Source organism: Pinus tabuliformis, chromosome 2_2, assembly GCF_031772625.1.
Source record: "Pinus tabuliformis cultivar Carrire ecotype Pingquan chromosome 2_2, CPIR1, whole genome shotgun sequence".
Taxonomy (NCBI): Eukaryota; Viridiplantae; Streptophyta; class Pinopsida; order Pinales; family Pinaceae; genus Pinus; species Pinus tabuliformis.
The window spans coordinates 222,103,653-222,233,931 of record NC_142300.1 but is presented as its reverse complement, the minus strand read 5'-3'; the positions used below and the strand labels follow the sequence as shown (position 1 = coordinate 222,233,931).

Here is a 130,279-nt window from a genome sequence, read left to right as displayed (position 1 = left end):
GAAATATATTTCTGTAGGAGACAAGAAGTAATCACTTTTTGCTTCTAATGTTGTTGAGCAGGTTGTCAAGAAGATCATGAGAATGGATGCAGCAGAACCTTTCAATACGCCAGTGGATCCAGTGTCTCTCGGAATCCCGGTAAGTAATATCTTTTTATGATGAACTTTGAAAATTTAAGTGCTATGCATCTCCTATTTATAAAGCTTAAGTTCCTGCCAACAAGAAACAGATTCACACACATGTATTGAGGGTTATTAATTATATTGTAGATATAATCATCAGGAATGTCATTAAAGACCTATAGGAATCTAAAGACTGAAACTATTTTAGCTCCTATATGCATTTATCTAATATAATAAATGTATTACAGTATCAGTTAAACTGGTTTTTTCAGTTGAACAGCCCTTTCCAGGCCTATCTTTCTTGAGTTTTTCCTTTATTTTTAAGAACCGCAGCAAAGACCTATTGTTGTCCTACTGTCACATTAGGAAGTACATAAAGATGGTAATGCCTTTCTGCTTCCTCTTTAATGGTTTATATTTTCTTGGAAGCTATGCTGTTCATTCCCCTTTGTTTTTCATATCTAAGGACGTGGTAGTTTTTCTTTTCATAGCTGCAATCATGCTGTTTCTCCTTTAATGACATTTTAGGTTGTCTCTTTTTTAAAGTCTAACAAAATATGCAGTCATTTTATTTTTGTTGGTACAGATTAGATTAGGTTGGATAATTTAATAAGCAAAGGAAAATAGTATAATTCTCTATTAGACACTGCTACTGCTAGCTTGTTTTGCTTTTTTGTTTTTGTTTTTTTAAGTAAATTTTATTAACTTTATCTACAGATTTACATCCGTACTCAGCCCATCACAAAATTACCAACCTCACTCTGCCATTTCGGAAACCAAAGTTATAGGTCAGTATCAAAGTCACAAAATGTCTACATAGATGACTAGAAACAATGACTAAATAAGAAACCAAGGTACTATAACCTAATGAAACATAACCAAGCCTTAAAACCAAATCAGGCATCAAACGATGATAGAGGATATGAATCCTTCATACTCAAACAAGGTTGCATAGAGGGCTTAAAATCACATTGGATGTGCCTCTCAATGTGAGTTAAGCGCGCTTCCAATCTGTCCAGACTGTCCCGCTGCTTCCACTGATTACGTTGAATGTCATTGAGAAAGGAGATAATGTCATTCTTGTCCTCATGCTTCTCCTTTAACACTCTCCCAAGTAAGGTCTTTAACTGCCAATGAAGCGTGACCGTCTGCAAATACTGATCCCTTTGTCCCTAGTATGATCAGGGTTGAGAAGCCATTGGGACACCTCCTCCAATAGCTTTGAATCCGAATAAGCATGTTGCTCTTGTGCATCCTAAGCCTCCAATCTTTGAATCTTTGCTCGGGTGCTATAGGAGGTTGCCGAGCAATAATTGACTGCAGCCTCCAGTGCCTATGATTGGGTACGACATCAAATGGGTTGACCCCTTCCACCTGCCCCACAACAACCTCACATATTTTTCTGAGGCATAATTCTCCCTCCAGACAGAATAACCACCCCCATACTCTTAGCAAGAGGCACCTCCAATATCAAAAGGACACCTTGTCAACCCTTCTCCCGCGGCAAATGTAGAAGCTAGAGCCACACCCAGAACTTCCCCCGCCACTGTAGATATCCCCAAGTTCCAACCTTAACAACTCAAACTGGTCTAAAACACCCAATTCTAACAGACCAATAACCCGCCACGAAACCCACTACCAACACTAGGAAAAGAATTCCATGAATACTTCCACAGAGAACCAAAAGATCCAGAATTACAAATCCTTTGTCCCAATTCCCAACCCTTCCAACTCAGTAAATCAAAACAATAGCAGAACGCCAACCAGACCCTACAAAATTGGAAACACCAAATAGATGACCAACTAGATCAATAGGATTAGCAATACATGGCAGAGGAAAAAGGATTACCCATTTAAGACCACCAAGACGCACCAATACAATGCTGCTACGAGATGTCGATCCAGACTTATTGTTAAAATTTGCAACTAGGGAAAAATTCCATGTGGGTCATCTTATTTATGGCAGCTGATATTTTTCTTGGATCCCTCTCATCGGGAGGTGTAGGATTGATCTAAAGATCATCCAATTCTGATAAGTATTCATGGAGTTATGAATTTAATTGTGTTATAAGACAATTCGTCAAGGTTGGCCAACAACCAAATAACCCACACATGTGCTCCACGATTTAGTATAAAAAGAGGTGACTTGATAGTCATTTCTACACACACCTCTCTCTTGATTTCTCTCCACTCGCTTTGGGTTTTAGTGGAAGAGAGATCTAGGAGGAGGATGCCCTAGCCGCAGTCTGCCCTAACCAAGAGGACACAATCAAGTTAGGAAGAAGAGAAGACCTATACGCTGGTCTCTACGCAGTCAAGAAGGAGCCCTAACCTATACGCTGGTCTCTACGCAGTCTAGAAGGAAGCCTATAGTCCTATACGCTGGTCTCTATGCCCTAGACAACGTGGAAGGGTTGTATGGACAACGTAGGCTTGGAACCGTGGTTAGGAGGCTGCCCTAGACAGCGTGAAAGGGTTGTATGGACAACGTAGTCTTAGCCGCAGTTTGAAGGGTCAAAGGGACAACGTGGGGAAGCTTAAGGAGCAGCGTGGAGGGCTGTGGTAGGAACAACTGCTGTAGGTGACAACGGATCTGTTAAGGGCAAGTTTAGGGCTGTTTCTAGGTACGGTTAAGAGCAGGAAAGGCAAGCAGCCAGGCCGAGGAGAATAGGAGCAATACGCTGCTGTTTTGGGCACCATTCTGTGGAGGCAGCAGCTACAGGATTGATGTTGTGCTTGGCTGCAGGCCTAAGCACACAGCTGTGACTGTGTTAGGGGTGTTAAGGGCTGATACACATCCTAAGGAGGCAACGTTGCCAGGGAAGAAGCTTGCCAAGGTGGGCCGTAGTCCTTAAGGGGCTGTTTGTGGACTGATAGATGGGTGTGTAAGGTCTGCCAGATGCCCTAACCAGTCACAATATAAGCAGCAGTAAAGAGCAGTGTTGAAGGGACAACAGTGCTAGTAAATGGGACAGCAAAGGAATGCTAACAATAGGACAACAGCTATGACATGGCAGCAAAGGCACAATTGGGACAACAGCTATGACATGGCAGCAAAGGCTACAATAGGGCAGCAGCTATGACATGGCAGCAAAGGCACAATAGGACAACAGCTATGACATGGCAACAAAGGCACAATTGGGACAGCATCTATGACATGGCAGCAAAGGCTACAATAGGACAACAGTAAAAGCATGGTGTTGCAAACTCATTGGACAGTAGCAAGGTACAACAATGGCACATGGGACTGCTGTGGCAGCATGGTGCAACCATGGCACATGGGACAGCAGTGGTAGCATAAGGTGCAGCAGTATGATGAGTGCAGCATGGTCATGAGGTCCAACATAGTGATGATGGGTGCAGCATGGTGCAGCACAGTGATAGGTGAAGGAGTCACCTTGGAGAATCAGTTGAAGTAGCATGTCTTCAACTGAGTTCAGCTATCTCATGTATCATCTTCTTAGAGATGATCTATGCTCTTATTTAGATAAGTCAAAGTGTTGACTTTTGTTGTAAATGTACTATCTCTCTCTGCTGAACTATTGAAGAACATATAAGAAGAATTGATCAAGGGTTTCTCCACATTGGGGTTTGTCCTTGGCTAGCGCCACATCTTGTGTCCTCTTGTCTTGGCTTGTCTTCTGTAATTTATGTTTATGTTCTATCTGCAGTTTACTTTAATGCTGATGTGATTGCAAATCTGAAAAAGATATTGAGCTAACTGTGAAAATCGAAATAAATTGCTCTAAGCATAGATCATACCTAAAATTAACACTTATAAATGAGCCAATACCACTTTTAATCCAGAATACCAGTAGGAGTAGGTGCTGTCAAGTTTAGGCTTGCATATTTGCTTTTGGCGCAGCCTTCGCCATAACTAACAGCTCTGAGACTCGTGGTCCTTAGCCTTCTCACCCTTTTCCCTTCCAATGCAAGAACAAAAACTCCAAATCCCCTGCCCAAAGTTCTGTCTGACCAGCACTATAAAGTATAAATCTCTTCTAACCAGCTCCTGCAAGGGACATATGATCCCACCCACACCAGGGATTTACTGCTCTCGGACATCATATGCCTAGTACTCATCTCATGCCAAATATATTGTGTATCCATGGTGCACCACACCTGAACACGACGAAGGATTCTCACACGCTTTATGCCTGCCCCCCCCGCGTTAATGGCATGCACAGTTGGTGGGGTGGCAGGCACCCTCCCCAAACTCGTCCGACACTTGGCCTCCCACACCCATTGGGGAACTTCATCTAGTTGAAAAATCAGATTGGGGAAACTATTTTCTTATTATTGTACATGAAAACATTTCATGTTATAGTACTACCGTACATATCATGCAGCCATTTTATTTGATCATCAGAGATTAGAAAAGCTCCTTTGGTGGGAAGATCTAACAAATGAGAAAAGCAGTGGAATTTCTATCAAACCTTGTTAGCTTATTGTTATCTATTTTAACTTCATATAGCTTGATAATCTAGTTGGAGAAAATACTAACTTATTGTAATACATGAGAACATTCCATGCGACCTTATATATTGTTCACAGTAACATCCCATGGTTGTGGATAGATAGTTGCAAGTATAGAGTTTCGGAACCCACCAGCTATATTTGTTATTGTTTCATATCACATATTTCCCCATGCAACCATTATTTTCTAAATAGTGAAACACTGAATTGCCTAATGTTGAATTTTCATGATCTTCTAATCTGATAATTACTTCCAATGATTTCTTCATTAATTTATCTTGTGTCACATTCATCATTAAGCAATTATACATAGAAAATCTCAACAGTAAAACAATAATGACAGTAGGATCATGAAGAGACAGCCAAACACAAGAGACAAATTTTTACCCTTGGAAAACCCTAACTAGGGAAAAACCCAGCAATCTTTTCTTAGGAGAAATTATTTAATTCATCAAAAGTACAATCTGAGTTTTATAAAACAACCTGGAAGTTCCTAGGGCTTAACCAACCCTTCTTCCATGAACAGCAGTCCAAAACAACCTTTGCTGGCCTCTTCCTAGGCCTGAGATATCTCGGTCCTGTTCATCAAGCTTCTGAGGCCTCTCGGCCTCCCTGCTCCCAGCTTGTGGCCCTCCTGCGGCCTTCCTGAAACTTGGCCCTCCTTTAAATTCTGCCTCAATAAACTCATCCTTCAAATTCTGCCTCAGAAATCTCCCTTTTTCGCACATGTGAACAGAAACAATAGTGGATGATGATGATCCAAATTGTGGTCTAAGTGAGGAGGTCGAGTGGGTATATATAGTAATCCTGTGGTGCCCTAATGGGCATGTCTCTTCGTGCTGGGCTGACTTAAACAATTGGAGCCGACCTGTACTTTTTGAGGCAAAAATTTAAATTCTAAATTTAAATTTCAAATTTCTTCTTTTTCATTTTTCTTTAGGGTTGACTTGTAGTGAAGAATACCGACCACAGCTACCAAAATTCAACACCTAAGTACACAAGCATTGAGGAATATCCTGACTTTTGATCCTTTCAAGTGGAAGGTAAATTTGTCACTATAGACATCAAATTTGCCACCTTGTATCATGATACAACGATCATCCTTGGACCTTATCATGTGATGAGTTTAAAACAAAATATTACTGTGCAAATGAAGAAAATAAATTTAGTTTGTTGTTTGATCTCTATTCTTTTGGCATTCTCTTGACCCAACCATACTGTGCTGTGCTATTTAGTGGCCGTTTGCCTATAAAAATTAGGTTGCGCTTTCATTTCTTTGATCTACTATAGATATTCTATACCAACCAGTAGAAGATTCTTATTATCTTGATTCTTTCTTCTATCAATAGCCATGGTCTGCTATTACCCTGTTGTTTAGTGTATCATAACTGGAAAGACTTTATTTTTTTAAATTTTTGCAACATCTGCTGGTTGTAATTACACTTTATTTTGTTAGCTTACATTCAAGTTTTGTGGTTATTTCTTCTTTTGGCAATAAGTAGTCCTAGTTAATCTTTTCTCATTATCAATTAGATTACAATTATCTTTTGATTGCTGTGATTGTGGGTTGGTTTTACTGAAGGAAGCATGGTTTTGTAATGTATAATCAGTATTATTCTGAGATAACTTTTCAGTAGTCTGCATTTCTTGTTTTTATGGAATCTATCAGACAAGATTAAATTGAAAGGAATACCATGATGGCTGGATGAAATGAATTAGAAAGAAAGCAAATTTGAAAGTAAATTTCCTTGAGACATGCCTATTTTTAGTTACATATTGTATGCTTTTGCTTTCTGCATAAGAAAATTATAACAATTTTGCAGGTTCTTATTGGCCTCAGGATTATTTTGATGTTATTGACAAACCGATGGACTTCGGCACCATTTGCCACACATTGGAGAAGGGAAAAAAATATAAGAATTCTCGAGATGTTTTTCAGGATGTTAAACTTATCTGGGAGAACTGTTTTAAATATAATCATAAAGGTGATCCTATTTTGGATCTTATGAAAAGGGTGAAGAAAAATTTTACGAAGTACTGGACTGCAGCTGATTTGTATTATGAATCACCAAAAAGGTCAAGTGGTGAGTTTCTCATTTTGTTCATACTTAATCCTTAAGTACAGATTGCTTATCTATGTAAGAGATTATGTTTCCATAAAAATTATATTCAACTTGAAAGTTGAAACAGCACTTAGCTTTTAAATTAAAGCACTCACTGTCACCCTGAACAGCACCATATATGCAATACTACCTTAAGACTATCATGCATAGCATTTTGGTAAGCAAAAGAACAAGAAACTCAGATGATAAAGAATTTCTTTGGCATCCCCATATGCATATTGAATGCATCTGGACTTGTCTTCCCTCTATTAGGGTATTAGTTTATTCTTCTTGAATTTCCTTGTGCACTTTTACTTAATGTTTTGGGTAACCTTCATCACTGGCAGATGAATAATCTTTTGAATTGTTCTTGGCTATGTGATAATATGGTCTTGTAGGTCTTGTGTGGGATCAGCTGTTCCTGTTACTCTTGCCAATTCTGTACATTCTGCGTTTTAGTCTAGCTAGCAGTTTGATGAGAACTTCTGACAATATGTCCATAGTCTCTGTGCAAATATTGGGTTTAAACCTTTATTTCAAATCTGTTAGAACTTTTCAGAATGAATTTCAAGTAATGTTTTTGGCGAACTTGACTCCCGTACTTCTGCTATTTGTATTATTTATTCCACCTAGTGAGTCTTTTGGGAATCTACTCTTTAGTTTTAATTTTTCAACCCACCAATAATATGTATTGCGTACCTCACCTTTTGCGAGTTTGGACTATAGTTCTCATCATTGAACTTTGAAGCAGTGTTTCTTTTCATCAATAGGGTTAAGTACAGTCCAGCTTCTGATTTTATATTTTCTCAGGCAATTGCCATAATTTCCTTGCTCTCCCCTTCCAGTTCTGGGTCTGGTTTTTCCTACATCCTTAATGCTAATGTCAGGTAACTTGTAGTGGATTCTTTGTATACAAAAGTTTGCAAATGAAATCCCTTAGAGATGGGTACTTTGTGATATTCCATACTCCGTAAGAGTCTTTGGAGTTGTCAGGTATCATGTGTTTCTTATTGTCTTTCTTCCATTTGGTGGAATGCTCACTTGATCTTTCAAGGTTGCAGTAGTTCCAGCTGGTAACTGATTTGACGCTCACCATGAAATCTCTTTATTTCACAAAGGAATTGATACAATATCAATTCTTAAGTCTCTCCTTGAGAACCTATTGAACTAGTTTACAATTGGCACAACATATTTATCTCAATTCTCAACTGAAATAAATAGCAATATATCCAATCTATTCTACTGCAAATTCTTCACATTCAACCACAGTCCATGCGTAGGAACAAAAACCATGAAACAAGGAATTTATCCTTTATCGAGCACACATATGAAAATTGAATACAAATCTTGTCTGAACAGCTTCACAGTGCATCTGCTTTATCTCTTATCCCTCAAAATGTTGAGTGACTTAATAAACTTTTAAGTTCCACATTGCATAATCTGTTCTTGCTTTGTAACATGTTGTAGATTTCATGATTCTGCATTTCCATTATGAGTGCCTGTGCCATAATGATGCTACAAGTGTCTTCTTATGTTGCCATAATTAACACTACAGGTGCCATAATTATAATAAAATTATTTTATCTATATACTTTCAAGATGTAAACAGAACTTTATTTCCTCCAATAGGCCTTACTGAATTGAGTGGGCCCCCAGCCTTTCGTCGGCATTCTCAAATTTCTTCAACTAGAGTGGAAAATCCCCAGCTGTATGTCACTCTCCTTTCTCTGTGAGTGGGTTGAGTTGCTATGCCTTAGTGAATAGAGTGGTCCCTCCCAGCCTTTGCTTTTTCATTCTCAACTTCTTTGAACTATGGAAATCCTCATTTGTTTGTCACTCTCCTCTCTCTTTGAGTGGGTTGAGTAGCGATCTTGACAAATCCAATGCCAAATTATTTAGTTTTTCATTATTAAGGGGTAAATCACTATAGTTCTCCTTTACTTCCCAACCCCTTATCTTGTTCAGACTTCTTTATTGATAGTCATAAAATCATATTGAACATCTGTTTTAAAATGAAAATACATCTTTAAAATCACATGCACATAGTTTTGGCCGAGGGAATTGGATGACTTTCACACTGTTCTCAGATCAAGAGTCATGAAAAACATATCATGTTTTAGCATGTTGAGTTTGACATCTTCATTTCTTGACATACTTTATTTTGGCGGTTGCTATCACTAACCAGACTGTAATCCTCCCCTACCAAGCTCCAAATGTTGTCACCAACCGGACTGTATCCTACCCTACCAATCTCCAAATGTTGTTATCCATCAGATTGGAAGTCTTCGTAATTGCCAGTAACAAATCTGGCAATGGTGTTTCTTGTTGAGAGTGAATTCACTTCAGAAGCTATGAGTTTGAAAATGACAACATTCACAAGAACAGAAGAATTGTCACTGGAGCTTTGCCTCAAATTGGGTTAATAAGAATACCTTGTCTACCCTAAAGAAAACCATGAAACATGTTATCAACGTTATTGAAGGTTTCTAGATATTAGCACAATTTTGTATATGAAATGGTGGAGGTGTCTACCATAGAAGGATAGTTTGGATATGAGTTCCCTAGTTGTGGCACCATGCAATACCAATGTAATTACTGTTGGTGTGATCTTGAATTGCCTCATTAATAGGATTGTTAATCAGCAAGTCCTTAAGAAAAGGACCACCCATTGCTTGTGTAGGAAGAAGGGGTCCAATGTTACCACTCTTTGGCTTTTTGGTGTAAACTTCAAGTATATTTATCTTGAACTATGATAAAACATTTTTTAATCTTTCTTGTACAAGGGGAAACTGGTAGCTAGAACAAACTATCATCTTCACCCCCAGAGATCGCATTACACTGCTGCCACCATAACCCCTTGGCCTGATATAATAGCCTGCAAACAATATATTATGTATTTTCACTTTAAAAAAGATATGTATGGAAATTACAAATTCAGGGAAGGGGCAACCTATAGATTTTTTCCGGAGTTGGGGCAATTGATAGATTATTAATGTACTCTCAATAAATTTTAACAATATTTCTAATCTCCTTTTTAATAGACAACACATTTTTGAAATTAGTGAATGCAATACCAACTATAAGTAGTGAAAGTATTATTGAGGAGGAAATTAACTATTAACTATCTTGTGCAATAACCATGACTATGAAGTAACATTGGCCCTAGCGAATTATATTCTTAGTTGTGAGGCCATGCCAATGTTGCACGAAGCGGGGACGAAACAGGGACGCGGAAGCGTCATTTTCCAAAAATCTAGGAAGCGAAGCGTCTGCTATATGTATATATATTTATTTATTTTTTTTTTTTTGCATTTATATTCAAAACAAACATCCCAAATACCAAATTAGTTGTAGAAGACATGAAAACATGCATATTTTTGCATATCTCAAGATAGATATGGCATCCATGATCCCATTGTAGTTACTAGTATGTACATCAATGATTAATTATTCGAGCATCAACCATCTATACTCTAGCAATTACAAACATACATAAAATTTTTAAGCATATTATAAAACATAAAACATTTAAGCATATTATAAAACATAAAACATAGATCATATTATGATTTATCTAGAAAGTGAGCAACTATCAACATTTGTCATGTCCAAATTTCAAACAATAATGTTTACAAAATAGGTCACTTGGTCACCGCCAAGACAAAAAGGTTCAAATTCACAAGCCTACAAGTCTAATGATTAATCTATGACAAAAGTAGTAAATTGTGAATATATCTACTAATCTCACCTCCTTCCACCACGAAGAGAACGTGGCGGCGGGCCTCCATGTGGTGGCAATGAAGAAGATGGTGCTTGTGGAAGTTGTGGCATTGAAATTGATGAAGACGAACCCCCTGCTGTTGGTGTTGAACCATGGAACCTAGGAACCTAGGGACCAGATGGGGGTGGCATCTCAACTTGATCATCATCATCTTGGAATTGCTAATTGCATGCATCCAAATGGACCAGTGCTAAGCATATAGTTGCTCAATTATCTCCCTATGAAACGTGTTTCGAAAAAACCGAAACACGGATCTGGAAAATCGAAACGCGGATTGGAAAAAACCGAAACGCGGATCGGGCTGTAAGGTTCCGAAATGGCAAGAATCGTATTTTTCAGCCCGATTCACGTTTTGGTTTTTCCGAAATGCATTTCGGAAGGCGGATCACCCACAGATCTGTATGGATCGCGGATTAGGCTTTTGATCTGGGGGGGGGGACGTTTCCTGCAACACTGGGCCATGCTAAGGCCAAGAACAAAAATAATAAATTTCACAGATTATTGGTTGGATATCTTTCACTACTTGTGAAAAAGTAGTTGTGAATCTGAATAAGCTAGTAATAAGACCATAGCCATCTGTCTTGTCTATACTCATCTCTCTTGATGTCCTGTTTTATGGATATGAGTAGTATGAGACTATGAGTCTATACAGTATTTGAGATCTTGCTAATAGTCCCCTCAAATTGTGGGGCATTTTTGCACCTCAACGGAGAGCACTAGATAAAAGAATACTGTGAGAGGTGTGCCTATATGCCCTGGTGTGCTCCCAATAGGTGCTTTATTCAAAGGAGAGACCATGTTTAATTGACCTGATCAATAGATCATATTTAATCTTTTCTAAACCATCTGAACTAACACCTACAATTTGAACTTCCTAAACTTCTCAGATGTTTCTGTTATACCAATCTTCCTCTATATTTTATCTGGCTAGATTTTGAAAGGTTTAAATATTAATATTGTAATTGTGGTCTTTAATATATTTATCACAATTTCTTTCTTTATTATTTATCGTTCATTATTTCATGCTACACTATATGGAGTAGCACTATTTAATATATATATCACAATTTCTTTCTTTATTATTTATCGTCCATTATTTCATGCTACACTATATGGAGTAGCACTATTTTTTTCCTTCTACAACATGACCAATCTAAATTATATTTTAGTTATTAATCATTTCTTGGAATATCACATGATCCATCTTTATGTTTTCTTTTCTACAGTGAGTGATCGGACAGAGATATTTTATGTTTCTTGCAAACTATTAAGCAAAGATGTTTCTTGCAGGAGTTGGTCATTATGTTTTAAAGGATTATTTCATAATTGTGATTATTTGATTCCTTCGATATTTTGCATTGGAGTTGATGTGATCTCCACCTTAATTACAATGCAGGTGTGCCATTCTCTGTCAGAGCTGATGGTCCATCAGATATTGACGATGGCAGAAATAAAGAATACGTGATGGAAAATCTGGCTGGTGGCAGCAGTGATGGAAATCATAATGATTCAAAACTGGAAATTTGAATAATCATGGGCAGCCTAGTGCTGGAAGACACTTGAAGTCAAAGGCTACAGAAAACGGTGAGAAATTTGAAACATATGAACTTTTAAGTTTTATTATTTGCAATGGTTACCCTTACTGTGGATGTGCTATTTCGTATCTCCTTCAGAAAAGTTATAATGCTTCGTTGTATTTTATTGATTTAGTATCCCTGTGTTTCCTGTTTCAGTAGAACTTGCAAGTGCTGGGAATAGGGAAAACAAACAGAATCCACACAACAATGACCTTGAAGCAATGGATGTGCAACACAGCGGTGAAGAATCAGAATCAAAGATAGTTTCTTGGCAGAATCCTCAGGTGGATAATATGGTCAAGAGGAAGGGAATAAAGTTTGTGATCAAAAGGTCCATGCCCGTTGTTGAACCTCCTGAAAATACCGTCTTAGAAATGAATGAAATGCCAGATTGCATATCAATAGGTAACCTTATCCTCTCTGATGATGCATATGCATTTATATCTAAATTTATACGGCGTTGCAAGTGATTTCTGTTTTTTTGAAACAAAATGATTTTATCATTTTACAGAACGGTTGTAAGTGGCCTCACACAAAAGGTCCTAGTAATAATTCCGGCTTTAAGGGCCATTGACAAGCCAAGGGGATATTTTCCACCTATCAGCATAAACTTATGGATTTGACTAGCAACCAAATAACTGAACACCATCATGGAATACTAGGGACTGATCATTAGCCGGAGCTCATATAAACCAAGTAGCCATATTGGGCTTTGCTGTGTGCAGAATCAACTTCGATATGAAATGTAGAAAATTTTCTGTACAGTATGGATACATTACAAGGCTGACCCGTGAACCCAAAAATACATCCCCAAAGCCTCCAAAAAATTTAGAAACAAATTCTAAAATAACTTAATAACTTGTAAATATAAACGAAGTTTCCAAATTTAAAGGAACATATTATTTTCTAAAATAAAACATGAACACACTTACCTTTTTTATAAGTTGTAAAGGTGAATATAAAATACACAGATTGCATGTTCCTGAGGATGAAATTCTTCCAATTCATGTGATTTTTCCTCTACTTTCTGAGGTCCTGAAATCTATCGAGAGGGCCTCTGTTTTTGGGTTACATGTAGATGTATCTGTGGGCTGTCCTTTTGTGCTGCATTTCACCTCGAAAATATTTTTTTTGAGGTTCTTCAATTTCTAACTTCCAAGTCTGGACTATGTACGAATGCTAATTTATTTTATAATTTGTCCCTTTGAAGGGTTTTTAATAGGTAATAGTAATTTTCTTGGTTCTAATTCTATGCTACAGTTAGCTGTACCTGTTACATTACTCACTTCCATATTGAAGTTGTATTGGGTTTATTATTATTATTATTTTTGTATCAAATAGTATTCATAATCGGATCTTGCTACTATGATATTAACTATAGTAACTGTGGACCAAAATGTAAATAAAACTAAGACCCTAAGGTTTTGCACCCAAATAACAGAAAACCATCATGGATTACAGGGACTGATCATTGACTGGAGATCTCATATGAACTTTATTATCTATGTACAAAATGTAAAGAAAACTAAGATCCAAAAGCCAGGAATTTTGCAGGTTTCAACTTTCAAACCAGAAAGAATAAAAGAATATGATTTTATTAGCATCCAGAAGACCAGTAGCCTATGGCATGAAGATTTCGTCATCATACTGCTGAGCTTCTAAAAAGTAAATGTCTATCTATAAGTAAAGGAGGATACAATCCAAACCACTGTTTTGAAAAACGGTCGGCTCGAAACCGACTCGGCCGAGTTGGTCCGAGTCATGCCCTCAACGGGTTGACTCTCGACTCGATTCTGCTGGATGAATCTCCACTACCCAATTTGATGTTGGATCAATGTCTTCTAACATAATGGGATCTGAATCAGGTCCTTTGTTCAACAATTGGTTGCGTCTGAGCCGGAGGTTGTATTGGACATAGACTAGATCATTTAACTGTTTTTGATCCAAACGGTTTCTCTTCTTCGTGTGAATCCTCTCAAAGACAGACCAATTGCGCTCACACCCAGTAGCACTGCAAGTTTGACTCAAAATACGAATTGCAAACTTCTGCAATTTAGGACAGTGGCTACCAAAAGCCTCCCACCATTGTGCTACAAAAAACATAGGAGTGTAATGACTTAGCTCAACAAAATAACAAATTATATCCTACTTTCAACTTATAAACGATTTAACAAAATAAGTATTAAGAATTTTAAAATTGAAATTTTAGTTTACCTGGCTCATCTACTTCCCTTGTAATCTTCGCTAGGTTCTTCCCAAAGGTACCTGTGGCTTTGCTGAAGGTTGTGACCTGTCGGTGTATATCCAGCTGATCACACTCCAATGGGATCATGTGTTCAATGCAGTCAATCAATCCATCTCTAACCTCCCCCTTTAAAGCTCCTGCCGCTAGAGCTTTATAATGATACCGTGGGTTCAAAAAATACCCAGCTTCATGTATAGGGCAATGGAATTGATTGTTCCATCTTTCATCAATGATTGCCCAAATGGGCCCATACTTAGCCACTTTATCCTTGTATGCCCTCTTTATTTTCTCCTTTGCTTGATCCATAGCCTCATAAATGAAGCCCATAGCCAATATTTCCCCATCCACCAACCACAACACCTTAACCAGTGGCTCAACAAGCTTCACAATCTCTGCTCCCTTTCTCCAAAATATTTCTTCATTAACTTTCTTTTTCAATTCTTTGCCTTCTTTTTTGTGAGACCACTGGCTTTGATTCCATTCTTCATTGGAAAATATCTTTTGCAAGTTTCTATGTTGTGAAAGCATAGATTGCAATGTCAAAAAATGAGTAGCAAATCTAGTGATGGCAGGCCTAATAATATCCCTGCCCCCTATGTGTCTCCTCATAAGGTTCAAAATCCATGAATGATTGTAGATAAATTTTGTTACGCTTTTGGCATGATCTACAGTGTTTTTGACCCAATCTAATTTGCCAATATCCTCAAGCATGAGGTCTATGCAATGTGCAACACATGGGGTCCAAAAGATGGTTTCGTGTTTTTCCTCTAACAGTTTACCAGCAAGAACATAATTAGAGGCATTATCTGTGATGACTTGAACAACATTAGCCACCCCCACCTCCTCAGCAACCTCATCTAATAGCTGAAACAACAATTGTCCATCTTTTACCTTATCAGATGCATCAACTGATTTTAGAAACATGGTTCCCTATGGGCAAAAGATAAGAAAGTTTATGATGGTACGGTTCCTTTGATCGTCCATCCATCTAACGTGATGGTACATCCTGTTCTTGCCCATGAGTCCTTGAAATCTTTCAAATACTCATTAAGGGAGGCAATTTCTTTCTGCAAACGATACCTCCTTATCTCATGCATAGTAGGGCCTTTGAAGCCTTTTCCAGCAACATGTATGGCATCAAACATAGGCTCATAATATGGTGAACGGGAAGCATTGAAGGGGATATCAACATCATACCACCATCTACATATGTAATCACAAGCAGTCTCCCTCAATTCTTTCTTCCAATGGTCATCTAAAGTGGGCTGCAAAGTTCTACTAGCTTGAGGACCATGTGCATCTGATGGAGAGGAGGGTGTGACAGTGAAATAACTTTTGATATTCATATCACCCTTCTTTTTCATTTTACCCTTACCCTTTTCTTGAATAGACTCCAAAGAGGGAGGAACATATTGGAAGGGGTTGGATGCATCAGTACAAGGGATAGAGGAAGAACCCTCAAAATCAAAATGGGGGTTGGTAGCCAGCGTTTTTTGTATACTCCTCTTCCTCCCAATTTCAACCTCTAACTCTTTTTGCCTAGCCTTTTCTTCTTTAAACTTCTCAAAGTTGGCTAACAATTCCTTCCTAATCTCCCCAATTTCATCTAATTCACATGGAGTAATTTGGCCTCTAATCCCCGCCAAGTGTTGTTTCAGCCTATTAATGCCCCCAGGACCTTCCTTAATTTTTCTATGGCAAAATTTGCAATGCATTTGACTATCAACCATTTCAACATATGCCCAAGCAGCATCTTTCACTCTAGGTGCCATTTTTTCACTTGGAAATCAAAGGAAAAAATCTGAAAATGAAAACAAAAAAAGTAGCATTGCTTCAATGTTCATTTCACTCACAAACAACATTCTTTTCAATTTCCAAATTTGCACAAAAAAATAAATAAGCAAAAACAATTTTTTACAAGTGAAAAAAATACCTCTAGGCACAAATTGCCTCCTCAAGGTTGCTCCAACAAACCAACTCCTCAATGCTGCTCCAATGGTTGCTTAAGAATCTCCTCACTCCTACTACAATGCTTGCCCAAGACTCCTCACTGTTGCTCCAAAAACAAACTCCACAACTCCTCACAAACTCTCACTCCAATTCTTACTCAAATGCAATGAGATGGCTGTGAGGAAATGAGAGGGGTTGGGTGGGTTTTATAGGGTTTAGGAGAGGGGAATGGACCCCAAAGAACCTAAAGGCAAATTAGAAATGGGTTTGGTGTTCCCAAAAAACAATTTAAAAAAAAATAAAAACCACACTGTTCTGGCTTTTTCGGGCTGCTGCCATGGAGCCGGTTGAGTAGGCTCGGACTTGGTCGAGCTGACCGAGTCATTGGACAACCCGGTCGGCTCGGTAATAACCCGGCCGGCCGTTCCGGTTCGAAGGCTGAGTCGACCTGGTGGGGGCATGAATCAGACCATCTCAACCGAGTCGGTTTCGAGTCGGCCATTCTTCAAAACAGTGATATCACCCTCTAAGCAATTAACATAAGATACAAAAAATGTAGCATATCAAGTCAAGATTTTGTTTGAGTGATGCATACATTTTTAGTAGGGTCATGATAGAGGAGTTCAATAACCAATGTCATTAACATCAAGGTACATAGAGGGCTTGATGCTCTTGACTAAATAGGAGTCCTATATCCTAGTACATGACAAAATCCAATGGAAACAATGCAATTCCCCCAATCCTAAAATCTTGAAAAATTGATAAGTCTGCTGCATTTTGAGTGAGATCTAAAATTCTACTTTCTCCATATGAAATCCAATGAAGTCAGAATCACTCTCAAACATCTTGAGTCATTTCATGGTAATGTTAAAAATTTAAGTAAAAGGATGAAAATGAAAGAAAAAGAGAATGTCACTTTTACTTCTTAACATTATCATGAATTGCATATGAATACTAGGGACATAGGCTTGAATATTCCCTACTCAAAAACTCTTGTTTCTTGGAAAAAAATTGCGTTTGGAGCATCTTTATGACAATTTTTTTGTGAAAAAACTAGGGAGCGATTTTTCTGTTGTTGTTGCAGCAATGCGGTCCCGAAATTCGCTCGCTGCGTCCAAGAGCAAGTCGAAGAGGGGGGGGGGGTTGTTGAAGGAAATGTAACTAGGTTCGGTCTTCATAAATGTACTTTTGATATTTGTATTTATTCAAGAAAAGAAATATTATTTTTATAATATATGTCAATGAGTTTCTTGCTCATTGAAATAGGTCTAGCACATGTTAAAGTGCTATAGGTGAGTCAAATGGTCAAAAGAAAATGTTGAAGACCTTGAGGGCATGTTATATGATGTATGTTTATGTATTAGAGTCAAGAGAATACCTCCTAGCAAAGTCAATAAGTCTCCTCCAAGCAAAGACACCTCCAAAGAAGCCATTTGAAGCAAAGATAGCAAGTTGGCCTAAAAGGAGGGATAGTCCTCTATATATAGAGGCTGTCCACTCCACTATAACGTCAAGCTATCACCTCTGAAATCAACAAAGGTAGGAAGCTGAGTAAAGGGTAATAAGAAGACAAGAAAAGGGTCTCCAAGGCAGTGAAGAAAGGAGGAAGAAAACTGAAGTGTTAAAGGGCTAGTTACAACCACACGTGCGAGGAAAGGAGAGTTGTCTCTGCGGTTATGACAACAGTAACTTACAGTCAACCATATCTCATTGTTTAGGGTTAAAACTAGGCCTACAAGGCCTCTCACTCAAGCATGGAAGAAGGCTATACAAGCAAAGGGAGAAGGAGAAGTTTAACATAGTTCTTGTGAGGGTATTCCCTCACATGTGCGAAGAACTAGGGCTGCATTACTGCTGCTCTAAGTTTGCAATATTTGTGAAAGAGAAGAAGGCTCGATTGGGAGGCAACAAGGTCATCTCCTTAAGTTAGAAAGGCTCCATCACAAGCGAAGGAAGAAAATGTCAAGGGTCATTCTAGAGTATACAATCGAAGGTCTCTACAGTTGTTGAAAGAAGTGCTGAAGGAAGAAAGACAAAGTGCTGGAAGGAGGAGGACAAAGTGCTACAAGAAGAAGTAATCTTGAAAGGGCTTGACTTGTGCTTGGAGGATATTCTTGTCAAGGGTCTAGGGTTTGGCATTGATCAATAAGAAGCTTCAATAAGAGAAACTTACTAAAGGGTTTTCCTCTCAAGAGAAGAGAGGTTTTGGCCCTGACAGAGAGCCAACATCTTGTGTTCTTGTTCTTATGTTTTTGGTAGCAGTTTGATGAAGTACACACACATGCATTAATAAGAAGAAGAAGATTAAGCTAACAAGAAAAGTAAAAGGACTTCACAAATTGTTATCAAGTCAAGAAGAATCACACTACACCTAATTGCCCTTGATTCTTCAACAGGGGTGAGCTGCTCCCCCGCAACCCTGATCCAAACTAGATTTAGTAACCTTAGTCCTCTTCTCTTCAACAAGAGATTTAAGGGAAATTATGCTTCTCTTGCAACCTTCAACCTTGGTGATCCCAAGGAGGGAGACTCTCCCAACAAAACCTCCACTCTAGCTGAAATAATGGGGTCCTTTTTGAGCACTTGGGGGGTAGGTCAATTGGTTGGTGATCACCATGATATGAAGTGTTATGTAAACTATGAGATTCAAGGTTCAAATCCCCCCTGATTAGCTTGTGCCTGCTAGAGGGGTGCGTATGGTGGTAGCGGTAGGAAACGATCCCGTGTCAAGCAAGTACAAACTGGCCTAGTTGCCAATTCCTCTATTTAAAAAGAATGGGGTCTTTTTTGATCTTTTAGAAAACCCTGTTGAGCTCTTCCAGTGTCTGGTTGTTAAAATTGGTAACTAGGGCCAAACTCCATGTGGGTCATCTTATTTATGGTAGCTGATATTTTTCTTGGATTCCTCTCGTCAAGAGGTGTAGGATTGATCTAACGATCATCCGATTCTGACATGTATTTATGGAGATATGAATTTATTTGTATATACTTGACAATTTGTCAAGGTTGGCCAGCAAGATAAAGTGTGTGGCACACCCCCAGCTTAACCTCAACGATTCATATAAAAGGAAGATACCTTGTGGCATTATTTCACATCATCTCAACACTCATCTTCTCTCTCCTAATCTCATTGGGCCAGCGTAGGAGCAGTTTCTCTCACACGTGCAAGAGGAAGGATGAATTTTCTGTTTAGGGCAGCATTGACTATTTCTAGGGCAGTGTTGACTTTTTGGGCAGTGTTGACTTTTTGGGCTGCGTTGACCAAGGTCCAGGGCTCTTAAATGATGCGTTGACCAATCGTTGACCTGCGCATGTTGTTTGGGTGCTGTGTTGACCAGCGTTGACTGGTTAGGGCTGACCGCAGGCTGCTGATTATTGACTGCTGTTTTGACCGTTGACTGAGGGCTGTTTTGGGCTGCCGAAGTTTGCTGTTGAAGACCGAGTTCTTCAAGGTTGACTAGAGGTCAATCCAGGGCTGTTTGACTAGCTTTGACTTTGCTGGTTGCTGATTTATTATTGCTGATATAAAATATCAGACTTGTGATATTGTACTATCTCTCTCTCTCTGCTGAATTATTGAAGATTATAGAAGAATTGATCAAAGGGTTTCTCCACATTGGGGTTTGTCCCTGGCTAGCCGCCACATCTGGTGTCTCTTGTCTTGGCTTGTCTCCTGTCTATTTATTTATGTTCTTTCAGCATTTTACTTTATGTTAATGTGATTGCTAAATAGTGAAATTGACATTGGGCTAATAAGAAGAAATTGAAGTAAATTGCTCTAAGCATAGAACATACCATAACTTAACACTGGTCAATGTGCATGGAAGAGGGATCCTTGAGTTCAAAAGGATGGTAGATTTCTCTAAGAGGGTTATCCCTTTGCTGCTGTTAAAATGGGGTTGATCCCTTTGACTTAGAGGCCACCTGAACAATTTGTGAGGTTGACGGTTTACCTTGTTCCTGGTCTACTGCTTGAGGAGGAGCAGATAGGGGAAATGGGCAATCATCTGCCATGATCTCTACATTGATTTCATCTTTAGGGAACACACATGATCCTTTGCCTGACAGTTCCTGTTTCCCTGTTTCAATAGTAAACTTTCATCTAGGTCAATTTTAACACACAATGGCCACAGTCATTCTCTTCCATGCGAGGGATGCTGTATCTAGCTTTAGAAACCGATCCATCTTGTTCCCAATAGTATTCAGTATCTTGGGCTTCCAAAACCTTGAAGGGGGACTTGGAAGTTTAACCCTTGCTGGTATTTTGGATATCCTCTCCCTTCCTGGGTCAGTCCCTATGAATTAAATAGACAAACTTATCTTGTAGGTATTAATTTAGGTTGGATTAAATTTCAGACGATATCTGAAGTTTTCATAGTTTGGTAGAAAAGACAAATATAAACTTCTTATAATTCTTGCTTTTTTACCAATATATATTTGCTTCATTAGCCAAAAGGCAAATATTAACTTCTTATAACTTAGTACGACAAGTTGGATCCCACCTGCAAAACGGAGTCATCAATGCCTCCGGCTTTGTAGCTTGGACTTAAGATGTTGCGAGTTTAAAGTTCAGTAGGATGCCTGGGCATTTGGTTGACTGAACAACAAGCTTGTATGAAGGCAGGATGAGTGATTTGTCATTACCTAGCTAAATTTTATGTGTTCTCTGTTTAGTTCTCTCTTAGGTGGGCAAGATTTTTGGAGTTGAGATTGGAAGCCAAGGTGGATATGCTGGCTCTCTTTGCATATGTGTGGAGGGTTAGTCTGTATAATGCAGCTTAGCTCAAAGATGTATGATTCTGGATGTATTCTTCAGATTTCATTGTGTTCAGCAATGGAGTCTGAAGACTGAATTTTTGAATAAAAAATGATTACGTAGTGCTTGCTAATTTGCATTTTTTGTTTCAAGGATACTTGCTCATCCTAACAAAAAGTTCATCAGTAAATTCAATATGGATGATCTTTATTAGGTTAGAAGTGATCTGCAGGCATACAAATTTGTTGGCCATTCGTATTGAGTTTCAGCCTTCAGGCACCAGTTATAGGCTTCTGGAGTACATGTGCCCTTGCTTGAGTCCTCTACAGGATTTGATGAAGCTTGATATACATAATTTTTAGGAAGTGGAAAGAAGGTTCTCTCTTTCAAGGATCTCTTAGAGCACCCTTGGTGCTGTACTTCCTACTTAAGTTGGTTAAACCTTTTCACCGTACCACTTGCATTGTGCATGTCAAGTTTTATAAATAGCCACCATCTCTTTTTACTTTGAGTGAGTAGCCATAATTCTTGTAGTTTTATCAATATATATTTGCTTCATTAGCCAAAAGGCAAATATTAACTTCTGTGACAGATTGGATATGTTGGATCCTATCTGTAAAAGGGAGTCATCAATGCCTCCAGCTTTGAAGCTTGGACTTAAGATGTTGTGAGTTTAAAGTCCAGCGGGATGCCTGGACATTTGGTTGACTGAACAACAAGCTTGTATGAAGGCAGGATGAGCGATTTGTCATTACCTAGCTAAATTTTATCTCTGTTTAGTTATCTTAGGTGGTCAAGAATTTTGGAATTGAGATTGGAGCCAAGGTGGATATGCTGGCTCTCTTTGCCTTTGTATGGAGGGGTAGTCTGTATAATGCAGCTTAGCTCAAAGATGTATGATTCTGGATGTATTCTTCAGATTTCATTGTGTTCAGCAATGGAGTCTGAAGACTGATTTTTTGAACAAAAATAATTACGTAGTGCTTGCTCATGCATATTTTTTGTTTCAAGGATACTTGCTCATCCTAACAAAAAGTTCATCAGTAAATTCAATATGGATGATCTTTATTAGGTTAGAAGTGATCTGCAGGCATACAAATTTGTTCGCCATTCATATTGAGTTTCAGGCACCAGTTATAGGCTTCTGGAATCTGAAGTACAGGTACCCTTGCTTGAGTCCTCTATAGGATTTGATGAAACTTGATATACATAATTTTTAGGAAATGGAAAGAAGGTTCTCTCTTTCAAGGGGCTCTTAGAGTACCCTTGGTGCTGTGTTGGTTAAACCTTTTCACCGTACCACTTGCATTGTGCATGTCAAGCTTTATAAATAGCCACCATCTCTTTCTACTTTGAGTGAATAGCCTGTCAACTATTTGTCAATATTGAACCAGCCATGGAACCTTCTTAAGTTGAATTCCTTCATTTCTGGATCTTATGATTTTCCCTGAAGATTTTGATTTGTTTGCTGCATCTATCAAAATCATCTGTAACTTTTGCTGTATTGCTTGGTAGAAATTAGCTTGGAAACGAGTTTTTGTGCTTGTTCTTTTTCTTGTAGGGTAGTCTGTGCTTTGCACTACAAATGACTTGAAAGGCTATTTTCTTTGTATTTAATCTGTGCTGTGCACTACTTGATCATTGTATATGAATTCATAGGCTACTTTTTATAATTTTTTGAAACTTAATTTGGAAACTGAATGCATTTGCTAGGAATCTCTCTTTTCCTTCTCTCCATGGAAGCATGCTGTTTATGGCTAGGGGTATTTTAAATGACAGATTTTGGATTAGTTTCAAACTGTGGCTTTGTGACTGAGTTATGGATTGCTAAGCCATATAAGCATCTATATATCTGTTGTGTGGTTTTAAAACATATTTATCTGTTCTATTAGATATTCAGTATAAGAGCGTTTATCCCAGATGTTGCTTTGTCCAGAGTCACTAATAAATATGTTCAAAACAGTGTGCTGTTGCTTCTGTATTAACATGTTCATTGTTTGCTAACATGGGCAACATGTTAAAAGTTACAGCATTTTCTCTTTTAAAACATTTTTTATGGTAACATATGTGGCTAAAAGGTCTCATATTTGGCTGATTCATACACAGGGACTGATGAAGAATCTGGGCCGAAAACAGGGGATTTTGATAGATCCTTTCAGGAAGAAGCAGAGCGGAAGGATGTTGATGTGAAAAGCAGGTCACAGCGTCGGCATAGGTAATTTTTTCCCCTTTGTTCTGGGGACAATGCTTTTCACAGGTCAATTGAAAAGCTTCCTGTTAATGTAGGCTAAAAGATATTTTATTTTTAAATAAAAATAAGACCAGATTACTAGTCTGGGCTAGTGGCTAGTTTAATTTGGATGAATTGTTGAGGCATACTATTGCATTGCTTTTGAACTATTTAAGATTTTAAATTTTGAAGCATTGGAGGCATTGTTGAAAACTGTGAAACATATCTAAACTGAATGCAATATACTTTTGAATTGTTTACTTCGTTTTCAGCAGGAAAACAGTTACTTAAAACAAAATACAATAGTTGAAAATATTTGATACGAGTACACCCAAGTCAAACTTTGCTCAGCCCTACTGCTGAGCTAAACTAAGTTTGTCATGAATCTGGTTTTTTGTCAGTGAATTAAACTTTCCAGAATCAAGTCAGACCCCAGGGTACTGGTGGATCAAACCCTGACTGGTGAGTAACTTTCTTTGTTTTGTGGTCTCTTATTGATTGTTCTACGCATGCAAACTTGATGACCATTCCAGTAAACAGGAAATCAACTCATCGTAACTGAAGTCTATCTCATGAATTCGCACTCATGTGAGAGAGAGACTATTTCGTGGTCTTCACTGGCTAAGGCACAAGCTAGAATACCTTCCAGCTACATTTTCAACAGTTTTAGTGTCCTATTAGTGAGTAGAAATAACTCTGGAGTCTGGACATCTACAAGAGTGTTGAATTGGCTTTAGGGTGAGCATAAGGTATCGGGTAATAGCTGATAGGTTAGTTTCATTACATAGCTTATTGGATTTTCTAGGGTTGATTCTGCTCAAATTGCTGGCTGGAAGGAAAAATAGAGAACTTAGCCCCCTGAAAAGAACTTCACATTTGATATTACACACAAACTAATTATTATAATACAATGCCACACTACTCAGAAGTGAGGAGCAATGTAATCAACGCCCCCTATAAGTGCAGTTTTACAAAAAATCTTTTGTATAGGATATGTTCACAGGTAACCCGTACAAATTCTCAATGCTCTCGTAAAAGCTTGCAGTTCCAAAAATTGTCGCAAACAGTCTACCTTCTCGTAGTGCGGGCACAAAGCATCAATAAACCCAATCCTCAACAATATCTCCTTTGACGGCAATCCCTGAAATCTCAACATCTTATGGAGTGTAGAAATTCCAGGAGACTCTGCTTAATGCTATTTCAGAAATTTTCACCTCATTTGCTTGAGGTTTCCCAGACCTATTTCTTGTCCACCTTTCAGATTTTTGGGTGAACCTGAGATAAAAATTATGGTACCATATATTTCACATTTGTCCAGACTCCAACCAAATACATTTGGACTCCCGAGAAAAAAACACTGACCAAACATACTTCAAGGGAACTATGTTTCCAACCTTAAGGGCACAATCCCCAACATACAGCAGATCTGAAAATAACTTATAAAAATATTATTTGTCACAGCCACAAATCTGACCTTTAAGCTTCTATTTACTTGTCAAGTTAGTCAACAAAATCTGCTCACTGTTATGTTAAATCAGCATACAAATCCAACACTAGAAGCTATTTAGTCACCACAACAACATAAGCTGAAAATAAATTTTGTGAGAATGCAAAGTTTGGAAAGCAAATTACACTTTATATATACAACAAAATGAAGTTACAATATAGTCCTTCAAGATTATCACAAGCTAGGACTCTCCAATGCATCCAAACCCTAGCTCGAGCATCCACCTTCAATATAAAACCCTATCCAGCAATCATGGCCTAGCAAGGCATCACACCAAGCTACTTGTAGAGACTACAAGGGCTCAACAATAGGCTAACATCAGCACCAAAAAGTCCACCTTTGATCTTTCTCCAAGCTTGCCTTGCACAAGGTTCACAAGCAAGTGCTCCAAGTCTCCTCTAGGGTTTCTTTGCCACAAACCGTAGGTCCTTCTGACATAATGACATCAACCATAGTATTTCATGTGTTGTTCAAGTTTTGCCTCTCAGAAGCCCTAACACTTTCCTCTCTTGCATCAACATAAGTTAAGTCACATGATTCGGGTTTGGCAACAATTAGGTTCAATTCTAATTTGAAATTACCATCGAGGTACGCATGAGGTTTTCCATGAGGTTCGTGTGTATATATATATATATATCTATATATATCTATAGTAACTTTAAAATCCCCTTGAGGCTTTGACACAATCTTTAGAGTTAGACTACAATGGTTATTGATCCATGGAAACAAATCTCGTGGCCCATGGCATAGGGTACAAGCTTCAATTTGAGCTATGGGCCGTGGCAATCCCTTGGACGCTAGTGATAGTGATTGCCGTACAATTGCAGGATCCAACAAAAGGAGTCTTCATGGTTCATGGGCCATTGACCTAGCAAGTATATGGTTTGTTATGTAGTGGTAGTGGAGGGTCAAATTTAAATGGAGCAGAGTCAAGACTATGGTTGGCATTGAGCGACTGCATGATTAAGGGTTTTGGTTCGCAGGGTTGACAGTTGGCAACAATGGAGAGAGGGTTGATGACATCAATGTTTTACAACTCGGACTCGGATTCGGACTCGGTAATGACTCGGCCGGCTCGATTTCAATGACTCGGTCGTTGTAAAAAATACATTAAATATTTATTTTTTTATAAAAAAACATAATTTTAAATATTTTAAACATAATTTTAAAGATTTTCATTCAAGTTTCCAAACACACAACATTATAATATACATGGAAGACAACATATGATCAAAGTAGGCTCATGAACCAATCCATTATATCAAAATGGTACGGTGGTACCCAATGGCAATAGTAAATACATAGTCAACTGTAGTCTGTCATACATGATCAAAGACTCAAGAGTCAAAACAAAATACAAATAACCAAGGAGGCTAGTAGCTACTGCCAGAGGAGCCAAGATCATCTCGACCAATCTCTGGATCATCATCATCAGAGTCAGACAAGGGGCCCATGGCTCCTCCTCATCATCATCGTCTCCAACTGCAACTGTAGAAGTGGTGCCAGTACCACTAGGCTGTGCAGCAGATGCAAGCTGAGATAGAGTACAAATGCGGCTGCGCTTCTGTCGTGGCTGAGCAGAGGAAGCACCTACAACTGGAGTCATACTAGCTGGCTGTGAGACTGAGGCTGGTGGATTGGGATCTGCATTCAACTGAACACGCTGCAGTGGATCTCCAACATCAATTTCATCAAGATCCTCATCAGGATCAAACTCTGGTAGACGACTCTCCACTACCCAATCTGATGTTGGATCAATGTCTTCCAACACAATGGGATCTGAATCAGGTCTTTTGTTCAGCAATTGGTTCCGTCTGAGCCGAAGGTTGTATTGGACAAAAACTAGATCATTCAACCGTTTTTGCTCCAAACGGTTTCTCTTCTTTGTGTGAATCCTCTCAAAGACAGACCAATTGCGCTCACACCCAGATGCACTGCAAGTTTGACTCAAAATACGAATTGCAAACCTTTGCAATTCAGGGCACTGGCCACCAAAGGCCTCCCACCATTGTGCTGCAAAAAACATAGGAGTGTAATGAATTATGAGTTAGATGAAGGCTGAAGCTCAACAAAATTACAAATTATATCTAACTTTCAAATTATAAATGATTTAACAAACTTTAATAAAAAAAGTAAAACCATTAAGAAATTGAAAATTGAAATTTTTGTTTACCTGGCTCATCTGCTTCTCTTGCAATCTTTGCTAGGTTCTTCCCAAAGGTACCTGTTGCATTGCTGAAGGATGTGACCTGCTGATGTATCAGCAGCTGATCAGACTCCGATGGGACCATGCGCTCAATGCAATCAACCAGTCCATCTCTGACCTCCCCCCTCAAAGCTCTTGACTCCTTAGCTTTATAATGATACCGTGGGTTCAAAAAATACCCAGCTGCATGTATAGGGCGATGGAGTTGATTGTTCCATCTTTCATCAATGATTGCCCAAATGGGCCCATACTTTGCCACTCTATCCTTGTATGCTGTCTTTATTTGCTCCTTTGCTTGATCCATAGCCTCATAAATGAAGCCCATAGCCAACCTTTCCCCATCCACCAACCGCAACACCTTAACTAGTGGCTCAGCAACCTTCACAATCTCTGCTGCCTTTCTCCAAAAAGTTTCCTCATGGACTTTCCTTTTCAATTCTCTGCCTTCTGGTTTGTTAGACCAACTGCTTTGATTCCAATCATCACTGGAAAACATTTTTTGCAAGTTTCTATGTTGGGAAAGCATAGATTGCAATGTCAAAAAATGTGTAGCAAATCTAGTGATGGCAGGCCTAATAATATCCTTGCCTCCAGTGTGTTTCCTCATGAGACTCAAAACCAGTGTATGATTGTAGATAAATTTTGTTATGCTTTTGGCATTATCTACAGTGTTTCTGACCCAATCTAATTTTCCAATATCCTCAAGCATGAGGTCTATGCAATGTGCAGCGCATGGGGTCCAAAAGATGGTCTTGTGTTTTTCCTCTAACAGTCTACCAGCAAGAACATAGTTAGAGGCATTGTCTGTGATGATTTGAACAACATTAGCCACCCCCACATCCTGAATAACCTCATCCAATAGCTGAAACAACAAGTGGCCATCTTTTACCTTATCAGATGCATCAACTGATTTTAAAAACATGGTTCCCTGTGGGCAGAAGACAAGAAAGTTTATGATGGTACGGTTTCTTTGATCAGTCCATCCATCTGACATGATGGTACACCCTGTTCTTGCCCATGATTCCTTGAAATCTTGCAAATACTCATTAATTGATGTAATTTCTTTCTGCAAACGAAACCCCCTTAGCTCTTGCATAGTAGGGCCTTTGAAGCCTTTTCCAGCAGCATGTATGGCCTCAAACATAGGCTCATAATATGGTGAACGAGCAGCATTAAAGGGGATATCAGCATCATACCACCATCTAGCTATGTAGTCACAAGCAGTCTCCCTCAATTCTTTCTTCCAATGGTCATCTAAAGTGGGCTGAGCAAGACCTTTACTAACTTCAGGACCATGTGCATCTGATGGAGAGGAGCCTGAGTGAGTGAAAAAACTTTTGATAGTCCCATCACCCTTCATTCTACCCTTTCCCTTATCTTGAACAGAAGCAAAAGAGGGAGGAACATAACGGAAAGGGTTTGATGCATCAGTTTGAGGGATAGAGGAAGAACCCTCAAACTCATAGTGGGGGTTGGCAGCCATCATTCTTTGTATCTCCCTCTTCCTCCCAATTTCAGCCTGTATCTCTTTTTGCCTAGTCTTTTCTGCATTAAATTTTTCAAAGCTTTCCAACAAATTCTTTCTAATCTCCCCAATTTCATTAGATTTACATGCAGTAATATTGCCTTTAATCCCTGCCAAGTGTTGTTTCAGCCTATTAATCCCCCCAGGACCTGACTTAATTTTCCTATGGCAAAACTTGCAACACATCTCATCATCAACCATTTCAACATATGCCCAAGCAGGATCTTTTGCTCTAGGTGCCATTTTTTGACTAGGAAAACAATCTGAAAATGAAAAAAAAAAATAAAAATTGATTCAATGTTCATTTATTTGACTAAAAACACTCTCTAAGCTATCTTGATATGCACCTAAAATTTACTAAGTAAAAACAGATTTATAGAGGTGGAAAAAAATACCTCCAGGCACAAACTGCCTCCTCAAGCTTGCTCCAAAAATCAGCTCCTCAATGCTGCTCCAAATGGCTGCCCAAGAAGCTCCTCACTCCAGCTACAATGCTCCTCCAAGACTCCTCACTGCTGCTCCAAAACAAGCTCAAGAACTGCTCACTAACTCTCAAAGAAGACTCTCACTCAAATGCATAAGACTGCTGTGAGTGAAATGAGAGCATTTGGCTGTCTTAAATAGAGTTTGGGAGGGGGAAATGGACCCCAAAAGCATTAAACAAATCACAATAAACCTTTCAGCTCCACAAACCCTAACTAACTTTATAAAAAATCAGCAAAAAATCGATTTTTTTTTGGTAATACGCTGCCCCAGCCGGTTATGAGTGAAACGGCCGAGTCAATACGGACCCGGCCGGGTTGACCGGGTCAGCTATGACTCGGCCGGGTCATTGGATGACCCGGCCGAGTCATAGCTGACCCGGTCAACCGAGCCGGGTCAAGGGCCGGGTCACATGTTTTGGCAATGAAACGGAACGAAACGGCCGTTTCCGTTTCGGTTCGGCCGTTTCGTAAAACTATGGATGACATGAACAATGGAGGTGGGTCTGTTTAGTCAAGAGTGATTAAAAAAAGTGCGTAGAGGATTCTACATTAATGGCTCTATGGTTAACATAATCTTTTTATAAATTCTAAAAATGAAAAAAAACCAATAAGAAACCCAAATTTACCTTTAGATTCAAATTTCACTTAAGGTTCACCCTACAAACTTGAATTTGACTTGAGGTTTTGCCATGAGGTTCGACAAAATTAATTTAACCTGAGAAACTTTTTTAGGTTTGCTAGATTTTGAAATTCAAGGTTGAAGTTCACCGTACCTTGTGATTAATACATAAGTACAAAGACTCAAGATATATTCTCCAAGAAGATAGAATTATTTAATGAACTCTCTTTTATCATTCTTCTTGTCTGTGATAGGGCTTGCATCGCATAAACCCTAGGTCTTCTTCTCTTGCATCACACAAGCACCAATAATTGTACAACCAAACAATGTTACAATGGAATATCAAGAGTACATCAACGAAGCTCCAAGTCTTCTTCAAGATAAGCATCACTTCAAGCTCCAATACTTGTTGACTCATAGCATTCTGTGTTCTTGCCCTCGGGTTTACATCACACGAACCTTAGGTATTCTTCTTTTGCATCACAGAGGTGTTAAAATGTAAGCTCATCACTAGCACTATCATTTATCTCCATGTATTTTGAATTTTCCAGGGTTTACATCTCAAACCCTAGGTCTTGCTTCCTACAAGACTTCTCCAAGACAAATATAAAGATAGAAAAATGAGTGCATCAATATTAAGTAATGCCAAAGGCTCTCTCTAGCCTTTAGATAGAATAGGTGAGGGAGGCTAGCTTAAAACGTGGGCTATATTCACAAAAGTAACCCTAGACCTAAGTCAACAAGACAAGTCCACATGGAACATTCTACGATTAAAAAATAACAAGTATCACGCTAGGGTTTTACACCATCTCAAGGTGGTGTGCTCTCCAACAATGATGCCCCCTTTAGGCCCAATGCCCCCCTCCAAGATCTTGCACTATCGAATAAGATGTTAGCCTAACAATCCCTCTTACAGGGGGTTTGTTCTTGAAGTTCTTCATGCAAGGTGCTCCTCTTGTTGTGTGCCACATGTCCTCTTGGTGCCCAATTACTTGCTCCAATTCTTCTTCTCAACTTGTGTTCGGGTCCACAACCAACCACCATGATGTGTGCTCCTTAACCTAGGCATCCTCAAGTCAAGTATCCAAGCTCCAAGGTGTATGTGACATGGCCCCATGCTCTCAGGGCTAAGTGTCATACTCCAAGCTTCTAGCGTTCATCGTCCTAGGTAGGTACATAATCCTAATTAAGCAACTGACCCCCTCGTTGGTTAGTGATCATGCCACATAGGATAACAACCTCCTATGTAAGTGCACTATGCCAGTGCTCTATTCAAGACCAATCATCCACTAAAGTTGAGCCATCCATATGTCCATAAAGCATCACCAAGGTTCTCTGGGACCTAGCGGTCTACTAGCTAGGTGAAGACACTTTTGGAGTAGCCCCAAAATCTAACAAAGAGGATCCTCAAAGGATATGAGAGTATAAGGACCACATTCTAGACAAACAATCAATCCATTTAGCTTCTTCCCTTGTGAGGCCCCGTCTTTGCTAAGGATTTCTTTGAATGCATATGTTGCATGTATCACCTCATACAATCGCTATGGCTAAAAAAATCCAAGTTGGTTGATCATAATACCAAATATGATCCCACCAAATGGGCTATGGAGGGTTGTTATTTAATTTGTATGTTTCATCAAGTAGAGTGCAATTTTGAAGCACATGGATTCCTAGCCAATTATAATGTGGAAGTCCATATTGATGAGAGGAGAGACTATGCTTTCCACTCCCATGTGCCATAATCCCACAAATCCCAAGAACAAAATAGTCCCTTTCAATCCAACCTTTTAGGAAGAAATCCCTTGAGGTGAGAAATAAGCAAGTTACGTCCCTTCTAGGGCTAGCCTGAGTGACTAGCAATATCAATGCCTCTTATATGAATGCTTTTCCCAGCTTCTTAGATCCTTTTGAGAGTGGGAGAACCTCCAATCTTAAGGTCATTTAGTATAAATATCACATCAAATTTGAAATGACACTTGAATCCCACTTGTGTCTTTTGTGGAGGATTTTATATCTGATCGATAGTTTCCACAACTCATCACCAAACATACTAAACAATCAATTTATTCCAAGATTGATTCCAATTAGTCCTGACCCTACTCCTACTTGAGCAAGTTGCAAACACTCCAAGGTACCTTGTGAATGGATTTATCAATATCAAACATAGACCATAAAATTCCTCTCAGAAATTGAGCCAAGCGGGCAAGCTATGTAGACACGACTGGCCTAGAGGGTTGTCCTAGTGACTATGAGTTTGCTAGCAAATGGAATATCCCTGTATTTCCAACTTTGGACTTTGCACTACAAATTTTGAATTCATCAGCAAGGCATATGTTGACTTGAAAAGAGATTTCAAGATATCTCACAATGTCTAGATTCCTCGTTGCTGCCATGGATGAACCAACCAATTCAGTGTATCCTCTATCCCAATTAGCTAAAATTTATATTTATGATCACTAACAATCACCCTTGCCATCGAGCAAAACTTGTCTACACATTCAACATCCTCATCAACAAAATTGTGAAAAAGTTCTATCGAGAATTTTTTTCTCTCATGGTTGAGACAATAGGGATGTGGTTTGACTTAGTACACTGAGAGACTACAACATTACACCCACTAGGATTTAATAGAGTTATCTCTTCTTTTGGATTATAGATCCTGCCTGATCTAGCTTGATCTTTATCCATAGTTCTCTTATTGCACCAAGTAAACCAACCCCCAAAATCTACAGGTGCTTGTGCCTCTTGTTCACATCAACGATTTGAAATTTGGCTTTATATCTTGACTGGGAACCTTTTTCTATCTCCCTTGCATTCTACCATATTGATGTTTCCTGAGAGAACCTATTCAACAGCTGGTAGTAAATTGGTAATTCAATCCCTAAATTGGTTTGACTTAGTACACTGAGAGACTACAACATTATGCACACTAGGATTTAATAGAGTTATCTCATCTTTTGGATCATAAATCCTGCCCGATCTAGCTTGAACTCTATCCATAGTTGTCTTGTTTGACCAAGTAAACCAACCCCCAAAATCCACAGGTGCTTGTGCCTCTTGTTCACATCAAAGAGTTGAAATTTGGCTTTACATCTTGACTGGGAGCCTTTTCTGTCTCCCTTGCATTCTACCATATGGAAGTTCCCTAAGAGAACCTATTCAACAGCTGGTAGTAAATTGGTAATTCGATCCCACAACCAACTACGATATCCTTCACTCTTCCAGCAAGTGCAGTTACAAGTTATTGCCTTTTACTGTATGATGGCTTTTATTTGCTATAAATTGTGGACTGTTTTGGGAGAAATGATTCAAAAAGGTACCATGTTCAGTTTCTCAATCACATCTGCTGAAAATTTTGAGTGTATATTGAATTCCCCACCTTAGTATTTCACACAAACTACATTGTAGATGCTGCAATGGTGTAGTTATGTCAGCTTTCAATTGCATCAAAAGTTGATTTTTAGTGGAATTATGTATCACGATTCACAGCTCATTTGTTTCTACAACAGTATGGAAAGGTTATATGTTTTGTCTGAACATCTGGCGAGTCTGTTTCTTCTATGCTTATATTGTTTTTGTTTTGTCTTTGATGCAGAAGTCATCGCCATAAGCCAGGCTGTTTATGTGCAGTCTGTGTTGCAATGCGGCGAAAACATGCACGCGAAGGAAAGATTCAACCAGCTACCACACAAAGTGCACAGGCCGATGATAATGTATCAGAAATATTGAATGAACAGGTAAGTCTTGTTTGATTTGTGTTTAGTGCATTTATACTGCAGCTGGCTATGTAGAATCTTTGATCAAAATACCTCTTGTGCTCTACATGCTATCCCTTTGGTGGTGAAGAAAGATCGCAAGCTGGGTTTCCTCTAATATAAAAAGCACCAATTACTGTAATTTCATCCATCATCATGTGATGCATGTTTAGATCTATATAGAATGTTTTGTAAGAATGGTGTATATTGCTTGGGTGGAAAGTATATTTATAATCTATGATCACCCGTTGAAAATAATTACCCAGAACATTCAACCAACCCTCTTTTGTTCGTGGGAGAAGATATTAATCAAGAAACTGAGAACCAAGGACATCATTGTAAAATCTCAAGAATAAGCTTACATTAAAGTGTAAAATCATTGGTAACACAGTAATTGTGTTTTTTGATTTTGAATAGATAAACTGGACAATTTTTGTTCCCTCCGGAGTCTATAGAAGTGATCAAAATTCTCTTGTCAATTGTTCTCCACAAACAATTGTTTTCCATTATTTTACCTGCAAATGATATGGATGCAACCTCTTTGAAATCTATGATTTTTGCTTAGAAATTACTTGTGTAGAAGTAGTGTATCCAATGGTATTTCTATATTGGCCTGGTCACATATACTTTTACAGGAGCAACTCAAATTATAGCACAATTGCTATCTTGATTATGACAAGCATTTGTTGGCCACTTGCATTCAGTTCTCATGTTACAACTGATGAATTAAGAAAAATCACATCCATTCTTCTTGTGACAGGAACCAAATGAGTTTACTGTTTACCCCTGGATTATGATGGTTGTTTGAGAACCAATATATTCTTATATCCTGTTAGGTATTTGGTCCTTTAACATTTTTGTCAATACGGATTAAGATTTTGAGGATGTTTCTTTAACTAAGTGCACCTTTGCAAAGATGCTTCATCTCTCTGTTCCCCATGACTTCAAGCTTTTATAATGAGCACACTTGAAACTCTTGTGTCGAGTCGAGGGTGGCAGAAATTGTGAAAATTTGAGGTAGTCATTTCAAGATTTTTCTCAATTAGATAGGATCATCGTATTGGTTTGCAATTTTTTGGGTGAAGAGGATTACAATCTTTGAGTTTTCATGCAAAGTTCACAGATGTAGTGGAGCATATGATAGTAATCACATCTTATGGTCTAATGGACCAGATTGTTGAGCTAGCTGCATTTGCCAGTGCCAGTTTTTCACTTAGTTGCTTGCTGTGTATGAGATATTGCACTGATAGTGATTTTGCAAACTACCAAACAATTTTTGAAAGATTCAGAAGTCTGCTTAAATTTGTGTTATTATTTTTTGGATGTGCTTTTCTCACACTGTTATGCTTGTTATATTATATACATAACTGAGAGAAACATCAATTGAATGTTCGCAAGGGGTTGCTTTTCATTATTAGAATAAAATTTAATGCATAGGTGTTTGCTATATACATGACTTAGAGAGAAACATCAATTGAATGGACACTGAATCCAATTGTTTGAACACAACTAAACATTAACAGATTCTTGGTTCATAAATTGAACATTAAAGCATAAATTAAGGGAAACTTATATTTGTCGGGTATTAGTTTCAGGGGGAGTGTTGATTAATATCGTATGTTGCAGAGGGTGAGTGTTAGATTTTATCCACACAAAATTAATGCAGATAGCAATTTGTTAGGTCTGTAAAGTTTGGTGATATCCCATGATTTTGTATTGTGGCTTTGCTAAACCTCTTGCTTGTTAGCACATAGATTCTCAAGTTCTGATCCTATAAATAGGGGACATCTTTTGTAATTTTTTCAAGTAAAATATGAGAATCATACAACATATTTTGATTTTGGTCTTGGGTTATTGTGTTTCTTTCGTCCCAATTTCAGACAATGTTAGGATTCACCACATTAAGATTTTATGTTATAAATTGTGACTTATGTCAGAGTGGCCATAGGATAAATGACAAATCTTGGCAAACTTGAGTGCCTTTGGCCTTATCATTGCAAGGCCTCTCCATTGGTGAAAGGCTTCACTTTATCATTTTGTGGTGGAAATCTTGCTAAGCTATTTCTGCTTGTGCTAGTTTTGAGGGGGTTTGTTGTTTCTTTAATTCTTCTGTTAGAATTTCATTTCCTGACAATAGATCTGCACTTAGAGAAATTAAACCCTTGTAATGCCCCTTTTCGAGAACAGAAGACCAACTAACTAATTTAATTAATTAATGTCATCTCTAAGGTGATATTGAGTAATTAAATAAGTGATTATTATGTGACTTAAAATTAATTAAGGAATAAACCTTAGAAAAAGTCACTTTATTGAAAGAAAGAAAAGAACCCATGGTTTTTGGAAGACCCATGGTATTTTGAAGACAGGATCATTTTAGAACATGAAGATTTGGATTATTGTGAGTTGGATTTGGGAGCTCTAGTAGCTTACTGTGTGAGGGGAAAATACTTGTATAGTTCCTAGATTTGGTGTTGAAAGATATACCCTAGCTAGTGGCGATTAGTTTTGGTGGTGAAAGATTCCACCCTAACTAGTCAAGAGGAAGAACCATTTCAGGTTTTTTAGTAGTGCTCATCAGGAGAAAGGAGGAGGCCGTGTTTTGTCATAGTGCATCACTGGAGGCTGAATTTATGAAGACTGAATTAGATTGAGGCAGTTGATGGGGTTTGAAGATTGCGTGGAATTCATAAGGAACCAACAAAATTTTTGGTACCAGGTTTTTCCTGGGAATTATTATTGTAATGCCCTCAAGATTATTTAATAAATAAACTGGGATTTTGCCTTATTTTCTGAATTGGTAATTTAAAGGCTGGAAATTTTATGTCTCTAGAAAAATTTATGGTGTATTTTCATTGAATAAATTGTCTACAAATTATATCATAATTTAAAAGAGAATATTTCCAACGAATTTTATTTTTTATTTGCAATTTAATTTGCAGAGGGTTTATGAGAAAAATTCTTGAAGGAATTTGTCAGAAATAGTGTTGAAATTATAAAGGGGTATATTATAGCGGTATTAGAGCCAGGTTATCCTGCTAGCCTGAGGGTTTGAAGATTAATATTGTTGGAGATAGAAATTTTGGGAGGGTTGAAAAAAAATAAAATAAAATTCTTGAAGGAATTTGTCAAAAATAGTGTTGAAATTTAAAGGGGGATATTACTGTGGTACGAGCGCCAAGTTATCCTACCACCCAAAAGGCTTTTAATGTCATTGGAGCTAGAAATTTTGGGAGGGCTGGAAAAAAGCAAAAAAAAAAGCTATCCAATTTGTGTTCTTGCATGTTGAAGGTGCAAGGGGTAAAATTGTTATGCCAGAAGGCTGATCGCCTATCTTGCTACTAAGAATCATTTTTCGACCGACCGCATTAAGAAAACCCTATATCGAGCCGTGATTTCTCTCAAAGGCCGAAAATCACGAGGGTTTTTTTGTAGTGGTTGAGGGTGGATCGAACTGCCAAACTCCCAAGGATTGAAAGATGAATTCGTGGATTATTTTTGCTGAAGACGGGGACAATATTTGAAGATGATTTTTGTGCTAATTTCTACAATTTGAGAGAGCTGAAATCAAGGGTTTCCTCTGGAGTGAAGTCATCCTAACTACCAAAGCCAAATATACCCTGTGGTCGAGTTCTCTTGAGAATTGAAGGCTGAATTTGTGGGTTATTTTTGCTGGAGTCGAGGACATTATTTGAAGATAAATTTGCTTTCTAATTGAGGCCGAATTTGCCCAAGTCGAGTGGGAAGGGCCAAATTAGTTGAAATTCTTGTGCATGGGGGTTAGAAACGAGGATGAATTTGTTGTTTAATTGAGGCTGAGTTTGCCCAAGTTGAGTGGCTGTAAATTGCTCATTTGGGAGGGGCCTGATTTATTAAAGAAAAGGGGGAGTTGAAATTCTTGTGCGTGGGGGTCATAAATGACCCAAAATTATTAGAGCGTGAAGCCATTTTGAGAAAGCCGAGCTTTGAACCCATAAAATTGGTTTGACAAAGTCGAATTTGTAAATAAGGGCATCTGGAGACAAAGTCAGACTTTTCTGGGTTGCAATGTATAACCAAAACCCTTAGTAGCAAAGTCAAATTGTCACCATATTGCGGCAAACAATTTTTTGAAGGATATTGCTAGGTTTAGTTTCAAAGTTTCATGCTGAATACCCTAGTTCATGAAGGGCACAATCGGGCTGAAATTACCAGTGCGGGAAGGCAGTTCGGGGAGTTGAATTTTGGCCAAAAACTCTTGTTCATGAAGGGCATAATCAGGTTGAATTTACTAGTGCTGAAGATCAAAATTGCTAAGGGTTTATCTCTAGCTATTGGGAAAGGCCTCCTCATACTTCACAGATTAGATTAAACCCTAGCGTTGAAGCTGAGCCACATTTGGTAAATTAATCAATTTCAAGAAATAATCAATTCTGCAAATTCTCATGCATTTTGGGAGTCCATCAATCATGTTCTACCTCAATATTGATGAAAATTTCCTCCAATTATTCCATTAATGAAATATTGCCAGAATTGCAACAGTTCATCAAACTTTCTTGGTTGCAAATTTTTATTTCGCTATATGATATTGTGAGTTTTGTAGTATTTTGGAAATAAAAATTCCATGCCCTAAAATTTTGAAGCAAATTCTTGATATTAGAATATAAGCAGAGCATGCTAATTAGCACATTGGGAAGATGGAGTAGCTTTTTATTGTAGGAGACAAACTGGGCCAAGAGTCTCCATGGAAAGACACCCTCCTTAGCTCATTGGAAGAGGTAGCAAAATGTTTACAAAAGGTGAATCAGACACCTTCCCAGTTAATGCAAGTAGCTATGATTCCAATGGTGACTCACTTGAGCGAGCAAAGGCTTCTGAAACATGAAGGTAAGGAAGTAAGATTTATTGTTGCACATTGTTTAAGTGTGTTGAATTTTGTAACTATGGTTGGTCTTCATAACTATTATTATAGTCATTGATATATTTTATAAACTATGTTCTTCATGCTATTTGTCAAAAGAAAAATTCCAAGACATGTTCTTCATGTCTTTGTCAAAAGAAGAAAATTGAATTTATTGGCTACTAAGAAGCCAGGTCAGCCCTCATCCTAGTCAAGTCGGCCTTGTCATGGAGACACCCATTCGAATAACTAGGAGTTTATATAAAGACACTTATCCTCCATCATTCACACACCAATTTGGATCTTCTATTCAAGTAAGTTCAAACCTCCTGAGGCAGAAAGAAAGATAGATGAGTTTGAGGCTGATAGAAAAGTTAAGATTTGAGGCTTAAGTAAATACGAGTTTGTGGCAATGATGGACCAAATCTTTGTCCCTGGGATGGTAGCAAAACCGAAATTTTTGAAGTGACCATAAGACCGAATTTCTGTGATGCTACAGGACTGAATCTTGTGATGATTACAAGACCTAATATTTATGAAAGGATAACAAGATTGAGTCTCCTTAGGCATGGTATGAGGCTGAAATTCTATCCTAGCAGAATTGTCCAGACCAAATTCAGTGGGCAAACTTATGACTTGACTAGGAGGCAGTGGACTAGGTTTGACCAAACATTCTTAATGACTAGATGATCTAGGTATGTCTCTTGTTGAACTGAGCAATTTCTCTAAGGAAAAGGTTTATGGGTTTTCCTCGGGTAAATATTTGTGTTCTTGTGTGGTTGTCTCTTTATGATCTTACTGGCATTTATGTTATATTGTTGATATCCTTCATGTAATTGATTTATGATGAATAAGAATGCATGAAAGAATTAACCTAAGAAGAAATCATAAGAAGTAATTATTAGTTTAGAGGATACCTCGAAAAATCAACATGGAATCAAAGCTAGGGTTTAAGAGAAGCCTTGAAGTCTGACCAATGTTTTAAAACTCCGACTTCGACTCCGACTTGGCCGAGGGTCGACTCTGACTCCGACTTGTTATCGACTCGGCCGAGGGTTGACTCCGACTCCGACTCGGTATCGACTCGGCCGACTCGATTTCAATGAATTGGTCGTTGTAAAAAATACATTAAATATTTATTTTTTATAAAAAACATAATTTTAAAGATTTTCATTCATGTTTCCATACACACAACATTACAATATAGATAGAAGACAACATATGATCAAAGTAGGCTCATGAATATATCCATTATATCAAAATGGCACCCAGTGCACTGTCCAATACATACATGATGATGATATAGTGATCAAAACAAAAACACATAACCAAGGAGGCTAGAAATGGCTTCTACAACAATAGTAAACTGTGACCAGTACTACCGGCTACTGCTACTGCTGGAGGAGCCAAGATCATTTGGCTCAACCTCTGGATCAGAGTCAGACAGGCCAACCCATGGCTCCTCCTCATCATCATCTCCAAGTGTAGAAGGGGTAGCACTAGCAGGTTGTGCAACAGCAGCAAGCTAAGATAGATGAGATATGTGCTTTTGTCGTGGCTGAGCAGAGGAAGCGCCTGCAACTGGAGGACTTGCTGGCCCTGAGGCTGGTACAAGTGGATCAGGATTTGCATTCAACTGAACATTATGTTCGAGTGATGCAATTGTCTCATAATCATAATCAATATCCTCATCAGAATGAAACTCTGTTGGATGACTCTCCACTACCCAATCTGATGTTTGATCAATGTCTTCCAACACAATGGGATCTAAATCAGGTCTTTTGTTTAGCAATTGGTTGTGTCTGAGCCGGAGGTTGTATTGGACATAGATTAGATCATTTAACCGTTTTTGATCCAAACGGTTTCTCTTCTTTGTGTGAATCCTCTCAAAGACAGACCAATTGCTCTCACACCCAGTAGCACTGCAAGTTTGACTCAAAATACGAATTGCAAACTTCTGCAATTCAGGACAATGGATACCAAAAGCCTCCCGCCATTGTGCTGCAAAAAACATAGGAGTGTAATGAGTTAGCTCAACAAAATTACAAATTATATCCAACTTTCAAATTATAAACGATTTATCAAAATAAGTATTAAGAATTTGAAAATTGAAGTTTTTGTTTACCTGGCTCATATGCTTCCCTTGCAATCTTTGCTAGGTTCTTCCCAAAGGTACCTGAGGTATTGCTGAAGGTTGTGACCTGTCGGTGTTTCTCCTGATGATCACACTCCAATGGGATCATGCGATCAATGCAGTCAATCAATCCATCTCTAACCTCCCCCTTCAACGCTCCTGTCGCCTTAGCTTTATAATGATACCATGGGTTCAAAAAATACCCAACTGCATGTATAGGGCGATGGAGTTGATTGTTCCATCTTTCATCAATGATTGCCCAAGTGGGCCCATACTTATCCACTTTATCCTTGTATGCCCTCTTTATTTGCTCCTTTGCTTGATCCATAGCCTCATAAATGAGGCCCATAGCCAATCTTTCCCCATCCACCAACCGCAACACCTTAACCAATGGCTCAGCAAGCTTCACAATCTCTACTGCCTTTCTCCAAAATATTTCTTCATTAACTTTCTTTTTCAATTCTTTGCCTTCCTGTTTGTGAGACCACTAGCTTTGATTCCATTCTTCACTGGAAAATATCTTTTGCAAGTTTCTATGTTGTGAAAGCATAGATTGCAATGTCAAAAGATGAGTAGCAAATCTAGTGATGGCAGGCGTAATAATATCCCTGCCCCCTATGTGTCTCCTCATAAGGCTCAAAATCCATGAATGATTGTAGATAATTTTTTTTTATGCTTTTGGCATGATCTTCAGTGTTTTTGACCCAATCTAATTTGCCAATATCCTCAAGCATGAGGTCTATGCAATGTGCAGCACATGGGGTTCAAAAGATGGTTTTGTGTTTTTCCTCTAACAGTTTACCAGCAAGAACATAGTTAGAGGCATTATCTGTGATGACTTGAACAACATTAGCCACCCCCACCTCCTCAACAACCTCATCCAATAGCTGAAACAACAATTGTCCATCTTTTTCCTTATCAGATGCATCAACTAATTTTAGAAACATGGTTCCCTGTGGGCAGAAGATAAGAAAGTTTATGATGGTATGGTTCCTTTGATCAGTCCATCCATCTGACATGATGGCACATCCTGTTCTTGCCTATGAGTCCTTGAAATCTTTCAAATACTCATTAATGGAGGCAATTTCTTTCTGCAAACGATACCCCCTTATCTCATGCATAGTAGGGCCTTTGAAGCCTTTTCCAGCAACATGTATGGCATCAAACATAGGCTCATAATATGGTGAACGGGAAGCATTGAAGGGGATATCAACATCATACCATCGTCTACATATGTAGTCACAAGCAGTCTCCCTCAATTATTTCTTCCAATGGTCATCTAAAGTGGGCTGCAAAGTTATACTAGCTTGAGGACCATGTGCATCTGATGGAGAGGAGGGTGTGATAGTGAAATAAATTTTGATATTCATATCACCCTTCTTTTTCATTTTACCCTTACCCTTTTCTTGAATAGACTCCAAAGAGGGAGGAACATATCAAAAGGGGTTGGTTGCATCAGTACAAGGGATAAAGGAAGAACCTCAAAATCAAAATGGGGGTTGGTAGCCAACATTTTTTGTATACTCCTCTTTCTCCCAATTTTAGCCACTCTTTTTTCCTAGCCTTTTCTTCTTTAAACTTCTCAAAGTTGGCTAACAATTCCTTCCTAATCTCCCCAATTTCATCTGATTCACATGGAGTAATTTGGCCTCTAATCCCTGCCAAGTGTTGTTTCAACCTATTAATGCCCCCAGGACCTTCCTTAATTTTTCTATGGCAAAATTTGCAATGCATTTGACTATCAACCATTTCAACATATGCCCAAGCAACATCTTTCACTCTAGGTGCCATTTTTTGACTTGGAAATGAAAGCAAAAAAAATCTGAAAATGAAAACAAAAAAATAGCATTGCTTCAATGTTCATTTCTTTCACAAAAAACACTCTTTTCAATTTCCAGATTTGCACATAAAAATTAATAAGCAAAAACAGATTTTTACAAGTGAAAAAAAATACCTCTAGGCACAAACTGCCTCCTCAAGGTTGCTCCAACAAACCAACTCCTCAATGCTGCTCCAAATGGCTGCCCAAGAAGCTCCTCACTCCTGCTACAATGCTTGCCCAAGACTCCTCACTGCTGCTCCAAAAACAAACTCCACAACTCCGCACAAACTGTCACTCAAATTCTCACTCAAATGCAATGAGATGGCTGTGAGGAAATGAGAGGGGTTGGGTGGGTTTTATAGGGTTTAGGAGAGGGCAATGGACCCCAAAGAACCTATAGGCAAATTATAAATGGGTTTGGGGTTCCCAAAAAACAATTTAAAAAAAAATCGTTGTTTTGGCCTTTTTCGGACTGCTGTCACCGAGCCGGTTGAGTTGTTAGACAACTTGCCCGATTCGGTAATAACCCGACTGACTATTCTGGTTCGAAGGCCGAGTCGACCCGGTGAGGGCATGACTCGGACCAACTCGGCCGAGTCGGTTTTGAGCTGACCATTTTTCAAAACAGTGAGTTTGACCACCTCAGCAAAAGAAGTGTTTGTGACCAAGTTAATGAAAGGTCGAGGTTTTGATCTACTGAACAAAGTCTTGATATGAGAAGGTGGATGAAGCCCTAAGTTTTTGAACCTCAGTCCATATGTTAAAAAGACCAAATGTCCCTGGAACTCAAGAGATCGAAGCTAACCTTAGTCTAAGTTTAGAAGGCTAAATAATCTCAAAGTTTGTTACAACAGTCTTAGGAGATCCAAGAAACCATATACAATAACCAATAGTTGCCTTAGCTAGTCTTCAATTTCCATTGGTTACAATCTTGATTTATTAATGCATACCTTGTTCACCAATCAAAAGTCTTGCAGCATAAGCCAAGTACATGAAATCTCTAGATGAAGTATTGTATATAATTCATACCCTAAGAAGGGTCAAACCAGATCATGACACCTCAAATCTTGAAAAGGTCGAAATTATCTGAATTAGATGAAGCAACCTTGACAAGTTATCCATCTCAGTCCAAGTTTCAAGAAGTTCTAATGCAAATTTTTGTAAGGAGTGAAAGGAACCCTAGTTTAAAGGAATGGGATTCATTCTTCAAATTATGTTGAAGGTAGCCTCATTAGGCCAAGGAATGCCTCAGTTTGAAGACCTAAAAATCTCACAACCAAATTTCATAGAAAGAAAATAACCTTAGAAGCAAATTGCAAGATGTCGAAAAGCCTCAAGGTCTATTGAAGGAAATCGAAGAATCTCAGATGCAAAGGCCGAGAAACCTAGAAGGTTTAGACAATGTTAAAAGCCAAGCAAAGATAAGAATGTGTCTTATGCCATAAAACAAATTCATATTGTCCTTCTAAGAAAGTATTGCTAAAGCAAATGAATTGTATCATACCTTGTAGAAAGAACTGTGCGATCTTTTCAAGGAGAACAATTGTTAAAAGGCTGAAGTCATTTCGAAAAGACGAGCTAGTGTCACCTTGGAGGAAACAACCCAAAGGATTTTGAAAGCATCTTTGAAGATAAGCCAAATGTCACCTTTTTGTGCATAAGGACTGACATCAACAAAACATAGTTGCGTAAGGACATCACAATGATAAGATGACAAGTATGAGGTCTGGGAATGTAGACCTATAAGGAGACCAACAAAAGCAGTTTGTTGCCTAAATAAAAGGACCTAATATAGGTATAAGTCTATAGTTCGAATTGTATCAAAATCCTTGAGCTATTGACTGCTAGTCCAACAAAATAAGACTGAATCAGTGATTTTAGAACTGTGGCAAATATTTGATTCGTAGTCTTAAAACAATTATAAATAAAGAAAGACAATCATGATGACTGTGAGTTCAAAATGAGGCTCACAAGAAATCTGAAGCATAAAAATTATCTTGATACATCGAGTAATGATGACATTACAATTCAAATTTGGCTAAAGGCAAGACATAGCCACATAGGAAGAATATGTGACCTGAAAGGATAAAGTTTGATATATTGAATTTGTGCTCTTATTTGGAAATGTTGCATTACATGTTCAGAGTCAAACTTGCATATGACTGATGAAAGGATATTTGAAGAATGGTATCATGGATGCTCAACCTTGAAATATATTCTTTGCACATCAAGACAAGAAATAGAAGGGATCACTGTCACTAGCACGCCTTTGAAGAAAGAGTATGTTGAATATGACAAAGAGGCCAAGTTCTCTTTTCAAGTTTGAAAAACCCAAAAGTAAGATGAGTCATTTGTAGAACTTAATGTACCTTTATTATTTCTATGATAAACTCTTGAAAAATCAACGGTTAGCTGAAGATACATATTTGCGTAAGTATTATAACGAAGCAATGATCAAATATGCTCTCCTAAGAAAGATATCTGGCATTTATTGAGATCCTTAATAAGTTTGGTATATCCATGATTATTTGGCGAGATATGGAAAGGGAAATTGGCACATTATAAACATTTGTTAGTCTTGCAAAAGGAGTTATGAAAAGTTAGGGTTTGTAAACCATAGATTAATCTTGAAAGATAATGAAGCCTTAGGTTTTGAAGATAGAACCCTAGAAGGAAGAAAACCCTAGGTAAGTCTCAAAGGAAAATGATTGAGGTCTAGGGCTTGTACAAAACCCTAGAACTAGATCTAAAGTATTAGAGGTTGACATTTCCACTGACAGAAGAAACCCTAACCCTAGCAAGGAGGGAATGACATCATGTTGATGATGAGGAGGAGGATAATAAAGTTGCAAAATGGATGCAAGGAAGCTAAGATCAAGAAGGAGTTGACATTCCCTATAATCCTTAAAAGATACATATTCTATATCTCCCTTTTTTGATTATTGCTATTGTTGTTGTTAGCTATTCTCTTGTCTTTGTATCCTTGCTTGGTTGTAATTGTTCTTTCATGACCTCCTAAGTGAGGATTGTAGGTACATAGTGAAGGTTGCCAAGGCTTTGGAACCAAATGGAAGAAATAGAAGAACGAAGCAAAGCATGTGACAAGAGGACTTTCCTAGAACCATGATTTATGTTGAGAGATATTGTACTAGATTAAATTTGAGCTCAGAGGGAGCTAGTAGATCAGTAAGTTTGAAGTATGCCTTGATTGTGCCGAAGAGAAGTCAATAATGACTTCCAAAATAGATCTACAAGATCTAGCATGCAACAGATGGCAACATAGAAGCAAGATTTCGAGAAGGTTCTCCCAGAAAAAGGGAGAGGATCATGACAAGATGTTTGCCCCAGTTGTGAGGTACACTTATATTATCATTGTTTTGAAAATTGCACTAGGTTGATGCAAAGATTGCTTTCCTCAATGAAGAGGAAGAAGTGTACATAGAACTACCTCAGGTTTTTGAAGTGCATGAGAAGAAGTCTCATGATTGAAGAATAATTTGTATGATCGCAAGCAGACACATTGGGCTTGGATTATAGATCAAGGATGATCCTATATGATGACTCTGACGGAAGCAGAAAGACTCGTGTCAGAAGGAGTAGTTGTGGCAGAAAGAATGGCTTCTGTAACAGAGAGTAATAGAGGGAGTAGTTAGAGAGCATTGTTTTAGCTTCAGAGGGAGTTGACCTCTGAGTTCGAGATATTGGACTGTCATTAACATTGACAGACTAGATAACTGATATGTTGGAAGACAATAGTGGCAGAGGGACTAGACAAAATTACCACAACAAGATATGTTTCAGTATGAGAGGGAGCAACTATTCAGGGTGACAGGGAAGTGACAATGATGATGGACCCAGTAAAAGGAAGCTGCTCAATTTTATGAGCCAAGGCATGTTGCTCAACATCATTTGGAGTACCAACATGGAACAATTGGTCATGGCAAAGACAATTATGATTTGAGATTTGTCTTAAACAGTGAAGTACAACTGCAGATTTAGATCAAGGCTGCTTGGGAGTGGGCAACGACATTTTCAAAAGCTCCCGGGTCAGGAGCGAATTTTTATATAATATATATTTTGATGCATATATATCAACAAAAGCATGTAGAATGATGATTTTGATATAAAAAGCATAAAAGCATGGATTAAACCATATAACATCAATTATCTAGATGTTATAATCTTCATCAACCACATGTCCACAAGTTCCAAGTTCTCATTTATATAGCATGTAAGGGTGCACATAACCAAAATAACATCGAGTGCATTCCATCTTTGAATTGAAAATACATAAAAAAATATGCTCTAAATGGCCTCTAGCATACAAAAAAAATCACGCTACAACAAATACCTACATATCATCAAAATCATTAGCTATCTTGGGATCTTTGTCATTAATATCACCCTCTAAGCATCAACATAAGATAGAAAAACATAGGATGTAAAGTCAAGATTTTGCTTGAGTGATGGGTACATTTTTAGTAGGGTCATGATAGAGGAGTTTAACAACCAACATCACTAACATCAAGGTACATAGAGGGCTTGGTGCTCTTGATTAAATATGACTTCCATACCCTAGTACATGACAAAATTCAATGGAAACATTGCAATCCCCCCAATCCTGGAATCCTGAAAAATTGATTAGTTTGCTGGATTTTGAGTGAGGAGATCTAAAGTTCTACTTTCTCCATATGAAATCCAATGAGGTTGGAACCACTCTCAAACAGCCCGAGTCATTTCATGGTAATGTAAAAAAATTAATAAAAGGATGAAAATGAAATATCAAGGAGAATGTCACTTTTACTTTAAGAATTTATCCTTACCAATTACCATGAATTGCATATCAATACTAGGGCCATAGGCTTGAATATTAGGTTGCCCCACTCAAAAACTCTTGTTTCTTTGAATTTTTTATTTTATTTTTGGAGCATCTTTGTGAATTTTTTTTGCGAAAATCCATGGAGAGATCTTATTTTTGCGGGAGGCGCTCCTAGGTTGGTCTTGATTCGCTCCTACTTGGAGCGCACTTCAAGAGCGGATTTGGGGGGGGGGGCGCTGCCCCACAACCTTGATTTAGATTGGGCAGAGAGAGCTGAAGACAAAAAGAATTCATCAAGATATTACTTTAGTTTGGGCTCCGTTATAATCAAGCAGACTTCTATCACACTCAGTATTACAATGGCAGCTGGATTTGCAAGTTGAGAAGTTGTATGGCTTAAAAGGCTACTTGCTGAATTTTTTTATCAAGTGCAAGTGACGACCATGATGACAGGTTGGAGCACAGTGAGATCTAGTACCAAGACTTGGTATAAAAGGAAGCAATATGGCTCCAATATTATTCTACAGTATAGCAGACTGTTGGCAAAACCTTTGTCCCAGGATGAAGTCTATATATACTTCAGGGACAAGCATGGACTTGTTAGGAACTCCTCCCTTATTGAGAGGGAGTGTTGATGAGATAGCATCGTGGACTGACATTCTCCCAGTGTTAAGTATATGAACAAAATTAGGGAGAATGGTCCAACATAGGACAATCATTCTTCTTGTGTCAAGTATATTGACCAAAATTAGGAAGAATGGTCCTAGAGGCCCAACATTTCTCAGATAGAGTGTGGAATTTCAACATCAAACTCATTTAACATCATGCCTAGAATTACTCAAATAGAGTGTGGCCTTTGGAGATTCACCATGTGTCAAAGATATTCACTGGAATGGTGGTGAACCAAGACTAGTCTTATACCATGCGTCAGATAGACTAGAATTATGGTGACTAGTTGATGCTAAATGATGTACCATGTGTCTGCAGTACAGACCCAGATTATGGTGAGGATATACCACAGGTCTGAAAACTAGCCCGAATTATGGTAACTTGTTGACCAATTTATGGTAACATGTTTTACTGTGTGTCACAACTGTTGACTAGATTATGGTAATTGGATTTGTTATAACCTTTTCTTAGATAAATTTATCAACATGAGTGCATCTAGATAGTCATTATGAATATCACCCTAGTTAAGAGGGAGTGTTGAATTTTGTAACTATGGTTAGTCTTCATAATTATTATAGCCATTGATCTATTTTATAAAGCATGTTCTTCATGCTATTTGTCAAAAGAAGAAAAGACATGTTCTTCATGTCTTTGTCAAAAGAAGAAAATTGAATTTATTGGTTCCTAATATGCTAGGTCGACCCTCCTCCTAGTCAAGTCGGTCGTGTCATGGAGACACCCATTCAAATAACCATAAGTCTATATAAAGACACTTATCCTCCACCATTTGCACACTAATTCAGATCTTCTTTTCAAGTAAGTTTAGACCTCTCGAGGAAGAAACAAAGACGAGTTTGAGGTAGATAGAAAGGTTAAGATCTGAGGCTTAAGTAAAAACGAGTTTGTGGCATGTGGACCAAATCTCTGTCCCTATGAGGGCAATAGAATTGAAATTTCTGAAGTGACCATAGGACCAGATTTCTGTGATGCTACAAGACCTAATCTTTGTGACGATTACAGGACCATGAGTCTCCTTAGGTATTGGTATGAGTCTGGAATTTTATTCTAGCAAAATTGTCTAGACCAAATTCAGTGGGTAGACTTGTGACTTGACTAGGAAGCAGTGGACCAGGTTTGACCATGCATTCTTAATGACTAGATGATCTAGGTATGTCTCTCTTGAACTGGATAATTTCTCTAAGGAAAAGGTTGCTAGTTTTTTCCCCCATGTGGGTTTTCCCAGGGTAAATATTTGTATTCTTGTGTGGCCATCTCTTTATGATCTTACTGACATTTTGTTATACTTTTGATATCGTTTGTGTAATTGCTTTATGATGAATAGAATGCATGAAAGAATTAACCTAAGAAGAAATCATAAGTAATTATTGGTTTAGAGGATACCTTGAAAAATCAACAAAGTGGACTTGTAATGGTTACAACACCACAATCTCCTTATAAGGATGATAAAATGAGAGAAATCTTGCAGCTGATTGTGGAAAGTTTTTACGGGTTAAATGACATCGGAAGCCCTTCCTTAAGTAGGACTAAGGTTCTAGAGTTGATGGCTAAGGTAAAATCATATGTCATCATGCTTGATTTAGATTGTGATGATCTTATTCTACAAATGTTTCATCACTTTCGTTATGATATTAGTGAAGCCCATGACATAACCATCCAGGATCAGATAAAAGCTATCATCATTACTATTGTTAATGAGAGTGACGAGATTTCCCAACTGATTATGTCCTTGTTAGTGGCTGTACTAAAACAACAACATGTTGTTTCTACAACTACTTACAATTTGGTATGGAGTATTGTCATTCAATGTGAAGGGAAGTTGAAACTTCGCTTATTTGAAGAGGACCTAAGGTAATTAGAGGAAAAGGATGAGGAGATTTGTATGGATGCCCTCACAACTGAGGATGATAGTACCACTTCACATATTTCTCCTCCATAGCTTCCAAGGGACAACCATACCCGGGAAGAAATATAAGGCCTTTCAGCAATAAAGTAGAGGATCGAGGCACTGAAAGATTTAAGACTATAGCAAGATAATGCACTCAAGGCCTTGTTACCCACATCATCAGTGGGTGACCCCTGTAGGAGAAATTTTCTCCTAGATTTGTCTTCAACCGACAACCAACGACCCCTTGCTAGTCATATGATAGCTTTGATGTGCTACTTTTCTTTGCCACCTGAGCCAACCATTGTGTACCCTTGCTCATCTGTCATGATCATATGTTTGAAGGTGGGCCATCCGATCCCAAAGGTATTATTTTTCATTATGTAAATGGGTGTTTATGCTTGTTTTTCTTGGGCATGCTTGGGGATGGATTATTGGGTAACTTGGAAGAAGGGAGGGATTCGACTATATTGTTGTTCCCTCACCTCAACTGGGGGGGGGGGGTTAATCTTGTATCCTAGTCCTATGGGATCTCTTTTATTGGCTCTTAGCTTTAGGAGTGGCACTACATGGGAAACCCTGATTTTGGTTGTGTGGTCCCGCTTCCCAATACCATATATCTCACTCCCCTCTGCTCATTACAAGCCCTTTTTCATATTTTCCTATTTGGGTCCACATTTGTCCATTGGGTCCACAAGGTGTTAGCCTCCCCTTCCCCTGTCCACCTCTTGGGTGGGGCTTGGAATGATGCCTTGGAGGTTGATGTCGCTAAAAGAAAGATAAAAGCATAATATGGCCACATAGAATAGGAAATGTACCATAAAATGAAAAATATGGCCAAGACAATAAAATTTAGCATGTGGGCAAAATCCAAACATGATCTCTACCCCCTATCATTATGGCCATTGCTTTGGTTCCTAGGGCCCCTATGAGTGATTACCCCTATGAAATTCATTAAGGAACCCATGAATGTCCCAATCCTTGGTGGATGATGAACTGCCCCACCTTAAGGGAGTAATCATTGCTATATCTTACACATCATGCTCTCATCCCCTTGAGCCCCGAGCAGTAAATGAAAAAAAAAATCAATGAAAGGCAAAGGAAAATGAAGAAGGGTGGAAAAACAAAGGCTGGGGTAACTCATGTACCATGATTGCTCCCTCCTACATTCATATACCCAAGGTGTGGGCTTTCCTCATCATAACTACCCTTGTACCATGGCATGTGGCTTGGAGCCTTCCCTTTGTCCCCACTCCATTCCATCATTATTTCACATGACACCTGCCATTTGAAGGGTGTACCTTGGACCTATCATTCCCTTAGAGGTTGAAACCACCTAATAGGGTCCTTCATTAACCTCTCCTACCTAGGAAGGTAACACTAGTACATGTTCAAAGCCCCAAATTTGGAAGGGAAACCCATTATGAAGTCCTCACTTCTGCCCTTGATTAACAAGCTTATTTACTCAATTGCACTAATGAATCATTGTATTGGAAGGTGAGGAGATGCATTGGATCTTATATAGGATTGCAGGTGGGTTTTCATCTTGGACTTGGCCTCCCTATATGGGATCCAAGCCCTCTAGAGGATCACAATGGCATTTGTAGGGTGAGCGTTGAGAGCCATGGGCCTCCATCCATGTAGAGCATTGATTGCCACACCATGAGATTCTTCAACACCACCATTTGCTTGCTCATGCCCCAGTTATTCAGAGATGATGATGCACTTGGACCATGTTGCCCAAGCGTTCTACATATTGCACTCGACACTTGGCAGTTGTTCCAAGGCCCAGAGGAGGTTATGTCTTTCCTAGGGAGACATGGGAGGGAATGCGTCATCTTATAGCCCTAATTGTTGGAGCATTGACTTGATCTTGAGCCACTTGGAGACCCATGAGACCCATTTGGAGCCCACAAAGCCCAAATAGGGGTTTGGAGATATTCTACAGCATAAGGAAGGTACCACCCTCTTCATCATGATTTTGAGCCCCCCTTCTCACATTTTAAGCATGAGGCCTCAATCCTGCTCCTCTAGGCCTCCATGCATGCATGACGTCAACCTTGCGTGGGCCTAGGAGGGAAATTCGATTTGATTTTTGAGCTATCATGGTTGGCATGTAACCATGGCTGGGTTACTTAGCGTATTAGGCACAAGGAGGGGCTTTGTCTTTCAAAATTTGAACTCTCAACTCTTGTATAAATAGGAGAGACCTTGTCTCATCCTAACGTGACACTTGGGATTTTCGATACCTCTATTAGAAATTTGCGACTTGCAATTGTGGATGGCTTTTGGATATTTTGGATGAATTTTGATGTTCGAATAAATTCACTATCTTTCTTAGAGATTCTTTTTGGCATTGTTATGGATGGATATGTTCTTCACTATCTTGTAGGTGCTCCTTATTGATAAATTTCTGATTTTCTGATTTGTTAATGTCTAATGCATGGAATGCTGTCTCATGGTTATTAATGTGCCCTAATTGATGAAATATTGTCTAAAAATTGTAAATATTGGGAAATTTTGCATGTATTATTCATAGATAGTGAATGAATGAATGTTCCTAGAGGATTTATTGCATTTGCATCCTTGAAACTCCATTGAAAATTTTCATTGAAGTATAAATATCTAGAGGTGCTGTGTAGCTGCTTCCATTAAGGGTAGCGAAGCTGCTTCTAGGTCTCCTTTAAAGAGCGAGTTGCCAAAATTGAGATCATCCTTGACTCCATAGCCTCCCAATGGTTAGGCATTGATCCTAAATCCTTGGTGATCACATTCAACTTGAAAATCATCTCTCTTTTCACCTTTATTCCTCGTCCCTTTAAGGATAAGGAGGCCTCTCTAGGGCTTGGTGTGAAATCTATTGGAGGAGGACATTTTGAATTTCATTTGGATAGAACTCTTCCTTTGTGTCTCCTCTAGTGATCCTCAAGTTTTGGTGGATTTCCCACGATGGAATCTTTGGAAATTTGATGCCCTAGCCATCACATCAAGAGGGAACCCTAGAAGCTAATCCTTCAACTTAGGGATTCTTTGAAGGAATGTGCTTTAGTACTTGTTGAAGTAAATCATACATTGCCTTTTCTCTTGTCTACCTTGACCTTAGATGTGCTCATATCTCGTTATATATATCAACCCTAGGTTTCGTGTAGCTATCTTTCAAAGGAGTTTTTTGTTTAAAGTCTTACTCGCTTCTCCCAAAGCTAACACATTTGTTGCACCTTTCCATTGAATGAGCCACCTTCCCTCACTTCAAACCTGCCAGAGATACATATCTATCATAAGTGAGTCATATTAGGACTCCTCCCGTCGGTGAAAATTCGAGAAGAGTAGGGGACTTAGGCTGTGGTGACAGTGGGCCTTTATCCCAAGTGTGGTTGTGCCCTCTAGCTTCTGCCTATTCTCAAGGCTTGCTAGTTTGTGCAGCAACAAGCCTTTATGAGTGCTAGGACAACTGCTAATCTTATCTGAATTGGGGGGCAATTAGAATTGCAAGTGGTGCCGCAATAGAAGTGCACTCTTGAATTATGGAGTAGCCCTCATTAGACATACATAGACTATGCATGCAACAATAAGGGTCCACCTGAGTAGATTTTAAGGCCACGCATATCAGGTTTGAGGAGTGGCATGGATGGATGGTATCAAACTTGCAAATTGCTTTTATAGGGAGACACACATATGGGGATGCAGGCACGTAATTAGAGTAATCAGAGTGTCCCATTTGTAATCAGAGTAGCGCAATGTCAACATTGTGGACATTTTTAGAAGTCGTCTAGAACTAGCAGTAGAGACATTTTCAGGAAGGTCATGGACTCCAGAGGTCTTCTAGGTACCATTGACACATCCTGTGGCAAAATTCCATGGTAGTTAGAATGGCGAGAGATTATGAGCTGGTACCCTATCTAATGTGGAATTGATGAGAAATCACTTTTAGTTAGGATTACATCACAACCTAAGTTGCACGAAATGTTGAAACATTTCAGAGTTTCCGAAACGGGTACGTTTAGAAACATCACATCCCAAAATGGAAACGTCAGCTAAAACACCAATTGAAATGTCATATATATATATATAAGTGAATAACACATTATCTTGCAAGTAAAAAGGGAATAAGACCCATAGATGACAATTTTGAAGGAAAACCAAGTCTATATTAACTCTCATAGATCATTACATGATGGTTGAGTTTCGATCGAGTTTCAACTGAGTTTTAGAGTTTCGGGTACGGGTACGACCCGAAACGCCGAGTTCCTAGAAGTTTCGTGCAACATTTCACAACAATAGCTTTTTAGTATGGGGGGTGTTAGATTCCTTAATTGACAGTGGGATGCAAGTGGGTCATTCCATTGCATGGTAGGGATGTGGATTCTAGCAACACTGGGATGATACCACAAATAAGTGTTGAAGCCTTCCACATACTTGTTTGGGATCCAAGAATTTTTGTGTTGGAAGTATTGCTTCACCCTAAATTAGAAATAGTGGTAGTTACAAGCTTCCCTTGTGTCCCATTGATGCAACAAGAGTTCAGTGGTGTCTTCATCAGAGTTAGTTGGGATCTAGGACTCTAGAGTTACATATTAAAATTTCTTGGGGACAAGCAATCTCAGGAAGGGAGGACTGTAATGTCCCTTTTTGAGAACAAAAGACTAGCTAACTATTTTAATTATTTAATGTCATCTCTAAGGTGATATTGGGTAATAAATTTATAAAAGTGATTATTAAGTGACTTAAAATTAATTAAAGAATAAACCTTATAAAAATGTCACTTTATTAAAAGAAAGAAAATAATCCATGGTTTTCAGAATACCCATGGTATTCTGATAGCCATCACAATAAAAGGAAGGCAAAGGATCGTTTGAGGACATGAAGATTTGGATTCTTGCGAGTTTGATTTGGGAGCTCTAGTAGCTTACCATGTGAGGGGAAATCCCTTGTATAGTTCCTAGTTTCAGTGTTGAGAGATACACCTAGCTAGTGGTTATTAGTTTCGATGGTGAAAGATTCCACCTTAGCTTGTCAAGAGGAAGAACCACTTTGGATTATTTAGTAGTGCTGATTAGGAGAAAAGGAGGAGTTTGTGTTTTGTCATAGCACATCACTGGAGGACGCTGAATTTATGAAGGTTGAATTAGATCGAGACAGTTGCTGGGGTTTGAAGATAATGTGGAATCCAGAAGGAACCAATAGAATTTTTAGTACCATGTTTTTCCTGAGAATTATTATTGTAATCCCCTCTCTCGATTATTTTAAAAGGGAATATTTCCAACAAATTTTATGTTTTATTTGAAATTTAATTTGCGGAGGGTTAACGAGAAATATTCTTGAAGGAATTTATCAGAAATAGTGTTGAAATTTAAAGGGGGATATTACAACCCTACAATTGTATCTGAAAACTTTTGAAACGCTTGGGAAGATTTTAGATCTGCGTCAATCAAAACACCATACAGAACATTCAAGAGTGTGGATACTGCATTGGATCAAGCCAAGAGTAAACATGTTCATAGTTTAAAAAACCAGAACCAGTGACTGGACCGGTCCACCTAATAAATCAGGTTTCAAACTGAAACCGTTCAGATCTCAATGAACTGGTTTTTAAAAAAATACATGAAATAAATATTTTTTAATGAAAAAAATTTATTTTTAAAATTTAAAACTATGATTCCAAACCAATAGAGACAAAATATGCAAAGTTTGCTCATCTATATACCATGTAAAGGTGAATATATCAAAATGGCATTGAGTGCAATACATATCATCGACAAAATACATAAGCAATGAGGCTCTAAAGGGCCTATAAAGTCCAAAAAATAATGCTACAAGCTATGGGGCCATTGACCTACTACAAGACTACAAGTCTACTGGTACATATTAGTGATCAACATGATCATTCCTCATCATCATCAAATTCATCACCACTACTAGACACAGGATCATCAACAGGAGCTACATAAACATCATCTGTATCAAAGTCTGAGGATGCCTTAACCTCATCTGTAACCTCAGTAGTAGCACTGTCACCAATAACAATAGAGGTGGACCTAATGGAAGCACGAGTTGGTTGAGCTGCATGACTAGTGCCTTCCATTGGTTGTTTGCCTTTGCTTGATGCGGCTGCTAATTCTGGTTCCAATGGCGCTGCCGCCACCAAATCTACTTCATCCCCCCCAATGTCATGTCAATATCAAAATGAACATCAAACTCAGGTCTTTAGTCTCCTCCACCCCAAAAAGCTGCAAAAAATCCTCAAAAAAGGCTTAGAAGCCGCAAAAAGCCTCCAAGTGGGTCCGCGATTGATGTTGCAATGAATTGGCCGTTTATGACGAAATTGTTTGGTTTACCCATAAACTGACTGGTTCTGTCATAAACTAACCTGTTAGGCTTGGTTTTTCTGAAAAAAGGTGAAATCGGCCCTCTAACCCGGTTTTTTACCTTGTTCGGTTGGTTTAGCTAGTGAACTGGCCAGTTTGACCGGTTTTTGGTTCAGACCGGCCGGTTTTTAAAACTATACATGTAATAGATCTATGAAAATTCAGATCAACTTCCATACTTGAGATGTGGATTTAGGTACTCACATTTGTTCTTGTGCATGCTATAATGTTTGTGTAAGGCATCTTGAATTTTTGATTGAACTGGAACGTGGTGAGGCTTTCTTCCCTTGCTTAGTGTCTTTTAGATCTAAATCTAATTTCTCTTTTGTAGATCTGACTCCAGGACAAGACAATTTTCACATTCTTCAATCTTTGTAGGAGGCTCCTGAGGTTTTGAGGATGATCCATCTTCATCAAACTTTACATCTATGCTTACCATTGTCTTTCTCTATGCTAGAATGTAGATCCAGTAAAACCTTTGAAGTCTCATTCTAATTTGTAACCAACAAAAATCCCCTTGATACTTGAGTGTTCAAGCTTAATCCTTTTCTTGTCAAGAACATGAATGTAAATTAAACAACGAAAAACATGGAAATGCAATACTCAAGGCTTATCACTAGTGGAAGCTTCTTCTGGCGCTTTGTTCTGACCTTCAAGTCAAGCTCCCTGGTTAGTTGCCTCTCATATGACAAAATGTGTTGTTCAAAAGTTAAAACTTCCTACAATGATCAACTCTACATATAGGAGCAAGACAAGTGGATCCACAACTATCAAATAAAAACAAAAACTTTTCACAAATCATTTTGAAGCCCATCTTGAGTGAAAATTCATTGATCGTAGAATATCATACTTGTGGTGCATGCATTAGACCGTGATAGGCCTTCATCAGTGTGCAAATATGGTTCTCTTACCCATGCACCTCAAAACCTCTAACAGCTACAACAAAGGTTTTGTGAAGTTCAACTCCCTCTTTCTAAGAGGGAATCCTTTGGCAACAAACTTGTTCTTGTTCATTTGTTGCTCCTATTAGCTGCATGCTTGGAATCAATAAATGGCTCCACAATAGGTTTTTGCACTGTCCCCTAGACGTCATACTCCATCATGACATCCCTCCATACTTGCTCTTTTGTCGTTTCCTCACAGTTGAAAGGTTCTGTCACAAGAGTACAATTCCTTAATACAAAATGAGTTGAAAACTTCTTAGAAGGAATACCCACTTGAGATGTGGATTTAGGTACTCACATTTGTTCTTGTGCAGCCTACAATGTTTGGGTTAGGCATCTCGACTTTTTGACTGAACTAGAAGGTAGTGAGGCTTCCTCCCCTTGGCTAGTGTCTTTCAGATCTAATCTAATTTTATCTTTTGCAGATCAGACTCTAGGACAAGACGATTTTCACATTCTTCAATCTTTGTAGGAGGCTCTTGAGGCTTTGAGGATGATCCATCTTCATCGAACTTTACATCTATGCCTACCATTGTCTTTCTCTATGCTAGAATGTAGATCTAGTAAAACCTTTGAAGTCTCATTGTAAACAACAAAATTCCCCTTGATACTTGAGTGTTCAAGTTTAACCCTTTTCTTGTCAAGAACATGAATGTAAATTGAACAACGAAAAAGATGGAAATGCAATACTCAAGGCTTCTCTCTAGTGGAAGCTTCATTTGGGGTTTTGTCCTTCAAAACCCTGTCATAACATTGATTCAGAATGTCTACACTGCTGATGCATATCTTTGCCCAAAGATACTTGGGGAAGTCCATGTCATGGATCATGGGCTTGACTGTCTCAATGATGGATATCTTCTTCCTCTTTGGAACCCCATTCCTTTGCAAGATCTAAGGTATTCTTAGCTCTCTCTTGATCCATACCTCCTTGCAAAAGGCATGATAGTCATTGGAGGTGTACTTTCCTCCATTATCAGACAAGCACCTTGATATTCTTACCAATTTGATATTCTATGTATTTACCAATGTTGATAATATCGGTATCGGCAAAATATCGACGAGGGTCCAAAAAACATCTTATTGACAATATTGGCGAAAATATCAGCAAGCATAGAAAGTGCATAATATATTCATTTTTTTTCATCAGATTTTTAAACATATAAAGAAATACCAACATGAAATAAACACATTGGCACATAAGTATGAAGAAAGTACTCGTATATATGATGTGAAATAGAGATGATACATCAAAGGCGATACCAAATCCTGCTGATCCCTGATAATTGTCCAATCAAGGACTCAAATGTGGAGAACCAGTACAAAATAACATCACATATATAAAAGTATCTCATCATCATGAGTTGTATGTAGCAAAACAAATAAAACTAGCAGCTATTTATCTGAAATCAGTGCCCTCTCCCCCTTTTACGAGAAAACATGATGGGATGTTTGCCAGGCCTGCCCCTAGCAATAGAAGGCCCTACCCCTGCATCTAATGTCAAATAATGAGTGTTAGGTATGGAGCTGTGCTTTCCTATATCTATAACAGATGGTGTTGATGCTGATGCTCCCACAGTCTCCTCCTCCTCCTCCTCTTCTTCCTACTCCTCCCCCGAGTCATCCTCCTCTTGCTGCCCCTGTTCTAATGGGTCATTTGGCTCTAACCATGAAGGTGACTCCTCCAAGATGGGCACCTCAGACTCCACCCTCCACTGAGACAATATATCAATATTGTCTAAGGAAATTCTTAAAATAATGCTATGTATGCTATTTAGTGATTAATGCTCATTCTTATTAGCTGTTTCTAGTTTTATCTTTTTAGCAGTTTGTTCTATTTCCTAATAGAAACTTGATGTTTCTATTTCTGTAAATATCTCTGTATTACTTATTGAGCTTCATTTGCTCATGTAAATCAATTCATTGATTATGGTATCAGAGCTAAGTTATTTTTTTTAATTTTTCAGTGTGTGAAAAATTCTGTGTTTCATTTCAAAACTGCTCTCGAGGGGTCTGCATCTGAGTTCTTGTTTTCACGCTGGTTGACGCTGTTCGAACTTGAGTCGAGGACGGGCTCTGCTTGGGGTTTCACCATTACCCTGCTCGTTCCTTAGTCATATTTGGACTCTAGTCGCAGTCCCTGCTATATCAACCGAGGAGATAGCCGCTCGAACGCATTTCAAAGCTCCTGGCTGCTGCTACAGTTGCCACAGAACGACTATTTTTTCCACGCTTCCTCTGCCTCGCGCTCGCGCCAGAGAACATATCGCATGATCGATTCTTATAAATCGTCCAACTCGATGCAGGCGTAACACTGGGCTCGTTGTTCGGGACATTCGAAGCTCGTTCCTCTCTTAGTGTTCTCGCAGGGAAGCGTCACAGTCTCCGACTTCACAAGGTCCACAACGGAGACACAGTTGCCCACGGGCGTCAGGAGCTGAGTGTTATTTGACATGATCGCATTTCCGCTCCTCCCTTTGTAAGCTTTTTTAATTTCCTTGGCCCTCGACCTCTCTTCGAATGTGTTGTGTTTGTGACTCACCTTGAGAGACAAGGCGCAGGTGGCATTTGCTTGCTTCCATTTGCGGCCTGAGAATTTGTCAGCGATAACACTGTCGTAGGAGGGTTTGCCATAGACGGGCTTGTCTTGGCCTTCGACTGCAACAGCTGCTCGAATACAGATGTTCTGCCTACTAAAGTGCTTTGTAGGATTGATACAAGTCTTCTTGACGACTTCCTGTGCACTCAGCGTTTTCTTTCTCCGCGCGGCGACAAAAATTTCTGAGCCGGGGCACATAAGTATGCAACAGTTATTTGTTTTTACAACCATCAATTGTGAAATTTCAAGGAGTATTTTACTTTCTCTTAAGAGAATTTGTACAACAGAGGGAAAATCAACTCATCTCCCTTTCCTGCTTGTAGAAGTCACTGACAGATTACATAGAAAATCAAGCACCCAGTCATAAGCTCAAATTAATACATGCTTTGATTTCTGTGCATAAAATACCCACTATCAATGCCTTGATTTTTTTTGTCAAACTGAGTTGTACCCTTCCAAAAATTTCGTGCCATTGTTTTTTCATATTTCTCTTGAGTTTCCTGCCTAGAGGCCCAATTTGTTGCTGTATTTAAACGTTGTTCCTATCCAGTGTTTGTTTAAGAAAATTGTGCTTCTTAGTGTTCAATTCTGAGTGAAAAATCAATTTCCTTTGGGCATTCCTTCATATTTACACCAGCATCTGTCAGATTTTGTCCAGATCAGCCGGCATTTGCATTGAAATCTATGCAGGATTTTTTTTTGTCTTCTTGTGTCTTGGGAAACGTGCAAATGGCCTCGTTAACCAATCTAATGTTAGAAGGCAATCAAAGCTTTAATGGTACAAATTATAACATTTGGAAACAGAGAATGTTGACCATTTTTGAATATAGGCATCTTGACCAGCTTGTTTTGGGCCAAGAACTCCGTCCTGGTATAGCTGGTGCTGATCAAGATAAGTTTGATGATCGAAATCGAGAAGCTGTTATGCTTCTCAAACTCTCCGTAACTGATGATCAGTTACCACAAATTCCTTCTGGCAAGACAACTGCCGACATCTGGAAACATTTGAAGGAATTGCATGAGACATCCGACAAAAGCAGAGCTTTTTTCCTCAAGAATCAGTTGTTCTCCATCATGATGGAAGAACATATGTCTTTACAGGAACATCTTAACAAGATTAAAGACATTCGAGATCAGCTCGAAGCCATTGGTCGGACAATGGAGGAAGAAGATATGGTAGTCATCACTTTGAAAAGTCTACCAAAACCTTATGAGCACTTCATAGAAACACTCAACATTACCTCCACTAATGTTGATTTGAAGTTTCCAGAGTTATGCACCAAACTCAAGCAGCAGGATCGTTGGAAACAACAATTTGGTAGTGGTGCTTCATCAGCCTCCTCAGAAAATGCTTTTGCTGCCAAATATCAGTCTTCTCAGTCTTTTCAACAGAAAGGTTCTTCTTAGCTTTTTGATCCTGCTAGGAAGAAAAATGTGTAGTGTAATTATTGTCACAAGTTCGACCACATGAAGAAAGATTGCCGACAGAGGATTGCTTCTGAACAGAAGAAACAAAGAGGGCCCCATCAGACAGCGAATGTTGCAGAACATTTCGAGCAGACAGAATCTGCCTTTTACGCCTTTATGGCTAAAAGGTCTTCAGATCATGTTCCGTCTTCGGCCTGGTACTTTGACTCTGGTGCATCATGCCATTTCTCTCACAGGCGTGACTGGTTTATTAACTTCTCACCTTTCAGTGATTCCATGGTATTCGACGGAGGTGAAGAGTACACAGTGGTTGGCAAAGGTACAGTTCAGATCCAGTATGGTGGGCACACACTCATCTTCCTGAATGTGTACTATGTTCCTGGTATGGAAATTAATTTGCTGTCTGTCAGCCAGATTATGAGGAACTCTCCTCAGCTTGATGTAGTGTTCAGTGCGCACAAGTGCTCCATTATCGACAGGGACACTAGTCTTACGGTTGCTGTTGTCCTAGAGGATCATGGTCTATACAGGCTTCTTGACACTGGAGATTCTCCAGAAGTAGTAGTAGCTCGTGTTTCACTTGTCAACACTCTATGGCATCAACGATATGGGCATCTAAACATGCAATATCTCTCTCAGCTATCTCGGGAGGGACTTGTGTCAGGGTTACCTGATATTCAGACTCAACAGTTGGGAGTATACGGCGCCTGTCAAGCTGGCAAGCAACATCTGTCTTTATTCAAGGATGGAGAATCTTGGCGCGCATCTAGGGTACTCCAGTTAATTCATGCTGATATTTGTGGTGCTATGAATACATCTTCTATTACTGGTTGCAAATATTTTTTGCTTATTGTAGATGATTTCAGTAGAAAGATGTGGGTGTATTTTCTAAAATATAAATCTGATGTATTTAGTATCTTTCAGAAGTTTAAAACATTAGTTGAAAAAGAGTTTAGGACAGATAACGGGGGGGGGGGGGGGGATTTTGTTCTTCTGCTTTCTCCAACTTCTTTGATACTCATGGCATCAAACGCCAGTTAACTACACCCTACACTCCTCAGCAGAATAGTGTTGTCGAACGCCGCAACCATACGGTTGTTGAAATGGCTCGTTCCATGTTACGACACAGGAGTGTTTCGAACAAATTCTGAGCTGATGCAGTATTTACTGCTGTCTATCTTCTTAACCGACCACCTACTCAGGCTATTAAAGGGAAGACTCCCGAAGAGGTTTGGTCTGGCCGTGAGCCTAAGATCAGTCACCTCAAAGAATTTGGCTCGGTTGCATATGTTTGGATTCCAGCTGCTAAGTGCTCTAAGTTGGATTCCAAAAGCCAGAAACTCAGATGACAAGGTACAGTGATCATCGCAAGGCCTATAGGCTGATAGATATAGCCACTGGTCGTCTTAGCTTCAGTCGGGATGTAGTATTTGATGAAGACAAAGGATTCTTTTTGTCTCCTCCTTTTGAGCAGTGTTCTGAGGATCAGCCTCACAGTGTTCTTCTTCCGGTAGGTCCACCTGATGGGAGGGATGATGCAGCATCAGTATTTGATGATACTCTACCTGAGCTTCCTCTGGAAAATAACCCTCCTCTTGTTGCTCCTATTTTCCTAAGCCCTCTCCACCTCCTCCAGAGATTGGTTCCTCTACTCTCCGGCCAAAATGGTGGGCTAAAACCATTGGTGATCTCCGGGATAATGAGCTCCTTGAAGGTAGAACTTCTAGACATAAGAGCAAACAACAGTCTACAGTAAATTTTGCTCTTATGGCTAACCTGCACAGTATTTAGAGCCTCAAACCTATTCAGAGGCTAAGGGTACACCTGAGTGGGAACAGGCTATGGAAGCTGAATTCCAAAGTCTTCAGAAGAATCACACTTGGACCCTTTCTGATCTTCCTGTAGGGAAAAATCCCATTAGTTGCAAATGGGTGTATCAAGTGAAATGCAAAGCAGACAGAATCCTAAACAAGTATAAAGCTCGCCTTGTTGCTCGAGGGTTCTCACAGAAGGAAGGAATTGACTACGAGGAGACCTTTGCTCCTACAACCAAGATGAGTACCATATGGCTTGTCCTTGCCTTAGCAGCTCAGTTCAATTGGAAAGTCCATCAGATGGATGTAAAAAGTGCTTTTCTGAATGGTGACTTACAGGAAGAAGTCTACATGACGCAGCCTCCAGGATTGAAGGTTGCTGGTCAAGAACAGAAAGTCTGTAGATTAGTCAAAGCACTCTATGGTCTAAAACAAGCTCCTCGGGCTTGGTACATGAAAATTGATCAATAACTCACAAATCATGGTTTTTAGCGGAGTCCATCTGATGCAAACCTGTATATCAAGCATACTGGTGATGATATTCTGTTTGTGGTTGTCTATGTGGATGACCTTATCATTACTGGTAGCTCAACACATTTGATCCATGGGATCAAACAGGATTTGTGCAACACTTTTGATATGGCAGATTTAGGACTTCTTCATTACTGTTTGGGGGTTGAAGTCTGGCAGACTGAGAATAACGTCTTTCTCTCTCAGTCCAAGTATGCCAGAAATCTTGTGGACAAATTCCGAATGCAAGATTGCAAACCTGCCACGACTCCTATGGAACCAAGGCTCAAACTTTCAGCTCAGTCATCCTCATCCCTTGTGGATGAAACTTTATTCAGGCAATTAGTGGGCAACCTCATCTACCTTACTGCCACTAGACCTGACATCAGTTTTGTAGTGAGCTACATTTCCTGCTTTATGTCAGCTCCTAAGGCTGATCATTAGATAGCATCAAAGCGTGTGTTGCGTTATGTGCGTGGCACTCCTGATTATGGACTTCTGTACACTCGAAGGTCCGATCCTATACTCAGTGGTTACACAGATTCTGACTGGGCCGGTTTGGTTGATGACCGTAAATCTACAGCTGGGTATGTGTTTAGTCTAGGATCCGGTGCTGTCACCTGGACTAGTAAGAAGCAGCAGGCAGTGGCTCTTTCCTCAACAGGAGCAGAGTATCGGGGAGCAGTTAAGGCATCTTGTGAGGCAGTTTGGCTTTGACGTATGCTTGCGGATATGCATGTTTTCCAGACAGGTCCTACTCCCTTGTTCTGTGATAATCAGGGAGTGCTCAAACTTGCCAAGAATACAGTCTTTCATGAACGAACAAAGCATGTAGAAACCCATTGTCACTACATTCGCCAACTTGTTGAAGACTGATCCGTTCAGTTGCGATATGTTCCCACAATAGAGCAACCCGCCGACATCTTCACTAAGCCTCTTGGCCCTGATAAGTTTGTAAAATTCAGAGGGTCTATTGGTGTTGTAAATAGATTGAGCATTAAGGGAGGGTATTAGAATAATGCTATGTATGCTATTTAGTGATTAATGCTCATTCTTTTTTTTTTTCCAAGGAAAAAAGCGGTAACCTTTTATTAAAAAATAAAAAGTTACACAAGCATATGCATTGAAGCATTTCCATAAGTTGCCCATTGGGCTCGAGTGCTTTCGCACACAATGCAACGTAGTGAGACTACTGTGCGTTTAGAAAGAATGAAAGAAAAGAAAAAAGAAAGGATGAAAGGACAGAAAAACTGGTTCTCAGTAGTGAGTATAGGACTCACACCTCATGTTTTTCTCCCCTTCTTCTTTTCGACCTTGCGCCACTCTCCTTGAGTGGGCTCGATCGAAGCTAGGACTAACTGTGTTTCTGCTTTCTGTGGAACTGTATCCTTGTCTGAGTCTGAAGTATCTGAGGGGTGATGCTGTTTTGTCCCTCCCATACTCAGATCCTCGCTCGTCTTCTTTGCCTGCTTTGAATGCAATTGTGAATCCTTGTTGTCTGATATGTTTTCCTTTTGGGTCTCCTTTCCTTGGGAGGGCTCAAAATTCTCTGTGGGGGTAACTTCCTCCTCTGCTTCTGATTCGTCGTCCTCTGAGTCAGGAGGGGGAAATTGCCATCCTTTCCTCTGCTTCCCTTTCTGCTTATTTTTACTATTTGCTTTCTTGGCTTCTGGGCATGTACTTTGCAAGTGTCCTGTCAACCTACAGTTCCTGCATCTGAATCAGTGTTTTCGTAGTCTAGTCCTTGCAACCAGTTTTGTTGTTTGTATACCAGCCTTATACTTTTCGGCAGTCCTTTACTTAGATCTACTTCCACGCAAATGCGTGCAAAGGTATAGATCCTCTCATCAGTCCTTTCCAGATTTGTTTTGATATTTTTCCCTATGCTGTTCCCAATTCCTTCCAACACTCGTTCATTCCAAAAGTGAAGGGGAAGGTTATATAGGTGGACCCAGACCGACATTTTGGAGACAGTCATTTTGTTTGGATCAAAATTTGGAAACCATGGTCATAAAAAGACCCAATGTTCCCCAAAACCAAGGCCCAACACTGATGATTGTATCTCTAACTTCCGTGGATGCGCATTTAACAATGAAAAACCCTTTGGAGCATAAATGTATATCACATTCCATGGTCCAATTGGTGAATATCCAGTGAAATAGATCAAATGGCTTTGGCCAAAAACTGTTAAATCGGCAGATTAGGGCCTGTGTTTCATATGACTTAACGAAATCTTCAAGTCCTGTAGAATCAAAATTGAGGGCTGGGGTTTGCCCTAGCTGATCTACTATGTATGGCCTAGGTGTATATCCACCTTGATCTGGAGGGGACCCTGGATCTCTGTTACCATGTAATATGTTTTTGTAAGAGGAGCCTCCCTTGGGTTGTTGCTGAGATGCTGTCTTTTTCCCCTTGTCTCCTCCTGAGGAGCTTGGATGTCCCTGGGAAGGGCCCCTCCTCTCAGCCTAAAGTTTAAAGCAATGGTTGTTTATGGGCTAATATCATAGTTTTTCAAGGTTCTGTTATCCTGCAGGGACCACCTACCACTGACCAAATGTTGGATCTGAACAGGGTATCCCGTCAATGCCCAAATTTGTTGTTTCAACTGCATAATGGTGCTTTCTGCGTGCACCCATACTAGACTGGTTTTCCCCACCGGGGGTTTAATAAAAATCTGAAACCAAGTTAATGTTACCTGATGCCTGGGTTCGGGCTGTTCTAGCTGCCCCTGACATTGCGCTGCCACAGCGCTGAGAAGATCAGAACCCCTAGCCATAGAGTTCTCCCAAGCCGCTGAACTGCATGTCAGATCAACCTTATTCAGGCCCCGAATTACTGGATTGTAAGCCAGATCTGGCGGATCTATAGCAGATCTAGCGTTTTCTGCCAGCGTCAGAGTCTCACTCTCGTCTATGAAATCCATGCCCACAGCTTCCAAGCTCTGGGTCTCCACGCAATCTCTGATTCGAGCACAGGGTATGACAGGAAGCCCTATTCTAATGCAGCCTTTCACTATTCCGTTCCAGAGATTGGAAACGCGGATCGACCAGGATTTAGAGGTTTTAGCCGCGTCCTTCCTGTAGCGAGAACCATCCGTGGCAAATAATACATATGCTGTATCAGATCTAACCCTGAATACAATCCATAACCCAAGATCTGATCGCCCAGCTGCAACAAAACGTCGATCTGATCCTGTGGATCTCCCTTCCTCGTTTTGCAGCAGATCTGCATCAGTGATCGCCGTAGGAAGCCTTTCAACCCTGACCTGTACACCATAAATCCAATGCGCTGCTGAAAGATCATGGCGGATGAAGATTCCTTGAGGGCTGTGATCTGTGCCCGATCTTCTCCCTTCTTGGGTTGTAGAGAGGCGGCGTCGAAGATCACCCGTCCTGAAACCCTAGCCATTTTTTTCACCTTCAGATCAATATCCAATTACAATTCAAATTCCCGAGCTTTGCTAGACTTAGTCCTCCTTCGATTAATGCTCATTCTTATTAGTTGTTTCTAGTCTTATCTTTTTAGCAGTTTCATAGAAGAAATCGGTTGTTTCTATTTCCTAATAGAAACTTGATGTTTCTATTTCTGTAAATATCTTTGTATTAATTATTGAGCTTCATTTGCTCATGTCAATCAATTCATTCAATTCATCGATTAGAAATGCCATTTGGATCCATTGATGCTTCTATTTGCTTCACTTAAAGTCTGATATTGTAATGCACATACACTAAATCATTAAGGCTTGCGAACTCCAACCTGTAAGAGTGTAAAAAAAACTAATGAGTCTTGAGTCTTGACTCTTGACACTTGAGGGTCATAAATTAAAAATTAAAAATTACAATAAATGTAATTGCTCAACTGAAGGCTGAAGCTCAAAGTTATACCTATTGCACTTTTTTGAGTGTATTTTCTCAAATACACTCCAATTGCGCTCACACCCTAAAGAGCTACATGTTTGACTTAGGATTCTTATGGCCAATTTCTGCAAATTTGGTGCCCTTGCACCATAGCTTCGCCACCAAATATCTACAACAAAATAAAGAAATAAAAAATGTCAAAAACTTAAAACATAATTAAACTTTCAAATAAAAGTTACATAATTGAATTTTAAAAATCTAGAATTATAAATAAGTAAATTCTAAATTGAAAATTCTAATGAGTGATGACTTGTCACTTACGTGGCATGAAGATGGTCCTTTCCCTAATAGCATCATCAAAGCCAAATAGGGCCACACAATCCCGATAAAACTATATCTCGCAATTGATTTTTCTACAAAGCTTAGGATCAGGTACCATCCTTTGAATACAAGAATGGAGCCCTTCCATCACCTCGCCATCAAAATCAAAGGCGCATTTGTATGAAAATGTGGGGTTGAGGAAGAGTGTTGCTGCATGAATGGGTCGATGAAGCATCCCTGTCCACCGACTATCAATCACATCCCATAACATCATATGCCTATCAAGCCCAACAGAACCCTTGTCTGCATAATAAGAACGAATGGCCTCCTTGGCCCTATCCATGGCCTCATACAAATAAGCCATTGCAGGCTTGTCCCCATCTACCAATCTCAGAACCTTTACTATAGGTTCACTAACTGAGCATGCTTCTACTCCCTGCCAAAACATGTCAGTGTACACCATTTTTGCAATGGCTCTCCCATCCTGTGTCCTGCTGTATCTACAATCATGCCACTCGTCAGAAACAAACGTTTGCTTCAACTCGAACTGACATTGAAGCAAAGACTGAAGAGTAATAAAGTTGGTGGCAAAACGTGTGATTGTAGGACGCTGCAATTCCTTGTTTCTAGTGTATCTCCTCATGAGGCTAAGAACAAAAGCATGGTTATAAATAAACTTGGGGACACTCCTAGCCATATCAATCACCTCCTTGATGGAGAGTTTCCCCATATCCTCAAGCAACAAATCGATACAATGTGCTGCACACGGAGTCTAGAACAATGTGCGGTGCAAAGATCTAATGATTTTAGTCCATCTTGGATAGTTGTTCAGTTCCCTTTTCCTTTATTTTTCAACAAAAGCTTCCTTTGACTATTAATTAAAACAATATGCACATGATTGTCTTTTATTAAGAAAAATCCAGATGCAATCCTCTACAAGCTCAAAATGGGGTTGGCTTATTTACCAAAATACATAGGAGTCATAATTGCTGTTATACAAAATTTTTGCCAATAAAATAGTAATCCATGAGAGAACAACAATCATAAGGCCTTTGACAAGCATAAATGTTGAGAATTATAGCTCAGGTGCCCCTTGACCCACCTGCTAGCTGCAAAGCTCTAGGGTACAGAGAATAGGGATAAGGAATGTGACATAGCCCGACATCCCTTGCATACCCTGTCAAATTGGGTACAACTTGCTTGTACCCATAGTGTTAAAAATCGGCTGGCTTGAACTGGAAACCGGTCAAACCGGCCGGTTCATTGGGGACTGGGTCAAACTAGACAAAAAACCCGGTTGAAGGGTCTATTTCGATCAAAATTCACAAAAATTGGTCCTAACTCGCTGGTTTTGGACGGAAGCGATAGGTTCCATCCTATAAACTGGTTTGTTCATTGCTAGGCCAACTATGGACCCCACATAATGCAGTGTTGTGAGTTTTGGAGCTATTTTGAGGGAAATTTTGGGCTGTTTTCCTCCAAAAACAACCCCTCCAAGAAAAGCATGCCTACCCTCTCATTTCCCCGACACATCTCAGCCCTAGCAATGTTGACAATTAATGGTAATGTTAAATTCTTAAAGTAAAAGTGACATTTCCTTTATTTTTCATTTTCATCCTTTTACTTAAATTTTTAACATTACCATGAAACGACTCAGAGTGTTTGAGAGTGGTTTCGACCTCATTGGATTTCATATGGAGAAACTAGAATTTTAGATTTCACTCAAAATTCAGCAGACTTAATGGTTTTCAGGATTTCATGGTTTGGGGGTTTGCGATGTTTCCATTTGATTCTATCATGTGTGAGGGTATGAGATTGGCATTTGATCAAGAGCATGAAGCCCTTTAAGAACCTCATGTTGGTGGCATAGATTATTGAACTCTGTTGATGTTGAAACTTGGTGGTATTGATTGTTGAACTCCTCTACCACGATCTTAACAAGAATGTACCCTTCACTCAAAGGAAAACAACTGGTTAGGCATGCTAATATTTTTCTACCACATTATAAGGTTGAGGAGATGAACCCTTCACTCAAACCAAAACCATTGGTTAGGCATGTTAAACTTTTTCAATTTTTATCATGTTATAAGGTTGAGAAATCCAAGTCTGAAGACTTTGAGCTAGATGATGTTGATGATCCCATTTCTAGTAGCGTTGAATCAATGATGAGTGACCATGTTGATCAGTGTTGTAGTTTTGATGTCTATTTTTTCTACTACTACTACTACTACTACTAAAGTTGTAGAGAAGTTTTAGGAGTCCTCAAACTCTGAGCCATATTATTTATGTAGCTCATGTTGATGATCTCTTGTCTAGTAGTGGTGATGAGTTTGATCATGATGAGGAGTGATCATGTTGTTTCTTTTCACCACATGGTGAATCGGTAACTGCTTGGACTAATCTAAGGGAGACCCAGGATCAACCCTCGTTGTTGCCACTATAACACCAAGAGTATATCCAGCGACCTGCCAGCCAGAGATACCAAATTCTTATGATTTAACAAGAGCCAAGATTCACGGATAAGGGGAGTCTATTCCTTGAGTTGAGATCATAGCAGGACACTATACTCAATGAGATTTGAACCACGTTCTCGTGGGTTTCACCCAGCGAGACTTACTGTTAAACCACACATCAACGAGGAGTGATCATGTTGTTGATCACTAACATGTAGACTTGTAGTAGTTTTATGTAGCTCATGTTGATGATCCCTTGTCTAGTAGTGGTGATGAGTTTGATCATGATGATGAGTGATCATGTTGTTTCTTTTCATCACATGGTGAATCGGTAATTGCTTGGACTAATCTAAGGGAGACCCAGGATCAACCCTCGTTGTTGCCACTATAACACCAAGGGTATATCCAGCAACCTGCCAGCCAGATATACCAAATTCTTATGATTTAGCAAGAGCCGAGACTCACAGATAAGGGGAGTCTACTCCTTGAGCTGAGATCATAGCAGGACACTATACTCAATGAGATTTGAACCACGGTCTCGTGGGCTTCACCCAACGAGACTTACCATTAAACCACACATCAACGAGGAGTGATCATGTTGTAGTTCACTAACATGTAGTAGTAGTAGTTTTCAGACTTTAGAGGCCTTTAGAGCCTCATTGCTTATGTATTTTGTACATGATATGTATTGCACTCGGTGCCATTTTGATATATTCACCTTTACATGGTATATAGATGAGCAAACTTTGCATATTTTTTCTCTATTGGCTTTGAAACATGGTTTTAAATCTTAAAAATAGTTTTTTGTTTTTTTTTTGTTTTTTTTTCATTAAAAATTAATTATATAATATATATTTTTTTTAAACTGGTTCATTGAGATCCGACCAGTCCCAGTTTGACCAGTTTCGGTTTGAAACCCGGTTTATTAGGTGGACCGGTCTGGTCACCGGTTCCGGTTTTTAAAACTATGGTACTTGAGATGTGCCCAATGTGTAGGGCATGTACTTGATGTGTGGGACTAGGTGATTGTACCATGTTAGCACTGGTGTGTGTGAGAGAGAGAGAGAGAGAGAGACTATTAGTCAAGTCCCTGTCATAATCTTTTGACTCTTGATTCGTTCTCCCTGCTTATATTGTAAGGTAGGAAACAAGACATGTCCTCCTAGCCCTATGTGTTGCATGTTTGTGTGTTGAACATGTGGATATGCAGGATAAGTGATATGTAAGTGAAACAAGTATGGGCACATGTCATGTGCCGAGAGTCGAGACATGTGTCCCATGTGCGTTCTACACTTGGTCATCACATGTCCCAACGTGTACATGTCAGGCACTCAGAAGTCAGGACACCAAAAAAATTCTAAAATGATCACAAAACATCAAATAAATTGTGTAGATGTGTCCAGATTCTCAATAATTGTGTCTTGATGTGTGATAGATATAGTGCTATATTCTAGATGTTAAAATTTTTTACATCTTTTGTCTCTAATTTTAATATTTTTAAAAATCAAATATATATATATATATATATATATCAGCCTACCACCTAAGTGACATGACATTGCAACACATGGACACACAGATCCTCATGATAGAGAGGAACACGTAAATATATTTATATTTATGTGTTCCCCTCTATTGTGTTTTGGGGGATCTACGTGGCCATGTGTTCCAATGTCATGTGACTTAGATGGTAATCTATCACATAATACATTGCTCATGGATGTCAAATTCATGCATCTACATCTACATTCCAAAGCTACTTGACATCTCTACTCCAACTTTAAATGGCCATATTTTTCAATTTTGGTTCTGCTAGTAAATGAGTTATATTGTATTGTAAGGCTCACGATCACCAAGTAAATGAGAGCGCAAATTGCTGTATGCTATCTTTACAGAAAAAAGAGAATCAGTCCATAGTGGAAGATTCAATACGTCCGTTGAGAAGTTAAAGAGTCTGATACTTTTGAATACTAATAACTAAGGATAACAAAAGTAATTGGCAGCTTTACATACTAGAATGGCTGAATTTTGTGTGTACATTGCTTATAAAATAAACCAAAACTAAGAGATTGATGCTGGTGATGCAAACAGTTAATTCATATTTTTACAAGTTGGTTCCCGACAATGTTACAAACCTTGTAGTAATCTCTTGAACATTTATGTGAATTTTCAGCCAGTTAAAGTTGAAATAGAGCAGGTGATAGATGAGACACGAGGACCAGAGGAAGTTAGAGGAAACGAACAAAGGCTGAATGAAAGATGGCAGCATAGTCAAGAGGTTGTGGAGGCACAGGACCTAGTGGAGCGGCAAGAGGGAAAAGTTGGACAAAAGGAAGAGGAATACACCGAAAAGGTACATCTGTAAATTCTGATACTAGTTTTCAAGATCTTATTTTACTTTAAGAAGATATATTTTAGTGGTATTGACTTAGCTAGTATTTGCATCCCTTTGGAAGAAACAGGAATACATAAGATGTCCTATATTTCACTTGATAATTGTTCTAAGTAAGCAATTTTCTCTGGGGAAAATTGCAGGAACCATCGGGCATGTACTATCCTGCAGATTTTCAGCATCCTTCGCAAAATACAAGTCCAGCAATTTTGGAAATGTGCAATGCTCTTTTTACAAGAAGCCCTTATACAGCATGGAATCGGCCTCATTCATTGACTTATCGTCCTTCCATAAAATGCTCAGATAATCCTATTATGGCTGCTATATCCTCATTCATGAATTAGATCGTCTCCTCAGCTGTACTAGGCTCTAGCACTTAAGTCATGGTTATTACATCTCGGAGAATCCTATTGGGTTCATTTTCAAAATGGTATGGCAAAAGATCCTTGAATCTGCCCTACATATTTCAGGATGTAAACATGAAAAGAAACAGGAACTGGTGATGTGTTGAACAATGTTACGGGTGGCCCACTGCGCAATTTGTGTCTCTGCTTGCATGTTTGCAGTTATCTTGGAAAAAAATGGGAAGAAGTAGCGCAAGCATTGAACTAAATGATCCATCAAACATTGTTTATTTTCACCTTGGATAATGCTTTGCCAATACTCTGTTACATCCAATATTGAATAGCTCAGCTGTACTGACGTGAAACAATAGAATATTGTAGGAGTTTGTGCATGCTCAGTTGTATGGAAGGCATACATGCTTCAGCGTATTTGAATTTCAAACTGTCATTTAATTGACAAAGGCACTGCAGCAATGTTTGCTTTTGGTGTCTCCTTGAAAACTGAATAACTGGATATATCCAAGAACCTGTCATGTACAGGTACTGTTTTTGGCTGTGGAAAAACTGAAATGCAAGGGTGACTGATATTCAAGTGCACATCTGCGTCATGGTTTTGTGATGATCAGTGCTTATATATTTCAGTAAAGCATGGAAGATAGATCGATGCTTTACATTTTAAACTCAGTAATGACCATGGCTGACTGTAAATATTAGGTATTAAGAAAGGCCACATCTGTCAAAGCTTTGTCATTTTGGAAGAAGATTCTATATTCCCTTCCCTTGCACGTGGATTATTTCTTTCATAAGTCTTATCCAATTGCTTAAACAAGCAAGCATGCTCGTACTTGAATTTATTAAGTTCAAAATAAACATATTGCATGTTTTGATGAGTTGTTACTTATGGCCATTTTAAATAAATCTCATGCGAAAACACCGTGCCTGGCAACTATTCAACTGATTAAATATATGCGGATTAAGTTTTTGGGAAAAAAGACATGGAAAACTTATTAGTTGTAGAATTTTCAACGGTTAATTGTCAATCCAGTCTATCGGACAGCTGTACATGTACAAATTCATTTTTAACAAGGATTGCATTCTTATTGGTTTCCCACCAACCGCCAGCGAAGAATAAACTCTCTGAACAACATCAATTGTGATTTTGGTATTTATATAAATTTCAACTTAACCAAAAAAAAGGGAAAAAATAATCCCTGGTGCAGGGTCAAGAGAGGGATAATTAAAATCCTTCAATGGAAAGTTTGTCAGATAAGATTTTCATTTTGTCGCCTACGAATTCAATTCAGACTAAAAGTCAAATTTGTCCCGTTCTATACGTGGTAGAATTCATTTCGACTTGTTTTTAATCATTGTGCAGTGTATTTGACCAAAATCCCGCTAGGAATGAGATGGATGTGAATACACTACAAAACACTTTGCCTTGTAAGATTACGTGCACGAATGCATAATCATTTCATTCGGGAAATGTTAAACGAGTGAAATATCGGCACGCTTCGGAAAAATTATATATTCAATGGAAACTTTGTTATCTTCGGGAAGGGGAAAATTACTTGAAAATTACCATGCGAAAATTAAGAAGTTTGAAACAAATTGCTTTTCAGTTAATGCTTGGTTTGACAAGGAGTGCAAGAAGGTAAGGAGAATGTGTAAAAAGTCAAATAAGGATAACATAAAGCTCAGCTTGCAAACGGTTATTAAGCAAGAAAAATGCCGATTTTATGGTTTCAAGGAGGGAAAAACTAATCTTCCTTGGGAAAAATAATCCCAAATTATTTTGGACGGAGCTCTAACCGAAAAATATACAAATTGGAAATAATATTACAGCTTCTAAATGGTTTGACTATGCAAGACAACTCTATGCGCAGGTTCCCAAGGTTGATCCTCCCCCCTTGGTGAACATTGATACTGAGCTCTTCACAATACAAGAGGTAGAGATGGATATCAAGAAGTTGGGTGTTGGAAAAGCAAAAGACTTAGCTGAACTCTAAGCAGAATATCTAAAGTGGGGCTCAAAGATTCTTGCACCTCACATTACAAAAATCTTCAACATCATACAACAAGGGCTTCCCACAGATTGGACAACTAGTCTGGCAACACCTTTTCTCAAGTGCGGCGACGTCAATAATCTCTCCAATTAGAGGACCATCATGATAAACTCTTTGTTTGCAAACCTATTTGGAAGCATGCTAGAAAACAAAATTAGCAAGTGGGCAGAAGAAAGAGATAAGCGTGCTAAAGGGCAAGCAGGTTTTAGACCTAAACATTCCACAGTTGATCATTGTATAACTTTAAGGCACATCATTGAAAAAGTTTAGGAGAAAAATGAAGAAGTCTTTTGTTGCTTTGCTGATTTAAGAAAAAACATTTGACTCGGTTCCTAGGGATAAGCTTTGGCACAGAATGGAGGAACTTGGGGTTCTTAAACATTTTAGAGCCACTGTGCATAGGCTATATGAAGAGGTGAAAGTCAAAATTAGAACTTTAGCAGACAATTTTGAAAGTTTTAGAAGTGATATCGAGGTCAAGCAAGGTTGCCCACTGTCTCCTACCCTTTTGGTTTTTATATCGACAAGCTTGAGTGGTTAAATTCGCAAGGGGGTGATGGTATCTATTTGGGCAAGTTTGTTATAAGGCTTCTTTTGTACGTAGATGCCCTTATCTTGATTGCTAAATCGGTTCTTGGTTTGCAAGAGCACTTACTATCCCTTGAGCATTTTTGTAGAAGTGTGGGGATGCAAGTCAATATCAGCAAAACAAAAGTATTGGTTTTCTCAAGGAAAAGAAAACATAACCAGCATAAGTTCTACTTTGAAGGCAACATTTTGGAAGAAGTCGCGGATTACAAATACCTTGGAATTGACTTCAACAAAAATCTAAGCTGGAATGGTTGTAGAAAGAAAACAACTTTGGGGGGTTGGAAAGCATTTTATGCTTTTCAAAATAGGTGTAGAGAGGCAGAGTTATGGGACTGAAAAACCACTCAAACTCTTTTTGGGCTTCTAGTGATTCCGGTGATTCTCTATGGTTGTGAACTATGAGCCAACAGTGTATCCGACATGCAGTGGAGAAAAATTGAGAAAATTTAGAAGCATTTGATTACAAACAAATTTAAGATTAAAAGTGCAGTTCCTTATGCTATCTTCTTAAGTGAAACAGGGACTGCTCCTATTGAAGCAATTGCTATGGTGCAAGTCATAAGGTATTTGAAAAAAATTGAGCAAATGAAAGAGGGTAGATGGCCTAAGGTTGTCTTTAATGATAGATTGTGCAAGAGCAAAAAAACTTGGATGCAACAAAATGACAAATGTTTTTGTAAAGGGGTTATTTGCTTGAATGCATGTCCTATAAACAACAAAGAGATAAAAACTTTTGTTATGGAAAAGTTCCACACGCGTACTTGGGATAAGGAGCTAGGAAGAAAGAAAAATTACTATATTGAAGTGTTTAATTCCACTCATAGTCATCAACCACAAGCATACATAGAGGTCAATATCTCTTGGACAACCAAAATTCTTATTGCTCAGTTAAGGATTAATTATCATCAACTCCGTTGTGAAACAGGGCGCTGGAAAAGGCAAAAGGAAGTGTGGGAGGAAAGAGTATGCATTTTTTGTTCTTCTGGAAAAATGGAAACAGAAAAACATTTCATTTTAGAATGTGAGGTCTTCAAAGACAACAAAGAAAGTTATGCAGCTATGCTCGCAGCTAGCTCATGTGATAATCTATTTAGCGAGGGGTTTGTCGAGAAGTTGGGAGCATTTATTTTGGAGCTTCACAGAAAAAGGCCGAATACATCAAGCAGATGAAGAAGCAATCTGTCGCATATGCTATTTTTAGCCTCGTGGATGTTAAAATAATTTATTTATTTCTTCTTTCTATACAACAAAGACATAATAACACCAATGTGCTGACCAATTTACAACCTATAATTGCCACTAAATGAAGTTTTTGGGAGGAGAGCTATGTGCAAGAAGTTACCAGGGAAATCTAAATGAGCATTCTAGGGAATTGTGTCATACATATTATAGATGAATATACCGAGCATGGAGTATCCCAATTCTATTCTAATGTGGTGTGCCAGTAACGTCCCTCGTCCTCGCTGATAGTAATCATAGTACAGATATTGGTTTAACAATGAAGTTTTCTCTTTGAAGAATTAACATTAATATAATTTTTTTAATGATATTCAAAAAGGTTATTTGATGTTTAAAATTAGAGACAACCCACCATTTTTTTTGTTGAGTGAATCCACCTATAATACCGACATCTTTTATAAAATATAAACTTATTTCATATAGAGTATAGTAGATATCATAGAGGTAAAATATAAACTTCTTTCATATAGAGTAGAGTAGATATCATAGAGGTATTTAATGCAAGGAACTTGCATATCACTAGTAAAATTTTAAATAATTTTTTGTCGTGGGTGTTTATTAATTTTTTGAAATATTTGGATGGAGGATAATTTAATGGTTAATTATAATAGTTATTGGTAATATTAGGGATTTGATTGCATGTGATCTATGATCTTTTTGTTAGTAGTATTCAAACAAATATTGGAGGGATAATAGTTTGAATGGTTGGGAGGCAAGTCTTGCTTTCTTTCCACTTAAGTTCAAACAGTTGATGATGACAAGGCTAGAAGGATAGATGTCTCCCTCGAGTGGGACCCTCTCAAGTGTGTTTTTAGACATGTTGGCCCTTGCTAAAGTTATAAGTTTCCTGTTAGGCATAGGCACTTTGACACTAGCTTAAGTTATCCCAACTAATTATTGATTTTCATAAATCTTTAAAAAAACATGTCTTAAGTAGATGGTTCAACTAATTAACCTTAAGGATAATACACTTGCTTTTTATACAAAGTGCTATTGACATTATTCATTAATGAAAGTTTTTATTAACTTAAACCACAATATAAAACTTTAAATATCTTCAATACATAATCTCTAATTATGTTGGTGGTATGTTGCATAATTTTTTTAATGTGGGAGCATAGGGAACGTGTGTTTGGAATGGTTAAAAGTTTCATCTAAATTTATAAGAAATATCACTTTGAGAATAGAAATATATATATATATATATATATATATATATATATATATATAGTAGCGATGGTTTAAACTCATGTTTAACATATGCATTAAGAATTAATCTATATTCATAGCTAATGAGTATTTTAAGTTTTATTTTATTGAAATAAATTTTGATAAGATGTAGATTTACTAGTTCTCATATTTCCGAATATACATACATTAAAAGTTATTTATATTCACAACTATAAAGTGAGTATTATCGAGGTGTGAGACATGGCATTGAACTCGGTGGGATTCGAGCCAAGGACAGAGGAAGGATTGCCCATAAGGTGAGGTGGTTGGTTGACGGTTCACATTTAATCATCTACATGTGTAAGGTGGCATCAGTAGAGGGAAGATATCTTGGGAGTCTGGAAGAAGGCGATGTGGTTTTCCCTGGTGTTTTGGCTGCAATTTGTTTATTCGCTCGTCGGGTAGAATCAGGAGCTCAATTTAGGTTGCAAGCTTGGTTGTGGGCGGGAGATTCAAGCGTACTCGTGGCTTCCAGAAGGCGAGTATCTAGTGCGGGTATGCTTCTTTTGTTTCCCTTAATTCCCTTCTCTTGAACCTAGTTATGTGTCCCTGGTCGACTGGTTTAATGGTTGTTTCTAAAATGCGGTTTATGGCAAGTCCTGAAGCAACTTGCATTGGGTCTTTGACTATTAGCATGACAGGCGGAGATCGTCCTTTGCACTCTGTCAGTTTCTTCGTGGTTTATGGAAATTTTCTATCCTTGATGGCTTTGTATGTTGAAATTAAGGCTGAGTTCATTTTTAAAGAAATGGGGGGCTAGGTATTCAATGATGCGCGATACCTAAGGAAGCACCAACCGCTCCAAGTGGACTAGGTAAATTGGGCGGAGGGGAATCCCACACGGTAGATATCCCTATCCTCTTTCAGGTTCTGGATTGTGTCAGCAAACAAGTCTAGCCCACTGAGCTATGGCTGGTTTAAAGGCGACGAGTTTAAATGGTTTTTTGAATTTCCCGCTCATGCTTATTTTTGTACTATGCCCTCGTATATGTACATGTTTCTTTTGCCTCCGACTAGGCTCTGCTCCAGTGCCTTTTAGTCTGCTCATTGGATGGGTGTTTGCTTGGTTGGAATTCTGTTTCATTGGCATTGGTAGTATTACTTGTCTAGGCTCTTATGTTTTTTGGTTGATTTGTGTCCAGTCCGATGGTTATCAGGATTGTTCGAATTGTAGTACTATGGCTCACCCTGCCTCCTCCAAACAAAATTCCGGCCAGGGCAAAAATGTTCAAGGTCGAAGTTGTGGTCATCGGCGCAGGGAAAGGTAGACCTTGACTCCATCAGTCAAGGGCAGAGGCCGCTGGGGAATAGTTGGAAAAGCTCGAGATGCTGCCCATGTTTATTATAGCAACACCCCTCCTATTTGTCAACTAATATAAGGGTGGGATGCAAAAGTAAAGGAGCAAGTTGAAAATACTAAACCAAACTTTGGAGAGTGACTATCTTTAGTGCAAGACCCAGGTCATTCCAGAGGTAGATACACCCAATTCCAACAGTTGGTTTACTTATACTAGATTATGAAGAATATTGTTGCAAAAGCTATAGGGTAACTTAGCTGGTCCATCTAAACCTAATTTTGAGCTCCAGGAATTTCGCAAGGAATTTCAATTGATTCAATGTCAAATCCAACTTCAGGATGGTCGTCTACGCCAGATTGAGCAGCATATCCTGTGTCTTCCACATACTGAGCTACTGGGTTCTAGTGCCAAAGATTCAACACTTGTGGATTCTTCAGTCGAGTAATGGTCGGAATAGCATGATTGTTCTGTTTGGAAATTTTGAGTAACGTTTAGTTTAGCTTCTCAGAAAGTTACTTGTTGTTGTAGTTATCTAGATATTAGGACTGCTAAAGATATTCAAACTTATATTGCACTTCTTGACATTTTAAAAACATTTGAATTTTGGATGACTTATCATGCAGGCCAACAAATCCAGTTTCCTAGTGGGCGGGTTGATGCCACCTAACATATATTGGATGTGTCAGACTTAGACATTTTGAAAACATTTGAATTTTGGATAACTTATCTGCAAACCAACAAATCTGATTTCCTAGTGGACGAATTGAGGCCACCTAACATATATTGAATGTGTATATTTTTGAAATGAAATAGAAAAACCATAATTTTTTTTTTTTTAAATAAATATAATAAACATATTTATAATAAATTAAATATTTATAATAATTTAAAAAATATCTATATTACAATGTAATGATATTCAAAATTTGAGAACCTATTAATACTAGAAATAAAATTTAAATTTAAATTTCCTGTCTCAAATATTCATTTCCATTTTTTTTAAATTTCAGATGCTCCCAAAAAAAACTCCCAAATTCCTAGAATCATTTTCAGCAAACTGGAGACATTATCTTCTCATTCTTGGAAAAGAGTTTAAAAATGCCAAAAGCAATTCCAATGTAACTATGATGTTGTGTAAAATTGTTTTTTTGAAATACTTGGATTAGGGATGAGCCTATTATTTATTCTAGGCATTTAGTTTTTTTTTTCCTGATCTCTTTAGAACCGAGACATTGTTCTCCACATTTTAAGTGAATGTGTTAATATTTCACTCATGTGTAACTATGACGCTGTGTAAAATTGTTTTTTGAAATACTTGGATTAAGGATAAACATATTGTTTATTTTAGGCATTTAGTCTTTTTAACGTTTTTTTTCTAATTTCTTTAGAGCCGCGACATTGTTGTCTAAAATGTGTTAATGGTTGATTGTTGCTGCAAGATATTTACTTTAATGAGAAATAGATTTGGTGTCTCAACCTTTATTAGCAACATTTGAATTCCATATTTCGTGTGAGATATGGAAGAATATGAAAAATAGAATGGAGTTAAATTAAATGAAACAATTTCCTAATAGTTTTATTAAATAGTTATCTTTTCGTTAATGTAGTTTTATTGTTTTTAGATATGTTTAAATGATTTTTGTTTTCATTTATTTTTATTTAAATTTAAACTTTGAAATTAATTTGAAATACAATTCTATTTTAATCTAGGCAAGAAATATATCTAATAATAAGTTAATTGAAAAAATATATTTAACTTACGGGTATAAAATAAATGGTGATGAATTGTTAAGTCATTCCATAATGTGAAGATCATTGGTTCAAAACTCCATGGCAAAAATCTAGTCATGTTAAGCGCTAGTGTGGCCCAGGTCGGGTGCGATCCCCAGTGATTTTGGTAGTTTAGATTCCCTTGGGTCGCGGTTTCTCAAGCCATAGGTCAAACTTGAAGTAATATTTTGAGAATTCAGACAATTTGATCTATATTTATACAAATCAATCTATATATATATATATATATATATATATATATATATATATATAATAATTGCTATTCAAAAATTTTGAAATCACTTTGAAATACCTCGAGCTCACTTGAAACCTGAAACAAGGTAGATTCATGCTCCATACTAGAGTCCACACATCTATAACTTTTAAAGTAAGTCAATTCTTGAAATCTCTTCGAAGCGTGATACCAAGGTGAGATCTGTGTTGACATAACTTTTTGGAACAAATATTTTAGGTCGTAGTCCTGTCAAATTTGCCCAAAGTCCAACATAAATTTCTTGGAAGCACAAGTTTGAGCTATGGAATTTGCATATTTCGAATGCTTTCAAATTTTTTTTTTTAAACAATAAAAAAACCATGATTTCAACGAAAAATTTACTGCTAGATCTTGAAGAAAAAAACCAAAATGTATCAAGAAAACATTAAGAAATGTGAATTTTCCCAATAATGTTGGTGTATTTGGGGCACGTGATTGGTAGAGGGGATCTCAAGATTGTTCATGCAAACATGGATAACATCATCAAATTGCCAACTTCTACCAATGTCACTAAACTTAGGAGCTTTGTGGGGGGATTTTTTACTTTTATAAGTTGATAACATCCATCTCAGTTGTGGCTGCACCATTATGTCATAATAGCCGACAACAAGAGTTTCCATTGGGGAAATAATCAGGATAAGGCTTTGGAAGTGTTGAAATGGAATATTAGTCAACAATAGTGGTTCTTGCATTGCTCAATTTGTATTGAATCCTCTCCAAGTTCTGTAGTCCCACACACATGATTCACCCAATAATGAGATCTCACTCTCGGGGTTATAAACACATCAACGACCCATGTATTTAATTATAACGAGTTTAACTCTTGTTCTGCAAGGTTTGTTACCCAGAAAGTGCCCTAGCCCATACACATTCACCCACAATGAAGTAATACACATAATCACACATAATACATGGGAGTGGTCTTGATCCAAGGAGGTGAGTCAACATGCTATCATTTTGAAATACTTCATGGTAGATTTATAAAATCTTTGCTTATGCGAGGAGCTCTATGCTTTGGTATAAGCTATTAAGAAATAGAAGTACTATTTGATGAGCATGAAAATCATCATCTGCACTAATCACCAACAATTGCAATATCTACAAGCCTACAATGATTTTATCTTGTTATCAAATATAATAAAGGTAGTAATAATAAGTTGGTGGACATGCTTTTAAGGCTCTACACAAGTTCACAACCCTAAGCATTCTTATGCAAATGGAACCTTTCACCCATGATGCGTACATAAAAGATAACATTCAAGGAGGTATTTCAATATCTACAAGGTTAAGCTTGTGAAGAAAAAGGTGCTAGCAAGGTTGACAAGCATTTTTAGGATGGGTTGTTCTACAAGTTGGAAAAGCTTTGTGTTCCTATAAGAGAAAGACCACAACTTATCAGAGAGGCTTACACCTCCAAAGTTTCAAGGCATTTTGGTGTTGGGCAAGCAATGAGAAACTTATAGAGGTAGGTGTATTGACCTGAAAGGGAATGCATTGTAGCTTGATTTATTAAAGGATGCATACTTCTCTATATTAACAAACCCAATAATAGGAAGTAAGTCTTATAATATATCTTACCTATACATATTAAACCATGGGAGGGAATCTCCATGGATTTCATTGGTGGTTTTCTAAATACGAGGGGGAAGACATGACTATCCATTTGTGCAAGTGGACATGATTAATAAGAAGTGCATTATCATTTCTTACAAAAGGACCATTAAGGGACAAGATGCAATAATCATTTTCTTTGAAAAGGTATGCGGGCACTTTGGGATACAAGGAGCGTTATCTTAGACAAAGATACCAGGGCTCTTAGTGCCTTTTGGACTACATTTTTAGATATGGACACCAAGGTGAAGATATTTGCAATTTCATCCATGGATAAATGGATAGACAAAAGTAGTGAAAATGACATTGGTTAAGATTTTGGGGAGTTACAATTGGAAGCTTCTAAGAAGTTGGGACAAAAATTTGATTTATATTTAACACTCTTATAATAGTGTAGTCCGCACTTCCACCACTAAATCTTGTTTTCAAACTTGCTTTAGATATTTACCGCCTTAGACTTAGATATCATATATGGACATTAAGGAGAAGTGAGGCAAGATGCCACATAAAAAGAACATTTGAATGCCGAATAATTCATTGATAACTTCAAGTATATTCATTTCCAAGTATAGGAGTTAATGAAGAAGTTACAAGAAATGTTCAAGGCTCGACATGACTTGCGCTAAATTGATGAAAGGTAGGATATTCAATATGTTTACATCTAAAAAAGGATACAAGGTCATAGTAAGAAGATTGAGGCTTTGTAGTATGGTCCTTTTGTGCTAAAAATGTTAGGTTATAATGTCTACACAATTAGTTTATCTCCATATATGAGCATTAGCCCCGAGGGTTAACACAATTTGTTGATTCCTTGTGGTTAAAGCATCTTTATTATTGAGAGGTCATGGGTTCATTTCTATCGACACTCTCGGTGTCAGGCTTTGTTGTTGAACCACCGGGAAGTGATCCCTTTTGGTCAGGATCTGTGTAGTACAAATATTCCATGGATGTAGCAGTCACTGATCTCCAGGGTTTGTGAACCATAATTTTTTTTCCCATATATGAGCATTTAGTCGGTAGTGAATATGGAAAATTATAAAACCATATGAGCTTTCCATGTTGGACTTGGGAAATGTGGGCAAATATTACCTGCCATAGAAGACTTAACACCAAAATCTCAATTACAGTTAGTAGAGGGTATGGCTTTTCCAAAGAAGGCTAGATCAACTAGATGGTAACAATAAAAACTTTGGCTAGCTAGATTGAAAGGACAACTTCCAGGCAAGGTGAAATGGAAGTTCTTGTGGCCATACATGCCATAGTTCTAGGTAATTGAAAGCCTTATAAAATTGTATTGATTTATTGTTCCATAAGTGAGCATTCACAAAGGAAGTAGAAGATCTTATAGTAGTCACATAGGCCATAGTGTCTATGGAACCCCATAGTGAGTTCATATTTCTTTGTGCTTTTATTTAATACTTGAGAGTAAAAGAGCAAGGCATAGATCTCACTTTTTGGACAAGTTTTTCCATATTGGGTTTCCTAGTGTATATCTTGTATTCATTGTGTGGATGGTGTGTTGCTTATTGTTTTAACTTCTTTTATTGCATTATCAAATATTTATTATATAGATTTGAGTGTTACACTTGTAATATTAAACTATGATAACAAGTAAAAACTACATGATAGAAGAATTTTACAGAAACATGTGAGATATGTTTTGATGAATTGATCCAGTGGAATGTGTGGTAGTTTATAAATCATTTCACTTTTCTTAGTTCTCATGTTCCTTACAACTCAATATTATTCATATCTTATGGATACTAGTTCCTACAAGTAACGAAATATGTAGCACATGGATTTCATACTTTCTCACTCACATACTCTTACCCACTAGGGAGGCCATAGGGTGACCCTTTTCCATGTGTCTATGCATGACTCTCTAGTGTTGACATGATATCTCTTTATCATTCTTTGATGATGAAATACCTTCCTTGAGTTCCCCATACCCTAGTGTAAATGTATGGCTTGTTAAGGAAGCCTAATGTTAAGTAGGTTCCTTTGCCACCTCTCCCCTCTTGATCTTTTCCCTCTGTCATCAATTCAATTATGTAACACCTTGTTTTGATCCCCTAGTCTATGATTATTCCTAAGTGTCACTGTGTACTGCTTTGTCAATTTTAAGTTGAAATGGATAAATTATGAACAATGCAAATATTCTACTTATTAATTTAAACTTTTGAACAACTAACTAAAGGGTTGAGCCCCTACACTTACCATAATACTACGAGCGGAAACTAGTAACAAGGTTGTGTGACTTGCCTATTTTGTTGATAACCCCTGTCAAAAACCATATTGCTAAATTTGAACTTGAAAAACTATTCCCTTTTCCATTTCCCCAACACTTAGTTAATGAAGAAGTTTTGGTAGTTGAGGAACCATCCTCCCACAATAATGGAGGAAGGGAGAGGTGGTTGAAACACTTGGGAATGTCAATTAGAGGAATAAGCAAGTACCCACCTTGATTTTCCCATTGACCCACAAATTCATATGTTAGGTATGGAAGAATCATGAACAATTGCATGGGAAGAGAGTACAGGTGCACCAATGGGTTTTGAAGGCAATTTTGCATGCAAGAAAAGAGCCATTTACGAGTTAGAAGGATTGCTGCAATATTGGGGGTTATTAGAAACCAAATTCGGAGCCTTGAAATCAAGTAGATGTCAATAACCCAAGTTGAGGGTACAAGGCTGGAAACCATGGATGCACTAAGAGAGGAGAATGCTAAGGGACTACATAGGTAGTGAAGGAGCTTCCCAATCCTATTGCAAGCTAGCTGAGGAGGCATTTGGGATTTCATGGAAGCCATGGACTTAGTGGGAGGAAGGATATTTGTTGTATATTTTTTTATGTAGGAGAGTAGCCTTTATTTTCACTCTTTATCCGAGTGAATTGAGTTTCCCCTGGTTGTATCATGGTTTGGTGAGGGGGTGGTCAATTGTAGAAGCTTTAAGTATAGCTGGGTGCTAGAAAAGAGTTTAGCATTCTTTAGTTGCAAGCTTTTGTTTACTTCAAATAAGTGTATTTTCTTTTATTTATTGTTTACCAATTTGTAATATGAATGATATTTGCATTCATGTCTAGATAATGTTTTCTTTGCAGTAATTTTGACATGAGAATGATGAATGAGATGACATGTGAATGATGGATACTGAAATCATGATTGTGCAGTTTAATGCTTTAGCTTTGTGGTTATCATGAAATGATAATGTTGGATAGTTAGACACCTTGTATGAATGATACCCTTGTGGGTGGAGTCTCAATAGATTCTTGATAGTGATACCTCAATCGGGAGGATACAACTAATTTCCTTCTATTAGATTTAGTGTGGATGCTGGTTGGGGAGTAGACCCTTAACAAACTTCAAGTGGTGGCCATAGAGTGTTTGATAGTGAATGGGAACCTTGTGCATTTGTGCATTCTATACATGGGCAAACCATTCAACCTTTCCTTTATTTGGAGAGAAAATCTTCAAGGAAGGATTTCCTGAGTTTAAAACGATGACTGAGAGATATTAGTTTTCACATAACATGTTCCTCCGAAAATGTGGGCTTGGATGATAGTCTTGGGCTATCAACCTTTCATTATAATTTTCAAGCTTTATGTTGAGGCTAAATCGACCTTTGACAAGTCATTTTGACAGGGTGGGTCTAATTAGATGATCATTTCCCCATAGATTTGTTTGTTTGATCATTTCATAAAGAGCAAGTTGGGAGATTGATATGTTCCTTAAAATCCATAATATGATGCCATCTAAATAGGTGTATTGAAGATGTGAGCTTGTCCTCAAAGGCTTAAAAATTGAAGCCTACGATTGCATGGGTATGAGAACAATGTTAAATGAAAGGTTGACTGACATGTTGTAGGTGCACATGTGAACATGGGTAAAAGGGATGTCTAAGAATTGGATTGAAGAATTAGGGTAAGGCATTGGTTGATATGTTGGTCTTGTATCTTGACCTTGTACTTTTGACCAAACCAAAATATTAGCTTGATTGGGAGTGATCTCTTCATTCATGTGCTTGAGGAACAATGTTGGTGGTGAGGGCTTGCTTGATAGGCCATATGAAAGAATGGACCGATGGTTTATTATAAGCATGGATGCATTCTCACTCAATATATGCATTTATATATGGGTTCTCTTTTATTGTGATAATGGATTGGTTACTTATTATGTGTGAGTTGTTGATGGCTACAATGACAAGGTAAATTTGAGGACAATGGCTTGATTACCTTCTTAAATCAATGATCTTAATATGTGGACAATATTTGAATGAATTGATGAGTTACAATGGATGTTTTTAGGCATTTTGTACTCCCATCGATGCTTAACATACAAGAGGCCTTGAAAAAGGCAAATCTTGTGAGCCAAATAAATGATGGTGGTCCCTTGTAATAATAATGTCTATCGGACTAAGCTTCTATAAAAAAGGAATCTTTGGGCATGCTGTGAATAAGACTATGCAACAACCAACTTCGTTTCTCAATAACAACGGATATGACTTTGTGGTCAACATTATCCCTTCTTAAATCTTTATCAAAATGAAAAAATATTCAGCAGAATTAAGCCTTCTTTGAAGAAAAGGCTCATTCACTGGTTGATGAGAAGAATCTTAACCATAGTTGCTTTGATGGCAACCTAGATACAATTGAATCAACCACAAAAGGAAAATTTTGGCTTTGGGAAAATTCTAATTTTTGTTTGAATGAAGGGGTAACTAACAAATGGTGAAGTTAGTGCGACTATCAATAATGCAAAAAGTTTCATTCAAGAATTGATAAACAATGTCATTGGCAACAAGGGTACCCTACTTAGGCCTTGAAACCCCACCCTCCCCCAATAGAAACATATCTTGTTAGTTTTCCAAATGAATTTATATGAAGAGTTTTGAAGGCACCGCATCAAGAATGAACATTGTGGTAGTCATCCATTCTATGCTAGCCTTGTCTGCTTGCAAGTTGAACTTGCCTGTGCCATTTACCCATACAAACTCTTTGCTTCCATAAGCATATGTATTGCATCACCAACCTTCATGCTACAATGTTGGATGCTTTCCCTGTTATATGCCTTACACACAATTGAACTCAAATTGGAGTTGGGCCTTATTTCATGCCTTGTGTTTGGTTGATTCAGACCTTTTAAGGCTTGTATCTACCCTTTCCTCTCCATTGAATGGGATGGCACACATCATTGGCACCATTGCTTTTTTCTTTTTGGTATCAGCTATGCCTTCCCTCACTTTAATGCCCCTCCTTTTGTCATTTGGGCCTGATCTCTCAGTTAACACCCATCAAATATTTACTTCAATGGCACCTTGGATTGACCCTCATATTGATGCCCTTAACTTACCATTTTTCGATGCCCAATATAAATTCATCCCACGATGCCTTAACATGTTTTGTTATGGATGCTTGGAAGAAACTTCCCTTTTAGTTCTTAATGGAATCTCCTCTCCTTTGGCACTCAACCGTCTTCCCGACAAAGGTCAGCTGAGACTTATCTTATTGTACTTGCAACAACTTAGCTTTGGCCCTATTGCCGCTTGAATCCACATTGGGATTATTGTGGAGAAAATATTTAACTCCACTTTTTCTGGCCTTGGAGGCAAGTTTTGAGTTGAGTTATAGTCACTCAAATGTCAACTCCTTTGTCTAGGCTAACTGTTAACGAAGCCAAGGAGGGTGGGCCCTATGAAAATAACTAAGGCTCAACTAATCTAATGTTATATAAGTCAAGTTTTAGGAGTTAAAATTAAATGATCAAAGATATATTCCAATTAAATCAATATATAATTTACAACAAATAAATTCAAAGAATCATAATAACAATAACTATCTACAAGGAGAGATATTGCAATAATATACAAGAAGGATCAAGCTAGACCAGTGCCAAATGTTAAATACTTGCCAAAAGTAAATATTCCAAGTGGAAAGATAACTTTTGAAAGTAAATGTGGCAATAAACATAGGCAAGTACTATAACGTTCAATGTAAAGAGCTTAGAAAAGTGAATAATTTGAACAAGATGTTATATTAAAAAAATGTATGTACTTCAGATATTGACAATTGCTTCAAAGAGATAGATAAGATTTATGAACTTAGGAAGCAAAATAAAATGAAACTCCAAGTGTCAATTCTACAATTTGAATGCATTGGAATGTAATCTTTATTTATTTTAAACTTAAGTTAGATTGCAAATTGAACAAATTTCAATTGAACTTCTTCCCCAAGCCTTATCCTCGTTGGGGCCCCAATCTCAGAATAAGGAGTCAATACAGGTTGAAGGGCACCCAAATTGCTACTTCAACCAAAAAAGTTGGAGGTAAATTTCATTATTGCAAATAAATTTTTTGAATTTTTTTGATCAAATGTACAATATTGCTTGAAGTGTAAAAATTGAATAACGAAAGAGTAAGTGAGTAGGTTGGTGAATGAATTTGCAACTTAAGCTCAATGTATAAAAGATTGCATAAGAAGAATTAAATGCATATTAGCGAAATGAACTACTCTAGTCTAGCTAATGAAAATCACTCAAGCATCACAAAGAGAACTTCCCCAAATGGGGAAGGGAAGGATGCCTAGGGAAAAAAAAATCCCCTAACTCCCAAGAAAATGAATTCTTTATTAGATCCCCCTTATAGGAATGAGGGATAGATAGATGATTTACAATAGATCCCTTCAAAATAGGGATTTGTAGAGATGCTTTGGAGAGAGTTTACAATAGGACCCCTTAAAGGGATAAAATACTATTTTTCAAATACTTATAGCAAGTTAGAAGCAATCTATGAAAATGTTACAATTGGGACCTTTTGGGAAAATCCCAATAATGAGATAAAAAACTCTTTACAAATTTACAATGGATTACAAGAGGCTCTTTTGGCAGTCCCAAAAGAGAGCCTTTTTCTACAAACTTCAAGAGGTTTCCTTGAAATGGTCTTTGGGTTGAGGAAGCCCTTTAAAAAGGGTTTACAAAATGCAAATGAATTTTTTCAATCAACTGTCCAAAAGTGACCCCTTTTTTAGTGTTTTATTCTCCCACAAGCAGTCCTTTTGAGTTGTCAAAAATCTGCCCAAAAAAATCAACAAGCGAATTAGTTAGAAAAGCACTCAAAGAAAGATGATCCACGACTAAAAATTACTATCTTATAAAAGGAAAAAACCTTAATCTAAAAGATCAATTTTTTATGGTGTTTTTTCTAATGAATGACCAAGTAAACTTGGTCCTTCTTGGCAAAACAGATTGTTGTTAGAACAACAATCCAAATTTAAGCCCATGTGCCTGATTTTTAATGAAAATTCAAGGAAAGATAAAGAAGTTTAAGGTTTGCAGGTAAAGGATATGAGAGTGAGTCTTGAAGGCTCTGATCTTAAAGGCTTGGTTTAATCCACCAAAGCTACGCCTCTTGGAATTTATGGTCTGCAAAATAAACCAACAAACAATACAAAGTGATAGATACCCAAGTAAACTTTGGATATCTGCAATATTACTGCCAAATCTTGATCAAAATTTCTTAATAAATCTTAAACAAATTATATAATTTTTTTTGCTTTGAGATAACCAAGGAAATCTGAGTTGAATCAACTCTCTTTGGTTGATTTGTGATTGCTAGGACAACCACAAATTCAAGCCTTTAATTTTCTTGATATTCAATAAAGATCATGAAAAAGGGAACCAAGAATGATAGAATTTTATTAGAAGGAAATGAGAGATGTTGGATTCCTTGAAAGCGCTTTGGTAGCCTTTTAAATGTTCCTTTAGATTCCTTTGGAAGTGAACTGATCCAAGTGGGAATAATGCTTCACAAATGTGCTTGAAGATAACTGATCTAACCTAGGATTTCCCTAACTTCAAATGATAGGAACCTATAAAAAACTTAAGATCTTGCCGAAATATTTAATAGCATAGGTGTAGCTTGCATAATGAAATAAATAAACATGTTATTCTTTTTTCCCCGGGGAAAAATCACAATTTTCTATTAATTGAGAAAATTACATGTTTTAGATGCCAGGAAGGCATATGCAGTAAATTGGGTTGTAGCCATAAAAAAAAATGTCTGTACAAAATTACCCGCAAGGGGTATGCTGTGACTGTTCATAAAAAGGATATATACAATATGTATAAACATAGTACTGATAGAAATCGCAAATTAAACTGCAGATTAGGACCTATCAGCTCGCTAATATAACTGATCAATATAAGGCCGGTGGTAGTATTGAAAATGTTTTGCATCCTGCTGCTCTTGTATTAGCCATAACCCCCTAGGCTAAACCGTGGCCTCCTTGGATAAATGGTCGGCAACTTGATTGCGTTACTTGTAAATGTGTTGACAATAAATATAATCAAAATGAGATTTTAAAAGCATGGCTTCATCCAATATAATATTGAGAGAGTGCACATGACATGTAGATGTATTATTGAACCATTTTATGATGATTTTAGAATCCCCAAATATCTGAAGTTGTCTGCAATCGTGTGCGAGTGCAAAATGGAGCAAATGTCTAAGGGTGATAAGTTCAGCAAAATTATTAGTTCCAACCTCCAAGCCCATCTGGATTTGGTAAAAATGACTGTCAGAATTGTGTAATAAAATACACCCCCCCCATAGTGCAGCACCATCGAAATATGCCCAAGGATGATTTTGGTTTATGACTTCAGGTATCACAACATGGGCAGGAGGAGTGGGGTCATCTTCTAGAATTTCATGATAGTCATTCATAATCTGAGGAATTGCCAATGGCCAATGAGCTGCTTTGTCTCTAAAGATGATACCATTTCTATTCAACCAGATGGTCCAACATATAAGTAGAGGGAGACAATGAATTTTCTGGTTCGTGGAACCCTCCCTCCAATATTTCCAAGCCTCCAGTGTGTTTTGTATGTGCCATCACATAGTAATGGTCAATTAAGAAAGTACTTGTTCCCATATATTGATTACTATAGGGCAATGGAGAAAGAGATGATCATTGGTTTCTTCAGCCTGATGACATAAAACACACCAAGAGGGGCCATAAAAGGATATTTTCATCAGATTACCCCTGGTAGGTGTCTTGTTCATCAATACATTCCACATAAATAGTCTGGTGCGTGGGGGGGCTTTGAGCTTCCAAAGAGCACACCACCAATCCATCAACACAAGTGGCATGTGTGTAGCATGTATAATAGGATATCCCTCTTTAGGTGAATATGATCCATGCCCTGCTGGAGCCCAAATGAGTTTGTCATCTCCCTCCATAATGCGAACATGTGATTCAGTCAGTGCGGATATATATCCTGCCCAAGCCTGGTGCCATTGGACTGGGATACCCAAATTATCAGCAAATTTCCATGCTTGTGCAAATATGGAGGTGTTCTCTGAATCAACAATATTGGCAATCATATGAATGCCTCTGTTCTTAAGGAAGTTAATAAGTTCAGGAGGAAGTTGCTACATGTTGCCACATCTAGTCCATGGATCCATGCCAATGTGCACAGATGTGCCAACTCTTATGCGCCATGCAAGGCCATTTCTGATAGTAGGAAGGGAATGTAGAACAACCCACTAGATCATAGATATACCAATTCTTTGCCATGTTTGGAGGTGAATCCATTCCATATTACGTAAGGGCCATATGTATTTGTAGTGTACCACTTCAATCCAGAGGCTGTGAGAGTTAAGTATAAGCCATCCCATCTTGGCAGCAAGAGCATGGGTGAAAGAAGGTAGGTCTTTCAAACCCCAGCCACCCCACTTCTTGGGTAGTGCAATGTGGCTCCATCCCACCCAAGTAAATGGCTTCCCTTCCTTGTATCCATTCCAAAGGAATCTGCAACATATTTTTTGTATCCGTGAAAGGATTCCTTTGGGTATCCAAGCCAAAGACATCCAATACACCAAGGTTGCCTCCAGGACTGATTTAATAAGAACTAATCGTCCTGCTCTCGATAAAAATCTATGGTTCTAGTTGTGTAATCTCTTTTCAACCTTGGCCACAAGCCAAATCCAGTCCGCAATTTTGTAACAATGAGGTTTGATTTGAAAACCAAGATATTTGAGCCCATCTTCCAATTGTTGTCTCAGGAATGGAAATTTCTGAAGTGCAATCCATATTTCCTGTGGTGTGCAAGCTTAGAAGGAGATAGCGGATTTCAACCTATTAGGTTCCATACTGGTAGCTGCTAAGAAGAGCATCAAAATATCATAAAATATAGAGAAATCCTGAATGCCTCCATTGAGGAAGATGAGCACATCATCAACAAATAGAAGGTGGGAAATAGTACAATGATCTGTTATCTTGAGACCCAATAATTGCCCCTCCCTTCTAGCCTGTAATATTAATCTACTCAGACCTTCCATAACAAGGAGAAATAGGAGAGGGAAGAGAGGGTAGCCTTGTCTAAGTCCGCGCTCAACATGAAAGAAATTGGAGGCTGAACCATTAATAAGAACGTTGAAGGACACAGTAGTAATGAAGCACATGATCCATTGAATGAAAGAGAGGGCCTCTAGGCAATACCTATAGCCTCGATCAAAAGAATTAGATAGGTAAATCTTAAGGATGGCTCCTTTTAGTTGCTTCGTCTTAATGGAGTGGAGGGCCTCCTGGGCAATACCTATAGCCTCATGAATTTGTCTATTATGCAAGAATGCAAATTGCTCAGGCGAGATGTGGGTAGATAGGATGGGCTTAATTCAGTTGGCAATGATCTTGGAAATAATCTTGTAGAGGCAGTTGTAGAGGGAAATAGGCCTAAAATCATTGAATGAGTGTGGGGAGTCCACTTTAGATATGAGGGTAATGAAAGTAGAGTTGATAGCCTCATACATGTGTCCGGTTAACCTGGAATCCTCCACAACATTGAGAAGGTCCTGTCTGATGGTCTTAAAAAAGGATAAATAAAATTCAACAGACCATCCATATAGGCCAGGGATTTTATCCCTTTTGAACCATTTAAGTGTGCTTTCTAGTTCCCCCATGGAAACAATCTTAATAAGATCATCTGTCACATCTTGGTTAACAAAGCGAGGGAAAACCCTGACAATCCATACTATTTCTGCAAGAGTGGCCCTAGGAGGAGCCTTGAAGAGCTGTTGGAAGTGTGAGTTGCCTAGATGTGCCAGATGGTGAAAGGAATGGGCGAATTGACCATCCTTGGTGGGCATCTTCCAAATATTGTTGTTGGCCCTTCTCCCCTTCGCATAATTATGAAAAAAATTGGTATTATCATCCCCAGCCTGTAACCAAATAGCTCGACTCCTAAGGCACAAGGTCTCCTCATGATCTTTAAAAATTTTGGATCTCTGAGTCTCCAGATTAGTGAGAATGTTTTTAGCTTCATCAGATGTGAATCCTCGTCCCTGCTCATCCAAAAGATCAACCAACTTGTTTTCAATGTTCCTAAGAGTATATTCTTCCTGGTCTCTCTTGTCTTTTTCCCATTTGATAGATAAACTCTTTATCTCAAGGAGATTGTGGTAGAAACCTTCTACTATGGATCTCCCCTGAGAAGGTGGATGAGCACACCAGTAATCATTGACCAATTTGATGTAATCAGGGTCCATCAACCAAGTAGAATTGAATTTAAAAGGGGCTCTAGGCTTCAGGAAGGGACCCGACAATTCTAGGAAAATAGGAGAGTGATCAGAGATGCCACCAGATCCCACCCACTGTCGATAATTTGACAAGGTTCTTACCAAGTGTTCCTTGATTAAGAATCGGTCCAATCGCCTTGCCAGAGATGCATCTCCAGTTCTTCTGTTGCACCAGGTAGGTTGCATCTTATTCATGGGGATATCTATCAATTGGTGATGCTTTAGAAGTTGTTCCATGTGTTCGATAGGGGATCCAGTTGTGCATTTCATCCCCAAGATTCCGCATGTCTGATAGAGAAGTTTAGGTCCCCACCCAGAATAAGATTGTCTGAATTAACCAAAGATAAATTAAGAAGATGATTCCAATATTCAGCTCTATTAAGACAGGGGGTGTAAACATTGATAATTCTGAAGTCCATGCCCAGCTCCGAGGAATAAATGTCCATGCCAATAAATCCAACACCCCCCCAAGTTGAGCTAATCTTGATAGTGCGGGGATTGATGCCGAGTGCAATGCCTCTAGATCTTCCAATGACATCAAGAGCGTGAAAATTCAAACCCAACTTCAGAGATTGCATGACAGAGATGACTTGATTGGCCATGCCTAGGGTTTCTTGTAAGTATATGATGTCGATAAGCTTAGAATCCAGTAGTCTTCTGAGGGCTAGTTTTTTAGAAGGGTTAGCCAACCCTCTGCAATTAAGGGAGACCCACTTCATGGGTGAGACCAAGGAAGGGTATTTGATGCTCTAAGAACCCTGCCAAGTGTAGATTTCCTGCCATGAGCCACATCCACCCTAACCTAGATAATAACTTTAGATATATAGGAATGCCGACCCGTAGGGAGCTTGGTGTTTTTAAGAGGGGAGATCAAACCAATCTTTACATGCTCAGGTGGGTGTGACACCCAAGAGCGAAGATTGTAGGAGTGTGAATGCCCTGAGGAGGTTGAAAGCCTCAGAGAAGGAGATGAGATAGTCAAACTAGGAATAGAGGGTGGGGTGGTCGAGTAGGATGGAGAGGGTAGGTCCAAAGGGAAAGTAATAGGAGAAGATGAAATGCATGGAATGTATGCAAATGTAACATGAAAATGATGTGCAAACTAGATAAAGAAATAGAAGATACAGAGCAATGGGGAGGAAGATTACCCGATGAGCGAGCAGCCACAACAACAACTCGAGATCTCGTCATAGGCGGGGAGGGAGGCCTGGGAGAGATCAATGTTGGAATCTAATAAGATCCACAAGCTGTTGTCTTTGGACCTTGTGATTGAGGAGTCTGGCCTTCCGCAGATGAAGGTGCTGCAGGATTGACATCAACCATGGCTTTGGAGGGGGAGAGGCGGAGATAACTAGAGGACAGTCTTTATAGAGATGACCAACCTTGTGACACCTTCTGCATATGAATGACACTCCCTCATAATCCAGGATTTGGATGCGAGCGAGTCTTCTCCAATGTAGCGTAATCTTGTCCTCTAAACCCTCTTTGGTGTCCAAGTACACCAATATGCGAGCCATCGATTTCTTGTAGGATGTAACATATGACTTGTCATAATCCAAGAAAGTACCCAATGCATTCCCAATTCGGGTGAAAATATCCTCAGACCAGAAGTGAAGGGGGAGGCCAGGTAGCCTGACCCAAAGTGATCCTGTGCCCAATTATTCCCGCTCGGGGTCAAATAACGGGCTCCATCTCTTGAGCAACCCAGGAGCTAGTTCGATGGGCTCCATGTCTTGAGCAACCCAGGAGCTAGTTTGATGTGCCAGTACCGAGAGAGAACCCATGAGGCATAGTCCTCCCTTTGGAAGATAAGTGCGAACCATCCCCAAGGCAAGGTGGTAACAGACGGGAGCTCCTTGAGAATATTACCCCAAATTTCCATGACCCAGAGGCGCAGACGGGCAGTTGTGTATGCTCTTCTTCTAACTCTGCCCACCAAAACCTTATTCGCACTATCCACAACATCCCCCATTTGTACACCTTCACTGAAGTAGAGGGATAGATCCTTACGGGAAGCTTTGACGCACTTCAATTTCTTGTCTTTTCCGAAGCGGGGTGCCGTTGGGTGGTCTTGAAGGGGATCCTGTGAACCTGGGTTACCCTTCTGAGGATGAGGGTTACAAGTCCGAGGGTTGATAGCCGGAATGTCAAAACTGCCGGACGGAGAAGTTGATAGTTTAGGCTTAGTAGAGGTATGCAAAAATGGGGATGAATCCAGTGAGTGAGGGAGGAAATATGTTGTAGATGCAAACCCCACCATTGAGGGGAGGGCAAAGGAGGATGGAAGATGTGATGGATCTGGAGGTGGTGAATCGAAATATGGGGAGGGTGGGATGGAATATGCAAGTAGGTGTAATGTGGTCGGTGAAAGGGGAGGGTAGTCAAGTCCCAGAGATGCGACGAAGAGAGTAGAGAACGGTAAACATGTCACAGATGGACCGAGATCAGAACAGACATGCGGCGATCCCGACCTCAGTAGAAAAGGCGGTCCGAGGACCTAGCAACTGACACATCTAACATAGTGCTAGGGTTAGACCAGATGGATTCCTAGGGATTCAGATCCGTCACTGTAGGGTGGTCTTGAAGGGGATCCTATGAACCTGGGTTACCCTTCTGAGGATGAGGGTTACAAGTCTGAGGGTTGATAGTCGGAATGTCAAAACTACCGGATGGAGAAGTTGATAGTTCAGGCTTAGCAGAGATATGCAAAAATGGGGATGACTCCAGTGAGTGAGGGAGGAAATATGTTGTAGATGCACCCCACCGTTGAGGGGAGGGCAAAGGAGGATGGAAGATGTGATGGATCTGGAGGTGGTGAATCGAAATATGGGGAGGGTGGGATGCAATATGCAAGTAGGTGTAATGTGGTTGGTGAAAGGGGAGGGTAGTCAAGTCCCAGAGATGCGACGAAGAGAGTAGAGAACGGTAAACATGGCACAAATGGACCGAGATCAGAACAGACATGCGGCGATCCCGACCTCAGCGGAAAAGGCGGTCCCGAGGACCTAGTAACTGACACATCTAACATAGTGCTAGGGTTAGACCAGATGGATTCGTAGGGATTCAGATCTGTCAAATAATCGACAATGTCCTCTTCCATTTCCGACATTTTGCAGTCAATCCCGGGGACAGCAGGAACAGACCATGGAACAATGTTGACAGTGATATCAAAGTGGATGTCCAGCAAATCGTGACGGTGAATATGCCAATGCAGTAGGGGAGATGGTGGTGAGTAGCAACAAAGTCTGCAGTGTAGGGAGAAAGATACAAAACCCTAGCTGAGGTTCTTCGGTGATTTAGATTAGAGCGCCATCAAAATCCATAAAACAAGAAATACATGTAATATCAAATTCTAGGATGCAAACTAGTGAGAAGTAGGAGATAATTGCTATGCAATTTCTATCTTCTCATTTTGAAAACAATGTCCCTATCAATGCATAAGCTAACTTGAAGTAATGAAATGAAAACCAACAAGGTTACCTCATGGAACACCAAGCAAACCACACAAAATAATAGGATCATGGACCTCCAAAGTATTTTTGTTAACAATAAAAGATACAAAATTACAATATGATTTTCCCAAGTTCTCCATTCTTCCCTCCCCAAAATGAGAACAAATGAGAACAACATATCGATTTTTTTAGAGTAAGATGCCCAATGAATTTGCTGAAGATTTTTTATTTGATGGCCTATCAATTGGTAACCAATTCCCTTTATTTAGCTTAATGTAAAACCCCTTAATTTTCTGAATATCAGTCCCAAAATTTAGCTGAGTATGGCTGTTATAATCAACCCCAAACCTGTTGTCATAGAAGTCCTAATTTAACCCCTATTTTTAGATGTTAATAGCCGTCAAATGTGGGATTTTGTCCCCTTTTTTAGTTTTTAAAAAGGGCAATTCACCCCCATATGTGGCAGCCAATATTTTCCCAAACTCACAGGTCCACTTGGCATTCCTAAATAGCTCCTTAACTCCGCTTTTATGCCACATCACTTAAGTTTATTCTTTGACTTGGAATCATGACTTTAATAAATTCCTCACATACTAATTCTTAAAATTTTTCTTGACTTTTCATCCACACTTTGGAAAAGTGGGTTTTCATGGGGAATTAATTATTTTTAGACCCCCAAAGTGGGTACTAGGAGAATCTTGGCATTGTGAGCATGAATTTTGAGCTCTTATATGCCACCAACATGTTCAAAGGCCACTTATTTACAACATTATATAGAAATTTAATTAAAAATCCCGTTTTTTTGGGAATTTTTGGTTATTTAAAAAAAATCCTAGAAAGAGTTAGTCAAATTTTGTAAGACTCTAGATATGACATAACATGGAGATATACATTGACACTCAACATTGGAAAACACCCAATGCCTAATTATTAAGCCACATTCTAGCTTTGGACGTATATTGGGTGAGAAAACTCGACTAGTTAAGTATCGCTAAAGAGCGAAAATAATTAGTCTAGTGAAAAAAGCACCTTAAAGTGGACTCACTTACTAACCAGGTCCCAAATTTCCTAATTTTGTTACATAAGTTCATCGTGCTAGTGTTCATATATACAAATCTCCCACAGGGGTATGAAATTTGAGAGAAGAAAGTATTTAGAGATGAGAGAGAATAAAATAAACATAGGTTAGGCTTGTTGCAATTTTGAACAACTGAAAATTTGTCAGGTGCCTCATCCATTAAGAAATGGGGTCTTCTTTCCCTGCCATGTGCATAGGAGCAGACCCCATGAAAAATTCCTCCTTAGTGTTTAATGAATTTAGCCCTATCGATGCTTGATAGAGTAGTCCATCGATGCTCGCCAAATTTGTTCATGTTGGCGCTTTGTGGAATAGTCCATCGAGGCTTGGTGAAATAGTCCCTTGATGCTTGACGAATTTTTCGCATTCAGTGGGATGGCCCATTGGGCGCTTAAAAATTTTGACGAGTACCTTGAGAAGTTGCTACTTCTCACTCCTCCCTGGAAATTAACAAAATTATAGTCATGGGAAAGTTATTCTTGAAGATGATTTCTTGTTTGTAATGAAAATTTGGGTGATGCACATATTTTTTTTTTCAAGATAATCCTAATGGGTAGCCCAGTTGGTTGAAGTCACCCTCGCCAAGTCATTGGCCCCCTGTCATGAGGCGCGAGTTAAATTTTCCTTAGGTTTGACAGTTGGGTCGACTAGGATGAGGTCCCTTCAGGTGGGCCCGCTTAAGGGTGTTGCAAGGAAAAATAATCAAGATGCCATATTCTTAAAAAGATACCTAGAATAGTTTAGTTATAGGTTCACTTTAATTTTGGAGCATTTGTTTGGGATATTTTTTAATTTTATATGTTTAGTGTGGGGTGTAAGTCTTTGACTGAGTTCATAGTTACTTTGATTGTCTGATGAAAACTTACAATGACTTAAATATATATTTCATTTCTATTAATGGGGTCAAATGAGTGAAATCTTCCTTTGCCTTTGGCATGATCGAAAGACACTAGGAGTATTATGGATTTTCTATTTGTAGTTTGACTATGTATTACAATTCATGGAACACAAAGCTTATTTTAGAGGGGGAACCAACTACATGATTTGAGAAACAAGTGGTATGTGGTCAAACCTTGTAATTTTTTTTTTTTTTAATGTGGACTTTCTCTCTAACACTCAACTAACCATACACTTATGCCCTGAGGTCTTGCCTTTACCTATTTATACCATTCAATTCCTATTTTCAAAGCCTCTTTAACTCCCATCTCATTCTCTCATCATCAGATTATCATCAAATCTTGATCTGGATTCCAAATTCTCTTACTAGGCTCTTTGCGTACTTGTATTTTTCATCTCCAACACCTCAACAAGATCCTCTTGTTGCTATTCTGGCTCCAATATTGCAAGTTTGTTGTGTCATCATAAGGCATCTCAAAAAGATTAGTTCTCTCATACCTTGGAGGTGTTTAGGGGTGAATTAAAGGGGTTGTTGGAGGTTAGGCTCATGAAACCTGTTGAGGAAGGAAAGGTTTTCTAAGATATTCTCTAAGTACTGCAAATTTGAGTTATTTATCACTTTATTTATTTCTAGCTATTTGCTTGTAGTATTTGTTTCTTACTTTTAGTTATTTGGTTGCTACATTTGTTTTTTTTCAATTGTTTGGTTTCATGGCTAATTTGCATAATTGTCATTAGTTGTTTCTTGCTTTGCATGATTTCTACCCTAGTTTGCATGTTCCTTTTTTGTTGTTTTTCTTTAGAAACATTTTGGGATTTGTTCATTTTCAACTTCTCGTCAGATATGACTTCTAGTTCTTAGTCATGTACCTCATTTATTTAGATGTCAAGAGTAGAGTAAGTCAATAGTGAATATGGTTAGATATTTGAAAATAATTATAACTTATTTTATGTTCAACTTAAAAAAATAGATTGCTTTGTTGGTGGAGGTAATGACTATTGTCAAATATGAAGGTACCATGTAATTCATAAGATGTAAAGTCATGACTTGAATGAAAAGGCGAGGTTGATGAAATTCCTTTTCTTTTAATATAGATGAGATATAAAGGATGTTGGATATGTGCATATTCTTAGCATGAATGGATTGACCGCGGTTGTTTCAGGTGCAACACCCTCAATTATTTTTTGGTGATTTGTTGTCTATTTTTGGCAATTTTCAGTGCTAAATTTTCACCTTTAGTTGTTTTGTGGCACATGGCGGTTTAGCCCATGGTTTTGTAGTTTCAGTTAAGGAACTATTGTTGTATTCTAATCCAAGGTAAATGGATTAGTTGTTTTTCTATGCGACATCATGTGTGTGTGTCTATATATATATATATTGATGTTTTTAAGGATTTAATATTTTTCCTGTATATAGTCTTGTAGGCGAATATTTTGGTTTGAAAATTCATATGTATAGAATGTAGGCAAATCTTCAATAAAGAACATGTATTTTACTATTAAAATTGGAAATTCCTTGGCGAATATCCATTTAATCATATATATGTAAAAAATTGGCGAATATTTAGTTTCTTCGAAAAATGTCCAAAAAATAGCCCATTTGCGAAATTTCACCCCTAAAATTCCCCCCCCCCCCCCCCACACACACATATATATAGTAAGAAAGAATATACTGAAAAATCTTTCTACTTTTCCTAGTTTAGATTTTAAGGGTAAAATATTTGTGTTAATGTGTGTGTTTGCGATTGCATTTTTTTTGTTTTGTTAAGGATCTATATAGCATAGCCCATTCGTGAATTTTCACCCCTAAAATTTTCCCATATATATAGTAAGGAAGAATATACTAAAGAATCTTTCTACTTTTCCTGGCTTAGATTTGAAGGTTAAAATATTTGTGTTAATATGTGTGTTTGCGATTGCATTTTTTTGTTTTATTAAGGATCTATTTATAGCAATTAATTGTACACGGTTAAAATATCATTTTGTATTAGTGCAATTTTGGCTTCAAGGGGATGTTTTTGTGGCTAAGGGGTTTTGCTCGGGCATGTGATAGACCTTGTTACAATTTATATTTTCATAATCAATTCTTGTGGTGAAAGGAAATGGCGTGTAGTTCAAAGATAGACATAGAGAAATTCAATGGGCATAGTTTTGAGCTATGGAAGTTCATAATGGAAAATCTGTTGGTGGACAAAGATCAATGGATTGTTGTGGATCTAGGTACTACACCAACATGGACGTTGATAGAATACCAGACCAAGTTGGATCGAAAGGAAAAGAGCACAATACAACTGTCTCTTAGATTCAATATTACTTAATGTTTTACGAGAAGCTATAGTGAAGGCATTGTGAAACATGCTAGGGATTTTGTATCAGTCTAAGTCCCTGGTGGACAAATTTTTCTTGCGTAAAAAGTTGTATAACCTAAGGATAAAGGATGGAGGCTCAGTAAAATAACATCTAAATGCCTTCAATACTATGGTAAGCCAACTATTATATGCTGATATTAAGATTTTAAATGAAGATAAATGTATTAGTTTGTTGTGTCCTCTAACAAACATGTGGGATAGTTTAGTTGTTGCCATAGGTAGTAATGCAACTATTTTAGGTTTCAATGACATAATATCATCCCTGTTATCGGAGGAGACGAGACAAAAAAATATTGAAATTTAGAACATAGTTGCCTCATCTATAAGAGGACATTCCCATAATAGAAATAAAAGTAAGTCATCAAGTGGGAGATCTAAATCTGGAGGATGGAAAAATTTAGAAAAAGGCCATGTTTGAATAAATGACATCCTTGGAAAAGAATGAAGCTTGGGGTCTAGTGGAGTTTCTGGCTTGAGGAAATCCCATTCACATCAAATGGGTGTTTAAGAAGAAGTTGAATGTAGAAGGCACCGTGCAGAAATGCAAAGCTTGATTAGTAGCAAAAGGTTATTCTCAGCCAAAGGGAATTGAATTTGGTGATATCTTTCTCTTATTGTCAATTTAAGTTCTATTAGATTTATTTTATTTATTGTTGTTTCTTTAATTTTGAAGTAGAACAGATGGATGTAAATACAACGTCCTACATGGGGATTTGGAATAAGAAATATACATGAAGCAACTATAAGGATTTACAGAGAAGGAAAAGAAAGAGCTAGAGTGCATAATGGAAAAGTGTTTTGATCAAAAAATATAAATCGAAAATATCTATTGCTTTGTGAGCCTTTCCCAGAGCTCACCAAATAGATGTATGTGGATATCAATGTAAATCCTGAATTTCAATTACATTCATGCATAAAATCTCAAACAAATGGCTTGAGGAAACATACATGAACCTTTGTAGGTTGGTGATGGATGTTGGATATAGAGCCTTAGGCAAAGAACTTGCTTCTTCCTGAAGATCTTTCTCCTAGCAATCCTGATCCAAAATTCCTACACACAAACACAACCAAACAAGACAAGTTTTTCATTCCAAAGAGGGTAAATCAACATGAAAAATATACACATTAACATGATACACATAGAATGTAGAGAAGGGAAATCATATTCATTAATGAATCACATGGATACAAATATAATGGTATACCTTCAACAATATGTCCTCCTCTCTAGCCTCAAATCCTAGTCTCCCCCCCAACAAAGGATAACCTCATAGTTTAGCAGAGCTCTCGTACTATGTCAGACTCTCTAGATCTGGATGTAACTGGATCTAGTTGGATTTGACCCCTTTCCTCTTGATAGGTTCAGATTATATAGGTTCATTCTATCCTCTAGGGGAACATATCTAGACACCTAGGGGCTTGAGAAGTTAGGAAAATGGACCCCTAGCCAACTCATGAACAAGTAGATCGAGTTGATCTCCTCGGGAACAACAAACTCTAGAACCCTTTCCTCAATTATGAAATAACTATTATTTCATGATTATGAAATTGTGACAAAATGATTATAGGAAATTACTAAATTGTGTAATTTCACCCTTACAACATGGAATAAGTCCCTTGTAAGACCCACATAAGTAAAAACAAGGGTGAAAGGGGATGAATTCTAGCCATCAACTAAGGTATGTTGAACTTGGGTCTCTCTCACTATAGTGGAGTATCAAAAGGGGATATAACAAAAATTCCCTACATGGGGTTAAAGCAATCACTAAGGATGTGATGTAAAAAAATTGATACTTATATACTAGGACTTCTATTTACAAAGAGCAAAAGGGATCACTATTTATACTTCAAATTAGTTGGTGATCAACTCATTTATTTAGTATTACATGTCAATGATATGTTGTTGATTAGAAATGATAGGGAAATCATCTAGGAAGTGAAACTCAATTGTCCTCTAAATTTGACGTGAATGATTTTGATGATGCAAATTTCATCTTGGGCATGGAAATTAGAAAATATTGGGAAAAGTGAAAACTTTGGTTAAATCATAGGAAGTACGTTGAGACAATATTGTGGAGGCTTAATATGCATACATATAAACTGGTAAAGGTGCGTATTCTTGTAGATGTAAATTTATTTGTAGAGCAGTGTCCCAAGACATAGGAAGAGAAAGAGGACATGTCTCATGTTCCATATGCTAGTTTAGTTGAAATTTTGATGTATGCAATGGTTTGTACTGGATTGGAAATTGCACATGCGGTGGGAGTATTAAGCAGGTATATGTCAAAAATTGGGAAGGTTCATTGGACAATATTGAAGAGGGTTTTTAAGTATCTGCATGTTACTCCTGGCTATGGATTGTGCTTCCAAGGAAAACCAAGATGGGACAAAGTATTAGAAATACACGACTTTGTTGATGCAGACTAGGATGGAGATCTGGATTAGAGAAGATATACAAGTGAGTATCTATTTAAACTATTTGGAGGAGTAACCCGTTGGATGAGAAAAACACAATATATAGTGGCATTCTCAATTATAGAAGTTGAATAATGATAGCCACTCACACAAGCAAGGAAGTAGTATGGTTACACAGATTGTTTTCATGCATTAGGTTGGTATAATGAACTGTGAGGATAAATTATTACAATCAGAGTGTCATCTTCCTAGAAAAGAATCCAATGTATCATTGTAAGACAAAGCATATTGATGTTCAATATAACTTTCTGAGATAAATGATTGAAGAAAAGAGGGTCTTGCTGGTGAAGCTCGACACTTTGAAGAATGTTGTCAGATCATTAACAAAATTTGTGAGCACTAAGAAGTTCTCTTGGTCTACAAAACTATGGCCATTATTGCCTTGGTTTATTAATCTTGTACTCCTGTGACCCTCTATGTGCAAAGAAAAAACAAAGTGGGGGAATGTTGGGTATGTGTTATATTCTTTATGTGATACATTACATCGATCATAGCTAAGGGGTCATGTGGGAGGGGGGGGGGGATGTCCACCTGCCTCCCCCTCCCTGTCCCTGTTTGGGGGTTTCGCAAGAGGGTGTAAACCCCTTTGCATGGGGGTTTAGGGGCAACGCCTAGGAAAACAGAATAATGGGTGATTTTTTGCATATGTTTCTAGCAAATTTTTACCCACATTTTTCACCTTTAGCAATTTTTGTGGTGCATGGCGGTTTAGCCCATGGTTTTGTAGTTTCATTTAAGGAACTATGGTTGTATTCTAATACAGGGTAAATGGATTGGTGATTTATGGATGTCATGGAATATGTATGTATGTATTCTACGTGGTTGATGAACTCTGGATATTAATGACCACTACGTCCATGAAATATTTGTACTAAGCAGCTCCACTCAAAGGGATCACTTCAGATATTGAACCTGAGAGTGTTGATATAATTTAAGCCATGACCTCTTAATAGAAAAGGCACTTTAACGATGGGGACTCAACCAATTGAGCTAGACCTTGAGAGAGAGAGAGAGAGAGAGCATACTAAAAGATATTTCTAGTTTTGCTAATTTTGGTTTCGAGGGTAAAATATTTGTGTTAATGTGTGTGTTTTCCATTGAATCTTTTCTATCAAGATTTTTTTTGCAACAATTAACTATACAAGGTTAAAACCTACAAAGGATATGTGCTTGATTCACTCAGCTATTATCATCCTCAAAATTTTAATAGATGTTTCACTTGAGTTCCTCTTGAAGAAATTTTGTTATGATCTATATTTAGTAGGTAAAAAAATGGAGAAAAAATTGAGGGGGAGCTTGCAAAACTAAAATTGTTACATACTATTAAGTCAGAAATGCAATTATCTTCCCTAAGGATATGGCTGCTCATTGGAAACAAAGTAAGGTTTATGATACCAAGGTGATTCCATTAGGGCTACAAATGCTCGCTAGCAATGAAGCAACACTAGAAGGATGATAGAGTTATTTAAGGATTGTAAACTAATACCCTAAGACTAGAAGATGTATTTGAATTGGTTTCCTTCTCAAACTTTAGTGTTATTGATAAAAAAGACTTATCTTTTATGTTTGGTAAAAAAACCAAGTCCCCATATTGGAGAAAATAATTCTTTCTAAATCACATAGAAAAGGATCTAGAGTTAGTTTTATAATTCAAATTATGTTCTAAGTTTGTATGTACTTGAAATTGATTTTTCTTTTCGGGTAGAGGCATGAGTAGAGGTGCTAGATCCATATACTGAATTTCCATTATTTGGGTACACAACAAACCCTAAAATTTGAAAATTTTCGGTGTCACTTTTTATTTATTTCATAATAATTTTTGAGCATTTCAATTTTTAATCATTTCATGAATATAATATGCTTAGCAATCATATTTAGCCTTAATAAAAATTAAGGTTTCTTATTCCCTTAGCCTTATTTTGAATTCAAAAGGTTTATATCGACGAATTTCAATCAATTTGACTACAAGTCTAAAGTTAGCTTTTATCACTTATATGAGTTTATGTTATGCATTGGAATAAAATTTAATTATGAGTGTCAAAACCAAAGTGAATTTAAAGAGTTGAAACAAAAGAGAGTGGAGGTGTCAATACAAAAGTAAATGCTACATTGATGTCCGAGTGAAATGAAGGTGACATTAGAAGAGTGAACGAAGATCACTGATATGAAAGTAATTTAGATTGTTGAAATAAAAGTGAAATGAATGCATTGTTACCAAAGTTATTTTAAGCATCGTCATGAAAGAAAATCTAAGAGTTGATAAAGAAAGTGAAAGCAAACATTTATGAGAAAGTGAAAAAGTTAGTGAATCAAAGTGAAATTTTTGGCCCATCAAGATGAAAGTCAAAAAATTGGTTGCTCAAGGTGAAGGTGAAAGAGTTTGTTGACCAAAGGAAAAACCATTTTGATATTTTTACGGAAACTTTTGATCATGAACTCTATTTTGGACACTTCTTATATCATCACAATGGTCTCATGGAGATATAGAGTTTTGTAGTTATAAATTGTCATTGATCTAGCACCATTTGTTTCAATTTTTTCAAATAAGATATTGTATGGAAAAACTATTTGGAATGTTCATAATAGTTTTCGATTCCACTCCTCATTTTGGGAGTGCCTTATATAATTGAAAATGTATTGCAAAGATCCAAAACTTTGTTGTTATATACTCTTGTTTATTTTACATGGTTAGTTATATATATATGAAGTAAAGATATGAAATGACCAATGTTATAACCCATGTAAGGTTAACAATCTCAACGAAGTAAACTCAAATACCTTACTACGATGTCAATGGATTTTTTACTTTTTATGTTCAATGTTCAATGTTCCTATGGTGATGACATCCAGGTACTGTGTTGAAAAGGAGATGATACCTTTTAATCCATATTTATAACAAAAAATAATAGATGCTAAACATCTTGGGAAGAAGAATCCTAAGGTGTTATGGTGAAATGTAACCTTCCTAGTTTTGGATCATATGAAGGATTCCTTCTTGATAAAGACATGTCAAAACTTTTCAAAGATGGTTGCAAAAATCATGAGATTAAAGTTAGGGACATTGTTTCCTTGGTGAAAGACTATTTTTAGAAGTATTTGATCACTGAGGTTAGAAAAATGATTGAGGTAAAGTCTATGTTTTCCATAATAGATCAATAGTTTCAAGCATGGGACCCCCATTTCAATATTAATGAAGGAACATGTTATGTAATTATTTATTTACACAATGGAGAAAATATAGTGAGAAAATATAAAAAGGGGAAAAAATATAATTTCATGTTCTTCCGAAGTTTAGTCTAGGAAGCAACTTGTGTTTGGATTTTAATTCAAGGGGAAAGCTATCAAAACATGGGTAATGATTTATAGTGAAGAAAGTATGATGAGGAACATGTAAAAACTACAACTCCTAATTCATTTTAGATGTAGTGGATGAGTAGAGTACCTGCATTTTGTGATTTTTTTCTAGTTTTTTCTTTTTTCTATCTTTGCATGTAATTTTGCCTTTAAATATTTAAAAGGGCCTCTAGAAATGAGTTTTTTGGGCTCTAGAGTGATTAAAGAAGAACTGTAGTTCAAAATTAAGTCAAGCTTAATTTAGAAACTCTCTTGGAATCAAGGAGCATTTTGTAGACTTTCTTTGTGTATTAATTCTTATTCATAGATTATTCTACTTTTGAATTAATGTCACATGCGTCTAGTAAGGATCTCAATTCTACTAATTTATCTTATGTGATTAGACAAATTACTGGTTGTTGTTTTCCATATGTTTTGTTAATTAGTTTTACATCTTTTGTAATATTTATTTTTTCATTTGCTACATTTATTATTATAGAAGTTTTTATAATTGATAATGATTAGATGGAAAATTTTTGGTGATTCCTAGGAGTATTCTTGTAACTATAACTTTTGGTATAATTATTTCTTAAAATACAAAGTTACAAGTTTATTTCCATTCATAGTTTCCAAGAGTTATCTTTTGGGAGTAGAGGTTTCATATTTCTATATTTTATGTTTCTTGAAGGTTAGCTTGTAGTAATACTTCTTAGTAGAATTTGTTCTTAGAGAATTAAAAGCTTTTGGTCGCTTTCATTTATTGTTCCTAAGGGTTATCCTTTCCTAACAAACTTCTTTGAACTCTCTAGTTTAGTTTTATTTCTCACATTAATTATATAAATTTTAAAGACATAAGAAGAACAAAAATACACTTTTAACTAATCCATAAATCCCATCAAATCTTTGTTGGACTATAATACACTAGGTATATTACTCCCTTTTGTATAAATAACCTAAATATACCTAAGGTATATTTCATTATTATCATCATGTAGTTAATATCATGTCATAGTAGGCGCATGACAATGGTTGTATGATGTAATAATGATAAGCTATGCCCTAGCCCTAATGGGTAGCCCAGTTGGTTGAACCTCCATCCCGTCAAGTCATTGGCCCTTCATCATGAGGCACAAGTTCAATTCTCCTTGGGTCCATCAGGGTCATGCCCTAATAGTTGGGTCGAATGGCTGTGAGGCCCCTTTGGGTGGGCCTACCTAGGGGTGTTGCGAGGAAAATATAAGTCATTCCCTTTGCCAAGGACATGACTTATCATCCCTACATGTATTTATATGCATATCATTGTAAGTTAATATCATAATAAGACATAATAAAATATATATTTATTTATATTTATTTAGGATTTGTAAAGGAAGCAGAGGGTTGGGAGGCTAAAATTATAGCCACCCTAAACCTCTAGTTTATGTGTCTTTCCATTAGCGTTTCTAGGGTTTACATCATTTGTTGGTGTTGCTAACACCATTCTTGTTGGGGCTCTCTATGCGGTGGGTTTGGGTGCTTTGTTGTGGCCTTCTATGCGTGCTTGGGTGCTATTGTGGCATTTTATGCTTTAGCCGATGACTTCTGTGCTAACGTCATCCTGCTTTGGGCCTGGTTTATGCTCGTGGTTATGTTCAGATGTGCTGTCACTTTGCTTCCTGTTGCTGCCATTTTTCGCCTTTTTCAAGTGATATTTTGTGCTATTACCAGCTAGGATTTTTCCATGGGTTTTTGTTGGGATTTGTTGCCCTATTTCATTTGATTGATTCTTGGTCCTGAGTTGTTTTCATGAGCTGTTAGGGTGGTTATGCATTTTTTTATAGTTTTTTTGAGGTTTCATGTAAATATTTGTTGGGGTTTCCATTTCTTGTGGCATGAGTATCTTTCTCTGTGCTTGCTTTTCTGAATAGTCGTGAGGCATTAGTTTTTGTATGGTAGTGATCTATTATAGATGGTCTTACTTGACACCCTATAAGGGTTATTTTTTATGGATAAAGACTATTTGTATGGATAGTATGGGTAGTATGGATAGTATGGATCTAGGTATATATTTCTTGAATGCACTCCTGAAGTGCATATACAAAATGTAATTTTGTTTATCTTTGATAAATAAAGTTATGGCTTTTTTCTTTGGACAAAAGAAATATTCAGGATTTGCTCCAAATTGGTATTGGAGCTTTAGGGTCATCAATATGTTTTCTAACAATCATAGAAAGAATTAACCATGAAATTTTTATTTTGAAGCAATATTTAACCATCAAATTATGGAAATCAAGATTATGTAAATAATTGTGAGAGGTTTTAACTGTCAATATTCTTAGGGAGGAGATTTTTGAGGAGGATGAAGATGGCCATGATAAAAAAAAACAATGAGGATGAGTTAGGTGGAGAGGATTTTTGGGAGATATTACATATGCCTAATTGTGTGGGGATGGGGAGTTCATTCAAATTCTAAATTCTAAGTAAGGGTATAAGTAGTCACAACTATATTGATCCTTCCCTTTGGGTCAACTAGAACTATAATAGCTAAGGAGGAACACATTGTAGTAATTCCATAAAAAAAATGAAGTAATCTTCATGATCATACTAATAAATCAACTAGTAGTGGTAGTCATGCAACTTGTAAAATTGCAATAATGGCTCATTATGGATATATGATTTTTAAACAAATTCAAATTAAGAACATTGAATCAAAATCCAATGGAAGAAATTAAGTTCATCAATGCAACCTTAAAGTAGTTGGATTGGGGCATTGTAATGATGTTGATATAGCTACTAGTCATGTTTTTAGCATCAATATCTACACTATTTGTACTAGTACCACAAAGGTTGTTGTAAAATTTGAACATGAGAACAACAAAGGTTACAACTATGCTCCTCCTATTGAGTGGGGAATTTGTACCATTTTTGAAGATAATCATGTTTTTCCCCATGTACACTAAAAGGGTAGTTGTTGATCACTTTTTCTTGACAAGGGAAAATGACAATCATTGAGAGAAAATCTCACGGGGAACAAGAAATACTCTTATCATGTTTATAGAGGTGGTACTCATCTCTTGATATATTGAATATTGTTCTTTTTTCCTTAGATGAATGCAATGGGTGAGTGCTAAACATTAAACCCCTACTAATGTTCCAATAAAAATTTCATTTAGCAGCTTTAGTTGTTATTAACATCATCTTATTCATGGAAAGTAGAGATAATAAATATAACTACGGAATATTTTTATCCATAGGGTTTTACTCAACATATATTTTACCTCCCTCTTAAAAATAATGTGAACGAAAAATCAACTATGAATTTTCAAGATGAAAGGAAAACCAAATGGATAGGTCATCAAATAAATTTAAAGGATTTCTTAATTAATATCAAAAGAGTTTGTAAAGCAACATGTACTTAAGAATCCTGTTGACACCTAATCTTCATGATTGGGGAATTTGTAAATAAATAAATTAGGAATGTGAACAGTCATCGGAAGATGAACTGAACAATCACTCCTAATGTATATAACAATAACCTACCTATGGAATAATCAGACGAATCAGTTTTTTCTGCCTTTGGAGAGTTACTGCCTGGCCTGACATGGTATCAGAGCCAGTTCTAAAAATAGTTGTAACTCCCTTCATTTCTGCCACTGCCTCTGTCCTGATCATTTCTGCCACTGCCTCTGTCCTGATCATTGCTGCCACTGCCTCTGTCTAGAGCGCTGCTCTGCCTCTGCCTCTGTCACTCTCTGAGCAGTCAGACCATGTCATAAACGTTTCAAAAAAAAAAAGGGCCGCCTTCTACAATTCAACGCATGTTAGAATGTCTTCCTCGTAATGAAATGCATATGGATTTTGTACTGTGATTTATCGGGGCCGCTTTCTATGATCCAACAGATATGCCATAATTTCTTCCTCGCCCTCTCTGGTTAAGGTGGCACGCAGGCTTTGTATTTTTTTTTCTCGAAATAGTCGTGGCCTTCCCATGCTTTTTCCATGGTTCCTGTCTAGCCTTTCATTAGACTGTCATATCTCCTAGCGTGCACGCTATTGGTTTTGCAACTTGCTAGAAATGGGTTTTTGTTCTACTTGGCTTCGATCATGACAATTCGGAGTGGTCTTCTCCATGCCACCTGCCTTCATCAGTATTAGACTCTCCATTAGCTCTTCATTAACCGGCCGGAGTAACATTCCGTTTGTTGTTCCTCTTCTGCAAGCGAACGCGTCCCTGTTTATCTGGTCCTTTTCTGCAAGCGAGCGCTTCCGAAGATTGCTGGCACCCGATGCCGTCGGCACCTGAATTCCGATTTTCTTGAGATGGATATTGGAATTGAGGGTAACATGAATCACGACTTAAACGAGGGCACCAGGTTTTGTATTTTCAAAGAAACGTTGTCGTTCTAGAATTTTAGAAGTCATGCTAGAAAACATGTACATTTGACCATCGTATTTAAAGACAAAGAAGATGGCGCCGTCTGTGGGAAACGAACCCACGAGTATCTGAGGCTCCTGTACATTTTTTCGTTTCTAAGAATGTCTGTACAGAGTGTTGCTTTGTGAAATAACTGAAAGTAACCGTCTGTATTCTTGTGGCGATTGGAATTAATGCGAAGACTGTAAAATTCTTTAAGAAGTAACACTATCAGCTTTTGCAGAAAACTTCTTTTACCTTTGAATGGCCGAGGCTGGGGCTCCACTGCTGGCTTGAATGATATATATATTGACCAGCGTTTGAGTTTTGGATGCGTTTTGGACGCTGTTTGAATATTAACGCTGTCCCATTGAACTGTGGCTTGAATGATATATATTGAATAGTTTGTAGATATGGAATATGGTGGATATATTATATGAGGATCCTTGGAGGGATTTGAAGAAACAGTACATAAAAGTATTTGAAATCTTTTTGCCCTTTTGAGTACAATTTCACTGTATATCAGTAGAAGTATTTTTTTTCTATCAGCAAAAGTTTTTTTTTACAGAATGCATTCAATCATCTCTATGGCAGGAATAGTTCTCACTGGCAAGGAGAACTATCCTGAATGGTCCCGGGTGATAAAACACACCCTCATCTTCAATGAGTTGTGGAAAGGAGTGTGTGTCGGAGAAGGAGACAATGACCCAGTGCAGCCTACATCAGACAAAGAGCTCGTCATTTGGGAAAACAAGAACAACAAAGCCTATGCATTAATCGCAACATCTGTAAATGAAGAGGTGAGTCGCCATATTTCATCGTATTCAACTGCCTTTGAAGCTTTACAAAAGCTGAAAGAACTCTATGACTCACATTCTGCACTTGAAGTTGTTCAGCTCATGATTAAACTCTTCACTCTTGAACTGAAAAATAATGATCCTCTTGCTCTTGCATCTGAAGTAAAGTCTATAATGCATGATATCAAATCCACTAAGGTTGAGCTGGATATCCCTCTTATTGCTTTTCTCAAGGCACTCTATCCTACCTACTCCAATTATCTTGAGTCTTTACAAGCAAATGGAAATATTAAAGATATAACCTTTGAGTCTCTTGTGAAAAAGTTTGCTGAAAGAGAGAAAGCCTTTGGAAAGAAGACAACCCCTGAATCTTCTGAAGAGACTGTGTGCCTTGCTCATAAAGAAAAGCATCCTGCTCAAGATTCTACAAGAGGAAGAGGTGGACGAAGAGGAAGAGGAAGATACTTCAGAGGCAGGGGGGCAAACATTCTCAAGGAGAAAAGGCAGATCTGCATTGCATTTGCTGCAAACGAAATGGATCACATGATGCTTCTACATGCAAGCTACCATGGGACAAAATTGAGCAGAAAGGTAAAACTGATGATACAGACAAAGGTAAAGCACCTGAATCCGCTCACTATATTGAGGCACAATGTAACATTGGAGTAAATGAAGATTTGTTTAATGCTTCACTTGCTTCTTCGAAAAATGATTGGTTGCTTGATTCAGGAGCAACCTGTCATATGACTCATAGAAAAGTTTTTTTTGAAGATTTCACTGACAATGTTGATGGAGCAGTATACTTTGCAGATCAGTCAAAAATCAAGCCATCAGGGCTTGACACAATCAGGCTTAAACTGCCTGGGTTTCCAGACTTTCTTCTGGATCATGTTCTATATCTCCCACAACTCAAGGGAAACTTGCTGTCCTTGGTCCACATCTGCCAGCAAGGTCACTCCATTCATATGTTTGATGGCAAGCTTGAGGTAAGAAAAGCATCTGACCACTCACTTGTCATGAGGGGAATAGAAGAAGAAAGACTTCTCAAACTGCAAGGAACCTCTGCTCATGCACAACATTTCTCATATATTTCTCATCATGAAGAAGGTACACTTCCATCAAGTTTATTATGGCATGATAGATTTGGACATTTAAACTATGAGAGTCTCCGCTTATTGAAGAAAAATGGTGTTGCTGGTTTGCCTACAATTCCTAGGAAACATAAGCAATGTGATGCTTGCATTCTAGGAAAGCATAGAAAACAGTGTTTTCATGATTCACATTCAAGAGCACATAGGAAGCTTGAACTAATTCACTCAGATTTATGTGGTTCAATGCCTGTTCCCTCTGCAAATGGAAATAAATATATCATGACATTTATTGATGATTACACCAGAATGTGTTGGGTTTATTTATTGAAGAACAAATCTGATGCCTTTCAAACATTCAAGAATTTTCATAAATGGATTGAAAATGATGCACAATCTCATATTGGGTCTATTCGCACTGATAATGGAAAAGAATATACATCAAATGAATTTGAAAACTATCTTTGCCAACATGGGATCAAACATCAAACAACTGTGCCTTATAAACCCCAACAGAATGGTGTAGCTGAAAGAATGAATAGAACAATCTTGAATATGGTACAATCCATGCTTTTCTTCAAAAATGTAAAGATAATGTTTTTGGCTGATGATGTTCTATGTGCTACATATATAAAGAATAGATGTCCATCTAATGCTATAAGAAACAAGACTCCTTATGAATTGTGGTATGGACATGTTCCTTCAGTAAAACATCTCAGGGTCTTTGGTTCCACCTGTTATGCTTTGATACCAAAGGTACATAGAAACAAACTTGGTGCTAGAAGTCGTAAGTGTATCTTCCTGGGGTATTCAAACACCTCCAAAGCATACCGTCTCTATGATGAAGTAAATAAAAAGTTTGTTGTATCTAGAGATGTAATTTTTCTTGAATCATCCAAATCTGACAATGTTGTTGAGCGGTAACTTGATCGCTTGGATAGATTCGCAAAAACGAAATCATTTCAAGAGTTTGATAATTAGATTCCACATCTTGAAGGGGGGATTCCTATACTAGAACAACATGTGGAATCTTCTTCTGAAGAACAATCTCCTCTGCATGAAACTCCAACAACGGATGATGCTTTAAGTGATGTAATTGATAGAATTGGGAGACTCAATCTTGATTCAGTCCCAACTCAATCAACAGAGCAGCTTGAACCATCTCAGAAAGGTCCCCCAAAGTGGCTGACAAAGACACTTGAAAGTGTTCATCCTGATGAAATTGGAAAAACAGGAACCAGAAATTCAAACCGACAAAATGGAGGTGATGTAGATGACTCTAATTCACCTGTTGATATGAATGTTACTTATGATTGTGAAATGAAATTGTCTATAGATTTTGAACCAACTTCCTTCAAAGAAGCTGCTTCTCATGATGCATGGAAAGAAGCGATGCAAAAGGAGTATGATGCCCTCATAAAGAATGGAACTTGGAAGCTGGTTGATCCTCCATTTGGAACCAAACCAATTGGCTGCAAGTGGGTCTACAAGAACAAGTACAAAGCTGATGGCTCACTTGACAAGCACAAAGCTAGGCTTGTGGCAAAAAGTTTTGCACAGAAGGAAGGGGTCGATTATGAGGAAAATTTTGCCCCCACAGCAAAATGGGCCACCATCCGGACACTCTTTGCACTAGCAGCTCAGAACGGTTGGAAAGTCCATCAAATGGATGTAAAAACTGCATTCTTGAATGGAGATCTAAAAGAGAATGTTTTTATGTCCCAGCCTGAAGGATTTGCTGTGAAAGGACATGAACATAAAGTATGCAAACTTGTGAAGTCCTTGTATGGCCTCAAACAAGCACCGCGAGCCTGGTATGAAAAACTAACTGAGCATCTTGTGAAACTCAACTTCAATCATTTTGATCTTGATGATACAACTTTATTTTTCAAGAAAGTTGGCAAAACAGTTGTGTATCTTGTGGTATATGTAGATGATCTTTTAATGACAGGGAACAATGAAAGCTACATTGCATCCATAAAGAAGGAATTGGGGAAAAGTTTTGAAATGACTGATTTGGGCTATGTTCATTACTATCTTGGCATTGAAGTAACCCAACATCCAAAATCCATATTTCTTTCTCAAAAGAAATACATTGGAGATTTGTTAAAAATATTTGGCATGACAGAGTGCAATCCTCTTTCTACTCCAATGGAACAAAACTTAAAGCTCACATCTATTGAAGGAAAGGAATTTGAGGATGCAACAAAGTATAGACAGCTTGTAGGAAGTCTCATCTACCTCACTACTACCAGACCATACATTTCATTTACTGTTGGAATCCTCTCCAGGTTCATGCAAAAGCCTTGTGAGGGACATTGGTCTGCTGCAAAAATAGTTCTAAGGTACTTGAAGGGAACTCAAGACCTTGGAATCAAGTATACACAGGTGGACGACTTCAGCTTGATTGGATACTCTGATTCAGACTTCGATGGAGACAAAGAAACTGGGGTATCTACTTCAGGATATGCTATGAGTCTTGGTCAGGAGTTGTCTCCTGGAGATCACGCAAACAATCAGTTCCAGCAGATTCCACAACTGAAGCAGAATACGTGGCAGCAGCTGAAGCAACGAAAGAAATTGTGTGGCTCAGGAAAATTCTTGAAGATTTGCAGGTAAAACAACTATAATCAATTCCACTCATGATTGATAACACCTCTGCAATAAATTTGGCCAAGAATCCAAAGTTCCATGATCTAACAAAGCATATCAATACTAAATATCATCTGATTCGACATCATGTTGAGGCCAAAACGATCCATCTCCGTCATTGTTCCACAAATGAGCAAATTGTAGACATCTTCACCAAAGCACTTGGAAAGGAAAAGCTTGAACGATTCAGAATGATGCTCGGACTCACCAACATCCCTTCAGATTAAGGGGGGGAATGTTGACACCTAATATTCATGATTGGGGAATTTGTAAATAAATAAATCAGGAATGTGAACAGTCATCAGAAGATGAACTGAACAATCACTCCTAATGCATATAACAATAACCTACCTATGGAATAATCAGACGAATAAGTTTTTTCTGCCTTTGGAGAGTTACTGCCTGGCCTGACAAATCCATTAATACATCAAACACACAAATTCATAAGAACACGATGAAGATTGAATGTCCCAAATTAACAAGTTTAGTAATGTCTAAAACAAGAGGGATAAAATATTCTCAACAAGATCTCAATGGAAATTATATAAACTAAAATAATACTGCATTTTCTTTCTACACGTAGGGATTTTGATCCTTTGGACTAGGAATATCACTGGAAATTCCTAGAAGAATACAAACAATTGATTCATGCTAAATTATCCTATTGCAAAGATTACATGGAAAAGTGAATGGAAAGAAATAGATAGAAAAAAATATGACAGAGAGAGTCAAGCACACCAATTCAAAAATTTTGGAAAGGAAAAACTTGCCTTTAGTGAAGTCTTTACTTTTTCACTCTTGAATGCATTTCACATATTATTTTATAATATTTCCTTCATACTCTTCGAACTACTATATGTTATGAAACCAACTCACAAAAAGAAAGAGAAGAAAGGTCAATGCCTTAGAAATCAACCTCTTCGAGGGGGCAACCTCGTTTACATTACACAAATGAACAATTCTTGGATGATACAAATGACAAGACTTCCTTTCTATATATAGGACTCTAAGGGGTCATAATATAATTAGAGCCGACATAACAATAATAATTGAAGGGCACAATAATAACAATAGTGGGCTTCTATGGGGCACAATACTAACAATATGGGGAATACATGGGCACAACAATATAATAAGGGGTTTGTACTAATAACAATAAGAGGTTACACTAGTAGTATAAAGACCTAACATGCCCCTCTCCTTCAAAATGTGTTGTCCTCAATGCTTGAGTAGTTCTTGATGCTTCTGTGTAAAATTCTTGTCCTCCCACGTGGAATCTTCAGCGAGTAAGTTCTTCCACTTGATGAGATACTTTGAAATTGATCGATTTTGTAGTTTTCGGGTTCTTGCTTTTATGACTGTTCCATGTTACAATATGATTTTTCCTTCCTTGTCAAGTTCTGGCAATATTGTTTGAACTGGGATCTTTTGCAACTTTTGAATGAGTGGCCACACTTCTTTGTCCTTCTTCCATTCATCCCTTACTTTGTTTATCCAATCTGGTTGGATAATCGAAATGGCGCACAACAATGCTTCCACATCCTCATCCTTTCTTGCGAGTGCATCTGCCATAACATTTTGCTTCCCTTTTTTGTAGATGATTTCAAAGTCATAACGCAACATCTTTGTGACCCATTTTTGTTGCTTTTCAGAGGATAATATTTGTTATAAAAAGTATTTAAGACTATCATAATCTGTTTTTACCTTGAAGTGTCTTCCCATTAGGTAGGGTCGCCATTTCTTAAGTGCATGTAGTATGCCAACATTTCCTTCTCATAAATAGCTTTTTGTAAATACTTTCCTTTGATTGGATGACTTTCGAAAGCAACGTGTCTTTCATCTTGCATTAAAACAACACCAATTCCATTTCTTGAAGCATCACATTCCACGATAAAAGTTTTTGTGAAGTCCGACGTAGCTAAGACCGGTGCTTGGCACATTGCCTCTTTAAGATGTTCGAAGGCCTTTGTTCTTCTGGAGTCCATGAAAATGCATATTTCTTCAATAATGTTGTTAGAGGTGCTGCTATTCTCCCATAATTCTTAACAAACTTGCGATAATACCCTGTCAACCCCAGAAATCCTCGCAGATGCTTTATGGATGTGGGGATTTTCCATTCCTTAATGGCTTTAATTTTGCTAGGGTCTACCTTAACACATTCATGAGATACAATATGACCCAGATATTCCATCTCTTGTACTCTAAAGAAACATTTGGAGCTTTTTGCATATAATTGTTTCTCCTCCAATAGTTTGAGCACCCTGTCAACATGTTGAACATGATCCTTCCAAGACTTTCTGTAGATTAGTATATCATCAAAAAATGCTATCACAAATTTTCTAAGGAAGGGTTTGAAAATGGAATTCATCAAACCTTGAAATGTAGAAGGTGCATTGGTAAGGCCAAAAGGCATGACCAAAAATTCATAATGACCCTCATGAGTTCTAAATGCTGTTTTTAGAATGTCTTCAGTCTTCATTCTGATTTGATTATATTCTGAATGAAGATCCAACTTGGTGAAGTAAATTGATCCATGCAATTCATCCAATAATTCATCAATGACAGGAATGGGAAATTTATCTTTAATAGTGAGCTTGTTGAGCTCCCTATGATCCAGACACATGCACGATGATCCATCCTTCTTGTGCACCAATAATACTGGAGCAGAGAAAGAACTTTGACTAGGTTGAATTATACCAGCCTATAGCATTTCTGCAATCATACGTTTGATTTCACTCTTTTGGGCATAGGGATATTTGTATGGCTTGATTTTTGGAGGAACACTTCCTCGAACCAAATGAATAGCATGATCATGATCACAAATAGGTGGGAGGCCTTTGGGAGTCTCAAATATCTTGGAATGATTGTCCAAGACTTTTTGGAGATCTGGAGAAATAGATGATTTCGATGTGGAAACCTCTAGCGAACATAATTGTGCAATTACGCCTCGTTGTTCCTTCTTTAGAAGATTTGTCATACTGTTAGAGATGATTATCTTTCCTGGTTTCCCTGCAATACCCCTTAATTCAACTTCCTTTCCTTCTGCACAAAATTTCATGAAAAGTTCTTGAAATTAAAAGCTATTGTACCCAAGGATTGTAGCCATTGGACACCTAGTACAACATCAGCACGACCCATTGGAATGGAAAGCATTTGGCTATTCAATACACATTCTCCCATGGATAGCTTAATATTATGGCACTTTCCAGAGAATTTATGGTTCCTCCACTTGCAACCATCACTTGACACTCTGGTGCTGGATATAGGAAGCAATTCAATTCCTTGGCTATCTTACAATGAATAAAATTATGGTTACTTCCCAAATCAATCAACACTATTACCTTTTTCTTCTTGATATGCCCTTCTATCTTGATAGTTTGACGAGTGGTAATTCCAGCCAATCCATTACAAGATATGGTCGGATTCATTTCTTCTTTATCTTGGGTCTGTTCCTGGAGTATATCCTCTTCTTTTTACATTTCTTGTTCCTTTTCTTCCTCCTCTTCACAATCTATGTAGAATAATTTCGTCTCAGCACACTTATGACCTTTAGTGTATTTGCTATCACAACTGTAACACTGCCCTTTTTCTCTTTTTTCTTCCAATTTTTGTGGTGTCAACCTTGTAGGGTGTGGAAGGCTAGGGGCAATAACACTTCCTTATTTATAGTTGTGAGTGGTAGGCTTCCTGGTTGCCATAATTTTGCTTTCCATTTTTCTTCCTAACTTGAATGCCTTCTCCAACGAATCAGGTTCCCAAAGGAGAACCTCATGTTGGATATTATCCTTTAAAGTCCCTATGAACACATCAATCCTATGCTCCTCTGGAATATCTTTTACCCTTATGTTCAATTTTTGGAAGTCCTCAATGTGCTCCATCATTGAACCCTTTTGTTTGAGATTTATCAATTGGCTAAAAAAGGTGTTGCTTTTTGTATCCTCATAATGTGTTATCATTTCTTCCGTAAAAATTGCCCAAGTGAAAATTTGTTTACAAGAGCAAAGCCATCGATACCATACAAACTGATTTTGTTCCAAATATAAAGTTGCAATACATACCTTTTGTGTGTTTTGCACATTATGGAGATCGAAAAATTGCTCCATCTATAGTATCCATGTTCGGGATCCTTGCCATCAAACTTCCTCATATTGATTTTTGGAACATGGTGGATATTCAATCCAACATTAGAGTCTATGAAATCATGATTAACATTTCTTTTGTTCTCATCATGAGTTTCCTTTACTACCCTTTCACAATTAGTAACCATTTCTTGTAGCAACTTATTCAAATTTATCTTCAATTATTCCATCTTAGCGTCCATGCCATTCATCTTAGCATCCATGCCATCCATCTTAGATTCCATACCATTCATCTTAACTTGCACGCCATTCGTATTAGCTTCCACGTCATTCATCTTGGCTTCAATTACCTTTTGTGAGAGTGAAATTTGTTGTACTTGGTCTTGTAATTTTGATATATGACGTTGCATTTCTTCGTCTTCTTCACGAGTCATGCTAGAGATTTTAGGTTGCTTACTAGGTGTTTCCATTTTTTTCTTCGAGGCATCAATTAATGCTAATAATTATTCACTATTCCCTTTGAATTCCTTCAACTAATTTTTCAAACCAATCTTATGCAAAATTAAAAAAAAAACTACACACCTTTTTTTCACTTTGTAAGAGCTAGATATTGAATCTTGTATCTCTGTAACTGCGGATCTCGAATATCTCAAATTGCGTCCTGCAGTAGCCCTTTGAGTCCTCTTTCTAACTTGCAAGTCTGATCAAGATTGGATTCTCCAAGGAAGAGTTATGCCAAATCTCTCACGGTGACATGATTATAGACTAGTTTAGTAGAGCGAACTTGTACGAAGTTCCACGTGTCACTGTTTCGACCTTAGTACCTGAAACTAATATACAGAATACTACAGGCTGTCCTCTTTCTAAAACTTCTTACGAAATTTCAATATGATGATCAAAACAAAAGTTTTGACAATTTTCCCCAGGTCACTTGTTTGGAATGTAATTCGGGAGTATGAAAAAACCCTAACTTCCTCAAATCATATCTCCAAAAATATAGTGATAAAAGCTCTAAAATTTGGACCCGTAGTTCAAAACAATTTCGTCTCAAATGGGTTTTTCTTTTAGCTTCTGAAACGTCACAAAAAAAAGTTTTAGTGAAAATTCCACGATGACCTGTTTGGAACAGTAAAACCCTAGAATCCAAAGCCCTAATACCAAATATTATGAAACCAGCTCACAAAAAGATAGAAAAGAAAGATCAACGCCTTAGAAATCAGCCTCTTCGAGGGGGCAACCTCCTTTACATTACACAAATGAAAAATTCTTGGATGATACAAATGACAAGACCTCCTTTCTATATATAGGAGTCTAAGGGGTCATAATATAATCAGATCCGACATAACAATAATAATGTAAGGGCACAATAATAACAATAGTGGGCTTTTATGGGGCACAATAATAACAATATGGGGAATACATGGGCACAACAATATAGAAAGGGGTTTATACTAATAACAATAAGGGGTTACACTAGTAGTATAGGGGCCTAACACTATATGGCTGGGATTCCCCCCTTTTTTGAAATGAATTATGACCACTTTAGTAAATTTGTAATTTTATTATTGTCCTTCTAATGGGGCCCACATTCAGAAATTCCTTTTAATATATGATTTTTTAGAAATAATTAGCTACTAGGCTAGAGATAGTCATGATTGTAGCTTGAGTTTTAGCATACAATAGCTACAATTTTAACCATGGAAACCATTTTCAAGTTATTCTTTATATCTATATCTTTTTGACGATATCTCTTTTTTGCAATTTGGATATCAAAAACTCAAGTTATGGCCTCTGGAAGATAGGGATTCAACAACCATTTATTTATTCACAATGTGAATCTTGGCCTTTGATTTGCAAATCCACCCTATTTATACCACATGCATTGTGGGAGGTTAATTATAACATGTTTATAAGTAAGTAGCATCCTATTGTGTTTTTGTGTATAGTAGAGAGAGCCATGGAACCCTACATAGCTTTTTTATATTGTAGTTTTTGATTTCCACCTCATCACCTAGTGATCATGCTAAGTCATTGCCTAGTAATATGTGTCCAACCCAGACCTTCCAAGTGTCACCCATAAATGGGTCCATTTCATTACCACATGTCCAAGTGTCAAGGGGTTGTTATGTGTCATTGGGAGGTGTTCCAAAGCAAAAAGGGGGTAGAAACTTAGGATATGAGAATGCATATCACATTGAAAATATGGTCACCACCTCATCGCCTAGTAATCATAATAAGTCACTTCTTAGCATTTTGTGTCCAACCCATACCTTCCAAGTTCCACCTAAAGATAGGTCCATTGCATTGTCACATGTCCAAATATCAAGGGGTTTCCATGTGTCATTAGGAGGCGCACCAATGAAAAAGTGAGGGAGAAACTTTAGGTGTGAGAATTCATAGATTTGAAAATGCTAAGTGCATTGAAAGTATTATAAGTGTGGATAATGATTCTAAGTGTTAAGGATAATGTAGGTTTTAGGTGTGAAGGTAAAGTGATGTGTAAGATTAAAATGAATAAGTATGGAAAATGGTAAAAATCCATGAAAATGATTATGTATAAAATGGTATTAAATAGGTAAAAATCCATAAAATTGGTTAAGTATGGTAAGTCATGTGGGTGAAATTTGAGTGACATGGAGAGAAATTTAGGGATTTCAAAAATACACGTGCAATCTGAGTAAAACAGAGGGAAATTTGGGGATTGCAGAACTTCGGGGAGTGAAAGAATTGTGGAGAGATGAGGAGAGGTCTCCAAAATTTGCGATCCATAAAATTACCAGGTAAAGAAGAGTGGGAAAAGGATTTGGAGAAAGAAAAACTCCATGAAATGGTTAAGTAAAAATTAGGTAAAGTTAATAAAGTTGGAAATGACTAAGTAAAAAGGAAAGTGGAGGCAAGGTAAGTAACCCAAGGGTAGAGTAATTCCACATGACAATAATTCTTTATCAAAAATACCTAAATGGATGAAATGAAATGGATAACGAAAATAACAATGGAAATGGTGGAAATAACAATAATTAGAAATGGATAAGAATGGATGTATGGAAAATGATGATATAATGGGCATATAACCTTTGTATTTTTTTCTATAAGATGTTGGACAAAGATGACACATATGGATATCCAATGAGAGGATGATAACAACAAAATTATTTCCTTTTGGTATTTTTTGCATTGTTGAAAAGAGAAACCACCCCCATTGGCCTCGCCAAAGAAGAATTGCAACATCTTAAACTAATTACAAATTCTTAAATACTTGTAATTTCTTCATGATCAATAGTTGAAAGCCATATAGGACTTATCAAAATTTAAAATTTGGTCTCCACTTGATCAAGAATGAATGGAAATAACTCTAGGTGATGGGTGACAAGAAAACACATTAACAATAGTTATGGAAATTACTATGTTATGGATATGGATATGTTGGTCCCTAGTTTCCAGGATTCTTGGAACTCTATTATGCAAGCACTATCTAAAAATATGGTTGCATGCATAGTTGTAGAATCTACCTACATTTTGAAGAATATGCATTCTAAAGGTTATGTTCATGGTGATGTAAGATCTAATTTTTTTGACCTAGTCAAACTAAGGCACTAATGAAAAGTTTTTGTACCTAATTGACCTTGAATTAACAACTAAATTACGAGATAACAACAATACTCAATCTAAACATGTAGAATGTGACCAGAGGCTAGATGTCTTAAAGGGAATTATTTGATATGTTAGTGTTAATGCTCATTTAGGAAAACTTCAAGTGGGAGAGATGATGGTATCTCTTACTTATACTCTCATCTCTTATGTGTGGAATATCACCATGGCGAGGCTACCAAGGTGACAATAAATGCCCCCTTGTTTGCAAGAAAAAATGTCTACTTCTCTAAAGATGCTCTATAGTCTTTGTCCTCAACCTTTCCTAAAATTTGTAATAAGTTTTAAATTTGATGAGGAGCCAAATTGTCAAAAATTAAATTCATTATTTGAAGGTATAATTGGTCCAAATCTAGCCATCATACCAATAATCAAAGATGGTGCTCAAAGGGTTGGCTAAAACTGAGGCAAGTTATCTATGGGAGAAGATTAAGAGGAAGAATAAAAGAATAAGATTACATATTAAGGATCTATATTTGTAATTTTCATCAACTAATGAAGTAGATGTACCACTACCATGTGGCATATTTCAACTTGGAACAACATAATGAGAAGGTAAATGAAGATAATTTATTCATAAGTAGTGTAGCATCCTGCTCAAACTTGTGGGAACTTATTATGGATGTAGGATTTGGTTTATTACATGATAGAAGATCCTACTCAAGTTATTTACAACAATACTACACTCAAGAAATTTTTGGGACACTAGACATCCCTACACCCACCAGAACTTAGATATTCATAATGTGATTCTCCATACTAAATTGTAGCAATATATGCACCAATACATCATAAAAACAACATAAATTGTTGTGAGCTCATCTGATGGATTACGCTAAACCTTTGAACTCAATAGATATTCCATATATGTTGAATGGATTTATTATAGCTAAGGATCATCGTTGGCTCATGGGTGAGAACAAGAATGATGAGGAATCATAAGCTAGTTGGAAGGTCGTGCAAAAAATTGAATCTACTCCATCCTTGTTTCCAATACATGATAAAAGATAGAGAGACCTTTTTTCAATAAATGAATACAAATACTCCGTGAATATAACAAATGGCAAGTTGTGTTTGTTATTCCATGAATATTGATCTTCATTTGAAGATAACGTGGAGGTATGCAAAGAAGTGGCCAAGTTCATTAATATCATTAGTAACTTGGTTCTATATATCGACCAAACTTATTTTTGTAGAAGAAATGTTTTTCACCTCTACAAGATAGTGCTAGAGATATTAATAGTGAACATTGAAGATGCAAAGAATAGGATTATGGACTGGACATGGATCATCGTTATGTAGCATAAATATGGTGACAATCAAGAATGTGTTCCAACCTTTTATCACCACAGTCAACAAACTCAAATCTAATACATACATAAAAAATAAACTATTTGAATGAACACAAAAATATTACACCGCCAAGGTTGACATAATGTATAATTTCAAGAAGTTGCAGAGGATTGCATCAAATATATTGAGATAAGGTGCGATGTAGACTGCAATCTTGTAACATTATTTGATCCAAGAAGCATGGAAGAGTTGCAAAATATTTTACTAGAATAACATGTGAGGCATGTAGTAGATCAATCTCAAAAGGCATCTAATAACTCCATTGAAAATCAGAATAAGTCATTGATGTGTTCAATGTACATTGTGTTTAACAAAGAAAATACTATTGAACCACTTAGGGATCACTTGATTAGGTATGCCAAAAATGAGAGAAATGATATTGTAATTGTCGACAATAAGAAGAGCTATGGATATCATTAGACCTTGGCCTTAATGTACACGAATCAAGTTCCTCTTATAAATAATAGCATAAAGAATAAAATGATGCTCAAAAGAATTTGCTGATATTGTTTTGAGAATGATGATTTTACGCACAAGGCCATTAGAGATGGATTCCACATAATATTATCAGGGGGAAAATGATAGGATCTTTATGCAAGACTAATGGCCAAGTACTTTGGAAATTTTATGAATCGAGTCTCAATTCAGTGACTTTTGAATGCCAAGAAAATGTGGTAGTGAAGTTGCTCAAATAAAACAAGAAAATTCCATTGTTCATATAACATTATACTTACTATATTGGCAGTAGGTTATTCTTTCCACCCTTGTTTTTTGATTACTCAATTAAGAGAAAGATATTTATAATTTCTAAGTTAAAACCATATTATTCTTTGGAGGTATTTTCTATTGACAAAATTTACAAGTAGATCAATAATACTCAATGTGACCTTCAAGGAGACTCTTCCTTAACAATCAAATGTCCTATTATACAACTCTCAAGTTATAAATGTAATATTTCTATCCCAACCAAAGTGGTCATACTTTGAGAAGTCCTTAGATAGTAACATCAAATTCTCTGAAGAGATTGTGCAATATGAAGTAAAATTATAATATTTCTATATCAAGAAGTTTTAGGAATTAAGAGATATGCATTGGTAAAATCATTTGGACACTTGGATTTTGGAAGCACAATTTGTTGGAAGAAAAAAAGAGTTAGAAGGGACAAAGCTATGTGTTACCATATTAATGCACTTTAATGAAGCAAATGTGTTAAGCTTGGAGAAAATCATAGGAAGGACTAGAATCTATATTCCTACCATAATATTAGAATCCCTTGTTAATCAAAATATTATTTTCAAGAAATAAAATGGAGACAATGTGAGCTATGCCATCACTGATGGTTTCTGTTCTAAAACATTATAGGTTTCAACAAAATTTTATCAAGTGAGAAAGAAACATGGAGTGAATATATCATCATGGATCCTTTATCATAATCTATGTTGCATGTAAAAAGCATTTCCAAGAGTGGATAACATGTACTATACCTAAGTATATTATTCCCTTTTTGTATAATTAACCTAAACATACCTAATTTATATTGAATTATTATCATAATGTAATAAATATCATGTAATAGTAGGCATATGACAATTATTACAATATTTAGTAATTAATATGTAATAGTGATAATTCATTCCATTTCCCAAGGACATGATTTATCATGCCCATGTGTATTTATATGTATGCCATTATAATTAAATAACATGGTAAGAAATATTAAAAATATATATTGTTTATATTTATTCAGGGTTCACTCCACCAACCATAACATGCTAAAGGGTTATTCCATACCAAACATGGAAGAACATGTTTAGGCCTCCTCCTTGGGTTTAATCCTTACTTATGAGAATTGGGATTCCAAATTTCAACACTATTCATATCCTATTTTATAAATTCAATTTTGGAAAGCAAAACATTTGATACTACACTTGAAATTGAGAAATAAAAACTTCATGGGAAACACCATTCGTTTCAACAAATTCACCAACAATTTTTGAGGTTGAAGGAGTAGAGTAATGTAATTTTTAAATTTTATGTGTCCACTATTCCAATATTTCAAGCTAATCCTAACTATATTCATTTCTCATGGAAATTTCAAGTAGAAATCTCATTGTAACAACCCCTGGTTGATTTTCTATGTGAATAAAATATAAGACCAAGGTCACGAAACACGTATTACAAGTTGAATGTTGGGAAAAACATAGTGATGGGTATCACTTGTGATTAATTAATGGCTATGGAAATTGGCAAAGGAAAAGTGGAAATAATTGACATTTTAATTATGAAAATAAGGGAAAATAGGAGAAAAGGAATGTGAAGGGACACAAATTTGCATGAGAGTAAAATTGAAGGAAAATAAAGAAAATAGAGGCCTCAACATTAAAAAGGATTTCAAGGATCGGTTCATAACCTTTTTTCAGTTCAATTTTGGATTTCTCTTTTGTTCTCTCATTCTCTCATACTCTTGTACACTTAGAGTATTCTTGGAGCATTCTTGGAGCACTTTGGCATACATTGGATTTGGAGAAAGAAGGCAAAGGAAAGCAGGAAAGCCCAAGGGAACAGGTGGATCAACAACTACAATGGGATTTATTTGCATGTAAATGTTGGGTGTGTGTTATATTCTTTCCACGACTAGTCGCCAGATCCAATAATAGTTGGGCAAACACAAGGATGGGGTGCATACCCAAAGATAGTTGGGAGGACCCAAGGATCGGGGGCAGACCCAAGGATGGTGGGCATAACTACCCATGGTTTTGTGCATGGGTTTTTCATATGTTTTAGGCATGATGGTTTTCTTCTCATGGTATTTTTTAAATCCGATCAAGGGAACTGCGACTATGTTCTAATCCAGGGTTAATGGATTCAAGTTTATGAATGCTTCAGAATGTATATATATGTATTGTAACAATGAAAGGAACATAATGAAAAATCAACCTGGTAGTCCTGATTTTTGGATCTAGGGGAAAATATATGTATATATTTGTTTTGCGTTCTCGCCTTTGTATATTTTTTGTTTTAAGGATTCATTTACAGGTAATTTCTATACAGGGTTAAAACCTATAGTAACAAGTTGCATGTTGCTGATTTCTAGATGCATGGTATATGATGTGATTTTTTAGTTATGTGTTGTCACTGGCATGGATATTTTCCTAGATTGGCAGTGGTTTTAGCCTTACCTTTCTATTTCTTGGATATCCATGGTGTTGTGGGTTTTCCAATTGATTGTTTTATGACTGGTGCTCATAATTCCTTATGGCGGTGGGTTGAAACAAACACTCTGGAAGCCTTGGAACAACTTGGGTTGAGTTAGTAGTCATGGAGCCTAGGTTGGGACAAACACTCTGGAGCCCTTGGTGGGTAGAGTTGCTAGTCCCTGGAGCTAGGTTGGACAAACACTCTGGAGCCCTAGAAGGTTGCGGGTTGAGTTACTAGTTCTTGGAGCCCCGAACAACTTGGGTAGATACTGATCTGGTTGGTGTTGGGGATGTTTGACCATGGAGTTGGAATCACTGTGGTTGAGGATGAGGTGGTTTGGCCTATGGAAGCCCTAGTTTGGATTTGTTTAGGTTTATTCCACGAGATCCCACATTCATGCTTGGAATATGGCGTGGGGTGATTGGATGAAAGAAATATTTTTTTCAACCCAATCTATGGTCGGGTGGTATGTGGAAGTCAGAGACTTGGTTGGTATTTTCATATGTTAATATGAGACATTCCTTATTATGATGTATAAGAATTTTTAGTGATTATGTCGGCGATATTGTGGCTGCATTGCCATGGTCTCTATGCTGGTTATCTTTTGGTTATATGTTGGTTATATGATGTGTAGTATCTATGATTACTATCATGAAACTGTTTAGTTATTGATTTGATGATGAATATATGGACTAATAACATTGTTGCAACTATGTTGAGAGGGCATAAGGCCTTCTTGATGATTCTCTAGTGAGATTATTGAATTAGTAAACATATATGTATTTATAACCTACAGGTACTATGCACACAAAGTGTTTGTATAAATGAGTAATTTGGACCTCCAACTTCCCGGGGTCGTAACTTTGGCATACGATATCTGTTTGACTATCATAATACCTCATTTCAAATATCTCCATGACAAGGTAGAGCAAAAAAGTCCATGGGATATGTTTTGGCACTTTTCTGGTCTCTCTGTTTTCCCTGAAAATGTTGTTTAGGCCCTCAAAACAACCTCGAAAGTTTAGAACTCGAAAAACTGCCAAAAATAGAAAGTTGTGTTAAATTTAAGGAAACAAAACTAAAAAGAAATAGTGTTGGGTCAAGTTAGGATGATAACAATGTGATCATGTGTCATTGGGTATTTGTAGTAATTTATGGACATGTGGACCCCATTTTCCATAAATGCATCTTGGAAATCAGGTCTCCATAATAACTCTCATCTCATGTTTACCTTGAT

General features: G+C 37.7%; 2 protein-coding genes across 3 annotated transcripts; one reads left to right on the top strand and one right to left on the bottom strand.

The window, feature by feature from the left end:
• Positions 1-11,929: 11,929 nt before the first annotated feature.
• On the top strand, positions 11,930-72,938 carry LOC149192109 (uncharacterized). Of its 2 annotated transcripts, none has more exons than XM_089404478.1 (6): positions 11,930-12,066; positions 12,216-12,464; positions 23,117-23,225; positions 33,178-33,319; positions 72,022-72,201; positions 72,384-72,938. In XM_089404478.1, exons 2-6 carry the CDS (start codon positions 12,281-12,283, stop codon positions 72,582-72,584), a joined length of 816 nt encoding a protein of 271 aa, XP_089260604.1. In that variant the 5' UTR covers positions 11,930-12,066; positions 12,216-12,280; the 3' UTR covers positions 72,585-72,938. The 2 variants fall into 2 exon arrangements, with proteins under 2 accessions (XP_089260604.1, XP_089260605.1); XM_089404479.1 differs by having other exon boundaries at positions 11,934-12,066; positions 12,219-12,464.
• LOC149192110 (uncharacterized) lies at positions 24,238-29,270 on the bottom strand. The gene is made up of 3 exons (XM_089406165.1): positions 26,921-29,270; positions 26,135-26,760; positions 24,238-24,381 (listed from the first exon to the last, which is right to left on the bottom strand). The coding sequence occupies exons 1-3, from the start codon at positions 28,719-28,721 to the stop codon at positions 24,238-24,240; spliced, it is 2,571 nt and encodes an 856-aa protein (XP_089262291.1). The 5' UTR covers positions 28,722-29,270.
• Positions 72,939-130,279: the final 57,341 nt, after the last annotated feature.

What these genes read in the sequence shown, in the direction of transcription:
- LOC149192110 (XM_089406165.1), bottom strand. Translation starts at nt 28,721, where the DNA reads ATGGCACCTAGAGCAAAAGATCCTGCTTGGGCATATGTTGAAATGGTT. An exon ending in AAGAGAAGCAGATGAGCCAG is followed by an intron (nt 26,761 to 26,920) that starts GTAAACAAAAAT and finishes TGTTTTTTGCAG; the next exon opens with CACAATGGTGGGAGGCCTTT. An exon ending in AGATGATCTTGGCTCCTCTG is followed by an intron (nt 24,382 to 26,134) that starts GCAGTAGCTACT and finishes TTGAGATTTCAG; the next exon opens with GGATTGCCGTCAAAGGAGAT.
- LOC149192109 (XM_089404478.1), top strand. Translation starts at nt 12,281, where the DNA reads ATGGATGTGCAACACAGCGGTGAAGAATCAGAATCAAAGATAGTTTCT. An exon ending in CAGAAATATTGAATGAACAG is followed by an intron (nt 33,320 to 72,021) that starts GTAAGTCTTGTT and finishes GTGAATTTTCAG; the next exon opens with CCAGTTAAAGTTGAAATAGA. An exon ending in AAGAGGAATACACCGAAAAG is followed by an intron (nt 72,202 to 72,383) that starts GTACATCTGTAA and finishes GGAAAATTGCAG; the next exon opens with GAACCATCGGGCATGTACTA.